Here is a 144,179-nt window from a genome sequence, read left to right as displayed (position 1 = left end):
CACCCCCAAGTGGTATAGAAGGTGGAGTCTTTGAGGGGTGATTAGGTCATGAGAGTAGAGCCCTCCTGAATGGGATGGTGTGAGCTTAGTCACATCTGACTCTTTGCGACCCTTTGGACTATCACCCGCCAGGCTCCTCTCTCCATGGGATTTTTCAGGCAAGAATACTGGAGTGGGTTGCCATTTCCTTCCCCAGAGGATCTTCCTACACCCATGTTTCCTGTGTCTCCCACATTGCAGGCAGATTCTTGACTCACTGAGCCACTGGGGAAGCCCCCTGTGAATGAGATTAGTGTCCTTATATAAGTGATTCTACAGGCCTCCCTAGCCCCTCCTGCCACATGTGGACACGGGGAGAACACAGCTAGCAATGAATTAGGAAGAATGCTCTCCCCACACATGGAATCTGCTGATGCCCTGACCTTGGACTTCCCAGTCTCCAGAACTGTAAGAAATACATTTCTGTTGCTTATAAGCCAACCAGTCTATGACATTTTGTTGTAGCAGCTTGAACTAACTAAGACAGGAGGATTTTGATGGCCACTGGCGGGTTCCTGAGAGCAGCTGGGGACTGCCAGGGAGAAGAGAGGTTAGTCAAGGAGGGGTCTCCCTGGTCTTACTAAGAGTGGAGACCAGAACACAGACCAGGCCCATGTGAAGGTCCTCTGGTTGTTTTGCCCAGAACAGAATAGACTTCATGATTTGGACCTTGAGGTTGGCAGTTTCCTATAGTAGAAAAACTGACTGGCCCCATGGCCAGAGAAAGATACCTTTCTTAAGTACTTTTATTAGTACTGTGCTTAAGATTCTTGTAGTAAATACAAGAATTTATTCCCTAAATACAGGAATTTAGGGTTAGAAAAAGTCCAGGGCTTGGTGGAAATCACTATTTGTTTCTTTAACCCTCCCACCCACCCACCCATCCATCCATCCATTCTTTGATCTATTTATCCATCTACCCAGACTGATTAACCACAGTGAAATGGAAGAAAGTTTTAGAAGATAAACATGGATAACATGCCCCTAAACTTCATCTACCTACTCTTGAGTCACTGCAATGTGACTAGAAGATTAGAGGGCTGAAAATGAAAGGAGAAAGACAATGACTTGGGTGAGGAGGGGTCAACTTGGGAAATTTTCCTGGAGGATTAATTGACTGAGATAGAAGAAAAGCCATGTGGAAGAGGAGAAGCATTCCAGATTGGGAGAAAGATGCACAGAATGCTTGAAGATGGGGAGGAAGGGACTAGTCGACATGGTCCAGGGCCTGTAGTGGGCTATCCATCTGTTGGGCACTCAGTAACGAGAGCAGCAGTGACAGCTGGGGGAGGGCTAGTAGAATAGATAAAGATGGTGGAAACTTCCAGGGTGCTGTTTGAGACTCCAGTGAAGAAGTCATGTATTGCAGGCTTATTTAGGGAAGTGCAATAAGCAGAGGGATTGTCTTCAGTACAAGCCAGGATGAGCATTCCATATCAGTCTGTCTGTCCTACAACTGATCTGTGTCTGTGATGGAGGAAATGGTCTGGTTGAGATAGTGACAATGTGTGATGTGTTCACACCCAAGAGGCCAGAGGCCACTTCAGTGGCACCATGAAGGTAATGAGAGTCAACAGTCCCAGCGACTAGGTGCTCTAACCAGATGCCAAGGCCTAGAGAAACAAGAGCTGAGCGCTTGCCATCAAGGTGCAGAGAGCTGTGGTCTCAGCCCTCAGAAGAGCATCAAAAGGAGTTGTTCAGAGCAAAATGCATTCCATGTGTTGGCCCTGCCCATATGTTTCTTGTCAACGAGGCTGATCTTCCTGGATTTGGAAGGATTTCTGTTTGAAATTTTATGAGTCTTGGCTGGGAAGCAGCACTTACGCCTGAGTTGTGGGAGTTAATGGCCTTTTCTGGCAGCACGACTCTGGGGGCCTGGGGGAGTTCCCAAATGCCAGGCAAGGAAAAACCCGTAGCCCATATTTCAACTTAAAATTGCACTTTATAGGTAGCCAGGGACCCAAGACTCTTCAGAGCCCTCCTTCAGCATCACCTCAGAGTCCGATGTGGTGTATCTGCCCTCGCAGGGGCTTCCTTGGGTTAGCACTTAGAGCTCAGGCTAGAATTCTTATGAGGAATGTGCCCAAGTCAAGGGCCTCTCACTCCCCTGTGCCAAATAGAGACATCGGCCTACACCCAGGGCAGGAGCTGCATTTGTGCCTTAGTCTTCCTACCTAATATCACATAAGTAGAGAAGTACTTAAATAGAGACGTCAACATTAGCCCTCGACACACTGACACCTACTTGATTGACTTCAAACAACATTTATGGGGCAGAGCCTGGGAGTTATCCATTGTATTGGGCGCCATGATAAGTGCAAAGAGACAAGAATGGGATGGCAATCCAGAGGATCTTAGTTCAAGCCCTGCGCAGCCATAATCCCTCAAGTTATACCGTGATTGCCAATCATCACCCTCTCTGAGCTTCTGTCTTGTCATTTGTAAAACAAGGAGCTTGGACCAGTTGGTGCAAGTGCTGAAGAAATTCAAAGTAATGGAAAGATTCCTAAAATACTAGTCTAAGGAGGGTAAATGAAAGAAGATCTTGGAGTTCATTCAAATAATTGGTGTTTTGTATGAGTGTCACTTAACTCCCTGTTGTCTATGGTAGAGTACCTACTTGGGATTACTTAAGAAAGACTCCTTACTGCCCCCCAGCCTGGACGTCTGAGTGAAAGTGTTGTGAAACAGCCCTTGTGAAAGTGTTGCTCAGTCACTCCGACTCTTTGTGACCCGGTGAACTGTAGCCCATCAGGCACCTCTGTCCATGGATTTCTCCAGGCAAGAATACTGGACTGGGTAGCCATTCCTTTCTCCAGGGGATCTTCCCAACCCAGGGATCAAACCCAGGTCTCTTGCATTGCAGGCAGACTTTTTATCTTTGCCATCCCATCATCTCTATGCCAGCCCGATATCTCATATGCTACTTCCCTACAGATGAACTGCTATTTACAGCAAAGATCCTAGACCAGGCCCCTGACCTGTTCTTTCTGCCTGGGCCTGACTCTTGGCCCTGGCTGCTGTTTGCTCTCTCCTGTCCTTGGATGTGGGGTTGCTTTTTGTTCTTCTTGGCTTGACTCTTAGCTTCCCTTCAGGGTCTTGGCTGGAACCCACTCATGGACTCAACTCTTTTCAAGCTATCTCAGGTAGGATTTGAGTGCCCCATTTGATCCTTCATGACTTAATTCTTGTTGTTGGGCAGAAAAGACTGGAAAGCAAGGGAACTCGAAACTCTTGAATACTCCTAGCTGGGCAATAAATATTGTACTAGAATTTTAGCCACAAGTAGTATGTGTATGGGACACTGTATAAGATGAGCTAAAATATGGCTCCCCGAGGGCTCCAACCGTCAGTCCTAGTTTTCTCTTTTGAGGTCACACATGAACAAGTTAAATTCCTTTCTTATTGGATGACTCTTCACATATTTAATTACAAACATCAAGCTCTCAACCTTCTGTTATCATCTTATACCCCTGCCAAGTCAGCTCTTCCTCAGGCAAAACATGTCAGATTTCCCAACATTCCTCAGATATTATGGTTTTGAATATTTGTGCCAACCTGACTGCTCTTCCTAATCCTGTCCAACTGACTGTATTCCTCTTCCTTTGAGGTGCCCAGCGCTGTACACCACACATTAGATTTGGCTCTGGTCAGTCCAGGGAGCTGGATTCCTTTGCTGTAAGTCATACTTCCCACAGTGAGTTCCATTCATCCCAGTTCCTGGGACATGCTCTGGGGTCAGGGATGGGAGTCAGTTAGTTTCAGTCAAATATATTTGGGAAATCCTGCAGATTATCCTCCCCTCTTGGAGATTTCAAAATGCACGTGAGAGTACTAAAAGATCAAAGTAGTCCTGTTTACCTTTACCTAACCTAGCATTTCCCAGTTTTATTTGCCCACAGAGCTATTTGCAAAAGTATCACACATAAGCCTTCCTGGTGTGCCTGAAGATCTGGGAAGCATGGCTCAATTTCTGTTTTGATATCATTTTTTCCCTCTTCTTTCTCTTTCCCCCTTCTTCCTTTCACACCTACTTCTTTCTTCCTTCATCTAGCCTTCTATAATGTCACATTGAGTGTGTGTGTGTGCACACTCAGTGGTGTCCTACTCTTTGTGACCTTTGGACTGTAGCCTTCCAGGCTCCTCTGTCCATGGTTTTCCAGGCAAGAATAGTGGAATGGGTTGCCATATCTTCTCCAGGGGATCTTCCCAACCCAGGGCAAGAGCCCATGTCTCCTGCATTGGCAGGCAAATTCTTTACCACTCATGCCACCTGGGAAGCCCTTTGAACACGATGATACAATTCACTGTAATTGTCCTAATTATGTCATCCAGCCTATATCTGGGTGCCCAGCCGTTGTTTCTCCATGCTTCCATGAGGCTGTCTTGAAATGCTCATCAAATGCTTTGCTCCCATCGTATTCATTACCAGGTCAGATTCCCTAAGACGCCTGTGTAGAGTAACCCTGTCCTAGGAGAAGATGAAATTGATATGACAGGACTTTGCATTTCGGAATCCCATGCAGAAGTTTAGAAATAGAGGTGAATCTTGAAGGGCAGGTAGGATTTAAATAAGCAGAGGGGATCAGAAAGAGTAGAGGTAAGCGTGAGTAATGTATTTTTCAGACTTTACTGTTATAAGGCTCTAGGCAGGGAGCTGCAAGGAAGGGGATTGTGTAAGATGGATAAATAGCTAGTAATTTAGCTTTATCATTACTACTTAAAGGATGAAATGTGATAAGTGTTAAATAAAAGGAATTAATAAAGTACCATAAAACTTTTATTATAAGGAGAACTGGGGAAAGCTTCACAGAAGTGGGCCTTGAGCTAGTCTCCAGCAGGCAGGGAAGGAGGGCCTCAGGTTCAACACTTTGGTGATGAAGCAGATCCCCTTGATCATTAATTCAGTGTAATTAAGGAGAGAAAAGACTTGGTAGGGATGGAGAGTCACTGACATGCATGGCAGCGTGGCGCGAGAGAAGACCCCCGGTCTGCAGACAGTGCAGGAGGGAAGACACGGGTGGCAGGAGGGTCATAAGACAGATGCAGGGGGATGAAGGCCTGGGCTGAGGTTGTAGCCACATAGATGAAATCAACATAAACACTCTTCAGAGGAAAAAACAGCAGGATATAATGTCCGCTGGAATATATTCCGTTGATGTATTCCATTGGAATCAGGAATGAAAGAAAGAGTACAAAATGCTTGTGAAGCTTTCCATCTATGAGGCCAGAAGGGGGACCAAGAGAGGGGATGTCACGAGAGAGGGGAAGGAGGGTGACAAATTCAGTCACAGGAGGGGGCTTCAGCTGGCAAATACCCTTGCTCTCCACAAGTGGGTGAAAAGCCTGGGATTAAACATTCTGAGTGATTAGGGCTGGTCCAGGGCCAACTCAGATTTTTAGTTTGTTTCAAACATTTCTGGATGTGGTGAGGTTAACTCATGTCATTTATATGAGCCAGTTTCACAGAACAAAACACATTTTTGTGTTTGTTGGACAGGGGCGGTGCAGGAAGTAATTCTGGCGTATGTTGCCCTGGAGCCAAATGGCACAACAGGGTCTTTTCTTTGGGGGTTTTCCACTGTGGGACTTTTCAAATGTTCAAACACTATGACTCCTGTTCTGGGACTAAAGCGGGTCTAAGACCAACCCATATAGATCCCTGGAACCTCCACGCTGGTTCCCTCTTGCTCTTCTCCATTGATGCCTCTGGCATCAATCTGTTGAAGCAAACCAGCTGGAATAATTGCAATTCATTGATTCGTTGATTGATTGCTTCTTTCATTTCAAAGATGCATGCGTGTGTGTGTGTGTGTGTGTGTTAGTTGCTCAGTCGTGTCTGACTCTTTGCAACCCCATGAACTGTAGCCCGCGAGGCTTTGTCCATGGAATTCTACAGGCAAGAATACTGGAGTGGATTGCCGTTCCCTTCTCCAAAGGATCTTCCACACCCAGGGATCAAACCCTGGTCTCCTGCATTGCAGACAGATTCTTTACCATCTGAGCTATAGGTTCTGCTTCCCAATATCATGTTGGTCCTTGTGGGGAAAACAGCTCTTACTTCCTCCTGGTCAGTCCTTGCTCTCATCTTCCCCACATCATATTTTGTACCTGTTTCCCCAATTGTTTCCATGTTCTGGATGAGGGCTGTCTAAGCAGAAGCTGTAGAACAGTGGTAGACCATCCACTGTCACCTGTCTTTCCATGCTGTCACGTGCTTATCACCTCTCCACACCAAAGTCTGCGTCAGGCTCTTTCAGGACCATCAGGGTGAGAGAGGGCAGCTAAGGGAGAAAGAGGAACCTGTGCGGCTGCCACTATTCCTCATGCCTCATGGAAGTGTCTAGGGCAGCGTTTCATTCGGTAGCAGCACCAAGGGGCCAGGGAACCAAGGGGCATTACCTGAGGGCAGCAGACCACTCAGTCATGGTCACAGCAATTGTTCTATAGTAGAAAGACACCCTAGTTCAATGCTTTCTGTTCAGGGGCACTGGTCTTTGTGTATCCAACCTGTCCCACTTTAGCCCTTCTCCCCTTGGGTTCCCTGCCCCTAGACCTGCTCCTCAGACAAGGAAGCACTGTCAAAGTCACTCTCTGAGGACTCAGGGATTCTGTGTCACCTATTACTTTTAAACAGTAACAGTGCTTCTCCCACATGCCTATTGCACCTATTTCAAAGAAAGCAAGTTTTCCTCTGGTGGAAAATTGTTTGGTCTCAAGATTTATTTAAGAAAACTTTATATAAACTAAGCTGAATTTATCAAGCAAAAAAATATAGGCTTTGCAGCAGGACTTATCACGTGTCCTCCAAACAATCAGAGTTATAATCTAATAGTACTTACCACTTGAAAAGACCTTTGCACTATTTCATTTAATTCTTGCCATTAATTTTTAATTACAAGAATTATGTGACAACTGATTAGCTCCATTTTACACATCAGAAAAGATCAAAGACATGGGAAGAGATCGAATAGCTTGCCAGTGGTGAATGAAAGAGCTAGTTAGTTAAGGAGCCCAGATGCAAATCAGAAATAAGCCAATTCAAAACTGCATTAGCTTCCACACTGTGGGAGAGCCCCTGGAAACCTAGAACGTTCATGTCTGTCTTCCCAGGAACCCATTCTTGAGGTGAGTCCCTCACTTGGAGAGAACTCCTGGCTCCCCTTTCCCCTAGGGTTCACTATGGTGTTGGAGCAGTGAACACCTCCCAGCTCCATTTCCCACACCCAGGTCTGAGTCACTGGTGGAGCCTTCTCAGGCGATTACTGGCAGCAGTGAGCTGTGTCTCCCTCCCCAGACTCCTGACCCGTTGCTCCTCCTGGGGAAGGTTTTGAATTAGTTCAGAGCATCACGGAGAAAACTAGGAGCTGCAGTACCTTCTGGGAGGTTCTCAAGGTGAGCAGGGTTCTGCAGGACCTGCTCTCCAGGGAGCCCTTGGCTCTTTCTATGGCCCATGCTGGCTCACTCTCCCAGGTGGGGTTGGAGCCGGGGAGGAGGTGAGGGAAAGGGCCACAGGCAGCTATAGGCCAAACACCAGATGGTGCCTTGCTCAGTCCCAGAACATTTAAGGATGTGAGGATTCCTCATGCCTTCAGGGCATGAATTGTTAGTAATGGAATCTCAGAGGAAATAAATAGCAATTACTCTGATTTAATGCTACCCTGTGGACATTATTAAATTCGGCATTGCCCACTTGATTGTTGTTGAATGTACCTCTTAGAGCAGGAGGAGTGGGCATTTCTCCCAGCACGGATGGAACCTTGTGTATAGGATGAGAGAGGAAGGGGAAGCTGAAAAAAAGCTCTTGGGGAAAAAAGCTGCGCAGATCGATCTGGGAAGTGCTGATGTGTTGGGGAGGGGTGCCTCATGGGTCCAACCTCTGGGGAGCAGTTCTCTGCCAGTGTGCTAGGCCCTGGGCATACACCAGATCACACTTCTGGAATGCAGACAGACCTTGTAGGTGCAGCGAGGCCAGTGTCTCCTTTTATCCATGAGGAGTCTCTGGCCCCTGGAAGTCTTTCCCAAGGTCACCCCACTAGTAAGCAGAAGAATGATAGCTAGAACCCAGCTTTCCAGACTTCCAGATTCATGATCTCTTTCTTGGACCTGGGCCCTGTGGAACCTTAGACAGAAGTGGGTTTTACAGTCACACACACACACCTGTGATGAATCAGTCACCAGCACTGTAACCTTGGTCTTTGCACCCCACTCTTTTTATCTGTAAAATGAAGCTAGTAGTACTATAGTGTGGTGAGGACTGCATAAGTGTTGTAGGTAAAATTTCTACATACTGGAGGTGCTTAACGAACGTTCCTCCTCCCGACACCATTTAGCCTCATCATTGTGTGTGGGCTCTGTGGGAAAGAGCTGGGAGCTGCTAAGGAAGATTCCCCTCAGCACTGACCCAGAGCAGAAAGATCCAGGCTCAGAACTCCTTCTCCAGCCTCACTCTGATGAAGCTGCATTCCTGTGCCCTGGCAGGAGGGGCACTGGCACCTCTTCACCATAGACCACAATATCAATGCCTGCCTTTTGCTTCCGCACCTTCTCCTGGGGGGGCTGGCCCTGGCTCCACCCCTGCCAAGTCCAGTGGTCACTGGATGCTGGAAGGGAGGCTTTTTCTCATTTTCCTTAAAAAAAATGTATATATGTGTATATAATATATACATATATGTACATTTGTAAATATAATACACACATGTACATGTATAAATATAATACATACATATATGTGTATATATATATATATAATGCATAATATATATGTGTGTGTTTGTGAAAGTGTTAGTTGCTCAGTCCTGTCCAACTCTTTGCAACCCCATGAACTGTATTTTACCAGGCTCCTCTGTCCATGGGATTTCCCAGGCAAGAATACTGGAGTGGGTAGCCATTCCCTTCTTTAGGGGATCTTCCCGAACCAGGGATCAAGCGAGGGTCTCCTGCATTGTAGGTGGTTTCTTTACCATCTGAGCTACCTTGGAAGCCCTTGTGTGTGTGAATATTTTTTTAATGTGAATAAAATATATAGGAGAAAAATGAATGTACTTTACTCACTCCCCACCAAAAATCTCTTCTAACCACTCCAGTGAAGGAAGGACAGTCAAGGCTCTGATCTATTGACCCAAAGATCCTGGACCATTCATCTCTGACTGGTTTACTGGCATATTAAGCCTGTAATAATAGTCGGTAATGGTTGTTACAGCAGTAATAGCAAGGGCTAGCAATTTGTGTTTTGTGCAGGGTTCTATGTTGGTGTGAGGTCGGGATTATTACTATCCTCCTGTTACAGAAGAGGAAACTGAGACTTAAACAAGTTCAGTAATTTTCTCATAGTTGCACAACCAGAGAGTGGCTGAGCTTGGATTTGAATTTAGACTTGGCTGATTCTGGAGGGAGCCCCTCTTGGTCATGGTGGTCTATACAACATACAATATATAGGAGAAAGTCTACTGTGATCCTGCCACCTTAGATCAGGCCCATCCTTCCCTACCCCAAGCCACCACCCCCTGTCCCTGCCCGCCCTCTGCACCGCCCCCAACAACTAACCCCTGGACTCAGATCTGAGGCAACTGAGCAGGCCTGGCAGAGTCAGCTGCCAGGAAGGACTTGTCTTCATTACTTTCACAGACTGTGACAGAAGCAAATAAAACATGAAGAGAAAGCTTCCCCCAAGTGGTTCCTCCAACCACTTGCCCTCCCTGAGTGGTTAGACTGGCTGTTTTAAATCCTTCGGTCACAGCATGAAGGTCATAAAACGGGAAAGCTGCAATTTCCTCCCTTCCACACCAGCTCTGGCAGCATAAGGAACTGATGGAGGATGGGGATTTGTAGCAGGTCCTGACTCCTCACTCAGCAGGCCTGGCAGGCGTCATAGGCTGTGCTGTAGTTGGGACTGAAATGGCATTTCCATCTCTGGGTTTAGAAAGTTGCGAAATGGTGCCTAAAAGGAAATTACCACCATCACTAGCATTTTGTAGAGTTTTGTCATTTCAGAGCATTTATGCTTTTTATCTTGTACCTGTGTCTCCTGTTTATTACCCAAGTTTCCTGAACCACAGTTTGTGAATCTTCTTGACCTTAACTATTGAAGCTTTCAGTAAAGGTTAAAGAGTTTATCAAGAAAGTTATTAAATTATTTTGACCCTTTTGCCCTTGAAGGAGCACTGAATTCGATTTGGAGCCTTATTTAGGAGTCAGAAGAATTAGATTTTGAGCCTTTATTTTTTTCATCTGTAAGAGGGAGGTAACACTGACTTTGCCTGTTGTACGTGGATAGTATGAGAATCAAATGAAATGCATGTAAATAGGTATTGGAAATTAGGTATTGGTATCCTAAAACTGTATAAAATAAATGGAAGTTATTACTATTTATAATGCATGTGTTTAGCTTCATAATCATGCAGTATACATTTCTCACTGTCTGATCCTGAAATCTATCTCTCCTTATTTTTCAGTGTATTCAATTAACTTTTATTCATTATTTAGTACATAAGGCTTTTTAAAAAAGACTTTTATTTTTAGGGCAATTTTAAATTTACAAAAAAATTGAGAGGAATGTCCATGTACTTTTCACCCTGACATGTATATTGCTTCTCACATTATCATTACTCATCAGAATGGTGTGTGTATATATATATATAGTTGTACCGAGGATTAACCTGTGTTCACTATTGGTGTTATACATTCAGTGGTTTTAGACAAATGTATGATGACATGAAGCCATCATTATTAAATCAAACAGAGTGTTTTCACTGCTCTAAAAATCCTTTGTGCCTTGCCTTGTTATCTCTCCTTGCTCTCCTGAACCCTTGTCAACCAATGATATTTTCATTGTCTCCATAGTTTTGCCTTTTCCAGACTGTCATCATTAAAATCATACAGTGTGTAACCTTTTCAGGTTGGTTTCTTTCACTTAGTTATATGCATTTACGTTTCCTCCGTGTCTGCTTATGGTTTGATAGTTTATATCTTTTTTGCACTGAATGATATTTCATTGACTGGATGTACCACAGTTTGTTTATCCATTCATCTACTGAAGGAATCTTGAGTGTTTCCAGGCTTTGGCCATTATGAATTAAACTGCTGTAAACATCCACATGAAGGTTTTGTTTTTGGGTGTGTGTGTGAACATAAGTTTTTAACTCCTTTGTAAACCTAGACAGCATATTAAAAAGCAGAGACATTACTTTGCCAACAAAGGTCCGTCTAGTCAAGGCTATGGTTTTTCAAGTGGTCACGTATGGATGTGAGAGTTGGACTGTGAAGAAAGCTGAGTGCCAAAGAATTGATGGTTTTGAACTGCGGTGTTGGAGAAGACTCTTGAGAGTCCCTTGGACTGCAAGGAGATCCAACCAGTCCGTCTTAAAGGAGATCAGTCCTGGGTGTTCACTGGAAGGACTGATGTTGAAGCTGAAACTCCAGTACTTTGGCCACCTGATGTGAAGAGCTGACTCATGTGAAAAGACCCTGATGCTGGGAAAGATTGAGGGCAGGAGGAGAAGGGGATGACAGAGGATGAGATGGTTGGATGGCATCACCGACTCAACAGACATGGGTTTGGGTGGACTCCGGCAGTTGGTGATGGACAGGGAAGTCTGAAGTGCTGCAGTTCATGGGGTCGCAAAGAGTCGGACACGACTGAGTGACTGAACTGAACTGACTGAAATACCAGGAAGTGTGGATTGCTAGGTGGTATAGTAAGAGTATGTTTACTTTTGTAAGAAACTGCCCATCATTCTTATAAAGTGGCTGTACCATTTTGCATTCTCGCCAGCAATTCCTGTTACTCGACATCCTCACCAGCATTTGGTGTTGTTAGTTCTGGATTTTGCCTATTCTCACAGGTGCATGCTGGCATCTCCTTGTTGTTTTAACTTGCATTTCTTTGATGACAGGAATGTGGAGCATTTTTTCATGTGCGCCTTTGCCATCTGTAAATCTTCTTTGACAAGGTATCTGCTTAAAGTATTTGGCCCACTTTAAATCAAGTTGCTTTCTTATCATTGAATGTTAAGAGTTTTTTGTATAGTCTAGATAACAGTCCTTTATCATATATGTCTTTGGGAAACATTTTCTCCCAGTGTGGGTCTTTTCATTCTGTTGATGTTGTCTTTTGCAGAGCAGAAGTTTTTAATTTTAGACTTTTAGCAGAAGTCTAGCTTATTTCTTTCAAGTATTCTGTCTTTGGTGTTGTATCTAAGTTATCAACATATCCAAGGTTATTTAGGTTTGAGCCCATGTTATCTTAGAGTTTTGTGCTTTACATTAAGGTCTATGATCCATTTAAATTAATTTTTCGGAAAGGTATAAGGTCTATACCTAGATTCACTTTTTGCATGTGGATGTCCCGTTGTTTCAGTATCAGTTGTTGAAGAGACTATTTTCACTCCTGTATTATCTTTGCTCCTTTGTCAAATATCAATTAACTATATTTATGTAGGACTATTTCAGGGCTCTCTATTCTATTGATCTATTTGTTTATCCTTTCAGCATTAACATACTGTCTTGTTTACCGTAGCTTTACAGTCAGTTCTGAGATTGGAGTAGTTGCTGTATTCAGTATTATATTGGTTAATCTGGGTCTTTTGTCTCTCCGTATAAATTTGTTGGTATCCATAAAATAACTTGCTGGGATTTTGACTGGGACTTCATTGAATCTATAGATCAACTAGGAATAACTAATATCTCAACAATATTATCTTTCTATCCATGAACATGGGATATCTCTCCATTTATTTAATTATTTTCTTATTTCTTTATTCTGTTTCTGATATCCTATAGCAATAATGTTCAGCTAGCAATGAATCATATATTGTTACATGATATCTTAAATATTATTTTTAGCTCTTATTATACATCATTTTATGTAATAATAATACATTCTTTTCCAATTATATTATAAGTGCCACCTGGGTAGAAAATTAACTTTAAAAGGTTAGGTACTCTTTTTAGTGTCACATGTGGCTCACCCAGGTAAGGATTATTTAAGAGTGGCGGCTTTGCTGAGCTTTCTTCTCTTGGCACTACTGTCTTCACTGCAAATGTCAGAGGGGTCAGTTTCAGATATTTCTTTATTTTATTTTTTAAAAATTTATTTATTTTAATTGGAGGCTAATTACTTTCCAATATTGTGGTGGTTTTTGCCATACATTGACACGAAGACAGCAAAAGAGACACAGATGTAGAGAACAGACTTCTGGACTCTGTGGGAGAAGGCGAGGGTGGGATGATTTGAGAGAATAGCATTGAAACATGTATATTACCATATGTGAAACAGAGGACCAGTCCACGTTCAATGTATGAAACAGGGCATTCCAAGCCAGTGCACTGGGACAACCCAGAGGGATGGGATGGGGAGGAAAGTGGGAGGGGGTTTGGGACGGGGCCCCAGTGTTCATTGCAGCACTGTTTACAATAGCCTAGAAGTCCATTGGCAGATGAATGGATAAGGAAGTTGTGGTACATATATACAGTGGAATATTACTTAGCTATAAAAAAAGAATGCATTTGAATCAGTTTTAATGAGGTGGATGAAACTGGAGCCTATTATACAGAGTGAAGTAAGTCAGAGAGAAAAACACCAATACAGTATATTAACACATATACATGGAATTTAGAAAGATGGTAGCAACAACCCTGTATGCAAGACAGTAATTTCAGATATTCCTTAACATCATCTCCTCAAGCTCTTTTATACTGACTTCAAAGTTATAAGAAGATGAGTTGATAGGAGCTGATCACTGCATGGGAAATAGATAGGGAAACAGTGGAAACAGCATCAGACTTTATTTTTGGGGGCTCCAAAATCACTGCAGATGGTGACTGCAGCCATGAAATTAAAAGACGCTTACTCCTTGGAAGAAAAGCTATGACCAACCTAGATAGCATATTCAAAAGCAGAGACATTACTTTGCCAACTAAGGTCTGTCTAGTCAAGGCTATGGTTTTTCCAGTAGTCACGTATGGACATGAGAGTTGGACTGTGAAGAAAGCTGAGCGCAGAAGAATTGATGCTTTTGAACTGTGGTGTTGGAGAAGACTTTTGAGAGTCCCTTGGACTGCAAGGAGATCCAAGCAGTCCATTCTGAAGAAGATCAGTCCGGGGTGTTCTTTGGAAGGAATGATACTTAGGCTGAAACTCCAGTACTTTGGCTACCTCATGCGAAGAGTTGACTCATTGGAAAAGACTCTGATGCTGGGAGGGATTGAGGGCAGGAGGAAAAGGGGACGACAGAGGATGAGATGGCTGGATGGCCTCACTGACTCGATGGATGTGAGTCTGAGTGAACTCTGGGAGTTGGTGATGGACAGGGAGGCCTGGCGTGCTGCGATTCATGGGGTCGCAAAGAGTCAGACACGACTGAGCGACTGAACTGATCTGAACTGAGCTTACATTAGAGAATGAACCATGGAGAATTTATTAAGTAGTAAATTTAAGAATATGGTGAATATACATGTTGTGTATCCCTAAACATGCAATTATTAAGTTAAAAAAAAAAGAGTAGTATGTTTCTGGTTCTGATATTTACTAAAACAACGCCCTCCACCCCCCACCCCCCACCCCCATGCTCTGTAGAGTACTAGTGAAATCCTGAGCCAGGAGTGATTAGGAAGTATTTTTCTGGTGGATTCTAGTATGGGGCCTCTATCTCTGTTCTCTTTTGGGTGTCATATTGATCCAGGTAACCACGATGGTGTGATCACTCACCTAGGGCCAGACATCCTGGAGTGCAAAGTCAAGTGGGCCTTAGGAAGCATCACTATGAACAAAAGTGATGGAGGTGATGGAATTCCAGCTGGGCAATTTCAAATCCTAAAAGATGATGGTGTTAAAGTACTGCACTCAGTATGCCAGAAAATTAGGAAAAGTCAGCAGTGGCCACAGGACTGGAAAAGGTCAGTTTTCATTCCAATCCCAAAGAAAGGCAATGCCAAAGAATGTTCAAACTACTGCACAATTGTACTCATCTCGCACACTAGCAAAGTAATTCTTAAAAACATTCTCCAAGCTAGGCTTCAACAATATGTGAACCAAGAACTTCCAAATGTTATACATATTCTTATATCCACTCTTTTAGATTCTATTCCCGTATAGGTCATTACAGAGTATTGAAGAGGTCTCCGTGTTATACAGTAGGTTCTTATTAGTTATCTGTTTTATATATAGCAGTGTGTATATGTCAGTCCCAATTTCTCAATTTATTCCTCTCACCCCTTTTCCCCTTGGTAACTGTAAGTTTCTATGTCTGTGACCCTGTTTCTATATTGTAAATATGTTTATTTGTAGGGCTCTGCTTCTTAAGAAGAAAATGAATTCAGGGCTGGATGATGCTACCCTCATTTTCTCCCATTTCTTATGTTTTTTTTCTGTGTGCTGTCAAGGATTTCCTCTTCATCCGCTGAAGCAGGCTGAGTGTTTGTTGTTTAGCAACTTCAATTCCGCTGTGCATCTTGCATGTAAAACTTCCTTCATAAATTTTGTCAATGTGGTTCTTAGCTTAGTTTGATGACTTCTATTTTACGGTGTGTCCATACAGAGCTGACATTGGGCAAACTATAAAGGCCACTACATTGGTCCTTGTGCCCTTCTACCTTCCCTTTCTCTGTCCTTTACCTTGGAAGGCAGTGGGGGCAGGAGGAAGGACACACTTCCAGGTGTCCAGTGACCTCCTGCTGCCTCCCCAGATAATAGTTTGGGATTTAGGACAGTTTTCCTTGTAAATCTGTTCTCAGCTAGCTGTCACAGAGAGGGCATCCTCACGGATGTGGGCTCTATGTAAAACCATGTGACTTGTAGGAGAAAAGGGCAAAGGACCTGAGTAATGCATCATTATGTCCCAACTTATTAAGAAGAATAAATGACTTCTGTACTCTGACAGAAGATAGGATGGAAGGAGCCAGAGCAAGATCAAAGTCAGAAAGGAATATATTCTGAGAAGGAAGACAGGGATCAAAATGAGTGTTAAGGATCCCAGGAATGAGATAAAAGATCCTTCTGTCTCCCCCCTTCTCCCTCCCAACATGAGGAGGGAGATAGAAGCAGTTCTTTTGGAGCTGTGTATATTCGCAACTGTGGGGTATATACCCCAAAAGATGATGCTGAAATGTCTGAAAAAGCAGAGACTCTGATCAATTCCAGTATTACTTTATGAGGTAAAATGAGGAAAAAGTCATTTTGGACTTCATTTTTTTTTAATGTATTGTTTTATTTTTTAAAAAAGTATACGAAAACACCAAGAATCATCTAACAGAAATGAATGTACTGGCTAACCTCAGAATTATGAAGTATTACTGTTTTGAAATATTTGCTCTAGACATTTATTGGCAAAGTAAACTTTCCTTAGCTCAAGTAAAATTCCTTTTAAATCCCCACCTCAGTTGTGTCCCCCCGCTTTCTCCACACAGACCACCATGGTTTTGAATTTGGGAGAGTTCTTGCAATCTCTAGACTCGACAGTGATCAATAAAAAACAGCTGATCTTGAAGACAAGGAAATAACAGAAAACTCTGTGTGTGTGTGGCAGGGGGCGGGGGTAGGATATAGTCCTAGGTACAAATAGCCAAGGCTGGGAATCCTGGTACCATCCCTAGATCTAGGGAAGCAAAGGTCATAGAAAATCAGATGTAAATCCAGGGCTCTGAAGCACTGATTTAAAAGACTGGGAGAATCCAAAAATTATAATTGTGAGGATTCGACTACAAATGAACCCGATAAGGAAGAAAATGGGAAACAAACTTTAGAAATAGTGTGGTTGTCACAGTAGCCCTCTTTGGGTTCAGTTTTCCAAGGGCACATCAAGAGATGTGCAAGGAAGTGCTCTAGCCAATGTTAGCAGATTTGTTACAAGAACGTCACGATTCCAAACTGCTGAAGGAAATGAAGTTTTCAAATAGTGCTGAGAACAAGAAGAAGAAACACAAACCTGCTTTTAAAACTACGATCAGAGGTGAAGGAAGATCAAAAGAGCCACAGGCCCACTTCTTGGGATGGCTGGTGAAATGTCTAATAAGCTATAGAGGGAACCCAGATCGACTCGGTTTCTACTTTTGTTCATTTCCTATGTTAAGGAGGGTGTCTTCTACATAGCAAACATGTAGATCAATCACAGTTACAGCAGAGTCTGCGGTTTACATGCAGGATCTCCTAATGAATTGCCATCCCATAGGCAGATGAAACATGACCTGGGGATGGATACGATTGCAGACGTAATTGTAGCTTCCTTAGTGCTTCACAACTTGGAATGGGCAGCTGTCGTCATTTTCAAAATGGTGGGGAAAGTATATTTAGGAATTTAGGAGGCCCGACAACTTGCTTTCTTTCTTAGACAAGTATTGGTGTGGTGTGGAGAGAAGCCCTTTGGGGCAGAAATTTGCTCAGGTTTTCTCCACTCGAGGCCCATCAGTTCCTCATGGCAAGGAAACTAGAACTATCATCCTGAGGGGATAGCCCTCCCTCCAGAGGGGAAAGTTCAGGGTCGAACTCCGGAAACACAGGGAGTTCACAGAGACCTTTGCTGCCCATCCCTTAGGGATTCGTCACCTCTGAACCTCTTTCTGGAAGAGTTTCCAGAAATCTTTTGTCAGGCCCTGAATTTGGCAGACATGGAAGCTTGGATGCCTGGGTTGGCAAGGTCCAAATAGAGGAAGCAACCTGTTCAAATTTACACAACTATTAATGGCTGAGCTGGGATGAGAGCCAAGTGAGCTGATTCACCACCTGCGGTTCTGCTCCTTTATGCCACACTTATACTGCCTGGCATGCACTTCTCATTTATGCCTACGTATCTTCTATAAGACTGCATTCATTTCATACTTAATGAGCATTTATTGCAACGCAGGCACTGCGCTAGCTGCTTTGTGGCTGTAAAGATGATTAAAATATGGTTCTCGGGTTTTATGAACTTCTAGCGCAGTGACAGACATTAGAAGAAATGCATTTCAGTGTGAGACTTGATGGGAAGAGGTCAAGTGCTATGGTATGATGGTAGAAGGCGCTATTGTGATCTGGAGAGTTAGAGAAGGCTCAGCCATGAGGCTCAAGCCTTATGGGCAGGACAACTGCCTTACACAACTTTGTATTCTTCACAGAGAATGCAGGGTGGTAGGAGCCAGGAGGACTGCACTGCTGCCATCATTGGAGAACCTGCAGAGCTTCTTATTTTAGAATTCAGAGAACTAACACCACCTGCTCTTGACCTCTACTCCAAAGGATTCTGGAGACCAAGACAGTTCTCTGTCTCCTTCCTCTCTTATTATTAGTTTTTGTCTTTCTCGTGCCAAAATGTCTTTCTTTGGGCTCTTCTTAAAAGATGTGATGAAGATTAAAAATGGATTTTTGTGCTAGGATGTGTCACTAACTAGGAAATGAGAAGCCAGTGAATCACAGCAACAGGCCACACGAGTTTCTTGCTTGCCCTGGCTCCTTGGCTGGACTGTTCCCAGGGCTGCCTGCAGGAACAAGAGGAAGTTATGGGGCAGGAAGCATTGCATCTTGGAGCCTTCTCTTTGAGGCAGATTGGAAGCATCTACAGCCGTCAGGAAGTTCAGAGAAAGGAATGGAATTGACGACAAGGACATTAGGAATACATTCTTTCCCATTGAGCCCTGCTCCCTGGGGTACAAGCCTGTGGAGTGGTTGGAACAGAGACAGCTCACTGGCTGTCTGAACTGGAAAGGACTAAAATTTAGCCTGGGGCTCCATCTGGTTTCAGAGGCCAGTGGTGAATAATACCAGGATATTAGGCGGGTAGTCTCTCAGGGTCTCTGCCCTCAAGGCCAGGCACCCGCTAACCTGTACTGGGTGTCCATAGCAGGAACCTGATCTAAAGTAGGTGGACGGGGTTGAGGAGGGCAGAGTGTTAGAATCATTAGGTTTTAAAAGTCAACTCCATTCTTCTCTCAGTGGGTTGACCTTCAGACCCAGTGCACATACCTAATTCCTCAAGGCTAAGGACTTCATGCCGCTGCGGTGTGGTTGGAATCAAGAACCTCTGGAGTTCTTTCCCAGCTCAGAGATTTTTGATTCCATAAAAGGACACTGAGAAAGCCAACGTGTCCTCTTTCCTCTCTTTGTCACTGTGTTGTAATCCTCACTTTGTTGTTGTTTAGTTTCTAAGTCATGTCCAAGTCTGTTGGGACCCCATGGACTCTAGCCCGCTAGGCTCCTCTGTCCATGGGACTTCCCTGCAAGAATATTGGAGTGGGTTGCCATTTCCTTCTCTGGGATTGAACCCACATCTCCTACATTGGCAGGCAGGTTCTTTTACCACTGAGCCACTTGGGAAGCCTCACTTACTTGCTGAGTAACCTAGGGCTCTTACTTTATCTAAGTGTCAGTATCTTTATTTGTAAAATGGGTATAATACTTTCTGTTGTCCTCGGTTGTCACAAGGGCTAAACGAGAATAATATATGTGAAGGTGCATGATTACGCTTCATAGGATAAAATTTCCTCCCTTCCTTTGCTTCCTCTCTCCAATATCTTACTAAGATACTGATGCACTCAAGCATGCAAACTGAAGCCAGTCTTATATAATGATGATATTGCCTAGGTGAAAAAGCACTAAGAATACCCTCCTTGCCCTACCCCAGACAAAAATTTTATCTCTCATTATACCCTGTGATAATGATGGTGATAAAGCATGGTGTGGTGTCATTAGTCATTGTTTCTGTCATCTGGTATCATACTATATATATTAGTCACTAAAATCTTAATGGGAAATAATTTTAAAAACATAGCTTCTGAAGACTGGAGGTCATTTAATCCAACTCTCACCACCCCCCCAAATTATTTTGTGGGGTTATCCAGACTCTTCTCAAATAATTCTAACAATAAAAAGCTCACAATTTTATTGGGGTAACCCATTCCATGTGATGCCTCTGAAATTGATTTGACGTCCTTTTACAAGTTGAAGTAAGTGTAACGCCCCAAAACTTTGTTTCATTGGCCCAAGTTTTGTGAAATAGAACAGACAGAGATAAATCTGCTCCTTCTTTCATTTGTCAGCATTTTAAATATTGAAAGATAGAGATCTTCTCTTTTCCAACCATTCCTTTTTCCAGGGGGTCTTCCTGACCCAGGGATCCACCCCGGGTCTTTGAGGATTGGATATAGGTGGATTCTTCACTCTCTGAGTCACCAGGGAAGCCCTTTCCAACCTCTATAACATGGTTCATCTGATTGTTTCTCCTGTAACCATGTCTAGATCGTTTATAAACCAAGTGCTCTTCTCTGAGGATATTCACATTTTCCAGTGTTTTCCAAATGCATTATGTGGGTGCTACCCTTGGAAGTTTCTAATAGTGTGGAGATCAGAACTTTAAAATCTCCCTTTGTCTGGATTTAGGCTGATAGCATTACAGATTAAAAAAAAAATCAGATTACATAAGTGATTAATATTTAGTTTCTGATAAATTAAAACTTTAAGACATTTTCACAGAAACTGCTATCAATTAGGTCTTTCCTGGATTAGACTATTATATCAAGCAATTAAATATTTTAATCTAAATGCAAATCAATTTATTATTAGTTAAAAGTCTCTCTCCTCCTTTTGTTTGTTTCAGGCCATTGTTCATAGTTTGTCAATCCACAAATTAGTAGCTCTTTCTAGTTTTGAATCATCTGAAAGTTTGAATAAGCAGGTCCAATGACAGAACCCTTTAGCCCAACTCTGAAGACTTTCCTAAAACTGGCATTATATAATCATCCCTAAGTTAATTTGCTAAACTAAAATTATTTAGTTCTGTCATTTAGCGTACAATCTTGAGAGCACCCATACCTGGCTGCTTCCACAGTTATTTATTTAGTAAGCAAAAGTTCATTTGTTAATAATCTGAGTGGGGTACTTAAAATGCATGTGCTTGGCAGACAATATTAATCATTATGAGGATTCTGGATGCCTATGATGCTATCTGTCCAGGTGGACTGATGCAGGAATCATTGCTCTGGCCTGGAGGCAATACACTCATTCACTGAGTAGTAGAAACATTGTGAAATGCACACGAGAAATCTTGATTTGCCTTGTTGTCTCAGAAGATTGAAGAAGAGCTTACTGGACTTAATTCTGACGGCAAAAGGAAATCTGACCCACCCAAAGGCTATGCTCAGTCTTCAAGGGATTCTCTGTTTTTGCTTTGTCCCATAATCCAGCAATTTTATAAGAGATTTCTGAAACTATGAAAAACTGATAAGAAATTCAAGGACTTCAACAATAGGGGAAGTGCCGGGGTCCAGCCCCGGTGGATCCAGGGAATTCGAAGGGTGGACGGCGTTGGCGTGGATAGACTTGTTTATTTATTAATATAAGATTAGATTAAGAAACTATAGCGTAGTAGGAAGATTAAGTGGAGGAAGAGGGCTGAATAGCTTGGTTTACGCGGAAGACCAATAAAATTCCAGACAAGGAATTTGCACCATCTACGTTGGGCCACTGGCGCCCGCTTGAATATCTAAGGGTGCCTCGCCTTAAGCTCCCTTTCGCGCGGGTCTTAACAGCCAGGGCAAGTAAGTAGACCTGGCGAGCCTCCGCGCCCCAGGTGGAGATTCAGCCTGAAATTAAAGTAAAGAGCGGAGGGAGGGAAAGGGAGAGAAGAAGAGAGACAGAGACACGGGGGGAGCCAGATTCCCAAGAAACCAGGCCGAGAGACTAGTTCGAGAAACTGGTCCGAGAAACTGGTCTGAGAAGCTGGTCCCATCCTTTATTGTTCTGAAGGCCTTTTATACTTTTGATAAAACATGGAGATCAGTGGGTAACAAAAAATTATGTAGCATTCGCAACCCAGACTCTTTCTGTATATCATTTTGTATACAAAAGGTCTCAGGTGATTTACATTATCTTCTGGCCAAGAGGCTTGTTAACACTTTTTGGCCCTCTTCCTTAATGAATGTTAATTTTGTTTCTCCTGAAGTGTTTTTCTTTAATCTACATCTCCTTAAAGTGCTAAAGTTACATCTAAGAAGGTACTTAACTCAAAGATCTAATGTTGCTAATACAAGGTCTACTACTTGTTTTTCTATATACCAACTATATCTAAAAATAAAGGCTATGAAAATTCAGCAGCAAGCATTGACCCAACAAATGAAACTTTTAATCAGTCCTATTCTAAAGATTTTGACTCCTCGGAAGCTCCTACATTCCTATGATGTTTTAAGCTTCCTGTGCCTCCTGCGGTCAGGAGGCCTCAAAGAATCACATGCGCAGCTGTACGAGTCCGGCAGGCAGGCTAGAAAGCCAACAGAGGGGTTTTTTTGGATTGAAACACTCTTTCAAATGTAGAAGACTAAAGCCCTGAATTGACTTTTTCCAGAAAATGTCAGAAGAGTGGAAAAGCAGAGCACAAAAGCCGGCAGATTTTTGTTGGGGTACATGCTTAGGAATTTCCAGAGGGGTCCCTGAAGTCTGAGCACGCCTTGCGTATGTCAGCTTCCTTCCTCAAGACCTTGTCACGGGCGGGATTCCTCACACTGGCTCCCGGCAGGGAAGGAAAAAGAATAGTCATTGGGAGGAAACCTAATACAAAGGGAGTTTTGAACACTGGGATCCATGTTGAGGGAAGTGGACCAGGGGTAGAGGGTAGAGGGAGAAGGGGATTGTTCAGTTCAGTTCAGTTCCAACTCTTTGTGACCCCATGGACTGCAGCATGCCAGGCCTCCCTGTTCATCACCAACTCCCAGAGTTTACTCAAACTCACGTCCATTGAGTCAGTGATGCCATCCAACCATCTCATCTTTTGTTGTCCCCTTTTCCTCCTGCATTCAATCTTTCCCAGCATCAGGATCTTTTCAGATGAGTCAGTTCTTCACATCAGGTGGCCAAAGTATTGGAGTTTCAGCTTTAGCATCAGTCCTTCCAACAAACCTTGAAGACTGATTTCCTTTAGGATGGACTGGTTGGGTCTCCTTGCAGTCCAAGGGACTCTCAAGAGTCTTCTCCGACACCACAGTTCAAAATCACCAGTTCTGCAGGATACAGCATGCTTGGGGCTGGTGCACGGTGATGACCCAGAGAGATGTTATGGGGAGGGAGGTGGGAGGGGGGTTCATGTTTGGGAACGCATGTACACCCGTGGTGGATTCATGTCAATGTATGGCAAAACCAATTTAAAAAAACAAACAAACAAAAAAAAACAAAATCACCAGTTCTTTGGCATTCAACTTTCTTTATAGTTCAACTCTGACATCCATACATGACTACTGGAAAAACCATAGCCTTGACTAGATGGACCTTTGTTGGCAAAGCAATGTCTCTGCTTTCTAATATGCTGTCTAGGTTGGTCATAACTTTTCTCCCAAAGAGTAAGCGTCTTTTTATTTCATGGCTGCACTCACCATCTGCAGTGATTTTGGAGCCCCTCAAAATAAAGTCTGACACTGTTTCCACTGTTTCTCCATCTATTTGCCATGAAGTGATGGGACCAGATGCCATGATCTTCATTTTCTAAATGTTGAGCTTTAAGCCAACTTATTCACTCTCCTCTTTCACTTTCATCAAGAGGCTCTTTAGTTCTTCACTTTCTGCCATAAGGGTGATGTCATCTGCATATCTGAATATTTTCCCAAGACCACAGACAGCTTGGACAGTTGAGCTGAGTCTTTTCCCCTTCAATTGATATGCATTATTGCGAGAGACCAGGGCAAAGCAGTTACCACTCTCAAATCTGACCCCAAATATTTGGACTCCTTCAGCATACTAGGCAAGCCAGTTACAAGGGTCCTAGCCTCCTTTGGAAATACTTGCCAACTTACTAGAAGTATGGAAGATGGGAGCTTTGAGTTAAAGGATCATATTTCAGATAATTTGTAAAAACCAAGGAAGGGCACTTCTTGTTGAAAATGTGTACACGTCCCAGTACAGGTTTTCAAAGTATGCCAATGACAGAAATACCACTGGAAGACCAGGAAAAGTACCCCAACTAAACTAAAACTAAAAATGATGGACAACCTAAACCCAGTCTAAGAAGAATCCTTAAGTATCAGGGAAATGGAACAAAACTGGAGGAATGAATCCTGTGTAGTTTTCTTTTCACAGCATACAGGTTTCATTTAACTTCATGAAATAGAACACCTACAGAAAAAGTCACATTGTAATCCCTTGATCGATCGGAGGCTGAGAGTTTTCATAAATCAGAAAATAGGAAAACATTCTTTTAGAGCATGGGGTAATATACTTTGAGATTTCCTAAGAAACTGTTCTAAATTCAACCATCTTCCTCTATTCATAGAAAGGCAGATATAGTTTCATCAGTTATGAAAATGATATCTGTGAGTATATTGGGAAAAGCTACTGAACCCCTAAAAAAAGTTATAATGACAAAAATGGACAGGAAAGGAGGATGAGAATAAAGGGGAGATTTGGGAAAAATTGGTGGTAGAATATGCATTTAAACAGGTGTTCTCATAAGTAAATTAGGTATAGTCAGAGAGGAAAAAACATGTGGAAAACAGCACAAGCCAGAATAAAATGTTGAAAACAGTACATACATGCCAGAAAAACTATAGATTTTCTTGAACCATATTTGTTTAAAGTAGTAGAGCCTTGGACAGTGATTATAGGTGAAAATGTCACTGAAGCTGAACTAGATGAAGAAAGTCTGTTAAAAATTGTAGCGACTTGAATTGTGAATATCAGCCTCCTCTTCAGCTATAAAACTGATTAGAGGAATCATCCGTCAGCCTGGGGGTCAGAATATAGCCAGACAATTCATATACCCTGTTGTTTTCAAAGTTTTAAAATATGTATCTTCTGCCTTATATGAGAATGAGTGAAGGAGAAGTTGTCCATGGAGATTTTCTAAAAATAATACTAGAGAACAGAGAAAATTTAACACAACTGTGGAAATGCAAGATAGAGGACTTCTGTTTCCCATGACATGGCAGAGATTAGAGATACTCTCCAAGTTTAGAATGCCTAAAGATGCTGAATAATTTATTTAAATGCTTTGCTGAGTTAGTGGGAAAGTAAAAGAAATAATCAAAACCTAGCAATGACAAGAAAGTTTTGGACAGCATTTTACACAGGCATATGTGTATCCCTAGTTGTCTAGAGCTTAGACTTTCACTGAACTGAAGACTGAGCCCATGTAAGCTGGGAGGCAAGTCAGATCTGAAACTCCTGCACAAACCAAGCGTCACTGAAGGACAACATTCTGAGTGATAAATTAAGGGAGAAAACAATACCACAGGGGATCCTTTCATGTCCTGGATTTGATTCTGAGTATATGGCATAAATCTTCTGCAAGAATTCCTAACCCCAAGCTTACCTTTACATGTATCTGGGACCAAAATTAGCAACAACTGTAAGATTTGAAAACTAACCTCCAGGTTGAATACCTACTCTAAAGCGGTGTCAAGATTAGTTGTCCAATCAGGTCTCTGAAAGAATCAAATGAAAATCTTCTCTATGGGATTTTATTAAAAATTTCAGAACTCAAAAATTACTGTAAATAAATCCCAAGGAATATGAACTTTTAAACACACACACACGTACACAAACGTGCACACAAAGAAACCACCATGTGCTAGTATCAGAAGACACAGGAACCACAAAACAGAGGTTAAAGCTTGAGTATACTGGCATTGTCAAAAATAGAATGTAAACATTTTTTCAGTAATTGATAGTTAAGCCAACAAAAATTAAGTAAGAATATGAAATATTTGAATAACAATTAGCAGTACACTCTAGAACTACAGAGTGGTTATTTATTTTCAACATTCATGACACATTTGAAAGTTTGATGACATAAAGCAAGACTCAAAAGAATAAAAGGATTAGCATCCTAGAGAACACAATCTAAGAACAAAATAATTTAGAAATCAATAACTAACATCATTTATTTGGGGGGAAAAGACCCATGGATCAAAAATAAAGAGGAAATTAAAAGTTACTTATAGGGAGGGAGGTGGGAGGGGGGTTCAGGAAGGGGAACACGTGTACACCCATGGCGGATTCATGTTGATGTACAGCAAAACCAATACAATATTGTAAAGTAATTAGCCTCCAATTAAAATAAATAAATTTTAAAAAATAAAATAAAATTTAAAAGTTTAGAAAAAAAAAAAAAGAATATAAAAGATATCAACAACTCATAGTCACCCAAAATAAACTAAAAGGGAGTTGTTACCTGGAAAAAAGAAAGTTACTTGTAACTGAATAATATTGAACTACTGCTACTGCTAAGTCGCTTCAGTCGTGTCCGACTCTATGTGACCCCATAGACGGCAGTCTACCAGGCTCCCCTGTCCCTGGGATTCTCCAGGCAAGAACACTGGAGTGGGCTGCCATTTCCTTCTCCAATGCATGAAAGTGAAAAGTGAAAGTGAAGTCGCTCAGTCGTGTCCGACTCTTAGCGACCCCATCGACTGCAGCCTACCAGGCTCCTCCATCCATGGGATTTTCCAGGCAAGAGAACTGGAGTGGGGTGCCATTGCCTTCTCCGAATATTGAACTAATACACATTAAAATGTGTGGGTCGAGGGGATTTATGGGAATTAGTGGCTGTAGAGTCTTAGGATACTGAACACTCAGCAGAGAGAGAAACTGAAAAGTAAAACCAAAAGCCCAAGGATAATATTTGTAACCAGACTAAACAATATTTCCCCAAATCCTGAAGTACAAGTACCGCTACTCCAACCAGAAAATGAGGATGGTATCAGTGGCTATCTAAAAGGAAGAAAAAAACTCAAGTTTTGCTAAGGTCTGAAAGAGACGGAGCAGAACTTTCAAAATAGAACTGAAAGAACTCCTAAGGCAGGCCCCACGCTCAGGAGGAACTGCTAGCACTGCAGTCCAAGCTGAGCAGGATAAAGGCAATGGAGATAAAAGGAAGAGAAGGCTCGGACAAGAGCAGAGGAGACAGATGGATCCAGAAAATCTCTCAGAGCAAGTTACCATATTTTTAACCACAACATGAAAATAATAAAAGAAGAAGCTCTTTAAAATTAGAAAATCTACCCTGAACCGTATATTCTGAAACTGAACAACAGGAATGCACTGAAGCTTAATTCTAGAATGTAAAAATGAGCAACAGGAAAGTAATGAGCTCAAAACTCGCAGAAAGTTATTATATGAAAATATAGAAAATAGAACAGAATCGCAAACCTACAGGCACTGAATGCACACTAGAGCGATGTGCCCATGAAACAAACCCAAACTACAACCTACTATGAGCTAGTGTATCAGCTTTAATTTCCTGACTTTGATGGTTATACTGTGGTTATATTAAACAAAGTTCTTTTTAAAAGGCAGTACAGTTTAATGAATGAAGGCGTGCTAAAGCATCAGGTTGGCAAATTACACCCAAATTGCTTTGGAGAAAAAAATCTTTGTACAGTGCACACAACCATTTTGTAAGTTCAGAACTATCTAAAAAAAAAGAAGAAGATGAAAAGAATTTTGTGAGAAATATTGAAGCTGCACAAAGAAGATACAACATATTAATAATAGCAGTCCCTTAAAATCACTGCAGATGGTGACTGCAGCCATGAAATTAAAAGATGCTTACTCCTTGGAAGGAAAACTATGATCAACCTAGATAGCATATTCAAAACCAGAGACATTACTTTGCCGACTAAGGTCCGTCTGGTCAAGGCTATGGTTTTTCCAGTAGTCATGTCTGGATGTGAGAGTTGGACTGTGAAGAAGGCTGAGTGCCAAAGAACTGATGCTTTTGAACTGTGGTGTTGGAGAAGACTCTTGAGAGTCCCTTGGACTGCAAGGAGATCCAACCAGTCCATTCTGAAGGGGATCAGCCCTGGGTATTCATTGGAAGGAATGATGCTAAAGCTGAAACTCCAGTACTTTGGCCACCTCATGCGAAGAGTTGACTCATTGGACAGATTCTGATGCTGGGAGGGACTGGGGGCAGGAGGAGAAGGGGACAACAGAGGATGAGATGGCTGGATGGCATCACTGACTCGACGGACGTGAATCTGAGTGAACTCCAGGAGCTGGTGATGGACAGGGAGGCCTGGCATGCTGTGATTCATGGGGTCGCAAAGAGTCGGACACGACAGCGACTGAACTGAAGAAACCCAAATCATGGATGCAAATAAATATTAAAAACTGTAAATCAAGGAAATTTTTCTGAAAAAAAATTGAAAATATATATGAGAAGAGTAAACCATGTTTTGAGAATATTAGCCTAGAATAACCAATGCTGAGACATATACAAACACAATCATTGTCCTTTAAAGAAAAATTTTTTAAGTATCCAGGCAAAAACAGCCTATGATTTATAATGAAAATTAGAGTATCATCAGAATTTTTGACAGCAAATCTTTATGCTGATAAAAGAATAACATTTAAGATACCATTTAGTTTAATAGAAACGAAAATATGAAGGAAGGGTTTATATCCAGCAAAACTGACTCAAGTAAAAATATCAAAAAAGTGTTATAAACACACAAGAACTCAGAGAACCTTGTTCTTATGAGCTCTTCCTGAAGAGTCTTCTAGAGGAAAATCTAAATGATTAGAGAAGCACTGATAGAAGAGTTGCCGCGTGGCCTCTACACAAAGGTCCTATCATCTTCATTGCCATCAGCAAGCTCAGCTCCATAAGAACCTCTTTTATTATCAGTCCTGGCCTCAGAGAAGAAGCTCCAGTGAACTTTATTCAGGTGCATTTTCCACAAGCGCATTCCCTATGGCCTTCGTCAAGAATATGTAAATTATGTTTCAGTGGAACGTAATCATCTAGCAGACCTTCTAGTTGTTCAAAGTGTATCCATTCCAGCATGCCTGATTCCTTGAGACTTCTAATTTCTTTGTCTCCCGTCTGTCATAGCAAGTCTGGCATTTCAGCAGCTCAGCTGGTGAAGAATTCTGCAGGAGACCCTGGTTCAATTCCTGGGTTGGGAAGATCTGCTGGAGAAGGGATAGGCTACCCACTCCAGTATTCTTGGGCTTTCCTTGTGGCTCAGCCGGTAAAGAATCCGCCTTCAATGTGGGAGACCTGGGTTTGATCCCTGGGTTTGACCCCCTGGAGAAGGGAAAGGCCACACCAGTATTCTGGCCTGGAGAATTCCATAGTCTGTATAGCACAGTCCATGGGGTCACAAAGAGAAGGACATGACTGGGCAACTTTCACTTTCATGTGAACTACTGCTTTTTCAGTCCTTCTAGAAGCCCTTCTGAGTTTCTCTGGTGGCTCAGTGGTAAAGAATCCACCTGCCAATGCAGGAGACATGGGTTCACTCCCTGGGTTAAGAAGATCCCTTGAAGAAGGAAATGGCTACCCACTCTAGTATTCTTGCCCGGGAGATCCCATGGAGAGAGAGGAACCTGGCTGACTACAGGCCATGGGGTTGCAAAAGAGTCAGACATGACTTAGTGACTAAACAACAGCAGAGCCCTTGTAGTAAGGAGTGTGGAACACCTCCTGAGGTCCTTGCCAGTATATTTAAGTCCTGTGTCTCAGTAGAATGCTTCCAAATAACTGAATCATTCCCTATTCAATTTTATATTCTAGACTCCTGAATAATACTCTCAGAATCCAGTCCCACGTAAGCTTCTTCTGGAATACTCTGGCTAGATCTTGAAGTTCCCCTTCCTCCCTTACCAGGCCTAGCACATCTAAGCCCTCCTGGGTTTTGCCTGGTGGCTTAGGCAGGAAAGAATCCACCTGTAATGCAGGGTTCAATTCTTGGGTTGGGAAGATCCCCTGGAGAAAGAAATGACAACCTACTCCAGTGTTCTTGCCTGGGAAATCCCATGGACAGAGGAGCCTGGCAGGCTACAGTCCGTGGGATCGCAAAGAATTGGACAACAACTGAGCAGCTAACAGTAACGATCCTAGTTCTAGGCATAGTGAATGGCTAGCACAGGAGACAGGGCAGCTGCTGAGAGGCATGTGTGTTACGTTGCAGATAAGAGCTCTGTACCCTCTTCCAGCAAGGGGGTGGAGAAGAAGCTAAGGGCACCATGCTGACTTAATATGAACGAGTGGTCTATATTTGCAAGCTCAGAAACTTCAGAGGAGTCTTGAGTCAAAATCTTTAGGCCCACCCAGTAACTCAGATGTCTCTACCCCATGTTTCAAGCCCCAGATTTTCCTCAATATGGCTTCAATTTTGTCATAATAGCTCTACCTGGTTATGTATTTAGCTAACTTTGAAATTCAGCATCTCTGACTGCTATGTGATAAGAAGAGATAACTTCTTTGTAAGTGTGTGAAGAGGCCTTCTCACTTTTATGATTGATTTTCAAGTGTCTGTTACCCTCAGCAGTTCCTTATTGTTATGGACCGTTAATGCTGTAATCCAATCCTCTAATGCTGTCCAGGTAATGCTTTCCAATCCTGTAATCTCATAGCTACTAATTTCTCCATAGGTCTCAAACAACTGATACATTATTAGCCTAGTGCATTCTCTTTCCTCACTGCATGCGTGTGTGCTAAGTCACCTCAGTCATGTCTGACTCTTTGCAACCCTAAGGACTGTAGCCCGCCAGGCTCCTCTGTTCATGGGATTCTCCAGACAAGAATCCTGGAGTGAGTTGCCATGCCCTCCTCCAGGGATCTTTCCAACCTAGGGATCGAACTTGTTTCCCCTGTACTGGCAGGTGGGTTCCTTAAGACTAGTGCCACCTGGAAAGCCCCCATTTCCTCAGTACATTTTCCCAACTCATCACAATTGAAAATTTTTGACAAATGGATTATCACCTGTGCCAGGGGCTGTTGGTATAAAATCTACCATCAGTGATGGGATCTTCATTGCCAGATAAGCAGTGAGTGATTCAACTTCAGAGTATCATTTTATTGCGTGCTTTCTCTGATCACTTCTAATACTAACTTTTGTAGGTTGGGTTCTTCAGAAGCATAAGCAGACACTGAGATAGAGATTGAGGTACAAAGTACTTATTAGGGATCAACACCTGTGAAAGGAAGTGAGAGAAAGCAGAATTGGGCATAGGAAAAAGTCTAAATATGCAAGCCCAACAAAGTCTTGCTCAACTTGGCAGGAAATTCTGGTGATAGGAAATTCTGGAGCTAGACCTGACCATCAGAGTGTCTGCCATTAGGTCAAAGAGGCCAGGGCTTTGAATCCAACCTCGTATAATGAAGTTGAGCCTGCGTTTGTTTTTGTTGTGTTGGCAGGCAGATTCTTTACCACTGAGCCACCAAGGAAGGCCCAAGCCTTCATTAGGAAGGGCATAACTTCAGGAAGGCAGCTCTCTGCAGCTGAGGCAGATCCAGCTGTAGGCTGTCTACAGTCCAGCCCCCTGCAGCTGGGCAGCAAGTCCTTCCTTGAAGGGAATCTGGGTCATAGATCTCTGTGACTACACAAATATGTAATGGCTATAGCCTTTGATAATCGCTGTTTAGGATGACCACAACAATTGGGTTAGAACGATGATAGCATTTTTGTTGTTCAGTTGCTCAGTTGTGTCTGACCCTTTGCGACCTCATGGACTACAGCACACCAGGCTTCCCTGTCCTTCACTATCTCCTGGGACTTGCTCAAACTCATGTCCATTGAGTTGGTGATGCCATCCAACCATTTCATCCTCTGCTGTCCCCTTCTCCTGCCTTCAATCTTTTCCAGCATCATGGTCTTTTCTAATGAGTCAGCTCTCCACATCAGGTGGTCAAAGTATTGGAGCTTCAGCTTCAGCATCAGTCCTTCCAATGAATATTCAGGGTTGATGTAAGAACAGACTTTTGGACTCTGTGGGAGAAGGTGAGGGTGGGGTGATCTGAGAGAATAGCACTGAAACATGTATATTATCATATGTGAAATAGATCACCAGTCCAGGTTTGATGCATGAGACAGGGTGCTCAGGACTGGTGCACTGGGATGACCCTGAGGGGTGGGATGGAGAGGGAGGTGGGAGGGGTGATAGCATATGAAAATACATTTTAAAATCATAATTGCTGGTGATAGTAATATTTTTATTCTGAGGCAAGTATGTGTGAAATATGAGATAAAGTAAATGAGTAGTACTGGGATGCTGTAATTATATTACTCTCTGTATCCTTTAAAAAAATTTTTTTTATTTTAATTGGAGGCTAATTACTTTACAATATTGTGGTGGTTTTTGCTATACATTGACATGAATCAGCCATGGGTTTACATGTGTTCCCCATCCTGAACACCCCTTGCATTTCTCTGATAATGAGTGATGTTGAGCATCTTTTCATGTGTTTGTTAGCCATCTGTATGTCTTCTTTGGAGAAATGTCTGTTTAGTCCTTTGGCCCATTTGTTGATTGAGTCATTTATTTTTCTGGAATTGAGCTATTACTGTCTGTATCCTTGAGGAGAAAAACAATTCATATATATATATATATATATATATATATATATACACATATATATATATATACATATATATCATGATGATTGGAACTGAAATTATTGCAGTTAGAAATTAAGAGAGTAAATCAATAAAGCTTAAGCTTAGTCACTATAAAGAATTATAATATTAAAAAATCTCTGACAAGACTGATCAAGAGAAAAGGAGAGATGATATATGTAAGTAATTCTGCTTTATTGACTATGCCAAAGCCTTTGACTGTGTGGATCACAATAAACTGTGGAAAATTCTGAAAGAGATGGGAATACCAGACCACCTAACCTGCCTCTTGAGAAACCTATATGCAGGTCAGGAAGTAACATTTAGAACTGGACATAGAACAACAGACTGCTTCCAAATAGGAAAAGGAGTACGTCAAGGCTGTATATTGTCATTCTGCTTATTTAACTTCTGTGCAGAGTACATCATGAGAAATGCTGGGCTGGAGGAAGCACAAGCTGGAATCAAGATTGCTGGGAGAAATATCAATAACCTCACATATGCAGATGACACCACCCTTATGGCAGAAAGTGAAGAGGAACTAAAAAACCTCTTGATGAAAGTGAAAGAGGAGAGTGAAAAAGTTGGCTTAAAGCTCAACATTCAGAAAATGAAGATCATGGCATCCAGTTTCATCACTTCATGGGAAATAGATTGGGAAACAGTGTCAGACTTTATTTTTGGGGGCTCCAAAATCACTGCAGATGGTGACTGCAGCCATGAAATTAAGAGACGCTTACTCCTTGGAAGGAAAGTTATGACCAACCTGCTGCTGCTGCTGCTAAGTCGCTTCAGTCGTGTCTGACTCTGTGCGACCCCATAGACAGCAGCCCATGAGGCTCCCCCGTCCCTGGGATTCTCCAGGCAAGAACAATGGAGTAGGTTGCCATTTCCTTCTCCAGTGCATGAAAGTGAAAGTGAAGTCGCTCAGTCATGTCCGACTCTTAGCGACCCCATGGACTGAGGCCCACCAGGCTCCTCTGTCCATGGGATTTTCCAGGCAAGAGTGCTGGAGTGGGGTGCCATTGCCTTCTCCTTATGACCAACCTAGATAGTATATTCAAAAGCAGAGACATTGCTTTGCCAACAAAGGTCCATCTAGTCAAGGCTACGGTTTTTCCGGTGGTCATGTATGGATGTGAGAGTTGGACTATAAAGAAAGCTGAATGCCGAAGAACTGGTGATTTTGAACTGTGGTGTTGGAGAAGACTCTTGAGAGTCCCTTGGACTGCAAGGAGATCCAACAAGTCCATTCTAAAGGAGTTCAGTCCTGGGTGTTCATTGGAAGGACTGATGTTAAAGCTGAAACTCCAACACTTTGGCCACCTCATGTGAAGAGTTGACTCATTGGAAAAGACTCTGGGAGGGATAGGAGGCAGAAGGAGAAGGGGACGACAGAGGATGAGATGGCTGGATGGCATCACCGACTCAATGGACATGAGTTTGAGTAACCTCCGGGAGTTGGTGTTGAACAGGGAGGCCTGACGTGCTGCGATTCATGGGGTTGCAAAGAGTCGGACACGACTGAGTGACTGAACTGAACTGAATAACATAGAAAGTGAAAGTACAATGAAAAATGTTTCTAATAAAATTTGAAAACTTTTGTGAGTGGGAAAAAGCCCTACTAAATGTGAAAACTTATCAAAACTGTTCCAAGAAAAAAAACAGAAAATATGAATGTTCCTATAACCATATAAGGAATTAAGTTTAGGGAGTTTTCCTAAAAACACCACATTCAGACTATTTTATAAGCAAGTCCTCTAAAGTTACCTCTATCATCACTCCTTTTCAATATTTTGCCAGTGCCTAGCCAGTAGATCGGAGAAGGTGATGGCACCCCACTCCAGTACTCTTGCCTGGAAAATCCCATGGATGGAGGCACATAGGCTGCAGTCCACAGTGTCACGAAGAGTCAGACACGACTGAGCGACTTCCCTTTCCCTTTCACTTTCATGCATTGGAGAAGGAAATGGCAGCCCACTCCAGTGTTCTTGCCTGGAGAATCCCAGGGACGGGGCAGCCTGGTAGGCTGCCGTCTATGGGGTCGCACAGAGTCAGACACGACTGAAGCGACTTAGCAGCAGCAGCAGCAGTCACCAGTAAATGGGCTTCCCAGGTGGCTCAGTGGTAAAGAATCTGCCTGCTAAGCAGGAGATGCAGGTTTGATCCCTGAGTTGGGAAGATCCCTTAGAGGAGATGCAACCCACTCCAGTATTCTTGGCCTGGGAAATCCCATGGACAGAGGAGAGTTTGGCGGGCTATAGTCCATGGGGTTGCAAAGAGTTGGAGACGACTTAGCGACTAAATAGCAGCAGCAGCAGCCAGTACAAAAGACATTAATTATAAATGAAACTTATAAGGTTTAGAAAGGAACATGTGAAACTATTTTCAGATGATAATATTATCAATATAGAAAACTAAAATGTATCATCTATAGGAAAAATATTGAAATTAATAAAAGATTTATGAAGTTTGCCAAATATGTAAATGTCTATTGTGTGTCTATACAATGGCAGTGCCATTACACGCAGATTCTTTACCAGCTGAACTACCAGGGAAGCAATATCCAGTTAGGGAATGCATTGAAGTTTGAAGGGAGACCAATTCATTGCACCTTTCCTCCCAACCTAGTTCCGAACCAGGCAAAAAGAGTAGGCAGATAGATGCTGAAACACTATTGTAAAAAATGTTGATTGTGGAAAATATGGTTTATATCTGTGTATATGGAGAGATTCATAACCCTGAATTCCAGAATTAGACAGCCTTATCCAGTTAGTCACTAATAGCATAGGAACTCCAAAGGCCTCTTCTATATGAGAAGAGTTATTTCTGTTAAGCGTTATGCATGGCTTAGGGTAATCAAGACCACATGTTCTCATAGATAGAGTGGCTCCCAGGAGCAAGAGAAGGGACTGGGAAAAACAAGCTAAGTTTATCTTTCCAAATCATTAATCAGATTATGTTGCTTCTTCTCCCTCAGGGCCAGCATGAGTGAGGGGTGGAGACAGGCCAGGATTATTTCACAGGTGAAGTTCCTTCCTCATAGAAATTCTCAGAGCAAGAAAGGAGTTGCTCCTTCCTCCCCACAAAAATGATTTTATAATATTATCCTTCCTGCATACACCAAAAAAATTTCAGCCCCTAGGAGGAGATTTAGTGAAAGATATGCAAAATCTTTCTGTAGAGATGTATAAAAATTTGTTGAAAGACATTGAGGAATACTTGAATAATTGTCCATATTTATTTGACATGAGACATATCATGTTCACAGACAAGAAGACTCAACATTATAAAGTTGCTAATTTCCTTAAAAATGAATCCACGGGTTCAATGTAGTGTAATGAAACTATGAACAGGGGTTTGAGGAATTTGAAAAGGTATTTTTAAAAGTAATGTGGATAAACTAAAAGTCATAAATAGCAAATACATGCCTGAAAAAAAAAATGACAAGGTAGGAGAACTTGTTCTACCAGACCAAGTCTTATTTCAAACTGAGACAAGCTCCTGAGACAGAATGGTTTGGATAAAGGGATGGGGAAATAGCCCAAATGCAACAGGAAAGAGACTCCAGGAAAGTAAAGCAAAAGTCACTCAGTCGTGTCTGACTCTTTGTGACCCCATGGACTATACAGTCCATGGAGTTCTCCAGGCCAGAATGCTGGAGAGGGTAGCCCTTCCCTTCTCCAGAGCATCTTTCCAACCCAGGGATCAAACGCAGGTCTCCTGCATTGCAGATGGATTCTTTCCCAGCTGAGCCACGAGGGAAGCCCAGACAAACATTTACGTATCTGATTAAAAAAATAAACCATTATATGACAAGTTGGCACTGAAGATCAACTGGGAAAAGATGAACCATTTAAGAGATATCACTGAGACGACTGTATTCATGTGGGAAAAGAACTGACTCTTATCACATATACACAGATGCAAGACTTCAAAGGAAAACTAAAATTGTTAGGGAAAAATAGACAAAAATGTTTTTTGACTTTGGGAATAGCAAAGTATTTCTTAAAAGATATTCAAAGGAGCAGACTTTATAAAAATTAGATTGATCAATTGGACTGTATTATAACGAAGAACTTTTTCTTTCAAAAGAAAGTTAAAAAGTCATAAATTGTTAGAAAATAGTTGCAACTTATCAACCAATAAAGAATTAGTATCTAGCTTATATCATAAACTGGAGAAGGGAATGGCAACCCACTCCAGTATTCTTGCCTGGAAAATTGCATGGATGGGGGAGCTTGGTGGGCTACAGTCCACAGGATCACGAAGAGTTGGACACGAATGAGTGACTAACACACACACTTATATCATAAACATAGCATGTTAGAAAAAATGGATGGAGGACGTGAACAAGCATTTCACATTAAAGAAACAACACTAGTCAACTAGCTCAACTTCATGAGGAATGTCACAATTAGGAAGCACTATCACCTAGATTTATAAAATTAATAAATATTCCAGTACTGAGTACTATCAAGGATATGGAAGAATGGAAACATTCAGACACTGCTAGTTCTAGTATAAATTGATGCAACTTCCTTGGAAAACTCTTTGGCATTCCTTGGTATAAAGACATGAATATGTTGTGATGTAAGAATTTCACATCAGTATATATTTCCTCTAGAACTTGCACAAGTGCAGCAGAAACCATGAGAAAGACTATAGCCTTATTTGTAACAGTAAAAACTGGAAACAGTACAAAGTCCCTCAACACTAGAATGGCTGAATAAATTGTTATACATTCGTGTAACGGAATACTATACCAAAGTAAAAATAAGTGAACCAAAACTATATGCACTATATAAATTTCATGTTGAGTTAAAATTAAAAGTCATCAGTTCAGTTCAGTTCAATCGCTCAGTTGTGTCTGACTCTTTGTGACTCCATGGACTGCAACACGCCAGGCGTCTCTGTCCATCACCAATGCCCAGAGCTTGCTCAAACTCATGTCCATTGAGTCAAGGATGCCATCCAACCATCTCATCCTCTGTCGTCCCCTTCTGCCTTCAGTCTTTCCCAGCATCAGGGTCTTTTCCAGTGAGTCAGTTCTTTGCATCGGGTGGCCAAAGTACTGGAGTTTCAGCTTCGGTGTCAGTCCTTTCAATGAATATTCAGGACTGAAACCAGATTGACTGGTTTGATCTTCTTGCAGTCCAAGGGACTCTGAAGAGTCTTTCCCAACACTACAGTTCAAAAGCATCAATTCTTCAGCACTCAGCTGTCATTACAGTCCAACTCTCACATCCATATACGACTACTGGAAAAATCATAAAAGTCATGAAGGAGTACAGATACTTTGGTTTAGTTTTCATAAAGATAAAAAGACCCAAGACTCTAGGTTGCCTTTAGTTCTGGTAAAAGAATTACATGTACCAACTGGATATGCTGCGGTTCCACATTGGGGTTTGAGCCCAAAGCCTCAGAGAAGAAATGCACATTCCTTCATTCATTCATTACTGAGTTCCTACTCTGAGTCAGGCACTGAGGGGAAAAGTGACAAAGTAGACTAGATGTTTGTCCTTATGGATCAATAGGAAAGACAAAATTAAATGATTATACAAGTACATATATAGCGACAAAATACGCTAAGTGCTGTGAAAGGGAAGGAAAACAAGCAATGAGAGTGTAATGAGAGCCCTTCATGGAGGATTCACATAAACTACTTAAGCTGAATGTTACTAACACAGTGCCTGCCACGTGGAAAGTACCTAATGTAAGTTTTTGAGCGATTGCTACTTCTGCCTTCTCTGTTCATTCAACAATATGTATCAAGGATATTCTCTGTGCTAGGTATTATTACAGGTCCTGGAGACGCAGCAGCATCTCCTTGTAGAGGTATGGCCATAAAACCAAACAAGTAAGTAACTTACATACTACATTGAAAGGCACTGAGATCTATTGAGAATGGTAATGCAGGAAAGGAGAAGTAGAGAGTATTGGGAGGGTGTTGGAATTTAGAATAAGGTATTCAGCAAAAGTTTTGTCTCCTTAAGAATGTGACATTTGAGTAAGGTTCAAAGGTGGTATGAAAGTGAAAAGTGAAGTGAACGTGCAAGTTGCCCAGTCGTATCTGACCCTGTGTGACCCCATGAACTATACAGTCCACGGAATTCTCCAGGCCAGAATACTGGAGTCGGTAGCCTTTCCCTTCTTCAGGAGATCTTCCCAACCCTGGGATCAAACCGAGGTCTCCCACGCTTCAGGCAGATTCTTTATAGCTGAGCCACGAGGGAAGCCCAAGAATACTGGAGTGGATAGCCTATCTCTTCTCCAGCGGATCTTCCCGACTCAGGAATTGAACCAGGGTCCCCTGCATTGCAGGTGGATTCTTTACCAACTGAGCTATCAGGGAAGCCCAAAGGTGGTATAGGAGCCACACACACACACACACACACACACACACACACATGCACACACACAAAATTATCAGTCTACAAAGGAAATTGTAGATACAGGTAAGGGGAAATTGAGGCCCAATTTAGTTAAGAAGAAGTAGTTACTTTTAGTTCAAATTTCCAAGCCTAGAGAACATTCATCCTAGAATGTATATAGAATTACTCACACTGAAACAGAAACATATAAATATCTGTCTCTTAAAAAATAGGAAAAGGTAGATTCTGGCTTTGACCAGCAGTTCAAATTTCTCTGTGTCCTTGGTAGAATTTTAGAATGCATAACAAACAGGTCAATGAAGTTAAAGTATATGTTTTTCTGGAATTCTCTTGCTTTTTCTATGATCCAACGGATGTTGGCAATCTGGTTCCTCTGCCTTTTCTAAACCAGTTTGAACATCTAGAAGTTCTCAGTTCACATACTTTTGAAACCTTGCTTGGAGAAGTTTCAGCATTATTTTGCTAGCGTGTGAGATGAGTGCAAGTGTGCGGTAGTTTGAACATTATTTGCATTAGGCGATTTCTTTGGGATTGGAATGAAAACTAACTTTTTCCAGTCCTGTGGCCACTGCTGAGTTTCCCAAATTTGCTGGCATATTGAGTGCAGCACTTTAACATCTTTTAAGATTTGAAATTGCTCAGCTGGAATTCTATCAGCTCCATGAGCTTCGTTCATAGAGATGCTTCCTAAGGCCCACTTGACTTCTTATTTCAGGATGTCTGGCTCTAGGTGAGTGATCACACCATCATGATTATCTGGGTCATGAAGATCTTTTCTGTACAGTTCTTCTGTGTATTCTTGTCACCTCTTCTTAATATCACCTGCTTCATGTAGGTCCATACAGTTGCTGTCCTTTATTGTGCTCATCTTTGCATGAAATGTTCCCTTGGTATCTCTCATTTTCTTGAAGAGATCTCTAATCTTTCCCATTCTATTGTTTTCCTCTATTTCTTTGCATTGATCACTTAGGAAAAGGTCAGTTTTCATTCCAATCTCAAAGAAAGGCAATGCCAAAGAATGTTCAAACTACCACATAATTGGACTTATTTCACACGCTACCAAAGTAATGCTCAAAATTCTCCAAGCCAGGCTTCAACAGTACAAGAACTGAAAACTTCCAAATGTTTAAGCTAGATTTAGAAAAGGCAGAGGAACCAGAGATCAAATTGCCAACATCCATTGGATCATAGAAAAAGCAACAGAATTGCAGAAAAACATCTACTTCTGCTTCATTAACTATGTTAAAGCCTTTGACTGTGTGGATCACAACAAACTGGAAAATTCTTAAAGAGATGGGAGTATCAGACCACCTTACCTGTCTCCTGAGAAATCTGTATGCAGGTCAAGAAGCAACAGTTAAAACCAGACATAGAACAATGAACTGGTTCAAAATTGGGAAAGGAGTATGTCAAGGCTGTATATTGTCACCCTGCTTATTTAACTTATATGCAGAGTACATCATGCAAACTGCCAGGCTGGATGAAGCACAAGCTGGAATCAAGATAGATGGGAAAAATATCAATAATCTCAGATATGCTGATGATGCCATCCTTATGGCAGAAAGTGAAGAGGACCTAAAGAGCCTTTTGATGAAGTGGAAAGAGGAGAGTGAAGAAGCTGGCTTAAAGCTCAGCATTTGAAAAATGAAAATCATCACCTCACACCAGTCAGAATGGCCATCATCAAAAAGTCTACAAACAATAAATGCTGGAGAGGGTGTGGAGCAAAGGGAACCCTCTTGCACTGTTGGTGGGACTGTAAATTGATATAGTCACTATGGAAGATGGTATGGAAATTCCTTTAAAAACTAGGAATAAAACCACCATATGACCCAGCAATCCCACTCCTAGGCATATACCCTGAGGAAATCAAAACTGAAGAAAGACACATGAACCCCAATGTTCATTGCAGCACTATTTACAATAGCTAGACATGCTGCTGCTGCTGCTAAGTCACGTCAGTCGTGTCCGACTCTGTGCAACCCCTAGAAGGCAGCCCACCAGGCTCCTCTGTTTCTGGGATTCTCCAAGCAAGAATAGTGGAGTAGGTTGCCATTTCCTTCTCCAGTGCATGAAAGTGAAAAGTGAAAGTGAAGTTGCTCAGTCCTGTCCAGCTCTTGGAAGCAACCTAAATGTCCATCGACAGATGAATGGATAAAGAAGTTGTGGTGTATATACACAATGGAATATTACTCAGCCATGGAAAGGAATGCATCTGAGTCAGTTCTAATGAGGTGAATGAACCTAGAGCCTATTATACAGAGTGGAGTAAGTCAGAAAGAGAAAGATAAATATCATATACTAATGCATATATATGGCATCTAGAAAGATGGTACTGAAGAATTTATTTGCAGGGCAGCAGTGGAGAAACCAACATAAAGATAGACTCATGGACTTGGGGAGAGGGGAGGAGAGGGTGAGACGTATGGAGAGAGTGACATGGAAACTTACATGACCATATGTATAATAGACAGACAGTGGGGATTAGCTATATGCCTCAGGAAACTCAAACAGGGGCTCTTCATCAACCTAGAGGTGTGGGATGGGGAGGGTTATTGGAGGGAAGTTCACGAGAGAGGAGACATATGTATACCTATGGCTGATTCATGTTGAGGTTTGACAGAAAACAACAAAATTCTGTAAAGCAATTATTCTTCAATTAAAAAATAAATTTTTTAAAAAAGAAAACAAAGATCATGGCATCCACTCCCATCACTTCATGGCAAATAGATGGGGAAACAATGGAAGCAATGGAAACAGTGACAGGCTTTATTTTCTTGGGCTCCAAAATCACTGCATATGGTGACTGCAGCCATGAAACGCCTGCTCCTGGGAAAAAGAGCTATGATAAATCTTGACAGCATATTAAAAAGCAGAGACAACTATGCCAACAAAGTTCCATCTAGTCAAAGCTACAGTTTTTCCAGTAGTCATGTATGGATGTGAGAGTTGGACTATAACAAAAGCTGAGTGCTGAAGAATTGATGCTTTTGAACTGTGGTATTGGAGAAGACTCTTGAGAGTCCCTTGGACTGCAAGGAGATCCAACCAGTCCATCCTACAGGAGATCAATCCTGAATATTCATTGGAAGGACTGATGCTGAAGCGGAAACTCCAATACTATGGCCATCTGATGCAATGAGCTGACTCATTGGAAAAGACCCTGATGCTGGCAAAGACTGAAGACAAAAGAAGGGGTTGAGAGGACGAGTTTTTTGAATAGCACCACCAAATTGAGTGAATGAGTGCTCACTCAGTTGTGTCTGACTCTGTGTGACCCCACTGACTGAAGTCCACCAGGTTCCTCTGTCTGTGGGATTCTTCAGGCAAGCATACTGGAGTGGCCCTCCAGTATGCTTTCAATGCCCTCTTCCAGGAGATCTTCCAGACCCAGAGACTGAACCTGCTACCTGTCCTCTGCCATTTGTTAACTGAGTGACCTTGGGCAAGTTACTTAACCTCTCTGTGCCTCAGTTTTCTCATCAATAAAGTGGGAATACTAATCTTGCTTATATACTACATATATGTGAAGCTTATATATATTAACTCATGGAAAGTGTTTTGAACAGAGCCTGGCACATGCTAAACATTCAATAAACATTGTTAACTGTTGTATATTCTGTCCTGGGCTGTATGTATATATACATTTTAATCTGGGGCTCTGATTAATATGCAGAAGTCACTTTCCTCATACAGCCTGGAGAAACAGATGATATGTTAAAGGACAAAGTCAAGATTCAAAAAGATTTCAACAGGCTAAATGAAGTCTTGAAACTGTGAAGATAAAAATTTCAGAGGCAAATGTCTAGATCAGATCTATGCTTCAAAGAATTATTAAAGTCCAGGATGAGGTAAAGTGACTTAGAAGCCAATTAGTGTACACACACACACACACACACACACACACACACACACGATTATACCACAAAATGCTATGATTGTCCCATAGTTTAAGGAATGAAGGATATAAGAGGTAATGATTCCAATGTCCTCTGTACTCCACAGACCACATCCAGAGGACTTTATTCCTATCTGAGAGCTCCCTGCCTGCCTGCAAGACATCTTCAAGCAGAACCATGCCCACTGGGGCTGCTTGAATGGGGAAGAGCTTCCCAATTCCACTGGGTATGGGCCAGGTTCAGGAAACTGGCACTGTTTAGCCCAAAGAAAGCCCTGACAACTGTCTGGACATATTTCAATGTCTGCCGTGGAAAAGAGAGATTTGATTTATCCTTTAAGGCTTCACAGGTCTGATGGTTTGAGTTACAGGGAAGTAGTTTGGGTTAGTATGTGAGAGAGAATTAATAAGTAAGAGGTGGCAAGTGCCTGTCATTGGAAGACTCCCCCATCCCTCCCCACACACACATAGAAGAGAGAGAGTTCCTGCCCACCTCCACCTCCAACCTAGAGGGCCTGGTGATGGAGGAAGTTCCTACACGAGGAGGAATATCTCACTAGGTGGCCTCTAAGGTCCCTGCTGACTCTGAGAGTTGCCATTCTGGAAATAGGGTCTGGTGAGTTTGGGAGAATTTTCTGAGAAGAAAAACATCTTATGAGTTTCCGTCTGGAGGGAAATGCTTGGGGACATGGGGAAGCTTGTCTGCTGGTTCCTGGAAAGATGGCCATGAAAGGTGGCCACTGCCTGCCTTTACATCCCAGCCTGCTCCCTGGGAGTCCATCTCTTTTCACACCAGGGGAAATGCCTTGGAGACAAAGCCATTTTTGGAAAAAATAAAATAAAAGAGAAGTGAGGCTAGTGTGTGTGCTGTAGAAAGGGATCGCTTGTGGGAGAGTTTGTTTTATTCTCATCCTGTGGTTGTTTTCTGAATAGCTTGCCAGCAGACCTACTGGAGACGGCTTCTATGCTCTCAATTGAAAGTTTCCTAGCTCTATAGGCGCAGATGTTTTGGAAATCTAAACAGGCTGTCTGAAGCTGCTTTTTAAAGTGAAGAACTGTTTTTTAGTAATGTGGCAATCCATTTGAATGGAATATTTTAAAACAGTCCGTGTTTGTATAAAGAACAGTTTTAGCTCCGTGGCCTGAACGTAACATCTTCGTGAAGATGATCAGAGCTTCGGCACCATTGAAATTTGGGGCCACAGAGAACTGATTCTACAACAAGGCAGGACTGGCTCACAGCAACCCTTTGTTTCCACGCTGGAGGATTTTTCTCCTGCCTTCTCTTGTTTCTGGGTGGATTTAATTAGGCGTCTACATTCCTGATCCTGAGTGATAATATAGTTAAACCAAAAAAATGGGGCCTAGGTCTTCACCAAGCTTAAAATTAAAATTGAGAAATAGCTTTAACCCACATGAAGTGGCTTGAGAATAAATGTAAAGCAATTAACAGATGAGCAGGGACTTCCCTGGTGGTTCAGTGGTTTAAAATCTGCCTTGCAATGCAGGAGACACTGGTTTGATCCCTGGTTGGGGAACTAAAATCCTACATGCCACGGAGCAACTCAGCCTGTGTGCAACAAATCAGTGCAGTATCGAAAGATCCTGCATGATGCAACTGAGACCTGAGGCAGTCGGATAGATAAATAATAAATAAATAAACAAAAACAGGTGAGCAGTTCTGACCGTGGCCAGGACAGAGGCAAGCCGGGTTCACCACTGCAAGACAACTAATATTATGGCAGCTTCTTAGGAAACACAGTTACAGAGAGAGGTGGTTCCAAGTCTGTTACAGAAATCTCGAAATGCCATAGCTAACACAACTGCTCTACTTGGCGTCTGTCCTTCAGGAGGCAAATTAGAGGGAATATCAAGGAGGAACTTGGTATGAGCTTGGTGGCAGGAGGTTGCGTGTATCTCCTACTTGGCTTTGAGCAGAGATGGAAAGTAAGAATAGTTCAGACAACTGCACTCAATAATCCTGGTTAATTCATGCTCTTCAGATGAGTTGATACATACTATCATTCAAGATTCAATTTTTTGAGTCTCTATCATTTATAGACCTAACATCTGCTAAATGTGTACTACCTGATTGCAAAAGGGATCTTATTCCTGTGGAGGAGACAGATTTTTGAACCAAAATTCCAACATGCTAGATGTATGGAATTAACCAAGGCATCCCATTTTCCAAAGGACAAAAGGAATTCTCCAGAAGTGCTTTTCTTGTCAGGTGTTTCAAATGGAATCTTAAAAATGACTTTATTTTTTCTGGTACATGGTGATTTTTTTTAAAAAGGACAAAAAGGGAGAAAAATGATAGGAAGAGATAGACACTGTTTAGAAAAAAAAAAAAAAAACTCTTCTTTTTCCAGTAATAATTACCCATATGAAGGGATTATGTCATTATTTGCCCAATATCCTTAGGAACCTCGCTACTGACTGCTTTCAGCATAGTGAAAATTATGTAATGGTGTGTGTACTGGGGGGCAAATTGGACATTAAGACTCACCCCCTTAACCCTAGAGGCTTCCCTGCTGTGCCCACAGCTGAAAAGACAGGGGTCGCAGAAAGGAGGTTGGGTTTGCATGTATGATCGTTACATTTTGTTAAAGATTGCAACATTGTGCTGCTTGCTGCTATTGTTCCATCTCTGTCAGGATTTTTCCCCCATGACTTTCATTCTTCAGAAGGTGTTGGGACCATAGTCCCTGGTTTCAGGCTGGACCCACATCCTTCTCTCAGAGCCTGCTGATTGGTACTCTAGAGGACTAATGGCTGAGTATGTACATCTCGTCCAGTCTTAAACAGGGAGCCCGAGTTACCTGGGTCCTTCCTCCCAAACTTTTTCCCTTAAGTTAATAAATTAGACCTGCTACCTAAATTTCTTTGCTCCCAGCCATCTGCCTGCACAATGAAAATCGATGATCAAAGTGAAAAGAGGGCTTTGGGGTAAACAATCCTGATCTGAGACCCTTTGAGTCTTCAGTTCAGTTCAGTTCAGTTTAGTTGTTCAGTTGTGTCTGACTCTTTGCGACCCCATGAATCGCACCAGCCAGGCCTCCCTGTCCGTCAGCAACTCCCAGAGTTCACTCAGATTCACGTCCATCAAGTCAGTGATGCCATCCAGCCATCTCATCCTCTGTCGTCCCCTTCTCCTCTTGCCCCCAATCCCTCCCAGCATCAGGGTCTTTTCCAATGAGTCAACTCTTCGCATGAGGTGGCCAAAGTACTGGAGTTTCAGCTTTAGCATCATTCCTTCCAAAGAAATCCCAGGGCTGATCTCCTTCAGAATGGACTGGTTGGATCTCCTTGCAGTCCAAGGGACCCTCAAGAGTCTTCTCCAACACTACAGTTCAAAAGCATCAATTCTTCAGCGCTCAGCCTTCCTCACAGTCCAACTCTCACATCCATACATGACCACTGGAAAAACCATAGCCTTGACTAGACGGACCTTTGTTGGCAAAGTAATGTTTCTGCTTTTGAATATGCTATCTAGGTTGGTCATAACTTTCCTTCCAAGGAGTAAGCGTCTTTTAATTTCATGGCTGCAGTCATCATCTGCAGTGATTTGGGAGCCCAGAAAAATAAAGTCTGACACTGTTTCCACTGTTTCCCCATCTATTTGCCATGAAGTGATGGGACCGGATGCTGTGATCTTCGTTTTCTGAATGTTGAGCTTTAAGCCAACTTTTTCACTCTCCTCTTTCACTTTCATCAAGAGGCTTTTTAGTTCCTCTTCGCTTTCTGTTGGCTCATTTGTAAAGTAGACTGAATGAATTTAATGGGTGCAATTTAGAAATGGTTGTTGTTGTGTTGTGTTAATCACTAAGTCGTGTCTGACTCTGCTGCGACCCCATGGATTACAGCCTGCCAGGTTCCTGTGTCCATGGGATTTCCCAGGCAAGAATATTGGAGTGGGTTGCCATTTTCCTCTCCAGGGGATCTTCCAGACTCGGGATCAAACCCATGCCTCTTGCATTGGCAGGTGGATTCTTGGCCACCTCCCTGCCACAGAAGCCCTTAGAAATGGTAAAGGGCTGTAAAAATACAAGGTGCTACTTACTTCTGATCCCAGCAATTCTACCTCTTCTTTCTAGTCTCCAATGCCTACCATCAATATTTTTTAGAACCCTACTTGCCACCTCAGTTCTCCTGATTCATTAACATGCATTCCTTGCTCTTAGAAAGAAAATATGTTTGCCACTGCAGCAACCTGATTTCAGTTGTCTGATTTCACATTCCTTTAACCCTTTCAGTGGACATGTATTAATCTCTCTGTGCCAGGCATTGTGCTGACGAGGCCTGTAGAGAGCTATAAGAGGCAGTCCTTAATCTTAAGGTAATTTATAGAGGATGAGAGATCTGGGTTTGCCTCTTGGCTCTGATGTTTACCAACTGGGTGATCTTGGAGAAGACGCATAGTTTTTGGACCTCAGGTTTCTCAACCAGTGTTGTAAGGAGTAAAGGCAATAACATGCCTGACTGACCCATTTTGTTGGTCTTCTGTAAATGTTGGATGTTGTTATTATTATGCCAGCTCAGCTACCTCCTGAAATTCCTTCATTGTGAACAGCTAATGCAGGAAAGGAGCCAGTGGCGCCGTCTGTGGCAGACAGGAGGACTGTGTCTGAGAAAAGAAGGTGAACTACCCACTGGTGATGTCATGAAATAACTGAGAAGAATCTGGTGGGCAATACCAATTCATTCTTGCATTGGGTTCTATTGTGGCGGGTATGGCTAGGGAAGCACAAAAATTCTTCAGGGTATGGCCATTCTCTTTTGGAGAAGGCAATGGCACCCCACTCCAGTACTCTTGCCTGGAAAATCCCGTGGACGGAGGAGCCTGGTAGGCTCCAGTCCATGGGGTCGCTAGGAGTCGGACACGACTGAGCGACTTCACTTTCACTTTTCATTTTCATGCATTGGAGAAGGAAGTCGCAACCCACTCCAGTGTTCTTGCCTGGGGAATCCCAGGGATGGGGGAGCCTAATGGGCTGCCGTCTCTGGGGTCGCACAGAGTCGGACACGACTGAAGCGACTTAGCAGCAGCAGCAGCAGCATGGCCATGCTCTGAATCACCTGAGGATATCGGGCCACCTGTCTCCCTTTCTTCCCTTTCCATCTCCACCTACATTTACAGTGTATTTCCCATCTTTACATTTTGTCTTTCTGTTTCTGCTGTGAAACAGCAGATTCTGCCTGTGTTACAGTATAACTTTTACTTTCTAAAACTGTGTTAGTTCCTAGAAGACAGGGAATGTTTAACCAGTATTTAAGCCTCCTGCAATATTACAGGAGTGAGTGCTCCAAAAGTCTGTCACGTATACTTAAACTGAACTTCAGTGAGTCCCCATTGATTGTCTTATCAAATTTAGTTCCAAACTCAGCTCACAGTCAAATCCTCCATGAACATCATCTTTCACTGCTCTCCAGGGCTGCTGTAGACAATTTTTCCTCCTTCCCATTTTCCTCTGGTCTTCTCATCTCTTCTGAAGATGCTGTTTTCCTCTTTACCGCATACTTACTCACTTACTTCACTTTTAATGCTGCGTTCAAGTCCTACTTGTGACACCAAGTCTTTTCTTATTATCCAACTCACTTGGATTTTTCATTCATTCGTTCATTAATAGGTCATTTAGCACTTTGCCAATTTAGTCTTTATTGTAACACACACTTTCTTATATTGTTGTCCAGTTGTTGCGTGCAATTGTGATATGATGGGTATTAGTCCTGCTCAACAGTATTTCTGGTTCTCTTCCTCGTGAGCCTTCAGGAGGATTGCACTTCCCTAACTCTTGTTAGTCACACCATGTTTCTGCCAATCTGGTCAAGCAGAAATGGCACGTGTCATTTACAGACAGAAGCTGAAGAGTCAGTGCGTGACTCTCTTTCTCTTCCTGCTGCTGTAGTGATCCTGACACTCCACACAGTTGACCTTCTGTCAGCTGGGATCCCTGAGGATGATATAGAGCAGAGTCCCACCTCCATGACTTATGAAAGACACGTACCATATAGGAGCACTGATTGTTGTAAGCATTGATTGTTTTACGTTTCTGGAATTAGCGTAACTAGGTGATCCTAACTGACACATGTGTCTTGTCTCCTGAGCACAAGGCTAAGCACAAGGACTGGGTTTTCACTTGTTTCTACATGTCTCATGAGACCTTAAAGAGCACACATACCAGCCTCTTAGTGAGTGAACATGTTTTAATCCCATCACAACACCGTTCACTGGAAAGGGATAACTAATGTCTTCTAATACATTCATTTGTTTGAATCTCTTCTATAACTTTTCTGCCTGGGGTTTAGTCTGTTTAAACAATTCCAGGGACAGTAGACTCACTCCATCCAAGGCCATTTAATTTTTTGGGAAAATTATGCCAGAAAGCTCAGCCTCATATTGATTCAAAATCGATCTCAGTGTAGCATCCTGTCCTGGTCTGAACTACCTCTCAGGATGTAAGGAAAACATTGGCTTGTGTCCTGCTCCTCACTGTGATGGTGCAGATCTTACCTGGGAGAATTTACGGCAGTGAATTCTGTGTCCCAGACTGAATTTTCCTCCCTATTCAAGAAAAGCCTCAAAAGCCCCCAGGTCACTTACAGAACAGCTTTTAAACATACTCCATCACGTGAAGGAAGATCTTTTCTTTGGCTGCCCTCAAGTTGCACAACACGTTGGCGGGGGTTAGAGGAAAATTAGGAGCACTCTGTGGTCATGAATTGTGAGGACAAGTAGTCACTGTGTGGGATTCCACTGATATTTCCCTCAGACATGATAAAGCAACCCCAACTGTTGGCCACAAAACCATTCAGAGACGTTCATCTCACCAACCCTGACCTCAGCTGCGTTGTGTCTGGCCACAGACCCTACGCTTTCTCTCGGGAAAGTTCCATGATTAAAGAGCCATGGAAAAGTCCACTTGCAAGGATGCTGCTGGAAGGATCTGAATAGAAACCTGGGGCATAGTGGTTTATTTCTCTGAGATGCATATCCAGGCTCTGCAGCCATTGGCGGGCTCTGCTGAGGAGCAAGGGGTTACCCCGTCCCCTCAGCCCCCAACAAGAGCGCTCCCAGCCCTGGAGCTAATCCAGCCTCAGAGGGGTCTAGAAAGTTGAAAGCTCAGCAGAGGAAATAATATCACAAATGAAATGGTTTTGAACCATAACAAAATGAGTTTTCCTTGGAAACGGTTCTGTTTCTTTAAATAAAAAACAAAACCTCTCAGACTGCAGAAAAACACGACCCAGAGACTGAGGCAATTTGGAGAGCTTACGCACGCCTTCCCACCCGGCCCTGGGCCCTTCTCTCCGTGTGTGGACATTTGTGAGAAGCAACTTGTTTGACAACCAGACCATTCCCAGAAGAGCCTGTGAGTTTCTAAGGCCAAGAGATTGAGTTTTCTTCAAGAGGATAGGAAGAAGGGACTAGAAACATGGGATAAATGCATTCAGTTCCTCCCCCAAACAACTTTTCAGGCAGTCTGCTTTCCAGGCACTGGAGTTATGAGGAGGAATAAAACTCAGTCCCTATTTTCCAGGTGGGGGAAGTACCCATTCAGTAAATGATTGTAAAAGTTGAGATTGCATATTGTGCTGCCCACTCAATAAATATAAAATTTGAGATTGCATATTGCACAAACATAAAAAATATAAACAACCTAATATGTGTAAAACAGCTTTCTAAGGAATAATTAACATTTGTTGAGTGCCGCTCTATGTGAAGAATTCACTATTTTTTCACTAAAATCCGATGGAGGTAAAGGTACCATCACTATTCTCTCTTTATAGATGGAGGAAATGAGGCATATAGTGTCTAAGTAACACGTTCAAGGTCACACAGCAAGTAAGAGGTGACATCATGGTCAGTACCAGGTATGTTTCTATCACCTGTGGGTTTATCCTTAGAGTTACACATGCTTTATGTCATTTACCCCTCTCCGCAGACCTGGTAGGTATGAATAAACATCCTTGCTTTACTAAATGAAGACATGGAGACAGAGAGATTAAGTAATATCTTGCCTGTGGTTTCACCCTGTGTAATCATAGACATTCTTGTAAGTGGCACAGCCAGGGCTTGACCCTGGGTTTCTTTCCAGCTGTGAGCTCTGGAGGACAGCCTTAGGCAGCTAGTTAAGCCAGATCCAGAGCCAGTTGTAGAAAAGGCTTTCCATATCAACTAACACCCAGCATGGAGGATGGTACTTACTGTCTGTAGGGGTATGTTGAGTACAATTTAACTTAAGCTCTACATCAACACTCTCATAAATGAAGAAACCAAGGCTCAGAGCGGTAAGTGATTTGGCTGAGTTTGCATAGCTAGTAAATGCAGTGAACAAACCTGGAATATAAGAAGGCTTTTCCAAGAAGACAAGAGTCTGGTTTGTAACTGAAGCATGGCAGTATACTGTTATCTATGAAGACAGGCTAAGTTGTATTGTGTGTGTGTGTGTTTCTATGTATCACCAAATCTCAGTGGCTGAAAGTTTTCGTAAAACAAAGGTTTATTTCTTGTTTATCCTTCAACTGTGAAGGTTGATGGGGGACTCACTGAAGGAACTTAGCATGCATGCATGCAACTCTACCTGGCCACTCAGGATCTAGGCAGACAAGGATTCTGTCCTTTTATGATTTCACCATCTCAACAGAAAGCTTTGGAGTTCACTGTGGCATAGGAGGAGAGCACAGATAATTACACACTGGTACTTAAATGTTTCCACCAGAACATGAGCCCCATCACTTCCACTCACTTCACACTGAAGCAAGTTAGGTGACCTCTCTTAACTTTAAAAGGGGTGAGCAGAGACATGGGGGAGCAAAGAACTGGGAATTTTTGTATTAATGATGTCTTCTTCAGTGGCAAATGGTTAGCTGCTTAGGCTCTGGAGTAGGACGGTTAGATCTTTGAACTCCATCTAAGACACTTACTGGCTATGTGATCTTGACTTAGCCTCCCTCGATTGTGGATATCTCTTCTGTTAAGTGGGGACAGTAATAGTAACACGGTAAGCACTCAGCCCAGGGTCTGGCATCATGTAAGCCCTCAGTAAATCTCAGCTACATCTCTGCTGTCACAACCACTTGGGACATATTAGAGTAATACTTGTTTTAAACAGTATAGGCTGAACCTATTTTCAGGGCAGCAGTGGAGACGCAAACATAGAGAACAGACTTGTGGGCACCATGGGGAAAGGAGAGGGTGGGGCAAACTGAGAGAGGAGCATTGGAACATGTACATTACCATATGCAAAACAGAAAGCTGGTGGGATTTTGATGCATGATGCAGGGAGCTCAACCTGGCACTCTGTGACAACCTAGAGGGGTGAGATGGGGTGGGAGGGGGTTTCAAGAGAGCGGAGATGTATGTATACCTATGGTTGATTCATGTTGATGTATGACAGAGACCAATGCAATATTGAAAGCAATTATCCTCCAATTAAAAATAAATTCATTAAAAAAATTAAAATCAGGGTACATCATGAGAAATGCTGGACTGGAAGAAACACAAACTGGAATCAAGATTGCCAGGAGAAATATCAATAACCTCAGATATGCAGATGACACCACCCTTATGGCAGAAAGTGAAGAGGAACTAAAAACCCTCTTGATGAAAGTGAAAGTGGAGAGTGAAAAAGTTGGCTTAAAGCTCAACATTCAGAAAACGAAGATCATGGCATCTGGTCCCATCACTTCATGGGAAATAGATGGGGAAACAGTGGAAACTGTGTCAGACTTTATTTTTCTGGGCTTCCAAATCACTGCAGATGGTGACTGCAGCCGTGAAATTAAAAGACACTTACTCCTTGGAAGAAAAGTTATGACCAACCTCGACAGTATATTCAAAAGCAGAGACATTACTTTGCCAACAAAGGTCGGTCTAGTCAAGGCTATGGTTTTTCCTGTGGTCATGTATGGATGTGAGAGTTGGACTGTGAAGAAGGCTGAGCGCCGAAGAATTGATGCTTTTGAACTGTGGTGTTGGAGAAGACTCTTGAGGGTCCCTTGGACTGCAAGGAGATCCAACCAGTCCATTCTGAAGGAGATCAACCCTGGGATTTCTTTGGAAGGAATGATGCTAAAGCTGAAACTCCAGTACTTTGGCCACCTCCTGCGAAGAGTTGACTCATTGGAAAAGACTCTGATGCTGGGAGGGATTGGGGGCAGGAGGAGAAGGGGACGACAGAGGATGAGATGGCTGGATGAAATCACTGACTCGATAGACATGAATCTGAGTGAACTCCAGGAGTTGGTGATGGACAGGGAGGCCTGGCGTGCTGCGATTCATGAGGTCGCAAAGGGTCGGACACGACTGAGCGACTGAACTGAACTGAAAAATTAAAAATGAAATCTACAAGAAAAATATAGCATAGACTGGGAGAGAGAGAAAGGCAGGTATGAGGGCCACAAGACTGGACACAGATACATGAGTGAGGAATCGACTGCAGTATTCCAGGCAAGAGATGATTATGGTCTATAACAGGGCAGTGGCTGCAGGGAGAGAGAGGACAGATCTGAGAAAACCAGAAGCTAAAACTGGCAGAATGAACAGTGACTCTAAGCTGTATCTTAAGGCTGCTTATATTCTTCTCATGGTCATGAGAAGGAGCAAGCATCATGGCCAAGGCCTAAATGCAGAGAGACTCATAGGAGATGGGAGCAATGATGGGAGCCTGAGGCCACTCCCTGTCCATTCCCACCTTCACCTGGGATACAGGGCGAATGGGAGAAGGAGAAACCCGGAGAGGGTTGGAGGTGGAGATGGTGCCTCGGGGAGTGTCAGACTTCAGCCTAGGCCAGCAGGGAAGAGTACAAAGGAAGGAGGTTTCTGAGGATGCAAAGGGATAAGAGAAAGGCACTGTGCTGGTAGGAACCCAGGATGAATAAGACAATGGCACGAATATTTGCTAGTGGATTGGCTTGGAGCCAGTGCCCTCTTGGAGAGGCTCTAGACTCCTCCTAGGAGAGCCAGAGCCTGCAGGCCTGAGGGCTGAGGGCTGGCAGTGCTGTGACCACAGGATCTTACCTGATTTCTCCTAGTGCTCCCAGAATCTTACACACACACACACACACACACACACACAGAATCCCTGGTTAGTGTTTGTTAAGTTGGAAGGGAGACCACCTTTACAGAAGAGAGAGGGCCTGAAGAGCCCTCTTCCCAGCCAGACCCGAGATTGTCCTGTCCCTAATGTTAGACCGAGGACCTCAGGCAGTCAGTGTCACCAACACCTGAAGCTGGAGTACTTGCAAGTCTATTCTTGTGAAATCCTCTTCAGACATTAAGAACTGTAACTTTCGCCACTATCTTTGAGCAGGACAAGGAATGTCCCTGAGCTGAGGATTCTTTGCACAGCCTCCCTGACATGGAACTGATAGAGTTTCTGTGGATAAAACCTTGCATGTGAGCATGTGGAAGGCTCTGCCTGTCACTGGGCTCCAGGACACCTCTGCCCAGATCCTGCCCATATGCATGGGTCAGGGGAGGAGAGAGCCAGCAAAAATGAGCATCAGTCAGCCTTGGAGGCAGTGCAGAGACAACCCAGGCTTTGCACCCAGCGGCGGCCCGATTCCTGTCCATTGGCTCTGCAGATCACATGTGGCCAGTGGTTGCCGGTAGTCCTCCCTGAGTACTGAGGGTTGGGTGCTGAGTACACCCTGCAGCACTCCTTCTCTAGTGCTGAATGGATAAGGTAGACATAAGGTAAACCACATAACCGCATCTCATAAGATGCTCTGAGCTACCCATCTCCGTGCATGGAGAAAGGCCTGGAGCTTTCTGTTTCATTCATTTCTTGACCCCAACCTCCTACACTGTCTCTGTATTTTCTTGGGACCTGATCCCTTCTTGGATCTTCTCTTCAGGCCTAGGCTTGATGTCAGACTCAGATTCTTCATCTTGATACTCAAGCATTCTTCTGTGGTCATTGTTTCATACTCATATCCTAGACCTCTGCTCATTTTTGACTCTGGCCATGCCTTTTTATGATTTAGGCTGGCTCCTTGAACCTCCTCCTTATCTTGATCAGCCTGGCTGGTACCACCTACCTCACCTGACTCCTTTTCCAGGGGAAGGTTACAGAGCATCACAGTCCAGTTCTTGAATTACAAATTAATTTCTCCCTGCTGCCTGGCTGAGGTTGAAGCTGCATTTGTCCTCTTACTAGAAGCTGAATGCTCAGAGAGTACCACTGTCAGCCCATTTTAGCACATGTCCAAAGGAAACATCACAAAAGAGAAGCAAGTGATTATGTCTGTGTCTGTAGCTACCTGTTATTTATTTTCTTTGATGTTTCTTGAAGAAACACAGAAGCACTTTCTTTGCTTTATCTCATTTGGGTTACCTATAAGGTAACTCTACTCCCTATGGGTAGTAACCTAAATATAATTGGCAGATATTTTCCCCTATACTTAACACCTACTAACACCCTTTTGGACTAGTGTTGTACAGAAAACATTTTGGGAGAAATGGCTGTCACTCCAGATGTCTTCCCAGAGATCTTGCGATTGTCAGTAAGGTTTAGATTTTTCTATCAAAGAAATCAAGGTAACATCATCTGTAAATCACCAAATGTATACGGACCAACTAGTCGTTGATGTCAGGTGTGTTAAAATTTTCTTGGGCTCTTCATGATTACAAATTATCCTCCATGTACCTGTCCCAGTGATCTTTCTAAAAGTGAAAACTGGAGCCTGTGCAACAACATCTAAATTCTGAAGAACAACGTTCAGAGCTCATCATGAATGACTCCAACCTGCTTTTCCAGTCTTATCTCTCCTGGCGCTTGTGGACATCATGGACTCTGTCCAAACCACTTTCTTATGGTTACACACTATCCCATTCTTTCCTTTACCTCTGTGCCTTTGCAAATGCTGTTTTTCAATGCTTGGAATTTCCATTTGTCCTTGTATTGTTCTCCAAGCCTCAGCTCAATGCTCCCCCTGTAAAAGCGCCGCCTCCCCCAACTCACCCACCCCCCTGCCCCCAGTCCCCTGCCTGCAGCTTGCCTCTGTAGGCAGAGCTAAGAGCTTTGTCTCACCTCGCATTATCATTTATCATATTCATATCTATTCCATTACTTACTCAATAATTAGATCATACCTGGTTTTTCCACTTCACTGTGTGCAAATACTCTTGTCTTATTCATATTTTTTTGTCTTCAGTGTCTAGCACATATTAAAAAGTTAATATGTGTTTGTTGAAAGAATGATGATTAAATAAAAGAACAATAAAAGTAGATGATGATACCACTTGGTTACAGATTTGCAGCCAGTATTAAATAGTACTGGAATGAGAGGAAAATGGGCTTAAAATCGCATGGTTCCCAGCTGATTTCTTACCGGTAAGGAAAAACACTGAACAAATGAAAAGCATTGCTGAACGATGTGACCCTTCAGTTCAGTTCAGTTCAGTCGCTCAGTCGTGTCTGACTCTTTGCGACCCCATGAATCACAGCACTCCAGGCCTCCCTGTCCATCACCAACTCCTGGAGTTCACCCAGACTCGCGTCCATCGAGTCCATGATGCCATCCAGCCATTTCATCCTCTGTCGTCCCCTTCTCCTCCTGCCCCCAATCCCTCCCAGCATCAGAGTCTTTTCCAATGAGTCAACTCTTCACATGAGGTGGCCAAAGTACTGGAGTTTCAGCTTTAGCATCATTCCTTCCAAAGAAATCCCAGGGCTGATCTCTTTCAGCATGGACTGGTTGGATCTCCTTGCAGTCCAAGGGACTCTCAAGAGTCTTCAACACCACAGTTCAAAAGCATCAATTCTTTGGTGCTCAGCCTTCTTCACAGTCCAACTCTCACATCCATACATGACCACAGGAAAAACCATAGCCTTGACTAGACGGACCTTTGTTGGCAAAGTAATGTCTCTGCTTTTAAATATACTATCTAGGTTGGTCATAACTTTTCTTCCAAGGAGTAAGTGTCTTTTAGTTTCATGGCTGCAGTCACCATCTGCAGTGATTTTGGAGCCCCCCCAAAAATAAAGTCTGACACTGTTTCCACTGTTTCCCCATCTATTTCCCATGAAGTGATGGGCCCAGATGCCATGATCTTCATTTTCTGAATGTTGAGCTTTAAGCCAGCTTTTTCACTCTCCACTTTCACTTTCATCAAGAGGCTTTTTATGTGACCCTTAGGGAATGGTGAAACTTATGTATAGAAAGACGTCAGGGAGGCACCTAGTGTTTCCTCATGAAGGACTTTTGTTTTTCACCCATATCGAATCTTCTCTAGCACCCACAGTTTCTTCTGCTTTTTGCTTCCTTATGCTTTTTAGTAGGTTCAAAAACTCCATGTTAAACAAGAAAATCAAACAAAAGCCATCGATTACGCCTGAAGCTCTATCTTGAAGATCCGTGATAGACCCAATCAGAGTCATTGCACATGCTGTATTTTGATTTCCTCAAGGCATTGACAGTGTAGCTCATGAAAGCCTTGCAGACAGGATGGGGAAAGGTGGATTAGGAGTTATCTGTCAGGTAAGTTTAAAGAAAACTGGCTGTAGGCTGGACTTAATCTGGAGGCAGGTCTTGGTGACAAGCCAAGCGACTCTCTTCCATTGCCTCACCTTCCTCCCAGCTCCCTCTCCTGGGTTCTATTCTAGCCACACTGGCCTCTTGTCAACCACCAGGACCTCTGGGCTCTCCTCCACCAGACCTTTCTCATAAGACCATTGTCTCTGCCTGGAAGTTTCCTCACTTTTACCCTCACCTGGTTGATCCCACTCATCCCTCACCTCACACATGACTTTCTTTTCCCCAGCAAGATCAAATCCCTCTGGTGGGGGGTGCTCCTGGTCCCACATACTTCTATTTGTAACTGTCATCATTAATGCAATTTCATTTATATGTGGGCTATCTTGCTTCTTCACTAGACCATAATGTAGTTTTTCTTTTTCCATATCTGATGTTTTCCCCCACCGTATTCCCAGCTTCTATGCAGCTGTTGGCTTAGATGAACAACTTTATGAATAAGAAAGTTAAGGTCCAAGTTAAGCAAATGCAGGTGTTTATATTTGCTCAACTTGCAAGTCTGTGGAAGTCTGCCTGGGGTCCAAAGCTAACAGGAGCCAGCAAATAAACCAGGTGAGAGAATCAGGACTCAGACCAAGAGAGTTTGCAATTACTTCTTTGGACTAAGGTCTCATTTGTTGGTGTTTCTTTAAAAGCTCCAGATTGGCCTTATCCTTCCTCATAGATAAGAGGATCAGTATGTTACATTATGAAATTAAGATTCATAAAGAACGCAAATGATCAGTGATCAGTCGAGTTATTGAGCGTCTCTTCTTAGTCTTATGCTCTGACCTCTAGGGGGAGCCCGAGGCTTCCCCCTCCTCTCACAAAATGGAAGGGGTGGGGCTCTTAGTGAGAGCAATAATGCAATTATAAATGGAACTAGACTGAGCAATTGCTGTTTTATTCACCCCTTTCCAGCTTGCTCTCCTGTTCTTTTCTTTTTCTTCCCTGCTCTGCTTGTCATCAGATGTGCTTGTTTCAGTGAGTTCATAAAAGTTCTACAAACATCAGAGGTGCTCCTATTCAGGTTGCTGGAGTGGGAGACGTTATACGGATTTAGGAGCCAATGCTAGCACCAGCAGCATAATTAAAAGTAAAGATCAAGCTTATGCCTGGTGCCTTCTTGGTGCCTTTATTCCTTAGGCTGTCATCATAGTGGGAAGTAGCTGGCAGAAGGTATAGCTAACACATCCCTGAGCCAGACACTGTGATAGGCTCTGAAACTCTAACATGAGTTAGACACAGTTCCTGCCCACAAAGACTTTAAGTCTCACCATTCAGTAAACCACACGTCTGTGTTTAAGCTAAATAATCACTGGCAAAAATGGGAGATGGAGTAGTCCTGGTTTAATAACAGTAAGAAAACAACAAAACAAAACAAAACAAAAACCCAAGCAGTTATAATTTACCATAAACTCAAAAGGAAATTTTAGAATGATGTGGCAACTGAAAAAGGTTGTGTAATTTTAGACGCCATTAATAGACATATGCCATGCGGATCAAAGGAGTTAATAGTCCCGTTGTAATTAGTGCTGGTCAGTCCACATCTGGGGTATTGTGTTTCCTTCTGGACACCACATTTGAAGAGGAACATGGATAAATTAGAGTGTGTCCAAAGAGGGCTGGCCAGGATGGTAAAGGGGCTGAAAACCCTTTCATACAGAGTTGATTGAAGGACCTGGGAATGTTTAGCCTGGGAAATAAAAGACTTAGGTGGGGGACATAATAGCTATTTTCAAAGATTTGTCATATGGAGAAGAGCGTGTGCCAATTCTGTGTTGTTCCAGAGAACACTTCCTAGGGACAATACTTGGGTGAATGGGTCTAAATGTTGGGGAAATATTTTTAGTTCAATATGAGGAGAAACTTTCTAACATCTAGGCTGTCTGACAGTGGAATGAGAATCCTCTTTCCTTAGCACTTGACTTTCTTGTCTCCTTTTCTGCCTCTCCTTCTCAAGGTCAGAACTGGTTTACAGGTTCCCATTTCTTCTCCAAGAGTCTCAAATCTTTGATCTTTTTTGGTCATTCTAATGGGATGAAGTCCAGGAATTTGCTTCTATATGAGTGAAACTAGCTCTTGACAACTGACAGTATGCTAAGCGCTCTGCTGCTGTTAAGTCACGTCAGTCGTGTCCGACTCTGTGTGACCCCATAGACGGCAGCCCACCAGGCTCCTGTCCCTGGGATTCTCCAGGCAAGAACACTGGAGTGGGTTGCCATTTCCTTCTCCAATGCATGAAAGTGAGAAGTGAAAGTGAAGTCACTCAGTCGTGCCCGACTCTTAGCGACCCCATGGACTGCAGCCTACCAGGCTCCTCCATCCATGGGATTTTCCAGGCAAGAGTACTGGAGTGGGTCGCTAGTGCTCTACAGAGGTGATAATGCTTATTGCAAAGGCATGAGGTAGATAAAATTATCAATTATATATAATTGTCTATTTTAGAAGCAGAGAAATAGCTTAAACAACGTGCTCAAAGTCAAATACCTAATGCTATGGACTGAATGGTGTGCCCACAGGGCTACCCTGGAGGTTCAGGCAGTAAAGAATCTGCCTGCAGTGCAGGAAACCTGGGTTCAATCCCTGGGTTCGGAAGATCCCCTGGAGAAGGAAATGGCAACCCACTCCAGTATTCTTGCCTGGGGAATCCATGGATAGAGCAGCCTGGTGGGCTACAATCCATGGGGTCAAAAGAGTAGGATATGACTTAGCAACCAAACCACTGCCAACAGCAATCAAAATTGAGATGTTCAAGCCCTAACCCGCAATGTGACTGTATTCAGAAATGGGGTCTTCAAGGAAGCAATTAAACTTAAATGAGGTCATAAGGGTGGGGCCCTTACCCAACAGGATTAGTGTCCTCATGAGAGCTCTTCCTCATTGTCTTTCTGTCTTTCCCAGCATGTGAGGACACAGTGAGAAGGCAATCATCTATAAGCCAGTAAGAGGGCCCTTGGCGGGAACTTTGATCTTGAACTTCCTGGCCTACAGAAAATACATTTCTGTTGTTAAAGTCAATCTATGGTTATTTTGTTATAGCAGCCTGAATTGGCTAATACAGCCAGTCAGTGGGAAAACCAGGATTTGAACCCAGGAATTCTACTTCCATAGCCTACTGTAACCACCCTGAGGCTATGCTTGCCTCTTCCCTACCAAAATATAAATTCTTAAAAAAAAAAAAAAAGAATTTTGGTGGATTAGGAGTTTGGACCAATGTGGACTATTGGAGCAGGGTTATTGTAGTTGTGTGGTTTTTTATGGTTAATAAGGGGCAAAGAAAAGCATGTAGCTTGTATGGGTGTGTCAAGAGCAGAGATGTTCAGTGTGTTCCCCTGGACTTATCATTATTTGCCACTTGAGCTGTGCACAATGTCTTTGTTAAAAGAAAGCAGTACTTAGATCCACTCCATTGCCCAGATGGTCTGCACATGTCACCAGGCTGAGAGCCTTCTTCATTCAGTGGCACAGTCAGGATTCTGATTTAAACATTGCCCTTCTTTTTTTGACACTCTCCCCTCATTCCACTGGGATCTGGGTATTCCGTTTTCATTGCATATTTATTGCTTTACAGAGGACAAAGCCTTTTATAATGAATAAGAAAATTGAAAAGCCTTTTTTCCTCCTAAAAGCCTCTATGACTCACCCAATACACACAAACCACAGCCCAATAAAGCCATGATTAAAGTCTATGTAGAATAAATCTCTGAATGAGTAGAGTTTCAAGTTCTGTTACCACAAGTCATCCAAACCCTTTGATGTATGTTGGGCCCTCTTGCTCATAGAACTCTGTCCCTATCATCACTTTTCCCAGCCATGAATCTTAAGCCTGTGTGATTTCTCAGTGGATAAGAGTCATGTTTAACACGAGGCACATAGGGAGGGCTTCCCGGAACACATGGAGAAAAATCAGGAAAATGCCCCAAGTGAAAGGTAAATCCAGAAGAAAAGAATCAGCAGCAAACAGATAGCTTTCCCAGCTGTAATCCTTGTCTGTGCTGAATCCAGAGGCTGCCAGAATAAGTGAGCAAGACTGATTTAGAGGAAATATTGCCCACATTTTCATCTTCTGGCTCTTGTTCTGTGTAGAAAATTGTTGTTTAAAAAAAAAAATACCAACAGCAATAACCACAGCTCAAACAATCTCTGAAACAAAATATTTTCCAGATAAATTTATATTTATCACCTAGAGCTACAAATCTCTGGCACTGAATGATGCCAACCAAAGAACTTCATTAAGTTATATAAATATATGATTTCTGATATAAGAATACAACATTCATTTGGTTTTATTGCTTCCATCAAATATTAATTCAGAGAGAACTAGGTGGCCATCTGTTCTGATAAACTTTAAGTAGCTTGAAATCGTCACAATTGCTTCCAGCAAAGTGTCTCTTAGGGCAACTGAAAGCCACACTCTTTTGTGTGTGTCCATGATATTTTGCTCAAAATAGTAATATTTTTACTTAATGGATAAAAGAGAGATTATAATGGCAGCAGCAACTGTTGTAGACTAAATAGAGAAGAAATCGAACTGGTTGTTATTTTTAAATGACATTCTTCAAATATAACAAACCATAAATAAACTATATATCACCCTTTACGGATGAGAGCCAGAGGTGGAAACTCTACATATGGTTACCAAGGGGTCTAGTTTGAGATTTTCAAGTGCTTCAGTGACTCCTGATGTGGTTTGGCTATGAAATTCATCTACTTGAAGCTGATGGGTGACCAACTCTGAGATGGAAAAGTGCTACTTGTCTTACACACTTAATTGTGACATTTTTTCATTTTTACAGCCATTGCCAATAGTTATATCAAGTGTTATGTAAACTGTCCTCAGTGCAGTAAAAAAACAGCCCCTCTGGGGAGTTTTAGGAGAGTTCACAGTGTCTAAGGCTAATGAAAATGATTTTTCATCCCTCTGTTATCAAGACAAGGAAACTACAGGTCAAAGAGGAGAGGGTGCTATGGTGTTTGCTTGTCACTAACTTTTTTACAGCTAGGATGAGCCTGGTGTTGTGTGACTGGCGCCTTTGTTTCTTTCTGTCTCAACACCAAATACACCTTCGAGGTCTAACACTTGCAGCCCTGCCTCCGCCCCAGGTTTCTCTTTGCAACAAGTCTCTGCCTCCTCGAGACTTGGTTGTAGCTCCCATTGCATTCTTCCCAGCATGATGTCAATTGGATCTGCCCTTTCTGACTTCTCCCTTCTCAAGGGAGGACAGCAGCACTGGCCTTGTGGGACAGCAACTCAGGAGCGTAAGGCAGAGGCTGAATTCCCGGTGACTGGAGCAGAACCAGCACTGTTGTACCCAAAGCCAATTCGGACTCTGAGAACTAAAGATGTGTCTGGTGAGAGTTCCCAGGGGAGAACTGAGGTCTGGACCAAGGGGAGGCCATGTGTGGTCTATGACCCTGCTACTCAAGTGTGTAGTCCCCAGAGTAGCCTCATGGACAACGTCTAGGGACTTGTTAGAAATTCAGGATCTCAGCCTCCTACCCACATGTTGAATCAGATCCCCAGGTGACTCGGGAGAACATTAAAGTTTGAGAAACACGTCCCTGAAAAAGTCAGGTCAGGATCAGGGTCAAGGGCACGAGGTCAAAGGTTTAGAACTCAGTGAGGATGAGAAACGAGTGAGAGGAAGTCAAGAACAAGCAAGTGGAGGCCAAGGTGAGGTGCAGGGTGATTGCTGCCAATACCAGGGGGTATTTGATGTGCTGTGGGTGTGTGGCTGTAGTTATATTTGGACTAAAAGTTGAAAGAAAGATCAAAATTCTGTGTCTAGCCTACAGTTCAGACATAGAGCTGGAGGCCAAGGAACCTCACTTATCTTCTGTCTGCTTAGGGCCCAGCATAGCACCTGCATGTCGTTGCTGTGCAGTTGGTCTCTGCTCATCCAATTTAGTCCCCTCAGCCTCTCCTGGCAGTTATACAGCTGCTGCTGCTGCTGCTGCTAAGTCGCTTCAGTCATGTCCGACTCTGTGTGACCCCATAGAAGGCTTCCCATCAGGCTCTGCCGTCCCTGGGATTCTCCAGGCAAGAACACTGGAGTGGGTTGCCATTTCCTTCTCCAATGCATGAAACTGAAAAGTGAACGTGAAGTCACTCAGTCGTGTCCGACTCCTAGCAACCTCATTGATTGCAGCCTACCATGCTCCTCCGTCCATGGGATTTTCGAGGCAAGAGTACTGGAGTGGGGTGCCATTGCCTTTTCCGAGTTATACAGCATGGGTGATTAACTGGAGAGTTGCCACAGAGATTGGAGATACAGAGACTCTTGTTTCTCTGTCAGGAGTTTTCTAATAAGATTAAGACATTTTGGTATATTTTGAAGCAAAAATCACCTTGATAAATCAAAAAGGAAGCAGCATCATATCCCTTGAGAGTCCAGGCAGTGCCCAGAAGACCCAGGCTCCCACTGGGGTGTTGACCCATCAATGTGCCATTTCTGCAAAGAGGAGAATGGGGCTGCTGGTTCTTGCTATTATTGTTGAAAAGTTCCTGCCTAGATGCCAAATCTGGAGCCTCATTGCATACCTGTGAATTGTTATTGCCAGCCTCTGCAGAGCCTTTGGAATGAGCTCGGCTTGCAGCAGCCTTCTCCTGGCAAGAGTTAACGCTAAGGTGCAGCTGAAGGAATGTGAAGGCTGGAAAGCCAGCTCGGGGGATTGCTATTGCAATCAGAAGACGGCCCAAGTCCGAGTTCCAAAGTCCTTTGAAGGGATGCCAGCTCGGACACATGTTTCCAATTATCATATGCAATCTCAAGACAGTGTGCAAGCTGCACTTTCATTATGTCAAAGTGAAAGGAATGGTGAGGGCGAGATAAAGAGGGAGAGGCCGCCAGGCTGGAGACTGCACCTAGCCGTGGCTCCGAGTGTCAGCCAGGGCGTCAAAGCTGGCCTCCCACCCAAGTTCATCCCTGGAGCCAGGGAAGCCCGGTGCCCACTCTGAGGGCCCCTCTTCTTCCTATTTACTTTGAGCTTCAAGGAAATCAGCTGATAAGGCTGGAGGAAGTCCCATATTCAGAAGCTATTTGACTAGCCCATCAGCATTTTATTGAATACAAAGATTGAGTGGACAGCATACGGGGAAATAGCATTCACCAGTAGGATTTCACACTGTTATTATCTGAGTTTTCTCATGCTCTGTGTTTACAGGTGAAGCTGGTTCCTTTGCCAGTTTGTACCAGGTTGGCCAATAAGTTCAAGTTTTTCTGTAAGATGAGATGGAAAACCCGAATGAATTTATTGGCTGACCCAATCATTCAGACCAAGGTGAGAGAACAGGGGCAACTGTTCTCTCTCTGTCATCCAGAGCTGGGCAACCTCGTATCTGGGTTTTACCTTGTTTGTAAATCTGGAAGAAGTCCCAGCACAGACAATAATTTCACTCAACTTCTTTTCCTAAACACACTTCAGAAGCTGTTTCCTTCAGGAAGTCTTCCTGGGTTTACTATTTCCACCTGATTGCGTCTCATCACTGTGGCCATCATTCAGAATCACTGTGGCATCATTGCAGTGATTTGTCTGTTGTTCTGTGATTTTAAGTCAGTGTGTGGGTGCGTATAAGCGTGGAATGTACACTTCCTGGCTGCTTCATAGCTCGCAAGGACTCTCTTTGTGAGTGTATCTGTGTGTGCTCCTTCACGTCTGACGCTTTGCAGCCCCAGGGACTGTCACCCACCATGCTCCTAGTTCCATGGAATTTTCCAGGCAAGAATATTGGAGCAGATTGCCATTTCCTACTCTTGGGGATCTTCCCAAGGGATCAAACCTTGGACTCTTGCATTGGCGGGTGGATTATTTACCACTAGCGCCATACGGGAAGCCCCCAGTGTATCTGTATATTGTGTCTTTAAGTGGGCATCTAGGAATATATAGATATTTTTATCTATATATATAGATGTATATATATGTATATATCTACACACACATATATATCTATATATACACGTCTATATATATAGATGTGTATATCTTTACATATGGTTTATACATAATAATTTACTATGTGCCAGACACTGGACAAAGTGCCTTTCAACTCAACAAAGTAGGTGCTATTGTCATCATCCATATTTTCCATATAAGAAAACTGAAATGCAGAGAATAAAGGTAACTTGTCTGATATCACTCAGCCCAGCTAGTGGTGAGGCCAGGGTTTGACTGTGGTGGTCTGATAGTGCTCTTCATTAGACAGCAACCTTGAAAAGCTGCTCAGATGATTCCCAGGCAGTGGCTTCTGGAATGATCTTCAGTTTAGACCATTAACCCGTTTCCTGCTGATACAGTGCAGACACAGAGGGGGTGGAGATGTGGCGGTGGTGATGGTGTTTGAGAAAAGATGGGCATTAACTTCTGTCTTAATTACCTTAAGACACTGGTGGAGTGCCTGCCACATGCAAGGTTGGACCAGGTGCTGAGGGGACACAGATGGAGCACTTCCTTCATTTTAAGAAACAGCCCTGGGTTGGAGGGATTCTCCTCAGGAGACTGCTGCAGGAGGACCTTCCCAACTTCATCTTGGACCCGAGGTCCCTGAGTCATTTCCACAAACCCAGGTGAACTTTGAGAAGGTCAGAGCTTTCCAGTTGCAGACCCAAGTGAGTTGGAAGAAAACAGAGCCCACGTGCTTGACACGTGGAAACTCTCAAAGCCAGTGGTTTATAAACTTGCCAAGGGATGGGGAAGTAAACACATCCCAGATAGCCAGGGAGCAGTTCTCTGGCAGGGATGCATAAAACAGAAAGAACAGCCTTCCGGTATTCTCCTTAAGGTGGTCTTGGTTTTAGAGCCCATAGACTTGTTCGGAGCTGATCGATATGAACTACTAAACGCTGTGCTCAAATAGAACAAGCTCTTAGTAAATGCTGATGATCACTATCAGCATTGCTTGTCACGAAAGGGACTGTGATATATCCTGCAGAGCTGTCTGTTCATGACCCTCCTTTGCCTTGTTGAAAGCTGTCCACTCCATTCTAACAAACTTTTAGAGTTTCTCTACCAATTCTACTTTTCAACACTAAAATTTATTATACACTAGGCACACACACGCACACACACACACACATATACACACATATGCTCAGTTGTGTTCAATTCTTTGCAACCACATGGACAGTAGCCAGACAGGCTCCTCTGTCCATGGGATTTTTCCGGCAAGAATACTGGAATGGTTTGCCATTTCCCCCTCCATGGAATCTTCCCGACCCAGGGATCTAACCCATGTGCCCTGCATTGCAGGTAGATACTTTACCGCTGGAGCCACCAGGAAAGTATTGTGATCCCCATTTCACAGATGAAAAGTTGTATTCCATGACGTCTACTAGTCAGATTCCCTTTACCCAATCTATGTATCTGACAGCAAACAGATATCTACTGAGTACCAGCATTATTGTCACTCTCCTACAATTAACACAGAAGTTATTAAGTTTAGAACAAATTACTTTGCCTTGCACTTGTATAGAACACAACTGTTTACTTTCAAATACTTGGTTTGGCTTCATGCTCACAACTCTGGGATATAGGGATGATTATTTTCATTTCACAGCTGCAGGAACTGGGGTCAGATAGGAGCTTGCCAAAGCTGCACAGATAGGAATGGGGGAGCTGGGCCTAAAAGCTCGCTCTGCTGACACCAGGCCCAGGGTTCTGACTGTCACACTGGCTGCTTCCTCAGCACCAGGGCAGCGGGGCTCCCACAGCTCCAGTCAGGCCTGTGAAGGAAAGACTGAGCTTAACACTGAGGGGGACCCTGTGGTCTCGGTCGCCCACACTTCTACTCAGGTCTGCTGAACAGCTGCGTCCCCATTGTAGGTTTTCTATTAGGAGGGAATGCAGGTCCGGGGGAGGCTGGTGCTGTGCTTGAGGGAGGGGAAGTCACGGGGACAGACTTGAAATATAAACTAGAATCCATGTGTCAAAACGTGGCTCTTGTCCCCAGAACTGGGAATCTTGTCTCAAGCTGAGGGGAGCGCGGGCCTCACCAGGAGGGCTGGGCCGTGTCAGCCTGTGGACAAGCCAGGGTCTGCACTCATTTTGGGGACAGGTGTGCTGGAGGGAAGAGGGATCTGGGCTTTTGTGGACCCCAGTTAAGAAGACCTCAGTGAGGCAAGTGAAGTGGAAGTTTGCGGGATTTGCAGGTGCTGAGCTTGGGCAGAATATAATGGGCAGTTCTGAGCTGTTTTTTCAACATATTCAAGTGTCTGGGGCTCTGGTGACCCAGCAAGCCCCTGGGGGGCAACCTGGGTGGGTCTGGAAGCCAGAGATCCCCGCTGTGTGGATGTTGGGGGGGGGGACGGGTACAAACTATAGAAGCCACCAGGCTCTGGGTTGTTTTTGGACCTTTCTGAGTCTTTTCAGCCAAACTCACATCCCCTCTCATTGTGTGAAAACTTTGGCTCCCACGCTGGGACTCCAGAACTCAGCCTAGAGCAAATGTTGCCTTTGAGGAAGGCCTTAGTGTTAGTGGAGAGGGGGCACCTTCTCTTACCCAGCTGTCAGCCTCAGTCTTTCCTCAGTGGTTGGAGGCTGCCTTCCCTCCAGGCAGGCAGAGGGGTCCCAGTCACCCTCAGGGTCCTGTGGGCTGGTGGTGGCTGTCCAGGCTCTCCACAAGGTGCAGCTGCTCACAAACAGCCTTGCTTCCCTGTGGATGCTTCTTGAATGCCTCCCTCTCTCCCCACATTCAGGACCCAGGAGGCCTGTCTGGCCCTCAGAGGAAGGTCCGCCCCCAGAACTGTTTGTAGGAGGGGCCGGGAAGGCCAAGGCCACTGGTTTTGGAGCCCGGGAAAAAGCCACAGTCACAGGTCAGCGGGAGGGCTGCCTCCCTGCAGCCTTTATCTGAGCAAGTATCTCAGCACAGAATGTTCTGGTTGGTGTTTCTTGTACATAAATCTTTATTCCAATTGCAGTAGCTTTGATAGGAAAAATAGGGCCCATTTCATTATGCTTTCACCCTAATCAAATGTCTCTCATGCCAAAGCTCCCTATGTTTCTAATTTGCCCTGTCTGGATTGGGTTGAGGATGGCGGGCAGGCAGGGGAACAGGGAGTTACAGATGAATGGATCCCACCATTTCCTTTTTTCTTTTTAATCAGAGGGACAGTTTCGGCCTGTTACAAAAAACTGGATCGGCCTTTTACCCCGGGGGGAAGAGGAAGGGGAGGAAAGCAAGATTCTCATCCCTATGTAAGTGCTCCAAGTGAAACAATTCTGTGCCTTTGGGGAAAAAACAAAACACAAAACAGACAGAGATGTTGCCGGGGAAAGTGGCACCTTGAGGATGGACAGAGCCCTGCTCCATGCTATACCTGGAGTTCCTGTCACCTCCAACTATCTCTAAGACTCTCCTGATACAGCCAGTGTGGATGAGCACTCCCCCAGCTTGAACACACACACAATCCAAAAACCCAAAACAACCCAGGCAACTACCCAGGGTGCTGGATTTCTTAGAGGCCCAGGGATCCTGATGCTGGTAGATGACACACCTTCCTCTGCTGTGCTCCCATCATCAGACCCCCCTGACCCCCCGTCTTTCTCTTGTCTAGTGTTCTCTGTCAGGGAGGAGCAGAGTCCTCACCCCTCCTCCGCCCCTTACCCGGCTGTTTGTATTGGTTCTCACTCATTTTTGTCATCTTCTCTGCAGGTCCCATGACCCCTTCCACTTTGGTCACTTGTGGAAGTCACCCTGGTAGGAATTAAAAAGTACTTTAAAAAAAAAAGTTCTTTTTGGTCTGGTCTCTGGCTCCTGTGATTCTGGACTGATGCTGGGGCCAATGGAAGTTGCTGTGGGGCCATGAATAGGTGGCAGGAGTGTTAGAGGTCGTCATGTTTTCTGGGGGGAATGGAGTCTTTCTGCAGGAAGCCACCGGGGAATAAATTGAGGGCCAGCCATTAGAACTAAGGCAATCTTAACATGTAATCAGATCTACCTTGACAGGCCTCCTGAGATTATTTTGTTACAACTCTTTGAGAGAGCTTTTCAGCAAAAAAAAAAAAAAAAAAAAGCAGATCATCCTCTCACAAAAAGAGCCTGCCTCAGTCTTTGGTGCAAGTCTCCTCCTATCCATCTAGTGAGCCCTTCCAGGATCCAGCCTGGGCCCTTTTGAGGTGGGAGGTAGCTCTATGCCCGGCAGGGATCTGCCTTCTAATGAGGCTCCATGAATTTCCCCAGATGAAGCAATCAAGGCTCAAGAATCTGGGCTGTGGGGCAGGTAATCCGAGGATTAGGTATCTTTGGCTCTGGAATGCAGAACAAAGTTGCAATCCAACAGACGTCCCTTCCTAATCATGCCCGGCTTAGGCTAATATCTGAACCCAGTTAGCTTTCCCTGAAGTGGCACGGCTGGCTGGGAGTGATGGGTCGGTGAGGGTTACAGGTGTGTCTGAGAGAAAGAGTAAGATACCCTAGGTGGCTCAGTGGTAAAGATCTGCCTGCAATGGAGGAGATACATAAGACGGTGTTTCAATCCCTGGATCGGGAAGATCCCCTCGAGGAGGGCATAGCAACTTACTGCAGTATTCTTGCCTGGGAAATCCCATGGACAGAGGAGCCTGGTGTGCTACAGTCCATGGGGTCACAAAGAGTGAGACACGAATGAGCGCACACACACTGAGAAAAAGCCAGGGGGTACTGTGGACCCTCCTCCCTGCAACCTCGGAACCAAGACTTGCAAATGGTCACCCTGGGCAGAATGACTGGAGGGCCACCACACAAGCTGCTTCCAAAAATTTAATAAATAATGATTTTTTAAAACTGTATAAACTATAAATTACCATGCAGTCCTTATAATTTAAAATAATTTACAGGTTGAGGTAGGGAGGGGCGCAGGAGAGTGTAGAGGGGAGCAGGGAAGGGTGGGGGGGCTGCTGCAGGTCAGGCTCTCCGCCCAGTCTTCCTGCTGAGCACACACACGCAGGCCGTGTCGATCCGGATGAACCGCCAGGCGGCCTGCTTGCCGTCCATGGTCAGCGCCTTGACGAAGGTGTGGGTCGTGGTACAATACGAGTTCCAGTGCTTCGCGTCGATGCCTCGGCACCCGCTGTCCACGGGGTTGGGGTCCCGGCACTTGGTCTCAAAAAAGTACTGTTTGAATACACTGTTGTTGATGTTCACCTCTCCCAGCACCATTACCTCCTTGCCCTTGATGTCCGTGGCGGTTGTCTTGTCCCCCACCCACACGCTGACGCTGTCGCACACCGAGAACTCCCCCCGGTGAAAGACGGGGTGGGATGACGACCGCTTGCTCCTGTGAGTCCTGTTGAAGGAGGCGGCCCCGCCCGCCTCCAAGTCCAGATCCTGAGTGTCCGCGGCCACAGGTGGGGGCTGGGTGCTGAACAGCACGCGAGGTGAACGCAGTCGCCGCTTTTTAAAAAGTTTGGGGTCCACAGTGATGTTGTGGGTCTGCCCTGCCACCCTGGCGGCTATTGGCCCAGCCGGGGCGCTGTGGGCTCTGCGGAGGACTGTGTCAAGGGAATGCTGAAGTTTAATCCAGTGGGCTTGAGGGATGGCGTGTCCAGCTGGGACATTGCTCTCGGTGTGCGGTGCTGCCTGTATGCCGATCAAAAGAGCTGTGATCAGAGTGTAGAACAACATGGACATTACGCTATGCACCTGGAATGAAACAGAAATGAGGATTATTCCGCGGGGCGCTGAGCGTTGGATGAGGGTGGTTTCTGGGTCCTTCGGAAGTTGACCTTCCCAGAGGATGACAAGGAGGCTTCCCCTGGTGGTTAAGGGCAAGGTGACCCTGGAATTTCAAACTGGGACCATTCTGAGAGTGAAAGGCGATGCTATGACTGTAACGCTAGGGTGACAGGCTTAAACAGGGCTGGCGCAGACAACCCGGTGTCTGGGCACCTCATCTAGAAGGGGTGGGCTTTTCCTGGAAAGAACGGACAGAGTCCCAGAAATTCTGCCCAGTGCTGTGGTATGACCTGGGTGGCACTGCTTAAAGAGTCATTCGAGTTCTCCACCCGCCAATGAGGCAGTCTCACCACGGGCAGGTGGTGTGTGTGCAGCAGAATGGCTTGGGGAAGGTGAGTCTGACAACTCTCCCAGCGCTGTGGCCTGCCCAATGGTTTGAATTCCCTTCCAGGAATTCCCTGGAAGCCTCAGCCTTGAACCCACCCTCTGCAGGTAGGGGCACCAGGTCAGCTCTGAGATTTGATGATTGAAAATCCAAACATGCCAATCCATGTCTGGCAAAAAAAAGAAAAGTATATAGCTCTGGGACATCTGAGCCAGTCTAGCTATTCAGCCACTGGTGCATGCCTGTAATATTGATAATGTTTTCTCTTTTCATGAGTGATGTTTTTCAGCTTTTCAAATGCATTCACTTCAAGTTTCTTGTTACCTTATGACTTAGGTTAGGATTTATCATCTCCCTTTCATATGCGAGGAAAGTGATCCACAGAAATGAAGTAACAGGCCGACAGTGACAAAAACTGAACCAGAAATAGAATCTAAACCTGACCCCTCACTAAGCCAGTCTACCCTTCCACCCTTCCTTCCTCCTCCACTTTCTCTTTCATTTTTAAGTGTGTCTTTTCAAAAATTATTTAATCTTAAGTGAGAATAGACCAAATAGTGTAAATCATCTGTCCCCACTAACAGTACAGGCTCCTTTTGAGCTCCTGCCAGATGGGACTCTGCACCTAACTGTACTGACTTGCCTACCAGCGACCACCCCCAGGGCAACCTGCCGTGAAACTAGCTCCATTCTTGAGCTCACTTTTGATGAGCTGCTACACACACTTGCAGATGTGTATCAGATGTTACCTCCTCTGGGAAGCTTCCCCAGATCTTCCTGGTAGGGTTAGAGGCACCCCCTAGACAGGGTGTTAAACTTCCAATGCACTGCCTCCCCATATCTCTCCCCCAGGTCATTATGCTCTCTGCCCACTCTTCCAGCCTGGCATGGGTACCATCTCTTCCTTGAGACCTTCTCAGATCACCCAACCAATAGCCATCTCTCCCCATTCTCAACTTCAGAAGTGTGTGTTTGTTCTTTTCTTCTAAATCAGTGTAATGAGAAGAACTCTGCACTGGACCTAGGGTTAGTCCTGCTACTTGTTAGCAGAAACCTACTTAATGTTTCTGAGCTCTGATTTCCTCAATGATAAAAAGCAGGCAATAAACACTATTTCAGGGCTTTTCTGGTGGCTCAGCCGGAAAGAATCCACCTGCAGTGCAGGAGGCATGGGTCCATGGGTTTGATCTCTGGGTCAAGAAGATAACCCCAGGAGAAGGAAACGGCAACCCACTCCAGTATTCTTGCCTGAAAAAATTCCATGGACAGAGGAGCCTGACGGGCTACAGCCCATGGGGTTGCAAAGAGTTGGACATGACTTAGCAACTAAACCAACACAAACTCTATTTCACAGGGCTGTTGTTAGGATTAAATAGGTGCTTATACACCTATTTGGAGAAGGCAATGGCACCCCACTCCAGTACTTTTGCCTGGAAAATCCTATGGATGGAGGAGCCTGGTGGGCTGCAGTCCATGAGGTCGATAAGAGTCGGACACGACTGAGCGACTTCACTTTCACTTTTCACTTTCATGTCCTGGAGAAGGAAATGGCAACCCACTCCAGTATTCTTGCCTGGAGAATCCCAGGGATGGGGGAGCCTGGTGGGCTATCGTCTATGGGGTCTCACAGAGTCGGACACGACTGAAGTGACTTAGCAGTATATACCTATTTAATTCTGAGTCATTCCAATGTCCTGTGATCAAGGACTTTGTTTTCTTCAGTTATATTGCTGCTAATTTGTTCTTGGAGCACACTCCGTCCACGTCTTTTCATAGCACATAGGTTTACTTCAGTCAGGCTTCTTTTCAAGCCTAGTTATTTGAGACTATCTCCCCACTAGTTATATGTAAGGTCCTAGAGGGCAGAGCCTGTCTCATCCACCTGCATGGCTAGTGGATGAGATTTAATAGATTTACTTTTTTTGATAGAAATGTCGTGAGAGGCATCAAAAATGAGAAAAATACAATCACAGAGTGTTCCTGCTGGGGGCTCCCCTTCTGTTCTCTGTAATTGATTATTGTTAAGCTAATTTAAATGATACAAATGTATGTGATTGTTCGGGGTCGGTGGGGGGTGGTGTGGATGTTGTCTGTTCATGATTGTCTCTGGCTGCTGTCCAATTTTGTAGCGTTTCAGCAAATTCATTTCCATGTTCTTTAGTGAAGGCAATGGCAGCCCACTCCAGTACTCTTGCCTGGAAAATCCCATGGACGGGGAGCCTGGTGGGCTGCCGTCCATGGGGTCGCGAAGAGTCGCACACGACTAAAGCGACTTAGCAGCAGCAGCAGCAGTGTTTACATTTACATGTCTGTTCTTTGAATTCTCCTTGGACTTGGTCATAACATCTTACTGGTTCTCTCACCAGTTAATTTAATTGAATAAAAGTTGATACTTGTTCATGAAAAAATAAACAAACAAAAATATGGTTTTTTCTACCCCTCTTTGCTCTAATGGTTTGTGCTTAACCCTGTTACCTCTCCTTGTATTGCGAATCATGGTTTACTTCTCTGTTTCCCTCAGAGCACTTTGGAAGTGGTGCCACCTGAGTTTCCTGGGGCCGTGCGCAGTGCCTGGCGTGTAGAAGGTCCTCAAACTCTACAAGGGGAGTGAGTGAGAGCGTGAATGGGGATGTCCGCAGCAGCTCGCCATCTGCCTTCTCTCCACCATGACGCCTGGTTTCCTTTGGATGCTGTGCGTATGACCACATGTTGCATTCCTAATCGGTTTTAAAGCAGTGCATTCTTCTTCTCAGTAATGTGCTTCTCTTCAGCTGCTAGACAGCTCTTTGGTGAGATACCAAGAATAAAACCACCAAATTCTTTTCTCTTTGGTTACTTCAAAAAATGTTTGTGTTTGCTCCAGTTCTCCCACCAGCCATGCAGAGAAGGCAGTGACGCATCTGGCTTTTTGGCCGCCACTGGTTCTGCAGGCTGATGGTCTTGCAGATAAATGTCCAGCTGATTAGTCAGTTGGCTGCTAATTCAAGCTTTCGCTCCCTTTCTTGTTTCATTTCTTTCTGCTTCTCAGAAACATTATCTCTCATCAGGTAGATGAAGGGAGAAGAAATGAAATGGAAATTCATCCCTTCATATCCATATTAGTAACACTAAAGAGTTTGGATAGGGAAATGAAAAGACTACAATGTAGTCATCAAATGTATTTGATGATAATAAGGGACGCACTGCTCCCTATTTCCCATTACCAGAGGCTCCCACCTCACTCTACAGTCCCCCCTTGGCTGAGCTCATCCTCTTCTACAGAGTCAACTGAAATGTCTGTGCAGTTGATGCCCATGCCAGGATCTCTGGTCCAATGCCCCCTTGGAAAGCCAGTTCTGAACTCCCAGTTTCATGATAGGCAACTCCCCACAGGTGTCGACGTTTTAAAACCAAGCAGTCCTAAACAAGAACCTTCATTTTCAACGTCCCCACTAGGACCACCATCCTCTCCTTTCTCTTTACTCAAAAGCAGCTGCCCCATTTTGGGCCACTTGATGATTTATGAAAGTAGTTTCACAGCTACTATCTCTCGTGAGCCTCTCTCCCCATCCTCCTAAACGTGTTTCTCTGCATCTCTGTTTTCTATTGCTGGAACCACCACTTGCTTCATTCACCAACTCCAGGCCTCAGCTCCTCACTGGACTCTGCGTTTTCCTCTCTGCCTTTCATCCAGCCCTTTTTGTCTGTTTCAGTGTCATCTTTTGAAACTGTGCTTTTTGTCCTCACCTCTGTGTTTCTGGTTCAGGTCATGCAACCGTCTCCCAACTTATGTCCTGGTTGCCTACCATCCCTGGTTGCTCCATTTAACTTGCTGAAGCACTACTCTGATCACATCACCATGCTCAGGAGATCCAGAGGTGAGCAGTTGTCTAGGGAGCCACTAGGACTGCTCAGCCTGCAGATAGACCCTGCCCTCCATCTCCTCCCTCAACATATTTTGCATTCCTGGCAAACAGGTCTCCTCACAGGCTGTGCCGGCTCTGTGCTTCCCCGCCGCTGCCCTCAGTTCAGACTCTACTGTGCCAGGCATTCTCCCCTTTACCCCTCCCCCCACCGGCCAGTGCCTTTCCTGCTCCCCACCTCTGCTGGTCAGAGTCCTTCCCGTTGGCTACAAGAGTCCCTGTTGGCTACAAGAGTCCGCTTAAATGCCACGTTCATTGGGGAGCTTTTCCTGTTTTCAGAGAGACCAACTCTCTTCCTTCTCCGTAAAGGAGAAGCATTTCCTTAAAATTCTCTTACAGCATTGTATTCTGCTCTTATCCTCCCTCCTAAAGGGCAAAGTCCCTGGAGGCAGAAGCACATCCTGTTCATCTTTTCCCATGCAGGTGACCTAACCCTCACACGGAGCTCCGCCTCTAAGAGTCTGAGTGTGTGAACAAGTCTCTTCCTTCTGTGTCCCTTCATTTCTCCATCTGTTTATGGTATCTTCCAGCTCTGACACTCTGAGTGTAAGCAATTATAAAGTTTTCTGCTCTGCCTAGAACTCTGCTGGTTCTACTCAACTGACTACATGGAGTTCTTAAAGTCTAATGCTGCTCCTCAATACATTGTCAAGGTAACCAGTGGTTGTGGTGGTTGTTTATTTGGTAAGTCATGTCCAACTCTTCTGCAACCCCATGGACTGTATCCTGCCAGCCTCCTCTGTCCATAAGATTTCCCAGGCAAGAATACTGGAGTGGGTTGGCCATTTCCTTCTATAGGGAATCTTCCCCACCCAGGGATCCAACCTGCACCTCCTGCATTGGAAGGTGGATTCTTGACCATTCGGCCACCTGGGAAGCCCCTAACCTGTCCTCACTGGGGGTATTTGAACACAATGGAGATTTGCATCATGAAAAGATTGCTTTATTGTTTCATCAAGATTTTAAAATGTTGCAAATATATCTCTCCTTTAGGCTTTAGAGCAAAAGGATTTTTTTTTTTCCTAAATTGACTTACTCATAATAGTAGGCCCCTATAATCTTTTTTAAAAAAAAATCTTTTGTTTAAAAAATAATGAGTAGATAAGAAATAAAAGAAAAAATTAGTACGTATTTTATTCTAGTGATTTAAGGTACAAGGCACAGTTCACAAAAGAATATTCTCTCCTTGGTTGATGTGAATCAGGGAGGAGTTTTATTTATTTATTTTTAAAAACAAACTTTGAAGCCTTACTTCTGAAGTGGTGACAGCCCTCACTGGGGTTTCACTAAGCAGAGACCTGTGAGTAGTAGAAAGATTACCTGGGGAAGATGCAATTAGGGGCTTGCAGGATGGAACATGTTCTGTTTAATGTGTGAATGTCTGTGTTTGTCCTGCTTCTACGAGAATGAAAGATAAATGACTAAGAGTAGGGGGACCCGCCGGGGGCCTACTTCCATCTATTCAAAGGCCACCCAGCTTCCTTGCCCTCTTCTGGGCTGGAGGTACATTCTGTGGTTTTCCAGTCATTCAGATACTCCAGGAATAAGAGAAATTTCCTGCACCAGGTGGGTGATTTCACATAGGTGTTCTCACCTGAATAGGTGGTGAAGCTGCTGGGCAGAGCTAGGTAACTGGTCCACCTCTGTGGGCAAGACAGCCAGTGCCTTTCAGTGAGTGTGCCTTTGGACATGCCTTGTAGAGGGAGTGAGAGAATCCCTGCCTTGGCTGGAGGAGTGCTGAGAGGGAGCTGTTAGTGATTCTTAGACTAGCGATTACATTGGTGAACCAGGGTCACGAAATGCTAGCTGGAGAGGAAATCCTTGTGGCTGAGAAAATCCAGCCTCCTTCTCCATCTCATTCGCCACATTAGAGTGTGGGTCAGGAGTCATTTCGTGTTTTACACTTGGCCTCCACTCCAAATGTAAACTGACTGCTGTCTTCAGCTCTAAAGACTGGGACACAGTTGGTTGTTGGGGCCTGCGTGGAGTGAGAGAGGAATTTCAGGGCCCCTCAGCTTCTCAGGCAGAAATCCCTGAGGCTGCCGCAGAGAAAGGCACTGACGGTATAAAATCCAGGTCCTCTGCTAGCGTCTCCCAGGCTGAATTTATTATGGGGAAGCATGAACTGGAAGGCACGTCAGTGCTGATCAAGTCCAGAGGTTCAATGCATTAGAATCTGTATTGATTTTTGCCCTTGGAAGGCTTATTAAACTACAGACTGGAGGGCCCATCCCCAGGGTCTCTGATTCAGTAAGTTTGGTGTGGGGCCTGAAAACTTGCATTTCCCACAGCTTTTCTTGGAAGAAAAGCTATGACAAACCTAAACAGCATATTAAAAAGCAGAGGTATCGCTTTGCCGACAGAGGTCCATATAGTCAAAGCTGTGGTTTTTCCATTATTTACGCATGGAGGTGAGAACTGGATCATAAAGAAGGCTGAGTGCTGAATAACTGATGCTTATGAATTGTGGTGCTGGAGAAGAGTCTTGAGAGTCCCTTGGACACAAAGAGATCAAATCAGTCAATCCTAAAGGAAATCAATCCTAAAGGAAATCTTTTCTTGGGAGAAAAGCTGTGGGAAATGCAAGTTTTTCGGTCCCCACACCAAACTTACTGAATCAGACTCTGGGGATGGGCCCTCCAGTCTGTAGTTTAATAAGCCTTCCAGGGGCTAAAATCAATGCAGATTCTAATGCATTGAACCTCTGGACTTGATCAGCTCTGACATGCCTTCCAGTTCATGCTTCCCCACAATAAATTCAGCCTGGGAGATGCTAGCAGCGGAGCTGGATTTTATACAGTCAGTGCCTTTCTCTGTGGCAGCCTCAGGGATTTCTGCCTGGGAAGCTGAGGGGCCCAGTGAATATTCATTGGAAGAACTGTTGCTGAAGCTAAAACTCCAATACTTTGGCCACCTGATGCAAAGAGCTGACTCATTGGAAAAGACTCTGATGCTGGGGAAGATTGAGGGGAAGAGAAGGGGGTGGCAAAGGATGAGATGGTTGAATGGTATCAATGATTCAATGGACATGAGTTTGAGCAAACTCCTGGAGACAGTGAAGGACAAGGAAGCCTGGCGTGCTACAGTTCATGGGGTTGCCAAGAGTTGGACACAACTTAGTGACCTAACAACAACATCCTGTCCAATCCTTGAATCTTAGAGAGGAGAGAAATGGACCTTGGAGAGGCATGGTGACCTGGGGTTATGCAGCTAGTGAGTGGCAGGCTCTGCATGCGGGCACTTGGCATTGCTCTGCCTCAGCTGTTCTGGAGGCGAGAGGGCTGAGGCTGCACACACACTATAACTGATAGATCCTGGGCTGCATTTATTCAGCCTCCAACATCAAAATGAAAATTCTGTTCAGCAGGCTGTAAGTTTTACCTTCCTGAAGCCATAAATCCAGATCCAGGGAGTAATTAGGTACTTAGTTATTTTATCTGGTTTATCAGGCTTTCTCGACATCATGTAGGCTTGATCCAAAAGTGCTTAAAATGCCCATGACAAAGGTATGCAGTCAGAAACTGCTAGCAGGTGCGGGCACCTGTGGATTTATCGTTTACTTCAGGGCAGAGTGGAAATGGAATCTACTTATCTGAATTCTTAGAGACATCTTAAAATGAATGAGGAGAGATCATAATTACATCTTACCAGTTAATTGGGCATAATTGTCTCATTACCCAGCACAACAAATCTGGCAGGTGGGTCTTATTCTTCCCATTTTATAGAGAAGGAAACTGAGACACAGTTAAGAGTAAATATCTTGACCACAGGCAGAAGCCTCGTGGAAGGGGAACTCACCCTTGTTTCCAGACTTGGAGCTCTCCCTACCCTCCGCTCCACAGGCAAGGGCATAAAGAGTGATCAGGGACCTTCAGTCTCCTAAGATCACTTGTTCAGACAGATCAAGAGCTGTGTGGAGGGTCTGGTGCTGTCTGTCTCTTGGAGGTCCTGTGTTCTGATCCTTTAGACAGGGTGGCTCAGTGTCTAATCATGTCCCTGAAAACTGTGGGACCAGCCTGAAAGCAAGAGTGACATCCCCTTCAGACAGGCTCAGGGCATCACTAGGAGCCACCTGGGCCCCTTCTGATTGACAGCTAGCACTAAAGTCCCATCCTCAGCTGCAGGCTTGTTTCCAGCTAGCCTGGCATCTCTAGAACTAGGAACCTTGGTGAACCAGATGCCCTGTGGGTGCTTACCTTAGTGTGGCCAGGACAGAAAGCTGCTCCCTTGGAAAAGCCGTTATTGGGCCCAGACGCTGAGCTGAGCTTGGGTCCAGCATGCCATCCAGCCCCTTGGACTGCACGACCCCAGGCCAGGACTCTGTGGGAGGAGAGAGCTGGCATTAGATGGGTGCTTCATCATGTTGTCTATCAGATGGGTAGCTGTGCCCCAAGCAAGAAGATAAACCTCATTTTCCTGAGTGCTGGGCCTCTGCCAGCATCAGAACCAAAGAAGCCGGAGCTCAGCTACCAAAATTGCCAAGCGCTTGACCTTGCCCAGACGTGGGGTGGCACCCACCTCTCATTCTGGTGCCAGAACTCTTGGTATCTCCCTGGACACAGTCTATGGTTGATCTTATGCCCTGTGTAGGCACTTCTAGTCCCACATCAGAGTCCAGCTCTAACAGGTCCCTAACCCAGCATCAAAATGGAATCCTTCTGTACATTATACACAGAGATATAGCATACCCCACTCTGGACCAGTATACCTAAGGTAAATTATTCAGAAGATAAAGTCCTGACAATGAAAAATAAGCCGGTGCCTTGATGAAACTCCAGACCAAGTCATGGTGGAAAGCAAGACAACTTAACCACTTGATAGATAACAGAGATCTCTTACGGAACTAGGATGACAATCTCAGAGATCAAAGTTTAGCAAAGACACATTTTAGGAATCAGGAGCTAGGGAGCTGGTGCAATGAGAGAAAAAGTTCTATTCAGTTTTAGGTTGTAGTTCCTGGAAGCAATTAGGTTTCTATTCTCCTTTTACCTTTATAAACCTTGTATACGTAGGCACTTAATTCATTCATTCAACAATATTTCCTGAGCACATATTTCTACCATGTACCAAATACTGTCCTAGGTGCTAGGGACCCAGCAGTGAGTAAGATCAACAAGGTCTGTACTCCATGGAGTTTACAGTCTTATATAAATAAACATAACATCTTATATTTTCTACATGCCCTGCAGGTAAGCAGGATAGGATGATAGAGGGTGATGGCGGGGTGTAGTGAGGGGCCACTAAAGACAGGATGCTTAGTGGAAATGGTCTTCCATCTCTGAAGAAATGATCTTCAAGTTGAGATCTGAAAGATGAGAAGGAATGGGGGAGACAGCATTTCAGGCAGAAGGAACAGTAAGTGCAAAGGTCCTGGAGGGTAGAAACAAGTCAAAGATGCCAAGCATGTAGGAAAGAGACCTAAGAAATGAACTGGAGAGAGAGAAGAATGTAGTGGGCAACTACATGTGCAGGGGTGTAGTGACAACTACGGTTTCACCCTTTAGGCAATGGGAAAGGAGCGGAAGGCTTTAAGCTGGAGGGAGACATGAGATATTTTTACAAATGAGTGAGTGAACTGTTAATGTCTACTGTAGAATTTTATTGTAGGTGTGGATAGCTCCCCCCGCCAAAAAAAAGTTCAAAAATGACACCTTTATCTCTCCTATCTAGATTATCTTTTCAGCTCCACAACCCCCCTTTCCCAGCGTGCCTTTTCCCAGTGTGGACCCCCTCCTCCATCTCCCTGCAACACCCACTCTCAGCTTGAACTACCAAAGCAAAGGTCGGTGAAGACACCACGGCCCCCAAATCCCTGATCATGCAGAGGAGCTGGAGGACAAGGTGGTGGAAAGGGCATGGAGTGATTTTCCTGCTGCTGCAAACTGAAATTAAGGACTGGGATGTTATCTTTCCTCTTTCTTACCCACTCTACTTAAAATGTCCTTTTTCTTCAGAAGTACCAGAAATAGCTTCCAAACCTCAATCGGGGTTGAGGCCTAGAGATGAACACTTACTCAAACACTAAAAAAAGTTAGATTTTGTAGCAAAGGCCTTGTTCGCCCTGAATCATGGTTGAACTGAGCACAGGAGGGGGAGGACAGCAGGTCCTCCAGGTAGGAGGAGGTGGGCATTCCGGGATCTGGTTCCATCACTCACGGGAACAGGATCTGATCGATCTGGTCCACAAACCCTTCAACTGGGTGTTTGACCATATCTGACTGATCACCAGACTGAAAACTACAGAACTTTGTCCTGGCCCAAGTTGCCAAGTATCTTTAGGCCTCGCTGATCTTTCTCCACAGATGAGGAACCAATAGGGATGCTAACTAAGGTCCCCTGAAGCTCTGATCGTCGTGAGTCTATGGGCACTAATATTTCCAATCTGCACCCATACTGAGCATCTAAGGAATGCTTTCCTTTCTGTACAAACACTGGGATTCATTTATTTCATTGATTAAACTCTAAACTTGCAGGCACCACACCAGCCACTGTGCTACGTACTAGGGACACAAGAATGAGACATAAGCACAACATCCAAGAGCAAAGAAGCTAGAGGTGAGGAAAGCAAATACATGAACAGCATTTAAAGCACAATGCGCTAAGTATGATAGATAATTCTGACATGATGTGGGAAACAGCAGAGGGAAGAATTCGTTTTATCTGGCCAGGTCATAGAGGAAGTAACATCTGAGCAGGGTTCTTAAGGATGAATAGGACTGCATCAGGGAAGAAAGGGAAGGAAAGCTATCACAGAGCCCCAGAAGTCCCACATGGCTTAGGAGGGGGTGTTGGGGAGGGTGAGAAGAATATGTGGTGGTCTTATACAGCAATAGAAGGAACTTATGAGCTTGCAGAACTCACTGCTGTGGCCTACCTGCTGACTATACCTTCCGATGTGACACAAAAACCCCTACTTAAATCTAGGGAACAATCAGGGAAGTAACAGTGACTCTCTCTGAAAACATTCTATATATTCCACTATATGCCAGGGTGGCCTCCAATCTAGCTGATTTGAAGGGGAGGGATGGTCGATCTAAATCAAACATTCCACAACTCCTAGGCAGAACTGCCTTCTTGGAGGATGGGCTGTAGATTGACCGCAATAGTCCCCTTTGCATTCCAGGGCCCCCTGCCAACCACATCTAGATGTCTGATTGCTATCTTTGAGACCCTGTCTTGCATCTCCTTTGGTCTTCTCTTGTTCAGTGTAGGTACAGGTAGTTTGCCACTGGAGACCACAATTTCCTGCCCAGAATACTGAAATCCTAAGTGATTGTCATAGATATTATTGTCATTGTTTTTAGTCTCATGCTAGTGAAGGTTGGGGCTCTAAAATTAAATCTGATTTAAATATTACCAATTTCTAATGCAATGATATTAGGAACAAACAGCCCCAAATGCATATCTATTTTTAAAACCTTGTCTTTTCTCATGCAGTAATCACTTAATCAGAGAGCTTTTTCACTTTTATAAATGCATGGAAATAAATCCCAGCTCATCTCAGGACCATATTCTATTCCTCCTTCAGGGCATGAAGGAATACTACCGTAATCTGGTATTCCTTCTAGACCAGGATAATGCTGGGTCTCAGGTATTCCTTCTAGACCAGGATAATGCTGGGTCTCAGACTTTAAAGCACTGTTTCTCGAAGTGAGGTCTACCATAATACTAGCAATATCTCAGAATTTCTTAGAAATGTATATGCTACCATAGGCCTAGCCATGCTTAGTGAAACCCAGCAAATCTGAGTTTTAATCCCTACTGCTGATACTGATGCATACCTATGTTTCAGAAGCACTGTTTTGGAGGGTTCCACTCTGGACCCCCTCCAAATGCAATCTCCCCCTGGAGTGAGGGAATCAGGGCTGAGAGAGAGTGATAACTCAAGAGTCAGAATACTTCTGCAGGCTGCCTGCTTGACCATAACTTTCCATATCACAATTAACATTATGTCTAGATCATGCCTCAGAACCCAAGATCAATCAGCCTTGAGTCAGCTGGAGCTAAAGTTCTTCTGAAGACCCCCTGAAGTTGAGCATGTTTGTATGGCCCTCTTTGTTGACACTTGTCTCAGCCTCCCTTTCACTCTCATAAGGTCTCAATGATATTTTGGTTAGTTTTGAAATACAAACTATATTTTGTAAAGCTTCCAAGGTGACCCCGAGGAAAGGTCAGGGCTGAGAATCATGGCTGCACCGGATGAATGGAAAACTTGACACTGGCTTTGATGAGCTAGCAATGAAGAAAAATGATCAAGAAATGAACATATCTCAGAAAATATAAAGTGCAGGTATGGTCACACCATAGGCAACAAGAATGTGTGAGCATATAGCTCGCAGACTCTTGAGGGGAAGTTGTCCCTGCCTCCCCTTCCCACACTCCATCCCCAGAATTATCTAGGTATAATTGACATTTGTGAATTTTGAAAGTTTTTTTCTTTTTTTAACTCCTTGCACACCACTTAAAATGTTCTTTGGTGTTGGAGCTATGATTAGCTTATTATCAAGCCCAAGGACTATTTGCTGACATTTTTAAAAACAAAAATTGGGAGATGCTTGACCAAAAAGACTTCTTAGACCACTCATCCCTCACACGTACTGGGACCCAGTGGCTAGTCCTAAGACCAGCTTACATCACATCAAAATGCTAGAGTAGATGGCGTGAGCTTCAGCCCCCTCCCTCCTGAATTCCACCTGCTGGAGTTCTGTGAGCTGGGAAAACTCGCTAGGGAGGTTGGGCAGCAAGAACATGTTGCTGAGGGCATAATAATAACTGTTGGTGCTGTCGCTGTGGTTTTCATTGCTGTAACTGTTCCCCTTAATTCTTCCCTCTCTCTGTTAGTTCTCACTCTGAGCCTATACACAAAGAAAATCTGAAATCTTTTACATTGAAAGTCTCTTTTTCTAATTTTTAGCCTAATCAGACATTTTTTAGTATGGAATATGACTGTGAGGTTTGCTGACTGGGAGCTCTTTCTTTGGGGAAAAAAATTCAGTTTTGGCCGTTTTGAGATGATTTGACATGTTTTAACTATTTAGTGGTTTTGGCACAACCAATAGGAAAATAGTGCATCTGGCAACAGGACTTAGGAAGATATTCAGGTTCAGCAAAACCGCTATTCTGTTTTTTGACTGAAAGTTTCAATGCTGACAATTCTGAAGTGTCTTAACACATTTCTCTCAAAGAGAAATGGTCCTATGGCTCTTTCGGAGATTCTCAAATAAATTACAAACTCTTCCTAGCAGTTCCCCCAGAGAGGCAGCTCAAGGAAGAAGTCATCATGGTGCTGACCTTGAGGTTCAGAATCAATCAGCATTTGGTAGCCTTCTGGGTGTGTGGTGGGACACAGTTGTCATGGTGCTTGCCCGACTGGATCTATGAGTTGTGGACTCACAAACTATGCAATGTCAGTGCCATAGAGAGGTTTTCATAACATGCGTAATCACAACGACACGAATGTGGAGGAAGGTAAGATATCTAACACAGCAGCCTTCCATAACAGAGCTGAAGCCAATACATTTTTGCAAGAATGTGCTACTAAATAACAGTCCTTGTAGCGTAGCCCATCAGCTTAGTAATACTAATGATATATCTATGATCTACATTTGAGTGCCAAAAACAATCCAAGAGTTTTTCATACTTTTCTGCAACCCTAAGAAAATATCTCCTCAGTTCCAACTGGCTGATTCTTAAACCACAAGAAAAAGATCCATTTCAGTTCTGTGCTGGGCTTTTCCTGGCTATTGTTTGCGTACTTGGGACTAAGAGCAGACAGAAGTACTGGGGAAAAGGGCAAACTCTAGAGTTGGTTGGAATCAAGGTTTACATCCAATAATATCAGTGCCTACCAAGGCCTCCAGCCTACTGTAGATGGAGATGACCACCTGGGATGGAATACGTGAATGAAAACAAAACGCTGCCAATGAGAGCCAACTGGGATCCAAGCTCTTTATTCCATTTGCTTTATCAGATTAACTATCCTCAGCTCTTCTTGAGCAGGCCTTTTCCTCTCAGTGTGTGGTACGTTTTCCAAGCAACAGGTCAAGCAATGTTACAATACATAAGTCTATAATGCAGTTCAGATGTAACTTCAGAAATTAAGACCAGCTTAACATCCACAGCCCTGAAAAAGACCTGGGAAAAATCCTGGCTAAACAGACACACAGTGTTCTAGGGCTTTAAAAAAGGCAGGCAATTCATCCTTCCATGAAAGAGGGATAACACACAAGCTGTGGGACTTGAATGTAAAAATCCCTGTAGAAGGCCACCCTTACTCATTAAAGAGTCCATGAGATGTTGCTGTTGTTTAGTTGCTAAGTCATGTCTGACTCTTTTGTGACCCCATGGACTGTAGCCTGCCAGGCTCCTCTGTTCATGGGATTTCCCAGGCAAGAATACTGGAGTGGGTTGCCATTTCTTTCTCCAGAGGATCTTTCCAACCCAGAGATTGAACCTGCGTCTCCAGCATCTCCTGCATTGGCAGGAGGATTCTTTGCCATTGAGCCATCTGGCTATTTCTATTGAGCAGCTGGACTTCAATTTCACTGCAAAAACTGTTGCACCCCAAACACCCTGCTTCCAAGAAAACATGGATCACAGGCAGCCAGCACATTCTGGGGATACCGAGTCCCAAGGGCACATCAGATACCATCCCATTCCATACCCCCTCTAGGGAGTGAGTGACAGCTCTCTCGCTCTTCTGTGCTGACATTTCCTGGCTTGTCTGCTGACTTCACACTCAGAAAATCTGACTCAAGGCATGAAAGAGATAACACAGCCCAGCTTTGCCCAGGCATGCCGCACATGCGAATCCTAGGTAACCCGAGGCTAAGATAAGAGCTGGAAATGAAAAATTTATTTGCATGTATGTGTTTGCCAGGAGGCTTTGGGCTATTTTAGCTACTTCCTGTGTATGTCTTTAACAATCCCAGCCCCAACTGGGCACTTATTATACAGATCATATATGCCTGATGGGGACTGTCAGAATGTCAATGGGCTGGTTAACTGTTGTTTAGTCGCTCAGCTGTGTTCAACTCTTTGCGACCCCATGGGCTGTAGCCTGTAAGGCTTCTCTGTCCTTGAAATTCTCCAGGTAAGAATACTGGAGTGGGTTGCCATTTCTTTCTCCGAGGGATTTTCCCGACCCACGGATCAAACCCGTGTCTCCTGCACTGGTAGGATTCTTTACCATTAAGCCACCAGGGAATTCCTGGCTAACTGGAATAAGGGGCTGACAGGCATTAAAGCTCCCTTTAAGGAGTTTCATCAAGCTCCTTCTTTTTGTCAGGAGGAAAGATCAGGGGAGATGAAAACCTGCTGTCTCCCTAAAGTCACTTGATTCTCATACAGTTATATTTCACAACATTCTCAGTCTTCTAGTGTTTCTTCTTTTAGGCCTTATTTGACCATGACATCATGAACAAAAGCAAAACCCCCCACTCAGGAAATTTACTCCAGAGCGAACAAAGGACCCACAGTGCGCATCGTCTCCAGGGCCCAGAGCACTGTGGGTAATTAGGAATTCCAGAGATGAAGGCGGACAGTTTTCCCTGTTCTATCACTGCACACACACACACACACACACACACAGAGGAAGAGAGAAACCAGGCACTCAGTCACTCAAGAGGCAAGTGTAGATGTTTAAGTTTCAAAGAAATAGAAACTATTTGTTTTAGAATCTCAATTGTTATTTTACAGAATTATAAGCTGTTAGAGCTGTAAAGAGAGTGACTCTGCACATCCCTTGATGGCCGAATTAACATGGCCCTGAGGCCTGGGCCTGGTTATATTTTAGCCTCACCACTTATCAGCTGTATGACCTTTAGCAGGTGACTTAACCTCTCTTTGCCTCAGTGTCTCCTCTCAAAGGTCAGAATTGAGTTGTTGAGAGGCTTAAAAGAAATAAGCATTTAGCCCAGGGCCTGGCAGCTAGCTGGTGCTGCATAAATGCCAGCCCTTCTTATTAATACCATTAAAGATATTCAGCTCTAATCTGGCAGTGGGTTCCTGGCAGGCTGGGTGCAGAATAGAAAGTGGTGCCCCCTGTCCATCCCGTGCCCTTGTCTGGCTGTCTCCGGCAGGAAGAAATCCTGTTTATGTTCCAGTCGTTGTTTATATCCCAGTCTTTTTGGAATGGCTGGCCAGGCACATGCTCAGTGGCCTCGTCTGAGTGCAGCGCAGTGCAGCTGGAGGATGATTATCTGCAATCATTCGCTGACAAAGATGCTGAGTAACGAACTAAGATATTTGTTTTCGAAATAATCCATCTTCTTCAGCCTTATCAAGTCAGAAGGAAGCTGCTCCAGCTATGACTAAAACTTGCCAGGCCCTGTGGAGTTCATAGCGTCTTGGCCGATGGTGATTGCTGCCTTGCAGGAGTAGATCACAAGAAGAATATCAACACAAAGGTATCTTCATGGTCAAACGTGTGCTCACGTATCCAGGGACTGGGGACAGATTTTGGCATCTGCTGGATCATTAACTTCTTAGGTGTTTTTCTCTCCATGGGGCTGTCTCAGAGTAGGCCCTTGTGTGTCTGTGTGAGTCACTCAGTAGTGTCTGACTCTCTGTGACCCCGTGGACTGTAGCCTGCCACTCGCCTCTGTCCATGTGATTTTCCAGTCAAGAATACCTGGCTGAGTAGCCATTCCCTTCTCCAGGGGATATTCCCAACCCAGGGACGAACCCCACTTCTCCTGCATTGCAGGCAGATTCTTTACCATCTGAGCATCAGGGAAGCCCCAGGCCCTTAAAGAATGTTTATGCAACAGAATTGAAAATTCTTCCCACAGCTGCACCAGACTAGTCAAAGTAAATCCTTTTTAAAAATATTATATTGATTAATAACAAGAGGTCCCAATTTATATTCCTGGATTACTGGGTGAGCACCCCCTGTCATGTTGACAATGCGGTGTTTTATTTAGGATGGAGAATGCCCCGTGGCTGGGCTGACAGGTGCACTGCTAAGGAACCAACTGTCTTAGCTTTGAGCAAAGCCTCATTCCGCCTTCATTACCAATACTAAAAAACACACAGGTGTCGAGCAAAACAAACTCCTTATTTCTGCTTGCTTATTTTTCTTGTCCAGAATTTCTTTGGAGAAAGCTATGCTCCAGTCCAGCCATCGGTTCCCTTGTGCAATCCGCTGGGATGGCAATCACCTCATCGTTTAGTTACAACCCATGAAAAGATGAAAAGAAAGAAAAAAGCAGAGCACACACGTACAGAATGAGGGTGGAGGCCGCACGATGATAATGAAAACCATTTGTTAGCGTTTCACTCCTTTCTTTGTGAATCAGCTGAGTTCCTGGCACCACGCCTCTGTCTGTGAAAGGGAGCTGCACCTCCAAGGCCTTCCAGGGACTCATGCCTCCATGTCCAGTCTAGAGTGTCACCCTTTGTCCCCAGGCCCCAGGTCCCTCTGGGCCACAGCCATCAAGCCTGGCTCTGGTCCTCACCGTCTATCCTGGGGCCCTTACCCATCCAGTGTGGCTGTGCGTGGCCGTGGTGACCTCTAAGGCCTGAGCCAGATATGGTCCACTTTGCGTACAAAGGGCTCTCCTCCTTACCTGCAGTATCCACCCATCTGTGTCCAGGATTGCAGCCTCAACTTCCTTTTTAATTATTTCTACTTTTATTTCTCTCCACAGACCTGATTTCCATATTCCCAAAATAAATATTGAAACATTTTTAAGGATAAAAACCAAAAATAAATAAAAATAAAAGAGCTTTCAATAAGCAAAACTTCCCAAAATTTACAGCCAGTAGAACAGTATATGTACTTCCCTGGTGGCTCAGTGGTAAAGAATCCACCTGCCAGTGAAGGAGACAGGAGTTCCATCCCTGGGCCAGGAAGAGCCCCTGAGGAAGGAAACAGCAACTCACTCCAGTACTCTTGCCTGGGAAATACTATGGACAGAGGAGACTGGTGGGCTACAGTCCATGGGGTACAAAGAGTCAGACATGACTTATCAACTGAACAGCAACAACAGGACATCAGTCTGCTTAAGCATCTTTGCTTTGCTTACATTGTCCCCAAGAAAGGAAGCATCTTGAAATACATCCATTATAGTTACAGGCTGAACCCAGCACCAAATGCTCTGTGCATTTGTGCTCATGAAGGCCTAGTACCTAGGTGTCCCATGGCTCTCTGCCCACCTTTCAAATAGATCACAGCATGTATACAAGTCAGGTCTCTTATTCAGACCCACAGAGCACAGCAGCATCATTTCCAACCATGACCTCCACCACCATCGCCACCAGGATCTTCTCCATCTCTGTGACCACCACCGTCCAGTCGTCACTACCATCATTCCCTCAATGCTTCCTCACCACCGCCAGCCTGTCATTCACCCATCACCACCACCAGCATGACCACTGCCGCCATTTTACCATCACCATCACCACCATCACTAAAGGATTAAATAGCTTTCTGGAGTCAGGCAGGGAAGTCTGACCAATGCTTCTCAAGGCTTCCTCTTGCTGAGCCAGAAGAGGGCCAAGCTGGGGGTCATTTAGTCCCTTGCAAGTAGTTAAGTGAGCTATTTGTGTTCCATATAACTCCCAACTGAGTGGTGAACGGAACTGGGTCTAGAAACCTATGTTCCTGCTTTCCATCTACGTATTCCGTTAGACTGTTTCCCAGCACCCATTCTGGAAGTTGTTTTTTTTTCTCTCCTGAGTTTTGTTATTGTTGTTGACTTTGTATTTCTAATAGTGTTGATAACATTCGTTTAGACCTTGATAACATTCTCTCAAAACAGGAGTACCTACAACTATCAAGGACGTTGTAAATAAACACATGTACACTTCCAAAGGTAAAGAAGAAATTATGTGCCTTGTCTTCCAGAATGAGGCCGGTTCTTCCATTTGCCCGTGCAATGTTTGAGGATCAGTGCACTACTGTTAGGAGAAGGAAATGGCAGCCCACTCCAGGATTCTCGCCTGGACAATCTCAGGGAGGGAGGAGCCTGGTGGGCTGTCATCTACCACGTCGCACAGAGTCGGACACGACTGAAGCGACTTAGCAGCAGCAGCAGCTCTACTGTTGCCGAGCATCTTTGAGCTTTTCTATTTGTTCACAGTCTGAAGGTGAGTGGGCTTTGCACTTAGGCCGCTGCAGGAGGGAGAGCTCTCCCTGATCCCTCCCCTCAGCCTCCAGGAGGTACCCCTCAGGCTAGTGTGACTCTATGCAGTGACTGGCTCCCACCTGAAAGATGGGGGGAGTTCCCTAGGAGTTATAGACCAGCCTGAGGTGGCTCTCGCGTGGCCCCTCTGCACCAGCAGAAGGGCCACCAGTGTCCCAGAAGAGGGCTGGCTCCCTGGCACTCTTCTTCCTCCAGACATTTGTTTAGGCTCCAGAAGTTTGAGTGTAGGCTTATGGGGAAAAGGGTGTCTGGTAGGATAGAACCCCAAAACCCCTAGGCATCTCCCTTAGGCTGCCTGAGAGGCACCACAAAGGATGGAATTACCAATATTTTGGGTGTAAGGTTAAATGTAATGTAATATGATGCATTAAAATATAAAGTACTTCAGACTTCCCTGATGATCCAGTGACTGAGACTCTACACTCCCAGTGCAGGAGGCCTGGGTTCGATCCCTGTTCAGGGAACTAGATCCTCCATGCCACAACTAAGAGTTTTCATGCTGCAACTGAGTATGCTGTGTGCCACAGCTGCTGCTGCTAAGTCGCTTCAGTTGTGTCCGACTCTGTGTGACTCCATAGACGGCAGCCCACCAGGCTCCCCTGTCCCTGGGATTCTCCAGGCAAGAACACTGGAGTGGGTTGCCATTTCCTTCTCCAATGCTTGAAAGTCAAAAGTGAAAGGGAAGTCGCTCAGTCGTCCCCGACTCTTAGTGACCCCATGGACTGCAGCCTACCAGGCTCCTCCGTCCATGGGATTTTCCAGGCAAGAGTACTGGAGTGGGGTGCCATTGCCTTCCCTGGCATGCCACAGCTAAGACCCAGCAAAACCATATATATATATATATATACACATATATATACACACATATATATATATATGTACTTTGCTAGCATAAACCTTGGGCTAAAAGTAAATACAACTACTACCACTAATAATAAGCAACATTTATTGTGCATTATGTGCCAGACATTCTACCAACAGCTTTCTAGAGATTACCTTTTAAAGTACTTATTAACAATCTTCTGAGATCAATATTATCCCCAGTTTACAGATAAGGAAACTTCCACCTGAAGTGGGGAAGTGCAAGTGCTTAGTGGGTGGCAGGAAGGACAAGAGCACAGGGCTCCCACTCGGTGGTCACTGCTCATCACCCTTCTCCAGATGCTCACAAACCTGATGGTTCAGAGGAGCAACAGCTTTGTCCTCTGGGCTTTGTACTGAGAGTTGGTTTGTTTCTGTGATATGGATAATGTATAGGTGGGATCCTGCATATTCTCTGTTCTTGAATTTACCTAATCACTTTTAAAACCTGAATGGGGACCTCCTGATTTATGGAATGCCTTGACTTTGCCACTTCTCTGTCATGAGACTCTCCTTATTTACTGCTTTAAGGGAGTCCATAGACACTGAAATACCCTCCTCACTTAAATCCTCTAACCACCAAGAAACAGAGTCTGAATGGACCCATTTTTCTGACAGTAATGTAGGCATAGATGACAGATGTTTAGTATGCCCAGCTGCTACTCACTGAGCAATTCATAGACAAGGGAATGTGGTTATTCCATGTGCTGTCCTATTTTGTGGATAAGACTTCCTCTTAATTGTGAAACTGTGAAAGAAGCTGAAAAAACCACAACAAGACAGAAACTACTCACTCTGGGCTGGGATGTGATTCTCTGTTGGTTGGCTTTTTGGGTGTGAAGACCAAGCCAGAGCCTGATGGAGCCAAGTGGAGTCTGTTAATATTTCCATTCATGGACATGCAATAGAAAACTATCTCATACATTTACAGGAAAACATCACATATAATATCTTTGTTGTGCTTAATCAGAACCAGAGTAAAATTCCAGTCACCAAGAATAGAAACTTACCCTAATGATTTCATTTTTATTCCAAAATATACAGTGTTTTCTCTGCCTGTTCTGTTTGTCACTTTCTAAAACAAGAAATTACCAAGCTATGACTTTGGTTTGAGGGATGGGCAAAAGCAGTAAACACTGAACAGAAAGTCAGAGAGATCGAATGTCAAGGGTCCTTGGTGGATGAGCATCCAGAAGGGGATACAGTTTGTGGATTGTTGACTTTATTTTCCAGAACTGTGTAAATTACTCAATCCGGGTTCAATTGTCCAGGCTTCACGCTCCCAGCAGTGAGTACTTCATGTATATAATAGGGGGGAAGCAAAGGCAAAGAAGAGGGTGAGTCACCATCAGTGATTTTTTTTTTTTTAAAGAAGACGTGGTTGTTTTCATTGTTAGCCAATTAAATGGTCTTTTCCAAGAAGAATGAGAATCTCATGCTATGAAAAACAGACAGGACACCTAGACAAAAGGGAAGCACTCACTGCCTTCTGATTTGCCACATTGAGTTATACTGAACTGAGTAAATGGCTTGCCGTTAGGAGTCAGGCTGCTACGTTGCAGCAGATTAATGGTTTTCATTCTAAGTTCTGGAGTGAAAATCTGGCAATTTCTTTGGCCCACCAGTCTACAGCCTTCAGAAACTCCCATTGAAGGAGACGGGCTTGCTGTCTTCTAACTTCTCAAAATAGTGTGGGCAGAAAGAGTGCAAATCACAAGAAGGCTTTTCACCGGTGAGCAATAGCTGTCACCTACAGGCTGACAGTGACATTTTGGCAGATGCACCAGAAGCACACACACTGGCCATGAATTATGTGGCTTGGCCCCATCCCCACTGGGCACCATGGGGCATCTGAGTAATGCTGGCATTGACGATGGCTCTGGCTCTGGTGCTCAATCTGCTGCTTCCAATTAGGGGCCAGCCTGGGGCCGGGGCCAGGTCAGGGACAGAGAGAAACGCCTCTTTCGTTTCCCATCAGCTTGGAGCTTGAAGAGTGTTTGTGGCACGAATGAATGAGTTCTGAGCAGATGGAATCAGACCAGCCCAACACCTGCAGGCACTTGGACAAACTCAGTGAGCTGGGGTTCGCCCTGCCCTTAGGAAATCTGATGTCATCATAGAGGGAAACTGAAGACATGGAATGAGAACGATGGAACTATAGTAAGAAGCACTTGAGAGAGGAGGAGAGTGGGAGGAAGTGCAAAAGCAGAAAAAGAGAGCAGAGAGAGAGAGAGGGCAAGAAAATGACCCGGGTTGGAGGTGGGGGGCAGCGGCCAAAGTGGAAAGAGGTGAAGGTGGATCCAGAGGGCAAAGGAGCAGTAGCAAGGAGAGGGCAACCGGAGCGAGAAAGAAATGAGAGGAAGACACACAGACTGAGAGAAGACTTTGAAGATGCCCTTGGCCTCAGCTCCAGTGAGGGGAAAGAAGCACTCGCACAAATCGTAAACAGACATGCTCTTCATTCTGTGCTGACGAGGTGTGGTTCCTGGATTTCCCTGGAGACACAGTCCAAGCAAGGTAATCAGAGCCACTTATAATTAGCACCTCCTTCCCTCAAGAACCCAGATTTCACTGAATTGGCTTCTGGTGACCGTACAAGATAATCCTGATGATGTTTCAATTAGCAGTCTATGAGAATACAATTTCTGCTGGAAAAATTCCAAATCTGAGCCCAAACCGAATGATAGCATTGCCTTGGCAGCATGACAGAATGATTTCAGTTCACAGGTTAGGGTAAGGCATATCCCAGGGTACACCATGCCCTGAACACAAAATTTCCTCATCACAGAGCCGCTGTGCTGGGTGTGCCAGACTGACCCCTCAAAATAAATGTGATCGTGACCTCACCATTATCAGATGCAGAGAAAATGCCTTGGAAGAGAAACTGCAAGTGGAAAGAACAAAAGGACAACAGCAGGGGAATCGGGGCTTCCCCTTGATGGGAGTTCCAGCTGGCGTCAGTTAGAGTGTAAACTTTGTTTAATCAAATCCTCATTAATAAACCCCCTGACCAAACCCAAACACAGACAAATGATGCACCGGAATTCACAGTGAGCTTGCATCTCTGCTTCACCAGGTGCCATGCATAAATTGGGATGCAGGCTGCGGGGGCTGGAGCTGCAGAGAGGTTGTCTTGGGGGTGTGCTCCCACCACTAGACTTGGGCCACTGCCATCTCCTGGTCACTGCAGCCCAGCCAGTCAGTGAAGGAGCTGAGGGCAACCACAGGCTCTGCCCAAGATCCACCAGGCTTCTGTTCCCAGTGTGGCAAATGATAAAGGCAAACCAGGAAGGCAGGACACCTGGAAACCATCCCATAATAAAAATGACTGGATGAGTTAGCAGTGTCACAAATTTAGGAACACTTTCACAGGGAGGGAAGAAGAGCTGTTCTCTATTGTTCCAGGAGACACAACTGGGGGGAATGCACAGAACTGGAAGAGGGATCCTCCCTCAACACGAGGTTGCCAATGATACCGAGCAAAGGGGAACTACTGCCTGCTGCGGTAGAACTCCCTATCATGAGCCATATTCAATTCAGGCTGAATAAAGATAATAGCCTCTCGGGTCTTCCCCCGTGGCCCATGGCTGAGACTCCGCCTTCCAATACAAGGGACACAGGTTTGATCCCTGGTCTGGGAACTAAGATCCCATACATCTCAGAGCAACTTTGGAGCCCAAGTACCACAGTGAGAGAAGCCTGCATCCCGCAGCAAAGACCCCACATCCTGCAACTAAGACCTGATGCAGCCAAAGAGAAAATAAAATAAAAAACATTTAAAATATAACAGTCTCTCATTCTGGGGCTTCCTTTGCAGCTCAGACGGTAAAGAATCTATTTGCAATTCATGAGACCTAGGTTCAGTCCCCGGGCTGGAAGATTCCCTGGAGAAGTTTCTCATTCTAAGAGTATTAATCGTGTGTAAATTATCAACAATTAGAACAAATAAAAGGAGGGAGAGAGAGAGAAAAGGAAGGAGAGTAGGAAGGAGGGCATGAAAGAAGTAAAGGAGAGTAACGATGTAAACAGTGAGGGTGATTCTTCTTGTAGTCCTACAAAGCTAGCGCAGGAGGTGGAGACGCAGTTCTTCATCAGTGTCCCTTTCCATCAACCTCCCCTTCGGTGAGCCTGTGTGGATTTAGTATGTTTTAGACAATATGGCCCCTTTGAAGCCATACGACAACATCCGGTGCTCCACCCAAGAAAGAGCAGTCTGTTTCCACATTGAAGGAAAATCCAGCTGGTTAAACTTATTGAGAGGCATTGTTATTCTTCAGCACAGGGCCTTCCTAAGGGGCTTTTGAAGGTAAACTTGGCTTCGCTTCACTGCGCTCTTGTACATTGACTTTAGAACACAGACTTGCTGAAGGGCTGATAAGATGGTCTTAAACAGAAGGTGGATGATGTGGAGTAGCTGTAGGTGTCCTGTTGAGCTCATGGTAGCCATTTCTTTGCACGTTCACAAGACCCCTTGCTATGCTGACTAGAATTACTCATCTGTCTTAGTTGAGGCTAACAAAGCATGACCTGGGGACTGAATTTGTATTTCCTGCACTGGCAGGCAGATTCTTTACCACTGAGCCTCCAGGGAAGCCCTTTATTCTTAACACTTTTGGGGTGGGTTTCCCTGGTGGCTCAGTGGTAAAGAATCCACTGGCAACGCAGGGGATGCAGTTTCAAGACGCCAGTTTGGTCTCTGAGTCAGAAAGATCCCTCGAGAAAGGAATGACAACCCGCTCCAGTATTCTTGCTTGGGAAATCCCATGGACAGAGGAGCTACAGCCCGTGGGGCTGCAAGAGTCGGACATGACTTAGCGACTAAACCACCACCATTTTCTGAAGTTTTCAGTGAGCCATGAAGAATTTTTTATAGTCAGAATAATGTATTTTAAAACAATTTGACAGTTGTGTACGTAAAACTGTGGAAATATCCATTGAGTTCACCTATTCGTCCCACTTTTGAGACTTTATCCCACAAAAATAATTCTGAGGAAAAATCTATACTTATGACTTTTCCCCCTAAATTATTTATAATTGCACAATCAAAAGCCAAGTGTCCTCAATAATGGGATAGGTCATTAGTTACTTGATGGAAATCTTTTTCTAGAACGTCTGTGAGTCATTAAATATGAAAACTGTAGAGACAGTAAGAACCTGGAGGGATGCTCATACTGTAGTGTGGGATGAGGGCTGGGGTGAGGTGGTGGCGGAAACAAGTTAGGAAGACTATGTATGAAATCTTTGCAGCCAAGGGAACTCACATGTGCACAGGGGCCAGGCCAGGAAGTAACTATCTAAAATCAAAACAGTTGTATTCAGTGTTAGAACTTAGGGTGATCTCTTTCCCTTCTCGCCCATTTCCCAAATGAATCGTAATATCTCTGTAATGCCTTTATAATAAAAATAAGGCCCATAAACCTTTCCATAAGTTCTTTCTGGAAACTTGTCGGGTTTCACGTGATACCAGCTTTTGTTTCTCTGTAGTGTCCCCTCAAGGACCCCAGCCTGGGCTTCTGCACTCTGCGGTGGGGCAGCTAATGTCACTAAGCCAGCAGGTTCACTCCAGGCTTTGGGTGGCTGCAGGTGGGGGACAGGCTTAGTCTGTGAGCAGCCTCTCTTTACTCAAGTCACAGTTTCATTGCTTTGAACAGTGAATGAGAAGCTGATGAATGCTTCCGGGGCCTATGGACACGCTTTCTATACTTGGAAGGTGTAATGAGACTGGGATTCTCCTTCATCTATTGTTGACTTAGGTGATTCTGTTCCCCCAAAGCTCACATAAGGTTTGGATATAATGGCAGCTCCTGATTATCTGTTCTATGGAAGGAGAATATTGGAAACAAACCACCAAGCTATTTGTAGCGCGAGTGCGTATCTTTTGGTTGTGTTCACCTTGGGGAAGGATGTGGGGAGAAAGAGGGTAGGAGGAGTGGGAGGAGGAGAAGGAGGAGAGAACCACTGACATTTGAAACATGCCCAACCCTCTCCAGGAGTAATGCTAGGGGCCTGCTAGTGTGTGCTTCACTTCCACGTCCCAGACAGACAAGGGAATGGAGACTCGGAAGTTAGGTAACTTGTCCCAGACCACACGGGCTAGAAAAAAGGAATTATTTAGTTCCAAAGCACAGTAGGCCTTGATTTCCATGCTCTGTGCGCAGACAAACAGATAATCCACAAAATGAAAAAAAAAAAAAAAAAGTCTAGAACTGACTTTAATCACCAGGGGTTCTCTTATAGTAAATGGCTCTCAAGCAAGAGTGATTTTGACCCCCAGCCCCACCCCAGAGGATATTAGGCAACATCTGGAGACATTCTTGGTGTCATAATGGGGTGGGGAGTGGCTACTTGCATCTCAAAGGTAAAGGCCATTAATGCTGCTAAATATCCTACGGTGTGTAGGTCCACCTACCACAATCAAGAATCATCTGGGCCAAAATGTTAATAGTGTTGAGACCGAGAAACCCTGCCATATCATAACAGAACCCGAAGTAACTTAAACCCCTACAATCACTTCCTTGTTCACTTTTGAAATGAAGTTTCTCTGCTTCTGAACACTTCTCAAATATATAAAGTGTCTGAGATGCTGTCTGCTTACTGATCATATGATTAGGAACCACTCAGCATACATAAATCAAATAAACGTGCATAAAATCTAGATGACAATGCCAAGTTCAAATCTGAAATTTATTAAGGGAATATACAGTGAAATTGCTAGCAAGAAATTAACAGCTCGCCAAGTGTTACCAATTGTGGCTAACCTAATCTGTATTAAATTCTATAATGAACGGCTAAACGTTCTCTTGAGTCTCGGGATTCCCATATGGAAAATCAGAGACTTGGCTGTTCTCCGATAACAAGGTCAAATCACTAAGTTTTAACACTTAAGCTCTATCTATGAGCAGAGAAAATTGCTTTGGTTTGCTATGGCTTGCCCATTTGGAGGGGCAGCACACATTAATTTTGTTACTTCAATAGCATTAAAATAGCCCTTGGATAACTAGAGCTAATGAATTATTTAATGCTTTTGTGGTTCACCATAATTTTGCAAGCATAGAATTGTACCAATATTTGAGAAAAACTCTTAGAAACTCTGCAAAACTAAAAAGGACTCAGGGATCATCTAGTTTAATCTTAAATTCATCAACTAGTTTTCTCTGGATGACCTACTATATGTCCAATTCCATGCTCAGTATCAGAGAGAATACTAGACAAGCATAACGCGCAAGCTTAGCACCAAGTAAACAGTATAGGGGAGGAGATGAGACCAGTACACAGGAAATATTTAGTGAATAACAGGTTCTAAATTGTGTCGTGCAGACTGTTAGCAATGACAGGGTTCACATGAAATTGTTGATATTGGCTCACGTGTTTACCGCTCCTGTTACACTGATAGTTACTAAGAGTACAGGGACCTTGACATTTTCTTCTTGTGTCTATCTTGATGTCTAGACAGAGCCTGGTCCATGGAAGCCAACAAATTAATATCCATTTAATAAATGAATGAATGATCTCAATAGGAAGTGGACTTTGATATCACAGAAGTGTCTAAATCAGTGTTTCCTACCCCTTGGGGTGTCAAAAGAAATTTGGTAAAACAAGGGTTCCATGGTCAGATGCATTTGGGAATTGTTGGGTTAGAAACAGTTTTCTTTAATCAGAGCTTTTTATATGCCAGTATGCACTGGGAATCTCTAGAAGGATTCACTTTATTGAGTTCAAACGTATTTGATCATGGAAATATTTCTTTTTTAAACTGAAGATTTGGTAACATAAATTTGAATCAATACACTTAGAAATTTGAGAATAAATTATCCAAAGAAAATGGTTTCTTGAATTGATCAATGCTTCAAAAAAAGTATAAGGGAGCCATAAAATTAAGATTTGGGGAATCTTGAGAGAGAGGAGAAAAGAAGTCCTGTCCTTCTAAACCATGCTGTGTGAAGGGAAGACCAGAATAATTTTTATGCTGCCCTTGAGGAACTCTTCTAAGTGGCCTCTCTGCATCTCTGGTTTACAGAGTCCAGTTTTGGCCTACTATAACAGCTTAAGCCTTGGATGGACATGCTTTAAAAATTTGGATGACTCTTTTCTTAATATTCCCAGTGGGCTTGTACTTTTATTTTTTTAAATGTCTTTTGCCCTGAACTGCTCAATGGGGCTTGATAAATTCTCAGCAGACTGCTGGCCCCAGAGCCCTAGAAAATCTGGGACAGCTGCTGCTTGTTTTCCTGTAAATCTGCACTTGCTTTGATTTTGGTGGGTTTCCTTACATAGTTTCCAATTATAAGGATCACTTATGGGCACCAGTCTACAAAAAGGTAAAAGCAAAAATACCTATTAAGTTTCTTCACCTTATTAAAAGCTTCTTTTATCTAACTTTAATATAGCTTTCAAATGTAGAATTGTTTTTTCTTTTCTAATTAACTTTTGAAACAAGTCTTCCAGATCCCAAAGGGTTTTTTTATTAAAAGACAGAGCAGTTTCAAAATAATTGATGGTGAACTGGGGAGTTGAGTAACATTCTATTGCCATTGGGAGAAAACACAAGCAGACAAGTGACATTCTGTGAATTATTTTTATTGAAACATTTAAGCCTGAGGATACAGTTGAAGGCAGTGCTAAATCCATTTCTGCAAGTTGCTTTGTGTTTAAGACGAATTTGTAAAATGATTCCTAGCACACTGTGTCATGTGCTAGCCCAACATAGAGCCTGGAATTTTGTACTTGGACTTTCTAAAGAAGCGAGTTATCAGGAATGGGCCTCGTTATAGCTCATCCTCATCTATACCAGGGCCTGGGGGCACGGGTCCTGAGGATGACACTGCAGAAAGACACCAAGCCATGTGTGGTTTCCAGGTGGTGCAGTGGTACTTCACTACACCTGCCTGCCGATGCAGGAGGTGCAGGAGACTCGGGTTCAGTCCCTGGGTTGGGAAGATCCCCTCGTGGAGGAATGGCAGCCCACTCCAATATTCTAGCCTGATGAATCCCACAGACAGAGGAGCCTGGCAGTCTACAGTCCATGGGGCTGCAGAACTGGATATGACTTAGTGACTGAGCATACTGCAAACACATGGATGCGGCACCTAAGTTGAGGAACAAAGCTGTCAGGTCCTATAGAAGTACAGCAGAATGCGACGGGAGCAAAGATCCTGGTGTGTCCACCTCACCGAGGTTTGTCTGCATGGTGCTGTGGAGGACGTATGGTACACCCTTCCCCCCGAGACAAACCCTTGACCCTGGTGGCTCACGGCCGGTCAGCCCTCTGGTCACACTTGCTTCTGCTGCTTCCATCCGAGCTTGGCTCGGGGGGCTGGCTCTGCTGTGACTGCACCTCTGTTTTCTGCAGTACACAAAGCTTCATTTGTGCTACTCCTTCTCCCCAGAGTGGCTGCCTAAGTTCTAATAAAATACTGGGACCATCTCTCAGAAACATGAACAAACCGTCTGGGTACAGTGCTCCTTATAGATGATATGAACTGGATTTGAGTCACATAATTTGTGGCTAGCAGTTAGCAACTGTTCAATTTAAGTCAACACCCATGAGAGGAGCACCTGTTCCGTGCAGGTGCACCATGCTAGGAATTGTAGGAATTACAAAGAGGAACAGGACTGGTCTAGTTGGAGTAATAAGTACACAAAGAGCTAATCTGAAACGCAGAATGAAAGCACATTGTTAATGCACTCATTCAGCAAATACACATTGAGTACCTACTACCTGCCAAGGCACAAATCAAGATATAGGGAATCAGTAGTGGACAGAGTGCAAACTTCCCTGCATTAAGGGATCTTAAATTTAAGGAATATGGACAGAAAATAAAAGACAAATAGAGACTTCCTTCTGAAGGAGATCAACCCTGGGATTTCTTTGGAAGGAATGATGCTAAAGCTGAAGCTCCAGTACTTTGGACACCTCATGCGAACAGTTGACTCATTGGAAAAGACTCTGAGGCTGGGAGAGATTGGGGGCAGGAGGAGAAGGGGACGACCCAGGATGAGATGGCTGGATGGCATCACGGACTCGATGGACGTGAGTCTGAGTGAACTCCGGGAGATGGTGATGGACAGGGAGGCCTGGCGTGCTGCGATTCATGGGGTCGCAAAGAGTCGGACCCGACTGAGCGACTGAACTGAACTGAACTGAACTGGCGTGTTCAGTGAACTGAACTGGCATGTCCAGTGTTTAAGAATCCACCTTCCAATGCAGGGGACATGGCTTAGATCCCTGGTTGGTAACTAAGATCCCACATGTTGTGGGGCAACTAAGCCTGCAAACCCCAACTACAGAAGCCCATGCACCGTGACAAAGAGCCCATGTGCCACAATGAGACCCAGGGCAGCCAAATTAAAAAATTTTAATTAAAAAATAAAAGACGTTTAAAGAAAGAAAAAGAAAGGACAAATAACCAACAAAGTGTCAATTGATGGTAACTGCTGGAAAAAACAAAGATGATAAGGATTTGGGAGTTACAAATTGGGGAAGTGCTACTTTGTAACAGGAAAGTCCCAGGAGGTGATGTTTACAGAGATCTGATGAAGAGTGGCAGAGAGCTATGCAGAAATGTGGGAGAAACAGTCTAGGCAGCGAGGATGGCCAGTGTGAAGGTCCTGAGGCAGGAACGTGTTTGGCTGAAAACAGTAAACATTCCCCTGCAGCTGGGGCAGACAGATCCCTGGGGAGAGCAGCAGAAGATGAGATGTCAGAGGCAATGGAGACAGCCCTTGCAGGACATTCTGAACCATAGTGAGGGCTCCGGGCTTTATTTTTAAGAACAGAGGGAGCCATTACAAAGCTTTGAACAGGAAAGTGACCTGATGTGATATATTCTGAAAGGAGCACTCTGACTGAACCTGCACAAAGCGGACCAAGAGTAGAAGCAGGAAGATCAGTGAGGCAGCTCCTGTGATAATCTGACAAGAGGTGGTGATGATCAAGACTCACATGGCAGTGGGAGGGCACGGTGAGAGGCGGTGTTGAAAGAACAGGGTGAACAGGATTCCTGCGTGGACTCTGATGTGGGAGGAGTGAGGAAGAGGAGAATCAAGAATGATTCCAGGGTCTTAGCATCCAGCAGGAGGGAGCTGTAATTCACTGAGATGGAGAACACCAGGGAAGGAGCAGGTTTCAAGGGCAGAATCAAGAGTTTAGGTATGGACGTGGTAAATTGCGATCCCTATCAGATGAGAGTTCGAGTAGGCAGTTGATACCAAAATTTGGAGTTAAGGGGCGAGGTCAAGTACTGTAAATATAAATTTTGGAAATATTGGGATTTGAAAATGTCTAAGATAAGGAGTTAGCTCTGGAGAGCTAACTCACTATTATTCTGTAGATGAAATTAAGTCTTCCTGCCGAGACTCCAGAGAAGGCAATGGCACCCCACTCTAATACTCTTGCCTAGCAAATCTCAGGGATGGGGGAGCCTGGTGAGCTGCCGTCTATGGGGTTGCACAGAGTCGGACACAACTGAAGCGACTTAGCAGCAGCAGCAGCCCTGAGACTCCCTTGTCCCCTTTCTGTGCCTTCCCTCATCAGTCTCTGGAAGCTTCTTGAAATCAGAGACTGTCTTATTTAGCTTCCTATTCCATATACTGCCCAGCGTGCGCCTGGCATGTCAGAGGCTGCAGACCCTTGTTGAGTTGAGCTGAGCAAACCGTTTATCAAATACCTGCTATACGCCCAGGGCTGTGCTGTGTGATATTATCAGTAGTATAGGACACCAGTAGGGAGTATCATTACACATCAACCAGGAAAGAAACCAAGAGGCCATCTGTAAGACTGAAAGGAGATGCACAAACAGTCAGAAAGTGGTCAGGAACCTAGAGTCTGGTTTGGTCTTTGTTACTCTCTGACATTGGCTAAGTCATCACACATCAAATATCGCATTTGTAAAATGATCTGGACTGATTACCTCTAAGAGTCCTTCCAGTCCTAAATTTCTGCCTCACCAAATCATGCAGTGTTTATAGTAGTAACTAGGAAGAGATCTAAGACCTGATGGTTGTTGTTTAGTTGCTAAGTTGTGTCCAAATCTTTGGACTAATTGACAGGTCCCTCTGTTCACGGGATTTCCCAGGCAAGAATATTGAAGTGGGTTGTCATTTCCTTCTCCAGAGGATCTTCCTGACTCAGGGATCGCCTTCATTGGCAGATCAGTCTTGACCACTGAGCCATCGGGAAGCCCTCCAAGACATGATGAAGGTTAGGAAATTCAAGGGGGGCTCTAGATGTTTTTTCACACTCATATATCTCAGGTAAGTTCAAAAAAGAAGACACGTGATATATGCTCATTGCCTACCTATTGTTTTTGCAGAGCCTGGGTGTCACCTTTAAAAGAAAATGAAATATATGTATATAATGATAGCTGTGTTTTATCAAATCTCTCATATGTGCCAGGTATTGTTGAAAATACTTTATCTATTTATTTGGCTGCACCAGGTCTTCGGTGCAGCACGTAATCTTTAGTTGTGGCCTGTGGGATCTAGTTCCCTTACATTGGGAGAATAGAGTTTTAGCCAGTGGCTCACCAGGGAAGACCTTGCTGGAAATACTTTACATGGATTGTCTCACTTCATGCTCAGAATAGGTCTATGAGTAGAGTTGTTTTGTACAGAGGAGGAAACCAAAGCCATACACACACACAGATAAACCTCAAAAACCAATCAACCAACTCACGCTAACCATGCTTTATTCAGATTATAGAATCTTAACCTAGAAACCTCAAAGAGAGTCAATATAATTTTGATTTAACTTTTAAATCTTAGAGCAACTGAAAGAGTTTATTAACTAACTAGCCTTTTAAGACATATTTTTTCCAAATGACATTGCATATTGAAAACAAAGATTTCCCCATAACCTCAAGAATTGGTTATAACAAGTAGAATATTACTTGTAGATTGAGTCTAATTTTCTTGAACAGGCATGTGCAATTCCAGATAGGCCTCTGTGCTTTCTATTCCAATCCCACTGCTCAGAGATAACTAATGTCAACATTTTGCGTACACCATGTTGACATCATGTTGACAAGGAATTGTCTTTGGTATTCAAATTTTCATACCAATTTAGTTTCTAGAAGTACTTAATTGTGACACAGGCCTGGCCCCTCGGAGTGTGTGATGGAGAAAGGAGGGGTTTCGTGTTGCCCACTTGGTAAAAATGGAGTCTTGCACAGGGGTGAGGCAATGGAGCCATGGCTTCTGTAATTTTCCAAATGATGGCACTCGCATGGAGCCACCATCTGTTTGCGGGGCAGCTCTGATGGCTGGGCATCTGATTTCAATAAGAACAGAGAGTGGCTCCATCCCACAGCGCATTAGCAGGCAGGCACATCTGCTCTGTCTCCACACTCCACAAGCCAATGGAAAGTTGGTCTGGTGGAGCCTGTGGTCCTGCTTGACAACAGAAGACAGTAGTTGCTGTTGGAGCCTGTCCAATCGTTATGGAGGTCAAGTTTTGACCCAGAGCCTTTCAGAGCTTAGAAGCCCTGCTGGTATTGTTCTTTATCATTAGTTGTGTTGTCTCAATTAGGAAAAAAAAAAAAAAATCTATGAAGTCTGGATGCAGAATTCTCAAGTCTGGAATTCCTCCCACATGTGGAAAATAAGACTCACCCGAGGAAACAATGCCACTGTGTTTATCACCCACATACTTTGGGATCTGACCATAGACAATAATTTGCACTTTATCCAAGCTCTCTTCACCTGGGGCTGATAAAGAGCTTGCACTAAGCAGAGCCACAGTCTGGGGACTGCAGTCAGGGGACCCCCATCAAGTGACTTACATGGCAGCAAAGTAAGTCCTCAGTGCTTGCTGTCTTATTGGTAACCCATCCCTGCACTGGCAGGAGTCCTGTGTCACTGAAATGTTTGGGTAATTATTGGCATTAAGCCATTTTATTTAACAATATTTAGACAATGCATGTAATAACATAAACTAGTTAATTGTTTCGATGTTAATAAGGAAAACACCCCCTTGCTCTTCAGACCATGTGGGTTTCAGTGGAGTGAACAGATAGTCCATGCTGCTCCAGGAGATGCTAAGTGGGCGACGTGAGTCTTCACCCTCTCAAAGGCTGCCTCTCCCCTGGCTCCTGGTACACAACTTTCCCCTTCTCTGGGCTTCCCATCCTCTCTCTGGCCTCTCTTCTAGGACCCAAGGGGGCTTCCCAGGGGCAGGTTGCACCCTGATCATGTGGAGCTTTTGTGTGAATCAGTGGAAGATGAGCCTCCACTCACCACCTAAGCTGGATGCCCGATACAGCAGGGGTCCCTAGCCTCCAGGATCTAATGCCTGATGATCTGAGGTGGAGCTGATGTAATAATAATAGAAATAAAGTACACAGTAAGTGCAATGCACTTGAGTCATGCCAAAACCATCCACCCTCACTAAGTCCATGGAAAAAATTGTCTTCCACAAAACTACTGCCTGGTGCCCAAAAGGTTGGGGACCACTGTGATACAGGACACAACCTGCATGCCTGCAGCCCCTCTACTGATGGGTGCATAGGACTCCCCTCTGGACTTCCTCACTGACTCATGAGATCTGGGCCAGGACCCTGAAATTACTGCACATTGCCAGAAGGGTCAGTAGGTACCCTGGCCTCCAGGTCAGTGGCAGAAGATGGATGGGGAGGGGATGCAGCTCCTCTGCATGGCAGCGAGGAGCAGTCTTCACATCCACCTGCCTCTTGTCTGCATCACTGTGGGCAGCTCACCCTGTGCCAACCTCCTTTGGCACATCTTCTTTGACCTCTAGCCACCCTCTCTCCTTCATCCTCTCCTCCATGCTCTAAATACAGAGCACCCACAGACAGCCACTGCTCCAGTATCACCATGTCTCTGCCACCCTGGTGGTCCACCTGCTGGTCTGCCAGCTTCGTCCCGTTTGGGGAGCCTCCATCCCTCAGCACAGCCCCTGCCGCCCTGCGTGTGCAGTTTGCCAATCAGATAATCAGATTCAAGACCGGGTGTCAGTAATGCTGCCCTGATCACTCTGGGTTTTGCTTTTAAGGGAAGCCTGCTGGAGAACCCCAGGGATGGGGGAGCCTGGTGGGCTGCCGTCTCTGGGGTCGCACAGAGTCGGACATGACTGAAGCGACTTAGCAGCAGCTGGAGACTCACAGTCCCCTGAGTGGCTGATGCCCACAACGGGCCATGGGAAGATAATGTTGAGTGGCTTCATAGGACCCCATAAGTTGGTCCTTGCATATTCATGCCTGGCTCTGGGTAGACTCCTAGCCAGACTCACTGGTTGGTGTCACCCAGCTTTTGCATCTGACTAGAGATTAAGCTAGTCAAAAATGGTTGAGTTTCCACAGCACAAAGGGTGCCTTCTCCAACATGAGCCAAGTGTGATCATCTCAGGCTCCCATCCAGGAGCTGGAAGATGATCAGAGGGAATCAAATAGGTTCTTTTCCCAACCAGACCCTATGGTCAGTATTTTTCTTCAAGATTCCCCATCTCACAGCCCTGCTCAACCTTCTCGTCTGCACCTGCACTGCCATCCACAGCCACTGTTTGTTCCCCTGTATTCTGTATGCACAGCAGACACCACACACACACACACACACACACACACACACACACACACATACCTTGGGAACAAAGGTACTTCCACTGCAAAACATCCCCTTAGTGACGTCCACCTGCCTTCCTGCCAGTCTTTGTTAAGAACTCAAAACTCACTTTTTCTTTTGGCAAATCCCTTTATAAAACTGGGAGGACACTGGAGGGTACAAGGATGGGAGAATTGATTGACTTTTAAAAACGTCACCAAATCATATATTCCATGAACTCTGACCTGCACTCACTTGGTGATTTCTATACCTAGAAGCAGACTGGGGAAAACAGTAGTGGTGCCATCTCCTAACCTCATGCCCTCGGCTGGGCTTTCAGCCCCTGGTTCTTGTGCCCCCAGCAGCCTGAGTTATATTAAGGAAGAACAATGTCAGCCTAGCAGCCTTAGCCAGGCTCCGAATTCCTAAGGGGTCACAGCCTGATTGAGATCTGCCTGCCAAGTGTCTCATGCAGCACTGGGCAGGCGTGGGTGGTTGATAAATATCATTAGATGGCAAGGGGGTGACGAAGACCACAAGAACGGGCTCTTTCTTAGAAGCCAGATGGCCCAGGGTCTGATATAAACAGCCCCAAGGCCTCAGTCACTTGTTGACAGTGTCTTTCTGGGAACAGGCTCTTGGTAGAGACTCTGCAGGCAGGGGACAGGCGTTTGGCTTAAAGGGCAGGGTTTGTGATGCCCACAGCAGGAAGCAGGTGGAACGTAGAACCACCTTGGTAAAGATGGTTCTCCAAAGGAAAGGGACCTTGATTTGTAGCATCTTCTGCTTTCTGGGGTGTAAATACTCCCACCACAGCCAATAGCAAGATACTAGTGTGACTTCACTGAGCGTGAAGTTGGGAAGAGAAGTTTGCAGTGGAGTAGGTGTGAGCCTGCTTGAGCCCAACTCCCGCACACCACTATCAAAAATATGCTTCCTGGATGAGGTAGGAAGACTTCCCTTCATCTTGGGAACATCCCTCCTTCTCTTTCTCCTGCCTGCCTTTCAGATCGCAAATGAATCATGCCTTTCTCCAGGAACCTCCCCTGCCTTCCTAGGACCCCCCCTCTATGATGGCACATGGATCTTTCACATGAGAACTCAGAGTGGAAACTGCTCATTCCTTTCTGTTTCTTGCCACTGTCTTCCTGTCTGGTCTGTAGCCCTAGGAGGGAGGAACTTTGTACAGTTTTCATCCACCTGGAATCGCAGGTGCCTCACACAGCTCCTAGCACAAAGTTGGTGCTTATGAAATAGCTGATGAAAGAGTGAGAAAAAGAAATGGGCTAAGACCTGAGCTGGACTTGCCTGCTAACCTTGATTTTAGACAGGACACTTCACCTGCTAGCTTTCTGGCTTTTCTCTCCCTTCTTTTAAAAACGTGTATCTATATATAAAGACTGCATGATTCTTTTGATGCTAGGAGTTTATGGATATTTAAGTCCGAAATGTAGTGCAGTTTTTGAATGTTGGCAGCTGCTTCAGCAATGTCTCCACTTTTGTGTGTGTGTGTGGGGTGTGTGTGGGGTGGTGGTTATAAGTGCCTGTGCATGTGTGTTTATGTGTGTGTGTGTGCGTGTGTATGTGTGGTGTGGAGGGTAGACAGGGGCAGACAACGGAAGCCTGAGAAAAGGGAGAAGAAAATCTCATAATAAAACGTTTCCATTTCCTTTTCATGTCCAAGGCCACTGGGCCATAGAAGAATCCATATGGCAGCCAGCCCTGTGGAATTTGATTCATCCCAGTGATTCTTTTTCCCAAAGGCTGAAGGTTTCCTTGGAATTAAAGCAAAGTAAGAACTTCCAATAAGTTCCTAAGTCCCTTGTAGGCAGGTCCAAGTCTTAAGCATCCTTATATCCTGCTAAAGCCCTGAACAGTGCAGAGATAACCCAGTGACACCTGCTGAATAGTTAGTTTTAAGCAGACCTCACCTTGGCAGTAAGAGTTAGTCCTAATCACCAAGTTTGTTGGGACCAAAATGTTCCTCCATTTTTATAGGTTTGCCCAGGAACACATGGGCAGAAACATCCTCAGGACATTTTATAAATTTTGGTAGCTTTGATCATAAATGAGGCAGCTTAAAATTTATTTCCCCTTGAGTCCAAGAAAGCTAAAGGACCCTTGTCTCTGGGATTTCTTTTCTGTCCCAGTCTAGCACTTTCTGCCAAGAAGAATGGCAAAAGCTAAATTCTGGGCCCTGGACTTCCCTGGTGGCTCACCAATAAAGAATCCTCCCGCCAACACAGGAGACAAGGATTTGATCCCTCATCCAGGAAGATCCCACATACTGTGGAGCAACAAAGCTCGTGCCCCACAACTATTGAGTCTGTGCTCTAGAGTCTGGGAGCTGCAACTGCTGAGCCCACACATCACAGCTACTGAAACCCTCATGCCTAAAGCCCATGCTCCACAATAAAAGAAGCCACCTCAATGAGAAGCTTGCACACCACAACGAGAGAGGAGCCCCCACTTGCCGAGAGTAGAGAAAAGCCTGTGCAGGAACAAAGACCCAGCATAGTCATAAAGAAATAAATAGAAATATATTAAAATTATTTTAAAAAAACTTTGGGCCCTTTTCCTGATTGCTGCAGAAATTCATTTCAAGGGCTACAGGCCCCTTGCTTTTGTGACCATCCCAGAGATGAACGGTGAGAGCCAGGTGGCACCACCTCCAAAGCCCTGTAAGGAAGGAAAGGAGCTGTCCCCGTCCATGCATAGCATGGCATCACCTTTCCTCATGATGAAGCCACGTGGTGGCAGGGAGGAGAAGATCCCCGAAATCTGAGGGAGTGACTTTCAGCTGGCTGTAAATGCCCTGAGACAGGGACAGACCCTTGCACATGGGGGAAGGCTGCTCCAGCCTAAATCCTGGAATAGTCTTAGGTTGCATGTGTCTATATATAAGCTTGACCTGAGTAAAGAGTTGAGAGAGGACCTGGCATGTAAAAGACAGGCTGTGATAACAAAAGCCGTGACAAGAAGGGTAAATCTTTTGAGCCTCAAGTGCATGGTGCTGTGTTAACCATCTATAAGCATTATTGTAGCATTATTATATTTAATCATCACCGCAACTTTATTACTCCCGTTTGATAGATGGCTTAACTGAGGCTTACCTCCACAACTGAATAGTAGCCACAGTGACACCACGAGGTTGAACTTCTGCCTTCCCCAGCTAGGGATTTTCTCTCAGTGTTTTAGGCTCCATCCCCTTCTCCTCTCACTTCACAAAGACCTTAAGTTTCAAAATATTTCCATGAGTCATTGACTGAAGCCTGAAATTTTACTTTCCAAGATTTTAATAAAATAATGTGAGTAGTTGCCGTTTGTTGAAGAGCTTTTAGGTGCCAAGTACTGTGCTGTTACATATACACTCTCATTTAGCTACTGCTTTATAAAGGAGGTATTGTTATTATTCCAATTTTACAGTTCTGCCAGGCTCCTCTGTCCATGGAATTCTCCAGGCAAGAATATTAGAGTAGGTTGCCATTCCCTTCTCCAGGGGATCTTCCTGACCCAGATATTGAACCCAGGGTTCCAGATTCTCTACCGTGTGAACCACCAGGGAAGACCTTACAAAGGAAATATTGTTATTATTCCAATTTTACAGTTCAGGAAACCGAGAATCAAAGAGAGTTTTTGTAATGTATGTGAAGTGACACAATCAGCAGGAAAGAAGGGCCAGGGCTCTCCTTTTGCTTGCTCTGTTGTCTCTGAGTGGTTCACTGCCTTCTGACCAAGGGAATTTGATGGCTGCTGAGAGCGTCTGCCCCTGGGATAAGCACCCATCTGAGTCTTTGTCAGCCATGTATCTCCAGCGTGAGTGAAGGGTCAGAGGTCACCTTTTGATGGAGTAGAAGTTTGAGAGCATCACACCTCTGTGTAGCAAGGACACGTAATGATGGAAGAGAGCTCCAGCAACAAGTTGGCAGAAAGGCTGTGTGACCAAGAAGTCAAAGCTGAGTGTCAGCGGCTCTCTGAAGAAGCAGGGCAGAGATGGTCAGGGGTGTCTTATGACTTCTGAGGCTGTGTGACAGACAAGCTCATCACCCTAGCTCCGCGAGGCACATGGGACCCAGAAGGCTATGAGAGTGCGTCTGCGGGAAATCCGTATTTCTATGGACTGAGTCAGGGCTAAATTCGACATTAGGGCGATGCAACGCATCTGAATTTCATCACCATTAAGTCACTCTTTAGACCTTGTAAATGTTCCTAATGATATTTTTGGTAGGTTGGAGTAAGCTGTCTACATCTGAGGTGTATTACTTTAAACCTACATTAACAGACTCATAAAATAAGGTGTTGGCTGGCTAATCCCCTGTAGTCATACCCTCAGAAGTATCCAGGCAGCAGAATGAACCAGTTATGAGTAAGTGTCCTGAAGTAGCCCCGAGGGCACAGACCCTGACCATGTGTCACTTGAAGGAGATGTGAGGATGAGTGAAGCTGTGTACCTGGGACCAAGCATTCCCCTCCTCAAAGGCTCTATAATCTACAGACTCTGGACTCCTGAGACCCTGGAAAAACAATCCACGATCTGAACCCACTCCTCTCAAGAACGGGATGTTAACATCCTTATTGTGAGGCATCATGGGGAGGCCAACCTGGGGCAAGGGGCACGCTCTCATCACCTGGATGTGCTGCACACAGATTGTACATCATCACAGGTGGCTCTGTGGGTTTGCTTTTTTTAATTGAGGCACAGGAACAATGTTTGGCAATGTCAGAATGTTAGAAATTAAGACTATCCTGGAGCCACGATTTTCATAATTATCTTATGTAGTATCTCATGATACATGGGGCAGTACAATGTTTATTCAGGGCACAGTCTCTGCCTGTGAAATCTGATTCTACCCTTTACTGGCCTTTCTAGCTTATTAGGTGCAACTCAACAGTTGCCTCACTTGGCTCCTGGAAAACTGATAGCAGAAGAACTTCCAGTTTCTTCTCCAGAAACTATTAATACAGTCAGCCCTTTGGGATGAGCTACTTAGAGACTTTCCCCTGAAGATGTCCTCTCTTCCCCTTTTCCCCACCTCCTCCCTCCCTCTATACTGACCTCTGTTCCTGATCTGAACCAACTTGAGCCTAGATTTCTCCTTCCTGCTCCTGCCTTTCTCCCATTTGCCTCTCTTTTCTGGCTCCTCTCTTCAAGCATACATCTAAGACCCCTGAGCTCTCCAACTTTGCTCCCTATCCTATTGAATATTAAAGTCCACAGCCGGCTCTAATCTATAAGAGGTGCTCCCAGGTATATTCATGCTTCAGAGGAGGCCAAGCTTCCAATGCCCTGCTCCATTTGGGGCCAGCTTAGCTGAACAGGTGGGGACTCCACAAACTTGCAAAACAGCCCTCCAGGAAGCCTTCCCCCACAAGCCGGATCCCACTGATGGTCTCCTTTCCTAATCTTCTGTGGTAATCGCTGTCTGTGCCATACGCATCAACCATTCATTCATTCACTCAACGAATACTTCTTGAGCTCCTATATGTGATGAAGCCCTTGACGAACACAATGTCCCTGTCCCCGTTCTCACATTCCTGTAGAGGAGTCGAATAATAAACAAACAAACAAAAAAACAAATAATAAAACTAAGTATTATGACATAAATAGAGCAGGGTAAGGGGGGGAGAGTCTACCGTGGCAGGGTTTGGTGGAGTGGGGATAGATGTATTGAGTTACAGCGCTCAAGAGACGTGACACCCAAACGGAACTAAATGATGATCAAAAGCTGACTATGTGAAGAAGATCTGTGGGTGGAAGTGTTCCAGACAGAAGGAACCGCAGGTGCAAAGGCCCAGGACGGTATCAAGAATGACGTGTTGCAGACACAACAAGAAGCTCTGTGAGGCTGCCACACAGGATGCTGGAGGGAGGGTCAGGGTCCAGATCACACATGCATTCTCCACTTCACCTTTCTGACATTTGGAGCCAAATAACTCTTTGTTGTTGGGTGCTGTCCTGTGCGTTGCAGTATGCTTAGCTGTATCCCTGGACTCTGCCAGCTCGATGCTGGTATCAGCCCCCTACTCTTTCCACGCGTGACAATCATGTGTTTGTCATTTTTGATGTTTCCAAGTGTCCCCTGGGTTAAGAACCACTGAAATAAGGCCATGCCCAGAGTATGGATGTTATTCTACATGTAATTGGAGGGTTAAGAGCTAGGAAATAATGTGACGTCATTTACATCTTTAAAAGGGCACTCTGCTGTTAGGTTAAAAGGTTGTAGGGAACAAGAGTGGAGGCAGGGAATCCAGGAGGAAGTCTCTGTAGTAATCTGGCTGAGAGATAGTAATTTGGACTAAGAGGCAATAGTGGGATGCAAGAAGTGCCCAGGTTCAGTATTCAGTTTGAAAGCAAGAAGACTTGCTGGTGGATTGAATAGAAAAGGTGATGAGCTACTATGTGTAAAACAGATAATTAGTGAGAACTGCTGTACAGCACAGGGACCTCTGCCTGGTGCTCTGTGGTGACCTGGATGGGGAGGAAATCCAAATAAGAGGGGATAAGTGTGTACGTATGAATGATTCACTTTTCTGTGCAGAAGAAACTGACCCAGCAGTGTAAGAAAGCACTGGGTTGTTTGAATGGGCTTCCCTGGTGGCTCAGGAGGTAAAGAATCTGCCTGCAATGTGGGAGACCTGAGTTTGATCCCTGGATTGGGAAGATTCCCTGGAGAAGGGATCAGCTACCCACTACAATATTCTGGCCTGGAGAATTTCACGGACAGAAGAACCTGGCAGGTTACAGTCCATAGGGTTGCAAAGAGTTGGACAAAACTGAGAGACTTTCACTTTCAGGTTGTTTGGCTAAATAGGCCAAGAACCATAGAGAATATAGGTCCAGGCAAGAATACTGGAGTGGGTTGCCATTTCCTTCTCCAGGGGATCTTCCCAACCCAGGGATCGAACCCAGGTCTCCCGCATTGCAGGCAGATGCTTTAACCTCTGAGCCACCAGGGAAGCCCTAGTCAGCTTAAGAGTAAGCTTCTCCAAAGGAGAAACCATACACTGTTTCTAGCTATGTTCCTATAAACTAGCAGAAAGAACATTGTAGAATGTTTGTTGAATTAATAAACATGAATAAGTGAATGAGAGAAAAATAAAGGTGATGAGGAAGGTCTGATCAAGGTTAATTTCCTGATTTGGGGTCTGAGCAGCTGGGAATAATGACATCATTGACTAAAATAGGGAAGACTAAAATTAGACTTGGAAAAGAGTAGTTCAGGGGTCAACAGCTCTAAATCTGAGATGTCCATTAGATGTCCAAGCAGACATGGCGATAGAACCTGAGAGCCTGGAGCCCGGGAGAGAGGGCCAGACTGGAAACAGACATCCAGAAGTTGTAGAACCTATTTAATGCCTGGAGAGGCTGAGACAGACTATCAAGGAAGAGAGGAACACAGATAAGAAAGGACCCTGGGCTGAGCCCCAGGAACTCCTATATTTAGAGGTCAGGAGAAGGAAAAGCTGGCAGAGGAGACAGAGGGGCCATTAGGAAGCTTCACGTCCTGGAAGCATCCTGAAACCACATCTGCCTTGGACTGTCCTCAGCCAGGTCACCAGCTAAGCAGAGAGGCCCTCGGGTACTCACCCATGATTAGTGCCAAGGACCACTACAAAGCCAAGTTTTGGACAAGCCAAGGACTTAGCAGGAGTCACGTTGTTTAATCTTTACATCAAGAGGTAAGTGCTACTAGCCCCATTTCACAGCCGAGGAAACTAGAAATTGGAGAGCTGCAGGAACTTGCCCTGGTCACGTGTGTTTTCAGCCCCACTCCTGGGCCTGCAGCTTTGGAGAGTCTGATTCCAAATCAATGTTCTTTCCACGGTGCCCCTGGCCTCCGCCTCGCAGGGGCCCGCTCAGTGCCTGGCACAGGCCTCTGTTCCCGCCGTGGCAGGAGCAGCTTGTTTCTTCCCAGGATTATGTGAAGTGCTTTCACATCTGGTACTGCATTTGAGATGGGCAGAGGGGAGCTGGGATGGCACACCCAGAGCCAGTGACGGTCAAGGTCCCTCACCTAACTCAGGGTAGAGCCAACACTGGAGCCTGGAGTCTCAAAGTCCTTTTCCAGGGTTCTCACATCTCACCTCTTATACCTACAGTCAAAGTGTCTCCCCTGCTGGCAACCATATTCAAGGCAGAAAGTCGTTCCAGTATCCAGGGGCAAACTTATTATTCTCATTTTACAGATTAAGAAACAGAGGCTCAGAGAGGCTCTGTGATTTGTCCAAGTCACACAGCTCAGAAGCTGACCCAGAAATAAATCCCCATTCTCCTAGCTCTCAGTATGACAGAGCTGAAAGAAATAATCTATATCTGTCAACCATTTTTCTTTCTTACATAACAGCTTTTCCAATCCATAAAAGAAATAAGCTTCAGACAGGTTTCTGGAATCTTCACAAGCATGAGTGTTGCCAGTCATAATTCTGGTTCATAATCATTAAAGAAGTGAAAATGAGTAGAATGTGGATATTCTGTGTACTGTGCCAACTTAAAATTACTTTTGTTATGCTTAGTCATAAAGGTGATTTAAAAATAACCTACAACAAATAATATTTGTTGCTTTATTAAGCCCTCTAGTTTCTGACAAGTTCCACTCTTTTTTAGAAAAATTCAAAACAATACTCAAAAGTTCCACTCCCAGAATATTTTCTTTCATTTCCAAGATAAATGGAAATGGAGATGCTGACACATGGGTGTGAAATCTGGAGTCAGGTTTTGGTGTCTGACCTCCTCAAAAAAGAAAATGAAAACATTTCTAAGTGTTCACACTTTCCCCGCATAAGGACAGATGCAATACCCTTGAACTCAGATGAAAAGAAAGGTAATTCATTTCATGCATAAGAAACATTCCTGGTGGTGTGTCATGTTCTGGGACAATTGATTCCATTTGTCAATGCAAGTTTCAGAAAGGGTGGAAATATGCTTTTTTTTCCTCCCCTTTTGGGCACAGAAAATGTAAGTCAGCCTCTGCTTTTTCCTAAACAACAACAACTCAGGTCCAACAGTGATGGATTTTACAGCCTCTTAGCTGCTTTGTTAATGATCTGGTCAAGATCCTGATGCTTCACTCAATATCATCCACCTGCTTAAGGAGCAAGGGGCTGAATATGCTGTGACAAATGTCTCCCTTCTGCTCTAAATGTTATTATGTTTTTAAAGATTTTTTGATGCAGACCATTTTTAAAGTCTTTATTGAATTTGCTACCATATTGTTTCTGTTTTCTGTTTTGGTTCTTTGGCCGCGAGGCATGTGGGATCTCAGCTTCCCAACCAGGGATGCAAAATGCAGCCCCTGCATCAGAAGGCGAAGTCTTAACCACTGGACTGCCAGGGAAGTCCCTATAAATGTTCTTTAACATGTGCAACTGGCCTGATGGCATGAATTTTACAGGGGATGGTGGGATGAGTTGTGGTACAGAAGACTCTTACAGAGATGAAAATTATAACACGCCCACTTTCTCCCCGTAAGGCCCTCTGCCCTGCAACCTCAAATAGAAATGTCTTAACTGCCTAGAAAGGAGCATTAAATCTTTGGTCTGGACAGGAATTCAGCATTTGAGGAGATGTCACTAACAATCCTCTTTGAATCTGAGTGGTGAAAATGGGGCCCTGGTGGGGGTGGGAAGTTGCATTTTACAAAGAGAGCACTGGAATGAGCCCCAGGGGAGCACGGGGAACACAAGAGGGAGAAGGTGAAGTTTCCGCCTGAACAAAGAGGCGGCAGTTTGTCATGGCTGATCTGTCCTCAGGGGACTGCATTAGCCAGGCTCTCAAGAAAATGGGGCCATGTCACCTTTGTGGCCCCTGGTGTGGGTCATTCTTCCGCGAGCCCTCAGCTGGAGAGGGGAGGTCTGGGGTCAGTGACAGACTGGGCCAGGTTGAGGGCTGGAGTCAGGATTAGGGTTTGGCTTACCTGAAGCCGTCAGCTCCAAGGCCCACACTAGGAGCCTGTAAGCTGTTTATAGCAGAAGAGAAATTGAAATCCTCCATACTGGGGCAGCCTGGAGCCTCGCTCACAAGAAAATGTTAGGCTCCCTGCTCTGGGCAGGGACTTCTTAAGAATTTGACAATGTCAACATTTTAATAGTATCTTAGCCCTGTTGTCCTTATAAAAATATACTGAGAAGGAAAGGATGTGATTTGTGGGAACAGAAGCTCCTTCCAGAGTCACTGTACCACCACATTAAGACCAAAGAATTTGTCCCGGTCACAAGGCCGGGCAAGGCTGTGATGCTGTGATACCCCGCTGATGGTTCTCAGTGACAGGGAGGGGGATGTCTTGGGCCCTTGGGACAACTACTGTCATGATGATGTCCAGGGAACAGAATCACAGAAAGATGCCTCTGCCAACATGAAAGAAGAAAGAGGGTAGAAAGGTAGGGATACAGACAACATACCATGCTATTGTTTCTTTGCTAGGCTGGCCAGAGATCTCAGGGACAAAAACATTTAGGGAGGTCATCACTCTAATGAGGTGGAGTAGTCCAAAAGAAGAAGATGAAGGAGTAGGCAGAGGGGAAAGGAGAAGGCCATTGATGCCTGAAGTGCCTCTCGCTTACTGAGTCTCCTTGACGGCAGACCCAGTACCAAGCACTTCATACATCTCTGTCGTTTAATCTACACAATAGCCCTATGAGGAGGCAATTAGTCTGACCTTGCAAATGAGGAAACCGATGCTTAGAGAACTTAAATTCCCTAAGATCATACAGCTAGGAATCACAGAGCTGGGACTTAACCCCAAGCTTGTCTGGCTTCAGAGCGATGCCCTTTTCTAAACCACGCTGTTGTCTGTGCCAAGAGCTTTTCAACTTTTTTAACCATGACTCATAGTGAAAAAATACATTTTCCTTCATGATCCAGTGTGCACACATATTGTGTAAACATATATACAATTAAAACAAAGTTTTCACACATATTTCCCTTTGTTCCATGCAATGCATGTTGATTTTTTAAAATTTTACTCTATTTCTTTCTTAAAAAAAAAAAAAAAAAAGTTGTACCACTTAATTGATTTCTCATCTCCCTAATAGGTCCCAACCTGTAGTTTGAAAACCATTTTCCCTTACTTTATTCTATGACAGTGGGTTTGAAAATTTTTCAGCTTCTTGCTTGATCCCTTTGGATGCTGGGCTCTATCTCTGTTTCTGAAGCAAGCTGCTAATCATGTACCCTGGACCATCCCTCTGGTGAGGGGACATCATTAATCAAATATTTCAGAAATTACAAATATCTGACAAAGCCGTTCGCTTGGAAAAGACTCAGTCCAGGAAACCATCCAGAAAACATAATCGCTGATCTCAGGCACCAACTAGTAATATTTTAAGCAATTGATGCATGCTTTCGCAAAAGAAACTATTTTCTCTGCTTTCAGAACTTACAGGATACATCTGCTCTGACGGGACCATGCACAGCCACCATCTAACAATAAGTGCCCAAGGAAAAGAACAACGCAGGGTCTGTGAAGACTGTCACTCCCATCATCAAGAGTAGTGTTGTCTTCCTCAGTTTTGGGTGAGTACACCCAGGATCTGAAATTTGATTGCTTTGCAGTGGAGTGCACATGTCTCCACCCTGGTTTAAATTTGGGGTGATTTTGTTTCAGCAGCTAGGGGCAGGGACAGGGTTGATCAAATCAGATTTCGATCATGGAAAGTAAGGTCCTGATCAGGTGGCTTCAGCACAAGTCAGCCTGAGGAGCCGTGGACTCAGTGACTTCACTCCAAACAATGTGCATGCTAATTGAGAAAACATGTTCCTGTGATGGCCTCATGCAAAAATCCAGATTTATAAATTTTTTTTTTATTCCTAAGAATTCCTTGAATATTTGCCATGCGTGTCTATACAGCCTCCCGGAGTACTTTTCCTTCTTATGGAGTAGAGTTCTGTTTTTCTGCTGTTGGCCCAGGTCAGGTTTTTAAAGTGTGGGATTCTGATAGAGCAAGCGGGAACGCAGTCTCGGGCCTTGGGGAGAAGCAGGAAGAGGGCAGGAGGGGAGAAAAACAGCCTACAAACACTGTCCTTCTCTGGGGACAGGAAAAGCAATTGAAGCCCAAGTCCTCGGAAAGCCACTGTTCACAAAGCTCAGTGAATGGCCCTTCTTCATGTTTCTCGTCCTTCATGCCCTCTGGACTGGCTAAGCCCCACCTGCCCACCATTAGGACAGAACTCAGCCTCACTGGGCACCGCCAATGTTCCAAGCTCTGGATTAAGTAAGGGCTTTCCAGCCCTCCTTCGTCTCACCCTCGCAACTGTCCCCTGAGACTCGCATTATGAGTCTCTTTTACAGATGAGGAAACTGAGGCTTAGAGTCATTATGTGGCTACAGGGCCAATAAGAGACAGAGACTGGGTCTGAAGCTGGTTCTGTTTTATGCCAGGGCTGCTTTTATACAATCCTACCTGCCTGCAGGACATTCCTTTCTCCTAGGAAGCCTTCCTAGGGGACACTGGTCATTCAGGCCTCTCAGAGTTGATGGAACTTCTTCAGCTAGTTTCCATTTTGATACTGCTCTCAATTTCTCCAAGTGTGTCTATCTGGATAATAAGATGAAACTGCAGGCAGGCTTTGTTGACCTGCATGAATGCTTTGAAAAGTGAAGGATCTATACACTCAAGCACAAAGTTTGAATTCTTGGAAAAGTTGGAAGATCTGGTCACATTGGGTCTACAAACCTGCAAAGCAACAGATTGTATGTCCTTTTCTGATGGGGCATACCCTCTCTAGTTCTCTGCAGCCCCCACCAGCCTAAGTCTTACCTAATTTATATTATCTGATGAGCCTCTGAAGCCATTTATATTTTGATTTGAGAGCAAGCTCCTTGGGCAGAATTTATATTTATTATGACTCTCCACAGGGCCCAGGCCCTTGGTTAGCATATTAATCAAGATGCTCATTGGAAGAAGGCAGATCCATCCATGGCCTGATGTTGCCTTCCCAGGCTGGGGACTGTTTCCCCTTTAACCACAGGTTATATGCTATTTAGCAACAGCTGCCCAGCCACTGACCCTTGGGGTGGGAGAGCATGAATGCCCGGCTGACATAGAAAATTTCACTTCCTCCTCTTCCTTCTCTTGTGAACTTGATAAGACACATAAAATCCTAAGGAAATGAGTTGTTGGAGGGAGAAGTTGTTATGTGGGGTAAGGAACCAAAACATTCTTAAAGCTGCCAGTACAAATGGCCATTCTCAAGAAATGCCTTATTTAGAGAGCATTACATAACATCTCTGAGATACAAGTCTGAGAAGTTTGCCTCTGAAAGAAAATCACAGGAGAATATCTCTGAGTTTCCTTTCACTCTGATATTATGAGGCTGAGGTAGTTCAGAAGATGAAACGTTTGGTTAAAATTCTCTCCCAATGAGAATGTTAATTACAGAAAGTCAAAATGAAGGTGGGTAAATTCCTAGAGAAGATTCGATGCTTCCAGAAAGATTTCTTCTCCCAGGGCAGCAAAGCTTTACACATACAGAGGCATAAAAAAAGTGAAAAGCATACCTCAGATCAGTACCACTGAGGGAGAGAACGACAGAAAAGAATTCGTGTTTGTTGAGTGCCTGCTCAACTGTGTGCCAGGCCTGTGCTGGTATCCCACCAATGTCACCCCGCTTGAGGTGCCCAGCCCAACAGAGCAGGTCCTACTGTTACCTCTGTTTCCCAGAAGAGGAACACCAGGTACAAGAGACGCCCTCCTGCCTCTGCTTTCCTGGTGCTCATCTCCCTCCTCCTACTTTCCTGGTGCTCATCTCCCTCCTCCCTGCTTCCTTAGTCCAGCAGCCTTCAGGAGCATGACTGCTCCTTCTTTTGAACAGTCCAAAGGGAGTCTGCCTGCCTCAGCATCTCCCTTACAGCATGGAGGCTCAGTACCTGGTTATTGACAAGGATGAGATGGCACCCTAGCATGCTAACCCCCAAGCCAGGTCTGTGCTGGGCTGTGCTTAGTCGCTCAGTCATGTCTGACTCTTTGAGTCCCCAAGGACTGTAGCCTGCCTCCTCTGCCCGTGGGGATTCTCCAGGCAAAAATACTAGAATGGGTTGCTGTGCGCTTCTCCAGGGGATCTTTCCCAAGCCAGGTCTGCTCGGGTCCAAACACAGGCTGGCGTTTCACTAGACTGGACAAGTGAGAAATGCAAGTCACTTTAACCCCACGCCAGATCCACAGTGACTAGGGACTTAGACAGTACCTCCCTCTCTGGACCTGGGCTGAGCTCTCATGGTTTCCAGCAGGCAGCCCTCCATGGGCTCACTTGGGAATGTGTGTGGTGTTCAGACAGATGATATATTCCACCAACCTGGCTACTGGGGGGACAGCCAAAGGAAATGGGAAAATCAGCCCATCTGTGTACCAAGTAGCACATACTTTGTGGTTACTGGGAGCCTATTCTGTAGCAGTGGATTTTAACTGCCCTTAGTATGGAACAGCTTCTGGGGGAAGCCTGGGCTGTTCATCCTCACTGACTTCAGAGCCAGATCATTCCACTTGCAGAGCTCTCCACCTGCAGAGGCCACCGCAGGCAGTGCCAAAACCTCTCCATCTGCTTACCCCAGTGGGGAATTTTCAGGGAAACCCTGACTGTCTGACTGACTAATACTACTACTAATAAAAAGATTTTCCGTGTGTGAAAGAGGTTGGCCAAGCTTGGGCAATTCAAAAAGCATTGTTGCTAGTCCTACTTGACAGATTGCATCACCAGACCAGTCTCAGTCTCATCTGGGAATCTCCTTACATCTCTGATGTCCTTTTCTTCTTTTTGCATCCTCATTAGGAATCAACTACGAACCCTGCCAGTTCTACTTCTTTGGTAGCTTTCCCTCTTCAGCAACTTGGGGGTGTTGCTGTTGTTTAGTCACAAGTCGTATCCAACTCTTTTGCAACCTCATGGACTGTAGCCCACCAGGTTCCTCTGTCCATGGGATTTCCCAGGACAAGAATACTGGAATGGGTTGCCATTCCCTACTCCAGGGGTTTGGGAGTGGTAGCAAGCAATAAAAGCCTCCAAAGAAATTATTCATTTTAGCCCTTTACACTATGAATAACCCAAATGGCCCTATTTCTTGTCATCCAGTGAGACCTTGTGGCAGAGGTAAGGATAAGTGAGAATAAGCCCAGTGCTATACGCACCATCCCTCCAGTGTACATTGCTAGCTTACTTTTTCAATTAAATGTCACGTTATTGATTCCCATTTACTCTCACAGCTTGGGCACGGTTGTATTAATTTGATATCAACATGTGCCCACGTTGTATTAAGTGTTGTCAGTGCTGGGGAGGGCTCTGCTTCCTCGCTCTCTCATGCAGAGAAGCGACCTCCTGGTGCTACAGTGTGATCCATTTAGTAAAGGAGAGAAGGATTTCCTCCCAGTGCTGTGGACACCTGGGGCAGGCAGGCTGCTGGTATTTTTAATGGCATATGGCAGAGAAGGAAGCCGCCATGCTCTAATACCACCGGTCCCTTCCCCCCAACTCTTTCTGGTTTTCTTTTCATGTGGGCCATTTGTAGTCACACTCCACTGACAAAAGCAAAGGATGATGCCTGGCAGGACCACAGCACTGAGTTTCCTGAACCCTGATACACTGGCTCTTGGAGGATGAAGCCCAGGGCTGGATCTCTGAAGCCCCAATTCAGTGATTAAGTAGAAGATGGCCCGACCATAAAGCCTGAAAGAAAGGTCCTTATTGGTAATTGCCAACAGAGTTCTCAACTGGGAGCACTATTTCCCTTTTAATAAGCATTTAGCCTTCCATGGGGGAGAGGGGATTTTGGGTTGTCACCATTTCTGTCATTTTGGCAGGTGGGGCAGGAATACTCAACTTCCAGCATTACAGAAATAAGTCACCCTTAACCAAGAATCTTCTCCAAATGCCAACAGCCCCATTGAGAAACACTGTTAATACACTACCCTTCTCCCATAGATTGGGAAAGTGAAGGCTGCGAAGTTTAGTGACTCGCTCAAGATCACAAAGTTATTTTCCCTTCTGTCTTACAACTCAAAAACTACCACAAGAAGTTTACCCAAAATACAGGAGAGAAATATTAAGAGATCATTTCAGTATAATTTCTCTTGAGGCAAACAACCTCTAGGAATTCCTCCAAAACGGGTAAGGTAACCAACCCATAGAAGAGTAATGAAAAACTCATGAAGCATAAGATTTTTTTCTATTATGTGATTTCACTGTTCTGGTCTTGGCTAAATTTTGTGGCTCAAGGTCTATCATCTTGGCTTAAATAGGACAATTCCATCCCTATGCATAACCAGCCGAAAGGTCAATGACCACAAAGCCTCAGCTTCTCCAGCTGCGTTTCTGCCTCAGGGCCATCTCGATTTTGTTACTATTTGGAGATTGGATGTTAACCATCTCCCCACTGTCAGGAAGCAAAGTCCCTGGCAATGGGTTGGGGAAGGGTCTTTCCCTCTTCCTTTACTTGCTAGAGGCCACAGAAGGCTGTTCTGTGAAACTGGCCCAGAGTTGATTTCTCAGGACTGGCTGAGCCTAGGAGCTGACAGTTTAGTTGATGGTTTGCAAGTTCAGAGGTGCCAGTCAAAGAAACAGAAACCCTCTGGGAACGTGGGTTGTTTGCTCATAGATATCCAGACTTTACATGAGTCCTCAGCAAGCCTTCCACCGCCTGCTAAGGGCAGAGTGTCATTTTCTGTGGCTCCAGTGGAGTTGCCACTGAAATAAGGCACTCCATGAATGTACAGCCGAAGTGCTCAGCACTCATTTAAAAGGAAAGTTGTGTGATTTTCTCATCAGTTTAATCTCAGCAATGATGAGAAACTTCCCTCAGGCTCCAGCCCTGCCCTGCCGTGCCCTACCCTCCCTGCTGATGTCGGCAGCTGGGGCCCCCTTCCTGGACACTGCGCAGATTTTTCTCTGGAAGAGGAGCATGTGAAGCCTCATTCCCTGCTCCTTCTGCCCCTCCAGGTTGAGGAGATCTGTGGTGGGAAGTAGGAGAAGGTAAGAACCCCACTTGTGGACAAAGGTTAAGGATATGGGAAGTCCCTAGTACTAGGATGGCTGCCCCGAGTGGAGCCAATTTTCCAATTCTCTCGTGGGTCTGGGGAGTTTTAGGGTGAGATGGCTGTCCAGGGATGGCATGGCACTAGCAGCTGCTATAAAATCCTCTGAGATGCTTCTACAGTCCTATCAATACATGTGTCCCCAGTCCCCGAGACCGTGGTTCCCCATTTCCCTTGGTGCCTCCTAACACTTTTCCCTTGAAGGTTGCCCTTTTTCCCTACCTGCACAAAAACATTGGCAAAAGCCTGGGGGAGGATTTTGGTGGCATGTGATGTTAATCCCAACCCCCTTCAAGGACCAGAGTCTGAGGAACATTCATTTCCTCTCTGAGTCAACACCAGCAGGGCCAGCCTCAGACCCCAGACCACTCTCACTCGCCAACCCCAGTCCTCAGTTACCTCAGTGTCCGGGAACACTGACCATGGTGGATTGACATTCGGGTTGCCAGGCTGACCTATGACTTCTCCACAAAAGAGACCCTTCCTGACCGAATGGAGTCCTTGTTCAGTGGGTCTTCAGAAGGGGAAAGTTTCAGACATTGGATAGGAAATAGCAAACACTGCGCAAGAAGGGCTGGCAGGGCCCAGCGGCTGTTGTCCTTCTGCACCACACTGAAAAGGAGAAACAGTCCCCTCCGGCAGACTTAAGTGACAGCTTCAAGAGTCTGAAGACCCTGGAGAGAAGATACTGGTGGGTCTGCCACTGCCCTTTCTGAATTTAAGAATGCAGCTGGCCATGCATGTGTGGGGAACGGGGTGGGGGCGGTTGGCACTGCAGTGGGTGCGCCCAGAGGATGGAGCCAGAACAATTAATCAAGTGCCTTTTCTCCAGGATTTCCATTGGCCTCAGATGACAGAGGGGGCAGAGATACCCAGGAGAGTCCTATTTTGGTTTCCAGCTGGGAACGTGCACTAAGTTTTCCTTAATACCCATAGCACCCAAAGGCTTTGCGGTAATACACTTTAATGCATGAAACACCCATAAATTATCCGACAAACTGTTACAACTTCCAACCTGGAACAACTTGGAAAAACCAGCCTAGCAAGCACGCTCTTTTTTAATCTCTCAAGTCACTAGAGAAGAGAAAGTTCAAGCAGAAAACACCTTCCATGAGAATCTCAGAATTTTTTTTTTTTTTTGAAAGCAAAAGGAGAGTTGTAATCTGAGTGAAGCCGCTTGTTTATGATTGCTCAAAGATGCCGCTCCTTGACCCCAAGTCCTGTCTCTCCCTCCTCCGGGTCTTTGCCGCCTGGACCTAAGGCGCTGCCCGCCCCACCCCTTCATGCCAACTTCTACACCTGGCAACAGACAGCTGGAGGTGAGGCGTGTGACCCACGTAGCAGGACCTTCCATGGAGGCTGATCAGCAGGCTTCCTCTATCATCCCCTGGGGCCATCACTCAGGACTCCCAACCCTCCAGCGACCCTGGCTCCACTCGCTGCACCAGGTCCAGAACCCCCTGCCGGGTTCGTCCCGATACCTGGGAGCAGCGTCCCGGGGGCAGCGTAGCCCACGCGAGACTGGGCGCACACCGCAGCCCGCGCTCGCCGCGCATTCGCCCTCCGCGGTGCAGACCACCACTCTTGCTGTCCCGGAGCGCTCACAGCCCGCGCATCCCTCTCGCCCCGCTCCTTTACTCTCCCTCGCTTGCGCGCTGTCCCCCTTCTAACCCTCGAGCTAGCCTCTGGCACCGTGGTGCCGCGACTGCAGGCGCCCGGGTTGTCTCCCGGACTTCCGACCATCCATCGGGAGATCGGGAACTCCACGACCTGATAGAGCGCTACTCCCCACGACTCGCCCGCCAGCAGAGGCTCCCGCGCTCCCGCACCCACTCGGGACGCTCCTCTCACCGCCGCACTTCAGCCCGCGGGACCTCTGGGGCGGTGGTGCCCGGAGATCTCGCCAGACCGCGATCCCTGCATACCCTCCCCCTGGAGCCTAGCCACACCGGCCCGCGCCCGTGCCCGCGCTGCACCCCTCTCGGGCTGAGCTCGGGGCAGCCTGACTCACCGCTGCGCTCCCCTCCGGCTCCCAGCGCTCTCTGCTGTGCCGGAGCGCCGAGCTGCTCAACACAGGCTGCTTGAATTCTTAGCCCCTCCTCCCTGAGTCACCCACTCCAAATCCTTTCCCCGACTCCAACCCTCCCCGGCCCCAGTCCCGCACCTGCTCTGGCCAGGCGGAGGTGCCCACCAGCGGGGGCTCCTGGGGACGAGAGAGGTTGGTCGATCTTGCCCCGGGAAGGCTGACTGGACCCGGCCTGGGAGGGGTTCAACCCTCCAGAGGTCAAAAGGAAGCGCACGCGGTTGGAGGGGCCGCGCGCAGAACCCGGCTGGCTGGGGATTTTCTGAGACACCAGGCTGGGTACTGGTTGCCGACGCCCACGGGCCGACAGGCTCGGGGTGGGTGGATTTGCCCTGCTGACCACGCACCCCCCCACCTCCCCACGCTTTCCTTCAGCGTTGGCTGCAGCCAGCGCCTGGAGCCCGGCGGGAGTGTCCGTCCCCGTCGGACGTCACCTTCCCTGCCCTAGGCTTCTGCTCCTTCTGCTCCTGGCAGCCACAAGAGACAAGTCCAGAGACCCCTTTCTCCCGGGACGCCTCCTGTCACCCTGGGAGAAAAAGCGCACCCAGGGGAGCTCTGCAAGATGAAGGTGCAGAGGCTTCTCTGACACGAGGGAGGGCCGTGGCCCTGAGAACCGTATCCCCCTAGAAGACCCTTGGGGGCAAGGGCAAGTCCTCTGTAGAAAAAAGGTGCAGACCACTTAGGCATCAGGACCTAGAATCAGAGCCTTCACTTAAGGCCCGGACTCAGGAAACTTCCTTCCTGGAGTCCCTGATCCTTCTGAAGTGAAGTGAAGTGGCTCAGTCGTGTCCAACTCTTTGCGACCTGTGGACTGTAGCCCGCCAAGCTCCTCCGTCCATGGGAGAATACTGAAGTGGGTTGCCATTTCCTTCTCCAGGGGATCTTCCCGACCCAAGGATCGAACCCAGGTCTCCCACATTGCAGGCAGATGCTTTAACCTCTGCACCACCAGGGAAGCCGGATCGATCCTTCTGAAGTAGTCATGTTGGTCTGTGTGTGATGCCTGCATTTTTCTGGATAGAGGGTGCGCAGCTTTCATCAATGTTGCATGAGTTCTGTGACTCTAAACTGACCTAGGAAGACAGCCTTCCACCCCACCCCAAGCCTTACCCAAATTCTTCTTTTCCTCCACCATCTGTGCTTTCTGTGGGATGGGATCTCCTGGATCACCCTCCAAGATTTCTTGGGTTCTGTGCAGTCAGAGCTTGACGGGGGAAGCATGTCTGACCCATGACCCATACTGGCAAGGCAGAAATACCCCCAAAGTCAGATTTCCACTAAATGTGCATCATTAATTGTAATAGTGTTCTGGGGGATTCATGTGTCTTTGGAAATTCATTCCACCAACCCCTCTGGTGTTGAGCTTGTAGACGTGTTTCTTCAGTTCTTCCTTGAGCAAATTGAATGCTGAACCCCTACTCTACCTGATACCACAAGGGCATGTGAGGAGAGAGAGAGAGGGAGAGACAGAGTCTCCCTGTATGGGTGAAGCCATGCCACCGCAATCAATGTGAAGGTCACCCACGGGGGCCAGACTTAGTGAGGCATAGGGATTCCTGCTCTGAGTACAGAGGTGGCCCTTGTTTCCCCAGTGGAGGGCACTTGAACAAGGGGAGGCTCTGCTTTGGCACTTGACACAGATTGATCTGAGGTTACCACTTCCTTCTGTTTTTGTCTTTGCCCCCATACCTAGGTTTACCCATTTACCTGAGAGGGATGAGGTAGGAAGAAAGCCTCAGACTTGGAAGGGAGCTTCAGCTTTGATATGACCTCGTTATTTCCCAGCAAAGGCTTATCCACTTCAGTTGTTCAGATACAAACTAGAGGAACACACCTAGGAGGTGAGTGTAAGTGACCAGAGCCACCATGAATGGCCCTTTCTGTAGACATGGCATCAGAGTAGGGTGATCCATTAGGTAATGTACCAGTCAGTTAAACAAAGGAATTTCCAGACAATAGGACAAATTCGTTCATCAATCATGTCATGTATAAACTTGTTTGAAAGCACCAGCCCTAAGCCTTACATAATCGCTGCCCAAGAATTCAGGGATGAAGTTGAAATTTTTAGAATAACAGAGTATTTGGTTGTTGAATGCAGACCTTTTGTATGTGTCCTCGTGTTATCACCCAGAAGGATAAAAGGTTTTGGGGGCACTTGTGGTTCTTTTTTATGTAGAATGTAAAGACGGAGATTTAAAAGTAAACAGGATACAAGCCTGGATACCCCATTCCCCAAATTGTTGATCATATTCTGATGGCACATGTTGGTTTAATAAGCACTCCTTTCCGTCCCTGAATGTCCCTGAGTTTTAAGGATCTTGAGTAAATTATAACATGTAAATAACAAACACACATTCCAGAGATTGATCATTGAGCACCCACAATGTGCCAGGGGCTTCCCAGGTAGTTCAGTGGCAAAAAATTCGCCTGCCAAGTAGGAGATTCAGGTTTGATCCCTGAGTCAGGAAGACCCCCTGGAGGAGGGAATGGCAACCCGCTCTGGTATTCTTGCCTGGGAAATCCCATGGACAGAGGAGACTAGCAGACTACAGTCCATGGGGTCACAAAAGAGTCAGACACAATTTAGCGGCTGAACAACTTTGTGCAAGTCTGTGAGATGACCATGGTACCTGATCAAAGAGCTCATGTTCTTGTGGCGGCTGGTTATTAGATCCTGGCTGTGCTCATCACCGTCTCTCCTGGTCCTAGCACCAGGCCTGGCACACAGTAGGTGTTCAGTGAATGCTTTCTGAAGCCTACAATGCTATAGGCATTCGCGGCTGTCAGAGCATCCACACTGGTTCCCAGCAGATTCCAGGTCAGACCGGCCTTGGCACACAGACACATACCCAGATGTCTCTTCTCTTGCTTCTTCCACTTTCAGGAGGATCCAAACAGAAACGACTTCCTCTTGGCCACTGAAACGAGGACCTTGAAGCCTGGACCAGCTACATTTATAGGAATCCAAACAGCTGAGAGGGCAGCAGGCAGAAGGAATGGTGCAGACAAGCAGAGGATAAGAATGTTTTCTGTACTAGATTTTCTCGAAAGCTTTTTATCCAGGGTATCAAAATAACCAGCAGCTGATGCATTTGCTGCCTCGGAGGACAGATTGTGGAGTGCGCAGTAATTGTTGTTATTTCTGAGGATGCAGAAGCCTGCAGCCATCGAGTGCCTTGTCAACAGCAACACTCAGCCTAGCACAAAGCTCCTGTCTCTCCCTTGCTTCATTCCAGAAGGCCAGGACCAAGTGCATATGCTATTTAAAACACCAGGAGGCTCAGCAGTGATCTATCGGCACTGATGGAATCACCGGATCTGCTCTCAGTACGTGTGAAACGGAAATATTGTCCCAATTGCTGGAGGAAGTGATAGCTTCAGTTCAAAGATTTTTTTTTTCCTTCCTGCTGATCAGAGTGCAGAAACACTACAGAAGAGGAAACATCTCATAATGCTGAGTGAGATGACACAGTTATAGAAGCACGGAGATGATCGCTCCAGCCACCTCGCTTATGCAGGAGAGGAGATGATTGCTCCAGCCAACTCACTTATGTAGGAGGAGGACACGTTGCAGAACAAGGGTGCAGACCAAGTACAGACAACCAGGGGCAGGACCAGAACTCAGGTCTCTTGACTTCTAGGCAAGTCTTCTTGATATCACACTTTCTGGCTGAGGAAAAGACCTCCCGACCCTGGGTGGAGCGGGAGGCTGATAAGGGAGCAGAGAACGTTGCAGCTGGGGGGCTCCCCTATCTCCTCTGGAGGACTGTGTCCACCTCTTCTTTGATATCTCCTTTCTTCCTCTCTGATCTCTTCACTTTCTCCATCTCCAAGGTCTCTTCCCTTTTCCTTGTGAGCACTCACTTGCCTTTTCTCTTTTAAAGAAACAACTGGCCCTTCTGCAGCAGAATCACTGGATTTCTCAACTTCCTTTTACTACCAAATTCCTCAGCAGAGTCATTGACACTCACCATTTCCTTGGCTCCCCTTAACTCCCTGCAGTCTGGTTCCCATCTTCTTCCCTTTCCCTTCCCCCTGCTGAACTGATAATTGTCTCTTTCAAGGTCACAGTTGCAATAAGCACCCCGCCACCAATATTATGTTGGCAGCATTTATTGAGCACATCCTCATTTCAGGCTTGGACCCAGGCCCGATCAGTAGCCATCATCCATTTGTAGATAAGGAAGCTGAAGACCTAGGAGGTAATTCTCTTGCTCTGCCTAAGTTAATAGCTGAGCAGAGATGTGACCCAAGCCTGTGGTGCTCTTGCTGTTAAACACCGTGCCTCTTCCTCCTTTTGGCCAGGTTCAGCAGACTATGCCAGCCCTTGGCTTCTTCTCCAATGACCTCCAGCATCTCACATTTTCTTTTCCAGGCTCTTGTGACTACATCCTGGCTTGCCATCTAGCTCTCTAATTTCTCTGTCTGCCCTCGGAATGTAACTTGCCTCCCAAGGCTTAGTCCATGACTTTATTTTCTTTGCCATGCTCATTCTTGCAGGTGTCCTCTCCTTGTTTTATGATTCCACCCCCTGCTTCAACTCTGACCTCTCACACATGCCCCTTAGTCATTGACATTGAGTGTCGCTATGTGCCAGGTGCTCCCCGGGTTCTTATTTTAGACCATATATACTGACACCGGCAAGGGCCCTGCTGCCATCCCCCCATCCCCCTCAGCACGTCCACCCAAAGTCTTTGTCCTTAACTCAAGCTGCAGCAACCCTGCGGATCTCATCCTTGGAACCAGTCAAGAGAGCCTAGCTGGACTCAGAGCAGTTCAGCTCTTCTCCACTGGGGGCACCGCAGCCCAGGAAAGCCACCAGCTTGCAACAGGGAAGATTTCATTTCTCTAAGGTGGGGAGAAATGAACCTTGGGAGAAAGATCTATCCCCTTTGAGACATAAGTATAATAACTTGTAGTTATAGAGTTAAATATATTAAATAAGTAATTTCTGAACACCTACGATGGGCCAGTCCTGTTTTAGGGGCCAGAGATTAAGCAAGTAAACAAAATAGCCTCTAGTTGTATGAAACTTTAATGCTAATAAGTTGTTTCACCCACTTGTGTTGTTGCTGTTCAGTCGTGTCTAAGTCGCATCTGACTCTTTGAGACACCACGGACTGCAGCCCCGCAGGCTCCTCTGTCCATGAAATTTCCCAGGCAAGAATGCTTGAGTGGGTTGCCATTTCCTTCTCCAGGGGATCTTTTCAATCCAGGGATCAAACCCACATCTCCTGCATTGGCAGGTGGATTCTTTACCACTAAGCCACTAGGGAAGCCCTTATTAAATAGTTAATTAATATACATTATATTCCAGGCTCATAAAAATAAAATTGTGACTTGGTTGAGCCTGATTTGGAAAGGAGCGTGAGACAGACACAGAAATCAGCCACGATGAAACAGGCAGTGACCTCTTTAGGTGCAGGTCGCGCGAGTCTCCTAGGGGACTGGAGTCTCCCCTCTGCTCTCCTGAAGCAAACAGCTGTGAGACTCCAACTTCCCAGAATAGTCCAGCTCTGTCCCCAGAAAGGCTTTCAGTGACCTGATGGCCACCACACAGACCACCCAGATCTCATCCTCGCGGGTGTTGTGTTCAGACCCCTCTGAGGCTCTCCCGCTCCCCAGCCACGACGGTGGGTCCTCAGTGCTCCTCAGGGGCCCCCACACCACTGCTGCTGCCCTGAAGTCTGCACCCAGGTCTTCAGTCTTCAGTTCCCACCAGCCCGGCTGTCAGGCATTTCTGTTGGGATCACCACAGAGACACTCTGGGGTAGCACCCCCCAGAGTCTGTCTGTAGAGCGTTACGGCTGCTCTTTCCTGCCACGTGGTGCCATGTTGACAGGATCCGTGATGCTAAGGCACAGGCTGGGACCTCACGCCTTTTTTGTAGTGCTCCTGTGGAGGAGTCTGGGCTGGGTGGCTCTCTGTCACCTCAGTGGCCCAACTCAGTGCCCTTATTACAGTCCTGTTCTGGGGCAGGATCTGTGTTAGGGACAAGAAAACAGAGGTCAAGGAGAAGTGTTTCCTGCCGCATAGAAACTTGTTATCCTATGGGAAAGCAGATGTGTAAACTGATAAGATACAGCCCAGGGAAAATATGGAAGCTCTGGGAATGAGGCATTTGACCCACTAGGAGCTTCAGAGTCTCTTCATTATCATCCATTGCAGTAACATAAATTCTCTGTTCCTTAAAGCCCTGTGTCATCCGGCGTCTCACGCCTCTTCATCTCCCCCTCCTGCAGCTTCCTTTTCTTTCCTACAGCTCCAGCCTCGGCGAACTTTTTTTCAGTTCATTTAATAAGCTGGGCTGGCATCTCCGGGCCCCACATTCCTTTTTCAGTGCTTCAAAAACCATCACTCCCCCAGTTCCATCTTGCCCCTTTCTATTCCTTTGAGAGTCACCTCTTGGAATCTTAGACGATACTTCTAATGGGGTGCTTTCCTTGACCCCCTAAGCAAAGACTGAGTGCCCTTCCTAGGTACTTCTGAGGCACTCTGTATTGCACATGGCAAATGCCTGCTGCTGCTGCTGCTGCTGCAAGTCGCTTCAGTTGTATCCGACTCTGTGCGACCCCATAGATGGCAGCCCACCAGGCTCCCCCGTCCCTGGGATTCTCCAGGCAAGAATACTGGAGTGGGTTGCCATTTCCCTCTCCAATGCATGAAAGGGAAAAGTGAAAGTGAAGTCGCTCAGTCCTGTCCGACTCTTATGCCTAACTATATGTAAATGAACTTAGAGCTGAGTCATGAGTAAGAGCTAGGGAAGAATGTTGGGAAACATCTCATTGCAGACAGAGGGAAAACTTGAACTAAGGTGTGCAGGAACAGTGTGTTACGTCCAGGACACTGCAGCCATTTCAGAATGAACGGGGCACAAAGTGGCAGGAGATGAAGCCGGAGGAGTCACAGGTGAGGTCAAGGAGGGTGTGGATCACCCGGGGGGTATAGTCATTCTCAAGCAAGACGGTCATCCCTCAATGTCATCTCTCATGAGGAGGGAAGGAGCTAGGGTGTTTACCCTCCAAGCCCTATTGGAAGTTGTTTGAAGGCTATTTGGGGAGAGGGGAGAATAGTCCCCCACCACTAGTAGTCTGCCTCTTGTTCTCATCTGAACATGCTTCTGCAGCCAGAGAAAGCCCCCAGGTGCTTGTAGAAGAACGGCCATCAGATGCACCTGGATGGTGAGATCTGAGGCACGGGGGGCATCTTGGGGGGCACCCAATGTGTGTGCAGCACCAGTGCCTTGTGCTACCCACGCAGTGTTACCCTGATGCTCCGATGTCTTCCACTCTCTCCTCCCAGTTTGCTCTCCTTGGAGGGAAACATAAAGTTCACATACAAGTGAACAATGACAATGATGCCCTAAGCTGTTACTAGGAACTAAGGGTAGAGAGGAGACACGCTCAAAAGAAATGTAAAAGTAAGGTTGCCAGGATGTGGGAGTGGTTGGATGAGGGGATAAGGGAGAGAAAGGGGTCTCCTGGATGTCCCCTGGCTTCCCAATTTGCCTGGCCAAATAAATGTTTCTGCCAACTATAGCAATGGTGTCAGTCTTGGAGCCTGTGGGTGGGCTAGGAAGCTGAGATCTTCAGTATAGGATTTGGGGAAGGGGGGACCCGTGGAACATTTAGGGGCATATGTACAACACAGAAGTCTGGAGGTCAGGAAAGATGTCAGGAAAGTGGCCATCTCTGCACACTGCACGCAGGCTGAAGGGAGCCAGAGGCATTGTCTCAAAGTCTCTACTGAGGACCCTCCACCCCCAATGTCATACTCTCTGCTGTTTTGGCCCCAAAACAAACCCGGGGCATCTCTCAGAGGCCTGAACCCAGGGAAGGAGGCGCATGCTCCAGTACTCTCTGATTCTCTCCTGCCCCTTTCTGTAATGCTCATCCTACCCTTTGGGGTAGGCCCAAGAAGAAGGGAAAATGAGGACCCTGGCCAGTGGTCTCCTGTCTGGCCTGTCTTTGCCCTGCCCACTCTCCTCTGCTGGCCTGAAGGCAAAAGCTTTGTCCTCCTTCTCTCAGCCAGTCTCCTCTCCAGAGCTCTCCCCACCTTAGGCCTATACTGAGACTCTGATCAAGAGCTCCAAGTCTGCTTTTGATATTTTAATGGAGCTTAAGGAATTCAGAAAGCTCCCCCACCCCTCCTTTTTGATTCTGAGAATGCTTGGCTTTCAAAACCATTGTCTTGCTGTGGACTCAAAAATCCTGTTCTGGATGGAAAGCTGAATGTTGGTTTTTTCTTTCTCTTTGCATCCTGGCTGCAACAATCCCAAAAGTCTCCTATGAAAACCACTTGCCTCTGGAAGAACAGGGAGAAGTCGAATACTGGGAGTGCAGAAGAAAGTATATGTGCCCTTCCTTGTTAGAGTCACACAATAGGCAGTAGTCTACCATCCCCACTAAACTATAAAATCTTAGGGACTGTCGGCCCAGTACTCCGCATAACACCTAGAGTATAGCAGAGCCTCAACAAATGCATATTAGTGAAGGAATCAGTTGAAATTCAGAGAGTTTAAATAACCAGATTGAGGTCACACACCTAGTTTGTGGGCTCCAAAATCCACGCCCTCCGCCTTGCACCTTTTTGTTGTTCAGTCACTAAGTCATGTGACTTCGTGACTCTTTGTGACCCCATGGACTACTGCACACCGGGCCCCTGTCCCTCACCATCTCCTGGAATTTGCCCAAGTTCAAGTGCATTGAATCAGTAATGCTATCCAACCACCTCATCCTCAGCCGCCCTCTTCTCCTTTGGCTTTCAGTTTTCCCTGCATCAGAGTCTTTTCCACTGAGTCGGCTGTTCACTTCAGGTGGCCTAAGTACTGGAGTAATCCATTGCACCTTACTGACTAGTATTTTGGAAAATCCTTAAAGAAAACAAAACTTAAGTACTTAAAATCATTTTTGTCAGTCTGGTAGAAGCTAAGAACACTGTAGACCACTCAGGTGTGCTGGCTCATTTACCAGTCTAATTTCATCGTAGCCCTGGTCATGCTCCCTTAGCCCACTCAGTCCCGGGCTGTATCCCTGGTAAGTGAGTGGCAGTGTGGGAGTGACAGGGAGTTCCTGTTGTGATGCTGAGATGCAGCAGGTGGGCACACACATCACCCTTGCTGGTCGCACCTTTATGACAAGAGTCTTGGCGGCAGCAGGACTTCACGTTTGCCCGACTGTGAGCCTGGCAAAACCTGCCTCCCTTTGGGGAACCAGCAATCACCCTTAGGTATCCATTTATACTCTCAGGAAATGGCCTGGGACCATCACCAGCCCTGAGCTGAAATGGACTCAAATCCATTGGTTCTCTCAGGGGTAGCTGCATTCTAGTGGGCCACAGAGCTGACTCAGAACATGGCAGAGCTAACTTGTAAATTGGGTGAAGGGGATACTTGAGGGAACCCAGGATCTGGGGTGGGGGGAGCTGAAATAATTTCATATTTGTTCATGGAGATATTGTATAGGCGTCCATGGGTCATGATTCTCTGGGCCTTTGCACATGCTCCTTCCTCTTCCTGGGACATTTTCCTGCTCTGAGTCACCTTCGCTAAGCTGACCCTGCCTGTCTCCGAGGCCTCAGTGCAGACGTGACTTGGAGGCAGCCTGACTTCCCAGGTCTGGAGTAGGGTCCTTCTCTGTGGCCCCTCAGCCCCTCTGGCTGGGGCTCTGCAGCATCTGCACTGGATTATAAAGGCCTGTCTACCTGTCAGTCTCCCTTCTTTCTCTCCCAACTAGCTTCTCTCAGGAGGAGCAGGGGCCATGCCATCCTCAATACCTAACACTCTGCCTGCACGCAGTAGGCACTCCATTTTTTATTGTTGATTAACTGCTTGTTCACTGCATGCTCCTCAGTTCTTCATTTGCCTTTCCACGGGTATAAGTGGAACATGCATCATCACAGTCTCTTTATTAGCTTATACTTTTCCCAAAGAGAAGAGCACACACACACACACACAAACGCCTGGGCTTCAGAACCGGAAAGATCTGGGTTCACAATTCCAGTCCCTTCACTTGTAACTTAAGACTCACGTGTACGCTAAGCCACTTCAGTGGTGTCAGACTCTTTGCGACTCTGTGGACCATAGCCCTCCAGGCTCCTCTGTCCATGGGATTCTCTAGGGAAAGATGCTGGAGTGGGTTGCCATGCCCCCCTCCAGGGGGTCTTCCTGACCCAGGGGTCAACCCATGTCTCTTCTGTCCCCTAAGGCTCTGTTGGGTGGGTGCTCAACGCAGACTTGGGTCATCCCCCCTCCTTCGCACCTGCAGGCACACACACTCCATGCAGACATGCCCCACACTCCTCCTACCTGCCCTGGCTGAGCTGGATGGATTGTAACAGTACGTGGGAGGCCAAGGGGAGGTTTGAGTGACCATCACAAAGTTAGAGAAAGAGGGGCTCCCAGATACTAGAGGACAAGAGGCTGGGCTGCAGACCGGAACTTCTCTTCTTCAGGGTTCCTGCTTCTCTGGGCAGCAGAACGTCCTCAGACTGTCTTTCCGCCCTCATTCTGCCAGCCTGCAGAGCTCTTTTACTTTTTTTTCCAGGATGGAGATTCATTTATTGGCATTCTAATTTTAAAAGTTCTCCATGTGCAGAGCTGACTTTGGTCTTCAGCAGGAGTTTATTTCTTCCTATTAGCATCACATTATACCGTCTCTGACAGATTAATCACAGCTATTGTTCTGTTTATTCTACACACTGGTTAATTTTACTTTCAAAATCTTGTTTTAAATAAGAAGGAAGTGCAGGAGGGGAAGGCGTTTTCCTGACAGACAGGCTTCTGCAGCCCTGCTGAGCAGGTATACGTCCTGCTGCCTGCCAGGCCGTGTTTCCAGCAGTTCAAGTCCTAGCCCCAGGGAGAAAGTCAGTCCTGGGCTTACAGGATATCATGGGAGGACTGGGAAGACCTTAGTTGAAGTTGAGTTAGATAGTTCTCTAAGAAATTTTCTTCTTTGTCTTTTTGGGAAAGTAGCTTGTGTTTGTGTTATATAGCATAAAGCATGTGATTGATGTTTGATAGAAGACTGTATTGGCATGAGGCTTGGGCCTGTGACCTTCAAAATTCCTTTATCTTAGGATGGAGTCCAGGCTACCTCAACCACTTACTACCGTTGTGACTTTGGGCAAGTTACTTAACCTCTCTGAGTATCAGACTCCTCGGAGGAGGGAGATGCCCTCTGGGGGAGGAAGATCTGGTGGGCGCAGGAGAACACTGGGAGGTTTTAAACAAGACAATGGAGGGAAAGCACTTGGGATGTTCGCTGGCACAGGATGAGTGCTCAGTGAAGGGAATCATTGTTTGATTCTGCAGACGCATTTCCTTCTATCCAGATGAAGCTGCAGTGATGAAGCAGGGAGACGCGGAGTGCACCAACTTGACCGTTGTTCAGAGAGCCCACCCTGGTTTGGAAAGAGTAAGTTTGAAACCACAGAATCCAGAAACACATGGCAACCTCACCATTTAGCCTCAAGTTCTGGACCCAGAGCCAGATACCAAGCCGGTTTGGAGCAGCAAGTTCATTTTAAAAAAAAAATAAAATAAATAAAGAAAAGCATTTTGTGGTGAGGGGAAAAATGCTTGCCCAAGAGGCCCAAGAAGAAAAGATCTTATGTGTGATGTCGTCCCTCGATTGAGATGAAATAAGGAGCTACTTTGCTACCAAGTTCTTAGGATGAGCAAAGAGCTGGTTAAAACTCTGCCTCTGATGTGTACGTTGGTCCAGGTAAATCTTCCTTAAGCCACCTGGTGTCAATACCAGTATCATACTGTCAGGCCTGATTGTGTGGTTAAGGTGATGAGAAGTCCTCCTGAACCCCCTTGGAAATGACTCTGTTGTCACAGAGGACTGGCAGTTGCTGAAGTTCTCTTATCCTTGTGATGCATCCATCAAGGCCTGGAGCAAAAAGTGGCAAAAGTAGGAAAAAGAAAAAAAAAAAATTAAAATCTCTATAGGACAAAGCCATCATTCCTATTTGGAATTCTATATGAGGTCCCATCAGAATTGAGTTCAAGGGGTTATGTTGGAATCTTGTCATTTCAAAGATCAGGTCATTTCTGAGATCAGGTATTCAGCTTTTTTTTTTTTTTTAAATTTCTGCATCATTGACAGATCTGAGTACACACCATACCAAATTGAATTTGGTAAAATTATTCCAAGAAATGGGCCACTGTTTGGGATCATTCATTACTGAGAAATCTTTATTGTGATGGGACTTAAATACTGTTCTTTGATAACAGCTGGGGTCTGTTGAGGGGAAATAAAGGTATAAATGGGGGTAAAAACTGAAGACAGCACATATGGCATTGTCATTAGTGGAATTTAGAAAGCACTTAATATATGAAACAGGCCATGTGTCCGGGAGCAGCACACAATGTCGCATTGTTCCAAGTGTGGCTTTAGTGATCTTTCCAAACTTCTTGCATGTGTGCAGGGAAAGACAAAATTGGTTTGCTTGGAAGAAAGGGAAGTTTACCCAGGCCGTCAAGTGCACTATTCGTAGATCGCTCAACAGAAGAATGAGGCACAAATTATGCCTTTTTATGGGGACATTTCTTTTCCAACAAAAGCAAAATCATTGGAAACACTGTCTTAGTTAGCCTTATTTTTATAGGCTTTGATATACTTTTCGGCACTTTTGTATAATACAGATATTCATTTAAACTTCAGAAGGAAAAGTTAACATGATTTCAGTTTATTCTACACATTTTTTCAATACTGGGACCTGATAAACATTACAAACTGTCCCTTGACTGCCAGTGGCTCTGAGAGTTGCTATTTGGCCTCTAAAGCTGTGAATCTCTTTTGCCATGTTTTTCTTTTGGGGGTTATTCTTTACTTTCTTCTTAGAAGCAGAGATTCTGGTCCAAACCTGCTTGTTGACTCTCACCACTCTGCCACACGTGGGAAATGGCAGATTTCACTAACTACCTAAAAAGGTGGTTTGGCTTCCTTAGACCCTGGACTGAGTCTAAGGCAGAAGTCACCAAAAATGGCCATGGTCCAAGATTTGCCGAAGTCAGAGAAGAGTTTCAGTGGTAACGGTTTCAAATAGCTGTTTTAAAAGGTACAACTAATAATAAAAATCGAATAAAAATTATAGTCAGGCACTTTGCAGATTTAAAGCCTGACATAAAAATGCAGCATCAAATGATTCTAGTTAGTGTGCCAGGATGCAATGTGCCAGGATACCAAGAGGAGTGTTGGCACTGTCTGTTTTTAGCTGTGCCCGACCCAGGGGGAGCCGTGCAAAGAATGCTTTGTAGGAAGAGTGGCACAAAGCTGGCAGGGCAGGAAAGCACTGAACAAGACAGAAGGAAGAAGGGACTTGAATGTGCCCCATGCTTGCTAACTGTCAGACACACTCACAGGCAGAGTTGAACAGGATGTATTCTTTTCAGTTCCTTTTAATACTTTTTCTTCTCAGGTATGGGCTTTGCTTCAGGACCTGTAAAGTCAAGGTTAATGTGACGGAAGATTCTCAGCCTTGAAGGGGGATACTCTTGAGTCCTGCTTAGGACTGGTCCTCACAGAATAGTGAAGGAGTCACTGCCTCTCCTCCCTGCATCCCTCCAAAGTGCGTGCACAGCTAGAAACCTTCTACGCAGCCTGGACGAGAGGCAGGGGAGAAAGCAATGAGCTATGAGTCAGGAGTCCTTCTCTTCGGGTCTCGGCTGGATTCTAATTTTCTACATGACCTTGGGAAAGATCATTTACCTCTTTGGACCTCTGTTTTTTTTTTCAAATGAAATAAGAGGCTTGGACTAGATGATTTCAAGGGTGTCTTTAGAGTTGCTAAAATAAATCAATCCACATTGAAGAACCTCTCTAGTGGATATTTTCATTTTGAAATAAACTGCCTAGAAAGGGCAATGCTTATCCGAGAAGAATGACTCTTTAATAGTGAAATTTCAGGCATCTGCCTGCCGAAAGAAAAATAGAGTTCTTTTTTGAAACGTGTGTGTGTATGTGTTGCACGAAGGCGTTGGTTTGGAGGGTTGAGGGCTTTTTTTGTCCTTCTAGTTGACCATACCATAAACCTTGGGGTCATCTTCCACTTTCTCTCCGCTAGTATCCAATTTATTAGCAAATTCTGATGGTTCAGTTGCATGTATCTGGAATCTGATCACTTTTTGTTGTTTCCAATATTGCTGAGGATTGATTGACCTCATCTGCATCTCTCATCTGGTGATGCAATACTCCCTTAACTGCTTTCTCTGATTCCAACCTGTCTCTGAATATCAGCCGCTGCCAGACTGATCCTGCCAGAACAGGTCTTCCCTCTTGGAATCTGTACTCGTCAGTTTGGGCTAGATCATGCTGAGGTAACAAACAACACCAAAATCTGAGTGGCTTAATCCAAGAAAGCTTACTTCTTATTCCAAGTTTCTATCTGAAAGTGACCACATCACCTCTGCTCCCATTCTGTTGACTGAGCAAGGCACATAGCCACACACAGCTTCAGAGGGACAAGGAAGAGTAATCCTATCCTGAGGTCAGAAGGGAACAGACGGGAAATATATGTCAGAAAGCATTATGGCTCCCGGCCTTCCCAGGTGGCACTAGTGGTAAAGAACCCACCTTCCAATACAGGAGATGCAAGAGACCCAGGTTTGATGCCTGGGTTGGGAAAATACCCTGGCAATCCAGTCCAGTATTCTTGCCTGGAAAATTCCATGGACAGGAGCCTGGCAGGCTACAGTCCGTGGGATCTCAGAGTTGGGCATGACTGAATGACTGACTGACTGCTTGATAATGCCTTCCACAACTCCCGTCACTCAGAAAACACCCCAGGTCCGCGTCGTGCCTTCATCAGCCCTGTGTGGTATGATTTCCCAACCCCTTACCTCTGTCTCAACTCCTTCAGTTTCCTTCTCCCTCCACTGCCGCTGCTGCCCGCTCCAGGCAGGCTCCCTGTGACGTCGTGACTTATAACAGGAAGTATATATTTGGTCCTTGACCCATTTCTGGCACAAAATCTGTAAAACTCTTGGAATTGCCTGTGATGGGAGCCATAAAGGTGTCTCTTGTTTTGTTAATGAGATGAATTTTGTACCCCACCTAAGGATGGAAGCTGGTTACCAGGAGAGTCAATCTCATGATCGGAGGGTTGGGACCTGCAATCCCACCCCTGACTTCTGCAGAGGGGAGAGAAGCTGGCGGTTGAATCAATTGCCAATGGCCAGGGATTTAATCAGTCATGTCTATATAATGAAGCCTCCATGAAAACCCACTAGAATGGGCTCAGAGAGCTTCTGGTTGTGAACACATGGATTTTAGGGGAATGGTACCCTAGGAGAAGGTATGGAATGCCTTTCTTTACATCTTGCTGTGTGCATCTCTTCCAACTGGCTGTTCCTGAGTTACAGGCTTTTATAATAAACCAATAATCCAGGAACTAAAAATGTTTCTCAGAGTTTTGTGAGTTGCTTTAGCAAATTAATCAAAGCCAATGAAGGAACCATTGGAATCTCCTGTCTATAGGTCAGAAGAAGCATAGGAGACAAGCTGGGTTTATGAATGGGGTCTGAGGTTGTCGGGGAGAGGAGTCTTGAAGAACTGAACCTTTAGCCTATGGATTCTGTGGCTATCTCTGCAGAGATAGTGTCAGGTTTGAGTTGAATTTTACGAGGCTGAGCTGGTGTCAGGGAATTGCTCACCCTCCCATGCTGAAATTGGGTGCAGAATTTTTACTCCTTGCCACGGCTTTTGCACTCACTATCTGCTCCTCAGAATGTTCTCCCCACCACCAGATGTCTGTATAACTCACTTTCTCACTTCCTTCAAGTCTTTGCTAGTGTCCCTTCAAAATGAGGATTTTCCTGACCCCTATAATTAAAACCGCAAACCACTCTCTCCCACACATACCCCCTAGCACTTCCTATCCTGCTTCCCTGTTTTTCCTTTCCTACTGAACTTATCACCTCCTATGGTGACGTATAACTGACATTTATTTTGTGGAGTGTGATCACTGAAAACATGGGCTCTGTTCAAATCGCTGCTGATCTTGGGGAGGTTACATGACCTCTCTGTGCCTCACTTTTCTTGTCTGTAAATTGTACTTAACACTAGTGCCTACTTCATAGGTGGGCAGGCTGCCCTGGTGGCTGTTTACCTGATGAAGGAGACGTGGGTTCAATTCCTGGGTTGGGAAGATCCCCTGGAGAGAGAAATGGCAATCCACTCCAGTTTTCTTGCCTGGGAAATTCCATGGAGAGAGGAGACTGGTGGGCTACAGTCCATGGGGTTGCAAAGAGTCGGACACAACTTGGTGACTAAATCAACAAACAACGTAGAGTGGAGAAAATGGAATATGGAAGCACTGAGATCAGTGGCTGGCACACAGCAAGAGGGCTTGTTATTCTTATTTGTTGTCTCACTTGCTGCCTTAGGCTGTCGGCTCCACTGGGCAGTGATTTTTGTCCTTTTTCAGCCCTGGCCCCAGAGCAGCACTGGGTAACAAGAGGCACAGCACAAATACTGGTTGCATGAGTGAGTGAGTGACTATTCAGACAAGTGGAGCATGGGCAAGCTGGCCAGCACTCTGGGCCCTAAGTCCCCAGGCCTTGGCATGAGGAAGGCCTGCAGAGGATCCGGCACCCCCTGCCAGGTCAGACCGCACAGGCTCGGGGTCCTCGAAATACTTGCCTCCACCCCTGCTCAGGACTTCCCTGAATGTAACTGTGTGTGATGGATGGCTGGGTTAATTTTATTGGAATTATCCTGATGCTCTATGGTGGGGTTAATGGCGACCTCCTCCAAGAGGGCTTATGCTATACCCAAGTCTGCTGCGCCCAGAGCCCCTGCCCTGCAGCAGTTCACTGCTGACCCGTACCTCCACAGGAGAGACTCAAACGCAGTTCTGTCTCAGTCTCTGTGGGCTCTTTGGGTCCTGGTGCACACAAAGTTTGTTTGAGCCCCCTGAGTGTCTCTGCGGGAATGGGTTTGATTCTAAACTCAAATTTGCCCCTTCTACCATCCTGCTGGGGCTTCTCTTTTACCTTTGGACGTGGTGTATCTCCTCAAAGTCGCTCCAGCACCGCGCAGCTGCCACTCCAGTGCCTACCGCCTTGCTAGGGCTTCTCCTTTGCCCCTGGACATGGGGTATTTCCTCACAGCCACTTCAGTGCCGCACAGCCAGAGCCAGACATCCTGAGAGTGTGAAGTCAAGTGGGCCTTAGGAAGCATCACTACAAATAAAGCTAGTGGAGTGATGCAATTCCAGTTGAGCTACTTCAAATCCTAAAAGATGATGCTGTGAAAGTGCTGCACTCAGTATGTCAGCAAATTCGGAAAACTCAGCAGTGGCCACAGGACTGGAAAAAGTCAGTTCATTCCAATCCCAAGAAAAGCAATACCAAAGAATGCTCAAACTACCGCACAATTGCATTCATCTCACACGCTAGTAAAGTAATGCTAAAAATTCCCCAAGGCAGGCTTCAACAGTACGTGAACCATGAACTTCCAGATGTTCAAGCTGTATTTAGAAAAGGCAGAGGAACCAGAGATCAAATTGCCAACATCCACTGGATTATCAAAAAAGCAAGAGAGTTCCAGAAAAACATCTATTTCTGCTTTATTGAAGCCTTTAACTGTGTGGATCATAACAAACTGTGGAAAATTCTGAAAGAGATGGGAATACTAGACCACCTGACCTGCCTGTTGAGAAATCTGTATGCAGATCAAGAAGCAACAGTTAGAACCAGACATGGAACAACAGACTGATTCCAAATAGGAAAAGGAGTAGGTCAAGGCTGTATATCGTCACCCTGCTTATTTCACTTATATGCAGAGTACATCATGAGAAATGCTGGGCTGGATGAAGCACAAGCTGGAATCAAGTTTGCTGGGAGAAATATCAATAACCTCTGATATGCAGATGACACCACCCTTATGGCAGAAAGAGAAGAGAAACTAAAAAGCCTCTTGATGAAAGTAAAAGAGGAGAGTGAAAAAGTTGGCTTAAAGCTCAACATTCAGAAAACTAAGATCATGGCATCTGGTCCCATCACTTCATGGCAAATAAACGGGGAAACAGTGGAAACGGTGACAGACTTTGATTTTTGGGCTCCAAAATCACTGCAGATGGTGACTGCAGCCATGAAATTAAAAGACGCTTACTTCTTGGAAGAAAAGTTATGACCAACCTAGATAGCATATTCAAAAGCAGAGACATTACTTTGCCAACAAAGATCCATCTAGTCAAAGCTATGGTTTTTCCAGTAGTCATGTATGGATATAAGAGTTGGACTATAGAGAAAGCAGAGTACCAAAGAATTGATGCTTTTGAACTGTGGTATTGGAGAAGACTCTTGAGAGTCCCTTGGACTGCCCAGTCCATCCTAAAGGAAATCAGTCCAGAATATTCACTGGAAGGAGTGATGCTGAAGCTGAAACTCCAATATTTTGGCCACCTGATGTGAAAAACTGACTCATTGGAA

General features: G+C 45.1%; 1 protein-coding gene across 3 annotated transcripts; it reads right to left on the bottom strand.

Annotated features, from left to right (window-relative positions):
• Positions 1 to 69,972: 69,972 nt before the first annotated feature.
• On the bottom strand, positions 69,973 to 125,891 carry NGF (nerve growth factor). 3 transcript variants are annotated; one of them, XM_068965172.1, is made up of 3 exons: positions 125,822 to 125,891; positions 79,276 to 79,399; positions 69,973 to 70,759 (listed from the first exon to the last, which is right to left on the bottom strand). In XM_068965172.1, exon 3 carries the CDS (start codon positions 70,745 to 70,747, stop codon positions 70,022 to 70,024), a length of 726 nt encoding a protein of 241 aa, XP_068821273.1. In that variant the 5' UTR covers positions 70,748 to 70,759; positions 79,276 to 79,399; positions 125,822 to 125,891; the 3' UTR covers positions 69,973 to 70,021. The 3 variants fall into 3 exon arrangements, with proteins under 3 accessions (XP_068821273.1, XP_068821274.1, XP_068821272.1); XM_068965173.1 differs by lacking the exon at positions 125,822 to 125,891 and adding an exon at positions 125,669 to 125,678; XM_068965171.1 differs by lacking the exon at positions 125,822 to 125,891 and adding an exon at positions 109,752 to 109,871.
• Positions 125,892 to 144,179: the final 18,288 nt, after the last annotated feature.

The sequence above is a fragment of the Capricornis sumatraensis genome, chromosome 2, assembly GCF_032405125.1.
Source record: "Capricornis sumatraensis isolate serow.1 chromosome 2, serow.2, whole genome shotgun sequence".
Lineage (NCBI taxonomy): Eukaryota > Metazoa > Chordata > Mammalia > Artiodactyla > Bovidae > Capricornis > Capricornis sumatraensis.
Note: the sequence above shows the minus strand (reverse complement) of the source record. Positions and strands in the feature narration are given on the sequence as shown.

What these genes read in the sequence shown, in the direction of transcription:
- NGF (XM_068965172.1), bottom strand. Translation starts at nt 70,747, where the DNA reads ATGTCCATGTTGTTCTACACTCTGATCACAGCTCTTTTGATCGGCATA.